The sequence below is a fragment of the Mobula hypostoma genome, chromosome 13 (genome assembly GCF_963921235.1).
Source record: "Mobula hypostoma chromosome 13, sMobHyp1.1, whole genome shotgun sequence".
Lineage (NCBI taxonomy): Eukaryota > Metazoa > Chordata > Chondrichthyes > Myliobatiformes > Myliobatidae > Mobula > Mobula hypostoma.
Genome location: NC_086109.1, coordinates 25,255,242 through 25,399,420, shown reverse-complemented (window position 1 = coordinate 25,399,420; position 144,179 = coordinate 25,255,242). Strand labels below are relative to the sequence as shown.

At 42.1% G+C, this 144,179-nt stretch overlaps 1 protein-coding gene across 1 annotated transcript; it reads right to left on the bottom strand.

Moving 5' to 3' along the window:
- Positions 1-74,897: 74,897 nt before the first annotated feature.
- On the bottom strand, positions 74,898-141,672 carry kcnc4 (potassium voltage-gated channel, Shaw-related subfamily, member 4). Its single transcript, XM_063066457.1, has 4 exons — positions 140,361-141,672; positions 80,159-81,083; positions 77,426-77,581; positions 74,898-75,904 (listed from the first exon to the last, which is right to left on the bottom strand). The coding sequence occupies exons 1-4, from the start codon at positions 140,997-140,999 to the stop codon at positions 75,843-75,845; spliced, it is 1,782 nt and encodes a 593-aa protein (XP_062922527.1). The 5' UTR covers positions 141,000-141,672; the 3' UTR covers positions 74,898-75,842.
- Positions 141,673-144,179: the final 2,507 nt, after the last annotated feature.

The following is a 144,179-nucleotide window of genomic DNA, read 5'->3' as shown; positions in this document are numbered from 1 at the left end:
ACAGCTGCAGACTATAAATTCAGCAGTGCAGACTTTAAATTCCCAGTACAAATAATAAATCACCAGTACTGCCTGTTGTAATGTGAACAAAGTCACCGGAGAGACCTGAAGCTAGTGGATATAGAAGAGTTTTATTCAGCAAAAATGAGCAGCAGGCATCATACTGGGACACTCTTAGAGGAAGAGGCCTCCTGACCCAATATTACATGACATTTTTATATGCTAAAGATCAAAGATAGTGGCAGGACAACTCCATAGTTACGAAGTATCTACAATGCTTCCTTTGAATTACATATAGTTTTCACACACCTCCTTCTTCTCACCCACACTCCAGACAACCAAAATGAATGTTAATCAGCATTGTCTGGTTTGCAGTCAACTCCAGTGCACTCTTCAGGAAAACTACTGTTCAGATCTGCCTCTTAAATTCAATCTGTAATCCACGTTCAAGCCTGAAGATTGGCTGCCCGTGAAATTGCAGAGATTATTTGCACAGTTTTGTTTACAGTTTACAGTTCCTGATGTTTACAGTTTGCAGTTACTCTTCTGCAGATTTGCTAAGTATGCCCGCAGGAAAGAAAAATCTCAGGGCTGTATGTGGTGATATGTATGTACTCTTGATACTAAAATTGACTTGGAACTTTGAATTAATAATTGCAAAATACCCTATCTCCAAAATATACCCTAACTGCCTGTAAATTATTTGTTCAAATGGTAAATCCCTCATCTAGACTGTAAACTGTCAATGCTGACTGTACCTTGAGAGCACAGACCTCAATCAATAATTTACTCTGTAAAATCATTACATAATTTGTCAATACTGATGATAGCTCGTGCTGATTTTAAATCAATAGTGCAGCCTATAAGTTAGCAGTGTGGATTCTAAATTAACAGGTCAGATTGTAAATCACCGATGCAAATTAGAAACCATTAGTGCTGACTGTTCATCACTATTGTGGATACCATATCACTCATTCAGCGAGTGCTGTCAATAAATGGCCATATTGAGATCTAAGCCAAGTTGGATGGGCTACTTAGAGCATAAGCATGGCAAGGATGGAATAGATGGCTTCTACGATGTACATATTGTTAAGGCAGAAAATTACAGTACATGGGGAGTGAGAAGGATGGTTGCATTAGGGTGAGTGTGATGGGAGAACACAGGGGAGAGTAACAAAGAGTTATAACATCAGCTGAATCTTGTAAGAAAAGTTTAGCTTTATTTATCATATGTACATTGCAACATCGAAACATACAGTAAAATGCATTGCTTACATCAAATCAACTTAGCAAAGATTGCACAGGGTATCCCACAAGAGTCGCCATGCTTCTGATGCCAACATAGCATGCCCACAACTTACTAACACTAACCATCTGTCTTTGGAATATGGAAGGAAACTGGAGCACACAGGGAAAACCCACATGGTCATGAGGAGAATCTTGAAACTCCTTAAAGACAGTGGTTGGAATCGAACCTCGATCTTACAGCTAACCGTTCTGCTTCCGTGCCTCCCACAACGCTACTGTACTGCCATGCCTTCCATCTTGTAATCTTACAATTGCTTGTAATGCCCTAAAGTGACTTTTTGTGGATTCATTGTAATTTGTTTTCACCAGATCTAAATATGGTGTCAGTGTACATTTAGTACGAGATATAAATATGAAGAAATATTAAACAATCAAGCCCCTCAATAAAACCAAATAAATGGATAACATTTACTGGGGCACCATGGTGTCATGGTGGTTAGCGTGACCCTATTACAGCTCAGAATGTTGGAGCTTGGAGTTCACTTCCAGCATCCTCTGTAGGCAAGTTTGCACGTTCATTCTCGTGTACACGTAGGTTTCTTCCAGGTGCTCTAGTTTCCTCCCACAGTTTAAAGGTGTACCATTTAGTAGGTTAATTGTTCATTGTATGTTATCCTATGATTGGGCTAGGGTTAAGTCAGAGGGTTACTGGGTGGTGGGGTTCAAAGGGCCAGAAGGGCCTGGTCCATCTTTAAATAAATAAATGAATTCAACACCTAATCTTTATTGCGCATCCTTTATCCAACATCCTGCTTTATTCATATTTGTGTAACAACAGGGAACCGGATGATTTAGAATGGTATCAGATGATTTGTACCAGAGGACCAGTACGTGAGAGGGTGCAGCATGTGTACAAGGAAGCACAACTTGCATACAAAAGGGCACTGGTGGGTAAGTATCAAGAGGGTTCAGTTTGTGTGCAACAGTGCATAGGGCATATTCAGGTCACAGAGCATGTAGATACAGGTTGCTTAAAGGAGGCTACAGCACATGCATGGATCACCGAGAGAACAGAAAGTTTCTATACTAATATACATTCTGTATACAGCAGAGGCAGTATACTTTATACTTTATACTTTATTGTTGCCAAACAATTGATACTAGAACATACAATCATCACAGCGATATTTGATTCTGCACTTCCCGCTCCCTGGATTACAAATATTCAATATTAAAAATAGCAAAAAATTAGTAAATATTAAACATTTAAATTATAAATTGTAAATAGAAAATGGAAAAATGGAAAGTAAGGTAGTGCAAAAAAACCGAGAGGCAGATCAGGATATTCGGAGGGTACGGCCCAGATCCGGGTCAGGATCCATTCAGCAGTCTTATCACAGTTGGAAAGAAGCTGTTCCCAAATCTGGCCGTACGAGTCTTCAAGCTCCTGAGCCTTCTCCCGGAGGGAAGAGGGACGAAAAGTGTAGGAATATACTGAGGGCATATTGAACTCTACAGGTTTTGGCCGGGCCACTTATGGCTAATAACATCATTTATATATACCACTCTACTTGTCAGTTACCTGTGGTTTGAACTGAGAATTGAGATCTTATTTCTTAGCCTCAATCATTTAATGATGTACATCCCAATGCTCCGCACTTTAGTATCATCCTACACCATGTTTCTGTTATTGAATTATTCATTGACGTTTAGCTCTTCCATCCATCACTACTGAGGTGAGATCACACCGTGACTTAGTGTACTTGTAGGAACCAGGGTAGGTAACCAAACAGGCACCTCAAAGGAATTGTTTCTCTACCTAGCAGCACTATTATGTCTTAAGCTTAACAGAAAGTACTGGGATTGTGAAATAAAAATGAATACATGGAAAACTTCAAGCAGCTCAAATAGTGTACACAGAAAAAGCAAACTAAAGTTTATTCATCTACAATCTGCAGATTTTCATTAGGCTTGTAAGAATCTTGACATGGAAAGTTAACTTTCATTTGTCCATAGATACTGCCTGGCATGCTGAGTGGCCAGCGTTGTCAGTTTTGATTCTTCCAAGTTGCTTCAATTAAGTATGATTTGAAAGCCAGATGGGCTGTTTGCCTGGAGAAAAGAGCTCTTATTAAGCATGTGATCAGAACCACTGATTCAAAACTGAATTTCAAATGGTCAAAATTCAGCAGGCAAGTAGAAATTTTATGATACATGAAAGAGTGAAAATTAAACGTCCATCATTGCTGTTCATTGATGCTATTATCTGTGTGATAGCGGTTTACATTTACAAAACTGGACATCAATCACCGACAGTCTGGTGTGCACTATAGCAACATTCGCTTTTAGTCTCTGACTAAGAGTTTGAAAGAACATTACACGGTCCTCTCCTACATTATAATGTTTAATGCAAGTAAAAATCTGTCTTCTTGAGGTGGTTTCACTTCAAACTTTGCTCATGCCATTACATTGGAAACTCAATGATAATTTTATCAATTTTAATTTGGTCATATTTGAAAGCTGATGTGTAAAATAGAAATGTTAAACTTTAGTTAAAAGAAAAGTGGAAAAAGCGGTTGAAGAGCCAAAGCCCTTTGCAGCAACATCGAGATTCAAAACAGAAGAAAAATGACAAGATAAATTGAAAAGATATATCGGGCAGGAAGCATCTCACCACTGGTTTACATTTCAAGCCCTCTAGTTACTGTTGAAGTGGCCTTTCAACATACTCAGTTGTCAAGGCAATTTGTAGATGAATGAAACTCTATCAGGAGTAAACATATGTGGTGAAGAATTAAGATAAAAGCGTGAAGACTGAATGTACTGAATTTAGAGGCAAGGTTCGTGGCCCTTTCCAGCACATGAACCCCAGTTCTCTTGACACAATCATTATCCAATATGAAGAGGGAGCTTTTTCAGCAGAGCAGAAAGGAAAGGGGTGATTTTGAGATTCTGATATTAATGCAAAAGATGGGAAATGGCATACTAGTCATTAGATAATAAATAGAGGGTAAGAATGAAAGAATATCACGATGGTATTTATTCATTGGGATACAGTGCAGAGTAGGCATTTCCGGCCCTTCAAGCCAAGCCGAACCAACAACCCCCGATTTAACCCTAGCCTAAGCACAGGACAATTTACAATGACCAATTAACCTACCGACTGGTACGTCTTTGGACTGTGGGAAGAAACTGGAGCACCCAGAGGGTGCTCATGCAGTTGCAGGGAGAATGTACGGACAGTGGCGGGATTCGAACCCTGGTTGCTGGTGTGGTAAAGCATTGTACTAGCCACTACGCTAACATACCAGAACCGTATTACTACTCAAGCAGTATTGTGTATTTATAAAGAGGAATTAGCAGTTAAAAAAGGAGTAAGATTAAAACAAGGACAAAGAGGGAAAATCTATGGTTCCCAGACCCATTTGAATAAGCTATATCGTTAGTGAATATTCTCCATACTGAATGAATATTTTTAAGTATTGCTGTTTAGCATGTTCTTTCAATATCCTTCTTTCCCAGTAAGTATTCTCCTCACCTTGTACTCCATTGTACAGACTTCTCTCGCTTTAAACCCAGGAGCAATTTGTTAATTGCTCAACGAAAAGGCCTATCCCAATCTGTATTTGGCTGGTCAGATTTTCACTCGCGACTGCAAGGGCAGCAAACACAGCTTCATTTATTTGAATAGAAGTCGCTGTCTTCCCTTTAAAAGGTTAAGTTTTGTTTTTGATGGTCTTTATTTATCTTAATATTTCTAATGTTTTAACTAATTCATAATATTTTCAAGTGCTTTTAATAAGTTCATTCACCTTAATTAAAAAAAAATTCTATTGTTAATAATTTCAATTATTTTTCAACAGTTTAAGTTTAACCGTAAAAAAATAGTCTAAGTTTTATTTTTACACAGAATGGCGGCTGCGTGGAACACCCTGCCAGGGCTGGTGGAAGAAGCAGATACATTAGAGGCATTTCAGGAAATCTTGGGTAGCCACTTGGATGATATAAAAATGAAGGACTCTGCAGGAGGGAAGGGTTAAATTGATCTTGAGTAAGAGTATGGCATAACATTGTGGACCTGTACTGTGCTGTAATGTTCTATGTTTTATGTTTTCAGATGACAACAGAAATACTTGGCAACAGTGAAAAGATCTCTTGGCAGCACAAGCACAAGGCCTTTGCTCCTGTCACCTCTGACAATGCACTGGGAGACTCACAGCTAGAAAATTTAATACACAAGCAGGGATAGTGGGGTCAGTTTCCTCACTCCTGTTGAATATCCTTGTGTGATCTCCTCTCATTGTCTAGCCATCATCTCCATTCAATGTTTTTCATCCCTATTTAATATCCATCATTCGCACTGAATATACCCAACTCCAACTGGGTATTTGCCTATCCTTCTCTCCCGCTGTCACCCATCATTTAACAATAATGGAGTAAGTTTCCCATGACTATTAATATAATCTCAATTGTTCTAAGTCACTTTTGTTGCCAGTTCTTAACCTTATCTTGAGCAGGGTTGAAAATACGCTGACTTGATTTATTACTTATGAAAGGAAATCTGTTTAAAATTGAATGAAATTTAAGCAAGGAAGACACAGTAATTTCTAGAGAATTATCTCAAGTCAATTATGATTTTAATTCTATCCAATATATTATATTTATTAATGATTCATCATCTGAATGATAAAATGTTTTAGTGTGACAATATTACAAATGGGCAAGATTGACTTTTTTTCTCAGAAATATGTAGGTAATTCAACGAGGGCCCCCTGTGACTCATAGCTCCTTAATCTTATATACACATCATTCTGTTGATAAACTGCTTTCATCTTCATCTCCATGGATTGAGATACAGAATCAGTTTATGTAATTAGCTGCTGTCAGTAGAGGAGTGAGATCTACCTCTGATGTATTACCTGTCCTCATCTTCTCTACTATAATAAGTTTTTTTTGACTCCAATGTCTCTTGATGTGCCTAGCAAGTTCTCTCGCAGTTCCAAGAAAGGGCAGGGGCAACAAAGCAAATACAGAAGGCAAAGAAAATCCTGGTTGATCATATGCTGTTGCTGTACAACATAAGTAAAGTCAAGTGAACTCAAGTTTATTATCATATGCAAAGGCACAATGAAAAACTTACCTGCGGTTACATTAAAGGCGCCAAACATTATAGACTCAAGCTTCAGATGAATACCATAAATTATCCAAGAATTCTACAAGGAAAACCCCAACTAGTAGCAAAAATAAACAATAAAAATCAGCAACTTCTTTAGAAGTTGCTGCTTATTGTTTTCTTTATTATTACTTCAATCACTAGGCTTTGTTCTTGGGTACAGGAAGGAACTAGTGGGAGGGGAGAGAATGATCAGAATCACCTAAACTGTATATATATACACACACACACACACACACACAACCCCACACACACACACACACTCTCACTCTCTCTCTCTCTCACACACACACACACACTCTCTCTCTCTCTCTCTCTCTCACACACACACACATATATTGGAAATCTGATGTAAGAGGCAGAAAATACTTGAAACACTCAATATATTAGACAGCATCTGTAGAAAAGAAACTCAGTTAATGTTTTTGGCCTGAAATACTGAAACATTAACTCTATTTCTACTTGTGTGGATATTGCCTGCATTTTATGCCTTTATTTCTGACTCCTGTCAAATATTTAGACAAATAAACATTTTGTCAATTATACCAGTTATAAAAGAATTCTAGTCATTGTCAATAAATGTCTTTAATTGGTATCCAACTTAAATGTTTATGAAGTACATTGCCCGAGATAGGAATCCAGGTAGTCCTTGATGAAGTTCATGATTTACAGAGAATAGTATGAAAAATGTAAAAATAGAGATCCAGTTCTATGAGGAGGGAAAATGACCAGACTGGTTCAAGCTGACAGGAAGGTGACAGTAATTCAAATAGCCACATGTTACAACAGTGGTGTACAGAAGAGACGTTGAAGTGGATGGGCTGCAGCAGAAGACCATGACCATACACTCAGTGGACTCTTTATTAGGTCCTGGAGCTGGCTAAGAAGTGACAACTGAGTGTACTACTTGCACCTTCCTGCTTCTTCTGGGAATATTTTTCAAGGGCTTTTCCCAAAATGACATCACTGGAAATCTAGTGGAAAAACTCTATCTCTGTCCCACCTTGCATAAGTTATACCAGAGGAACAGGAGAAACAATGGTGACAGTCTGCATGCATCTCTTTCCTTATCTGCTTCTCTCTTTCTTCTTTCTGCTTCTTTCATCATCCTGGACTCTGGCTTTCTTTCTTTTTCTCTAGTTCAACATTCAGATTTCAAAGTAAATTTATTATATCTATTATGATGTGTCACAATATGTACCCTGAGATTCATTTTCCTGTGGTCATACTCAATAAATCCAATAATAATAATAGATTCAGTAAAAGACCACATCAACAGGGTGGACAACCAGTGTGCAAAAGACAGCAAACTGTGCAAAAAAACCAAACAAACAAACAAATAAATAAATAAATAAACAAGCAAGCAAGCAAGCAATGAATATCGCAAACATGAGATGAAGAGTCCTTGAAAGTGAATCCATACGTTGTGGGAACAGTTTAGCAATGGAGCAAGTGATGTTGAATGGTGTTATCCTCCCTAGTTCAGGGTTCTGATGGTTGAGGGGTAATAACTATTCCAGAACCATCTCCCTGATGGCAGCAGTGAGAGGAGAGCATGACCTGGGTGGTGGGGGATCCTTAATGATGGATGCTGCTTTCCTGTCACTCCATACGCTCCATATAGATGTGCTCAATGGTGGGGTGGGCCGTATCCATTAACTTTTGTAGGATTTTCCATTCAAGGGCATTGGTGTTTCCATACTAGACTGTCATGCAGCCTGTCAATATGCTCTCCAAAGTACATCTCTAGAAATTTGTCAAAGTTTTAGATGCCATGCTGAATCTTTGCAAACTCCCAAAGAAGTAGAGGACAAGGCCATGCTTTCTTCTTAATTGCATTTCCATGCTGGGCCTAGGACAGGACCTCTGAAATAATAACACTGAGGAATTTTTTTCTGACCCTCTCCTCCTCTGATCCCCCGATTAGCACTGGCTCATGAATCTGCAGGTTCCTACCCTTGAAAAGTCAATAATCAGCTCCTTGGTCTTGCTGGCATTGAGAAGGAGGTTGTTGTGGTGCACCACTCAGCTAGATTTTCAATTTCCCTCCTAGATGCTGATCTGTCACCAGTTGATTCAGTCTATGACAGTACGGTCATCAACAAACTTAAATATGGTATTGGAGCTTAGCCACTCAATCATAAGTGTAAGGTGAGTAGAGCAGGGGGCTAAGCACACAGCCTTGTGGTGCACCTGTGCTGATGGAGATTGTGGAGGAGATGCTGTTGCCAATCTGAACTGACCGGGGTCTGTAGCCGAGGAAATTGAGGATCTAATTGCACAAGGAGATAGTGAGGCCAAGGTCTTGAAGCTTATTGATTAGTTTTGAGGGGATGATAGCATTGAATGCTGATCAATAGTCGATAATGAGCACCCTGATATATGCATCTTTGTTGTCCAGATGTTCCAGGGTTGAGTGAACAGCCAATGAAATGGCGTCTATTGTGGACCTGTTTACTCAGGCAAATCGGAGCGGATCCAAGGTGCTTCTCAGGCAAGAGTTGATATGTTTTATCACCAGCATCTCAAAACATTTCATCACTGTGATGCAGGTGCTTCTAGACAATAGTCATTGAGGCAAGTTACCATGTTCTTCTTAGCACCGATATAATTGAAGTCTACTTGAAGCAGATGGGTAACTCAGACTGCCGAAGTAAGAAATTAAAGATCTCAGTAAGCACTCCAGCCAGTTGATCAGTATAGGTTTTTAACACTCGGACAGGTATCCCATTGGATCGGATGCTTTCTGTGGGTTCCTTCTCCTGAACGATTCTCTCACATCTGCCTCAGAGACTGAAATCACAGGATGGTCAGGGACCTGCGGGTGTCTGTAATGGGTCCTCCATGTCTTAATGGTCAAAGCCAGCATAGGAGGCATTGAGCTCATCTGGAAGCGAAGCCCTTTTGTCACTGATTTCCCTGTGTAAGAGGTGATAACCTCTAAGCCCTGCCACAGTTGCTGAACATCATTCGTTGATTCAAGTTTAGTCAAGAATTGCCACTTTGCCTGTGAGATGTTTTTCCGGAGATCGTACCTGGACCTCTTGTAACTTTCTTGGTTGCCACACTTGAATGCCTACTTATTTATCTGTTTTCTCTGAGCACACTCATCCCTTCGACTTCAATCATTCATTCCCTCTTCACCTCTGTCTTACAGTCTCTGTCCTACATTATGTTTGCTTTATCTGTTGCTTCCACACAGCCTCAGATCCTGGAACAAAAATTTGCCCTCATCAGTGGAAGCCTTTATCAGCTTTTAAGTTTCAGCAATTTACATTACGACGATGAACCATTGCCAAGAGACACATGGGAGATAATTCTGCTGTGGTAGGAGGTTTTTATCTGAAACAAACATACGCTTTGCAATTACAAGGAGTGCAGGTTCCTGATTGGTTGAATCAGACTGAAAGCCAGCTAAATTCAGCAAACTTAATGACCTGGGAGCTACAAGAGGGAACTTTCACATTATATTTGCCAAGTATCACTTTGCACACTCAGTGGCCACTTTATTAGGTACACCTGTACCACTGCTCATTAATGCAAATATCTAATCAGCCAACCATGCAAAAACATGAAGACATGGTCAAGAGGTTCAGTTGTTCAGACCAAACATCTAATGTGGAAGAAATGTAATCAAAGTGACTTTGACCATGGCATGATTGGTGGTGCCAGCGTTGTGGTTTGAGTATCTCAGAAACTGCTGATACCCTGGGATTTTCACACACAACAGTTTACAGAGAATAGTATGAAAAACAAAAACAAAAAAAAAAAAATCCAGTGAGCGGCAGTTCTGTGGGCGAAAATGCCTTGTTAATGAGAGAAGTCAGAGGAGAATGGAGAGACTTGTTCAGTCTGACAAGAAGGCGATGGTAACTCAAGTGTGTGTAGGAGAGCATCTCTGAATGCACAACCTGTCAAACCTTGAAGCAGGTGGGTAACAGCAGCAGAAGGCCATAGACATGTACTCTGGCCACTTCATTAGGTATGACACTCGTTGAACTTATTACCTCTCACCTTCAGTGCAATTTCCTCCAGTGCCGTTCATAATCTTATAAACATCTATTTAGTCTCTTCTCAGACTCCACTGTCCAGAGCAAAACAACCCAACTTTGTACAACTTCTCCTCATAACACATGCCCTCTAATCTCACCACCTTCTGCACTGTCTCCAAACTAAAAGATCAAAAATTCAAAAAGATCTCCAAATGTTATCAATTACTGAAACTGGATACATTTTTTTTGATAGGAAGAGGTTAGGTAGATTGAAATAATCAGAGTAAGTTATTGAGAACTTGGCTGAGGGACAAGATGGAGAGATTAAAAATAATTGAAAGGTACTCTGATTTGGCATATTGTCCAAAACGTTTGACAGACGTCTATAGTTACATAGTGGAGAGTATCTTTTAACAGTGCAGTGATCTGAGGACAAATCTGCTGTTTGTAAGGAGTTTGTACGATCTCCCCATGATCACATGGCTTTCCACTGGGTGCTCTGGTTTACTCCTGCATTCCTAAGATGTATGGGTTAGTAGTTTGATTGGTCACATGGGTGTAATTAGGCAGCTGGAGCAGGAAGGGCCTGTTACCACATGAAGTAAAAATAAAATAAAGAAATAAATAAAATCAGTTCAACGCCACCTATTCCAGGAGATGGACAAATGGTTGGCCTCGGCAGCAATATGCACATATATAGATAATGTAAAATCAGTGATGTAAGCAACTTTGCTGGCAATATGAAGAAATTGTAGATGATGAAATAAATATGGAACAGTCTAAAATTACCCAACAGCTCAGGTGCCATCTGTGGGAAGAAAAGCAAACTTAATAATTCAGGTCAAAGATTTTCAAAGTTCAAAGTAAATTTAATATCAAAGTAAGTATATGCCACCATATACTACCCTGAGATTCTTTTTTTTTTTGCGGGCCTTCGCAGCAGTTACAAAGAAGCACAATAGAATCAGTGGAAAAACTACATCCAAACAAAGAGAAACAACAATGTGCAAAGGATGACAAATGGTGCAAGTGCACAAACAAAAAACAAAATGATAATAATAAATAAATAATATCGACAGCATCAGTTATAGAATCCTTGAAAGTGATTCCATAGGTTCTGGTTGGGGTGAGTGATGTTATCCCTTCTGGTTCAGGAGCCTGATGCATGCGAGGCAATAATTGTTCCTGAGCATGGTGGTGTGGGTCCTGAGGCTCCCGTACCTCCTACCCAATGGCAACACTGAGAAGAGAGCATGGCCTGGATGGTGGGGGTCCTTGCTAGTTTATTCTGATTAGATTAGATTATGAGGACATGCAGTCCTTTTTTATTGTCATTTAGTAATGCATGCATTAAGAAATGATACAATATTCCCCCGGTGTGATTTCACAGAAACACAGGACAGACCAAGACTGAAAAACTGACAAAACCACATAATTATAACATATAGTTACAACAGTGCAAGCAGTACCGTAACTTGATGAAGAACAGGCCGTGAGCACAGTAAAAAAGTTCAAAGTCTCTCGAAAGTCCCACATCTCACGCAGACGGGAGAAGGAAGAAAACTCTCCCTGCCATGCCCGACCACAGTCCGACTCTGAATCGTCCGAAAACTTCGAGCTCCGACCGGCCCTCCGACACCGAGCACTGAGCACCATCTCTGCCGAACGCTTCGACCCCAGCCCCGGTCGCCAGCAGCAGGCAAAGCTGAAGATTTTGGGGCCTTCCCTCTGGAGATTCTCAGTCGCACAGTAGCAATGGCAGCGAACCGGGCATTTCAGAAATTACTCCAGATGTTCCTCTGTGCTCTCACGGCTGTCTCCATCAAATGAGAATTGTGCACAGCATCCTACTTACAAATACGATATCATTTCACCGGAGAGGCTACACGTGTTGTGTCACGCTGCCATCTTCTCCTCCCTCCCTTCCTCTTATATTACCCCTTATAGCTGTACAGTACTATGAAAAAGTTTTTGGCACATATATATATGGCTAAGGTGCATAAGGCTTTTGTACAATACTGTATTTGTCAATGTGGTGCGGAGAAAAGTTTGTAAATCTGGCTTGTGCAAAGGATGTTGGGAATAGCGAGGGTGGAGCACTACAAGAGGGGTGTTGGACAGATGGCAGAGAGGGAGTGCCAGGGGTGGGGAGTGGCAATGGGTGCAGACACACTCAGTCTTGAGACACCAGGCAAGGTCATTTGAATCCAAGCAACGGGTTTACTGATCATTACAGAATGTGTCTCTGGTGCTTCCTGCTCCCTCCCCTCTTTCTTCCCCTTTTTCCAAACATGATTCCCCTCTCCCTGCCCCCTTCCCACTCTCAGTCTATGATACACCCCCATATCAGAATCAGGTTTGTCATCACTCACATATGTCATGAAATTTGTTTCTTTTTGCAGCAGCAGTATAGTGCAGTACTGTACATAAAATTACTATAGTACTGTGCAGAAGTCTTAGGCTCCCTAGCTATGTGTATGTGCCAAAGACTTTTGCATGGTACCATAGATGTGTACATCAGACTCATGGGAAGGATATAGATCTCACAAAGAAATATAGTCTGTCTGCACTAATGGATAATAAGATAGCAGAGTATTCCAGGGGGAGAATGCAAAATCATCCCCTTTGATAAAAATAAACAAAGTTCAAAAGTTCAAAGTGCAATATATTAAAATTTATTATCAGTGTACATACATGCCCACCACATACAACCCTGAGGTTCTTTTTTTGTGGGCATACTTAACACATCTATAGAACAGTAACTGTAAACAGGATCTGTAAACTGTAAATAAACTGTGCAAATGCAGATAATAAATAAATTACATACGGTAAATAATGAGAATGAAGTAACAAGAGTCCTTAAATGAATGTAGTTATCCTCCATTGTCCAAGTGTCTGAGGGTTGTGGGGTAGTCACTATACTTGAACCTGGTGGAGCGGGTCCTGAGGCACCTGTACCTTCTACCTGATGGCAGCAGCGAGAAAAGAGCATGACCTGGGGGGTGAGGATCTTTGATGATGGATGCTGCTTTCCTATGACAGCGTTTCATGTACGTGTGCTCAATAGTTGGGAGTGTTTTACCTATGATGTACTGGACTAAATCCACTAGCTTCTGATGACATGCTGAATCTCAGCAGATTCCTAAGGAAGTAGAATCGTTGTTGTGTTTTCTTTGCAATTATACTTATATGATGGGTCCAGGACAGGTCCTTTGAGATAGTGACACCCAGGAATTTAAAGTTAATGACCCTCTCCATCTCTGATCCTCTGATAATTACTGGTTCATGGACCTTTGGTTTCCCTCTCCTGAAATCTACCATCATTTCCTTAGTTTTATTGACATTGAGTGAGAGGTTACTGTTATTGCACCTAGCCAAATTTTCAATCTCCTCCCGTATGTTGATTCATCACCACCTTTGTCACAGCCCACAACAGTAGTGTCATTAGCAAACTTGTACACTGTGTTGGAGCTATACTTAACAATACAGTCAGGGGTAAAGTGAGTAGAGCAGGGGGCTAAGTACACATCGTTGTGGTGCTCCTGTGCTGATCGAGATTGCGGAGAAAATGTTTTTGCTAATGTGGCCTACAAGTGAAGAAGTCAAGATCCAGTTGTACAAGGGGGTACGGAGGCCTAGGTTTTGGAATTTACTGACTAGTTTTGAGGGGGTGATGGTGTTAAATGCAAAGCTGTAATCAATAAAGAGCATCTGGACACTCTCCAGATGTTACAAGGTTGTGTGACCAGCCAGTGAGATAGCATCTGCTGTAGGCCTGTTGCTTCAGTAGGTGAATTGGAGCAGATCCAAGTCTCCACTCAGACAGGAGCTGATATATTTCATCACCAGCCTCCCACTGTGGATGTAAGTGCCACTGGGCAAAATTCATTGAGCACCGGAATGATTGAAGCCTGCTTGAAGCAGATGGGTACCACACACTGCCAGGGCAAGAGTTTGAAGATATCCTTGAATACCCCAGACAGTTGAGAAAACAAAATATTTGCTGCTCAGCCTACTGAGTTCCTCCAGTAGGTAGTCTGTTGCTCCAAGAACTCACATCCATAGTCTCTTGTGCCTTCAAACAAAATGTCTTATTGCAACATGAAAATAGGATAAATATTGGTATTTAGAGGAACTTGAACATCCTTTCGTAAAAATCACAGAAAATTAAGTTGGCGCAGAAAACATTTTAAGGCAAATTGCATGCTGCTCTTATTGAAAGGGAATTGGAGTATATATGAAATCTCTCTGCAATTATATTGTGTTTTGGTGAGACCATATGTAGTGTTCTGGATGTTGTTTTGATCTTGGCCTCTATTGGTTATCAAACATTGAAATCCCTCAGCCAGATTGCATTTCCTTTGCCTCCCACTCTCTCTATATTGTTTTTTTTTACCCCAAGTGGTATTTAACTTGGAGAAATAACATAAAGCAGAACCTGGTGAAATTCAATTGGGAGAGGCTGCTTTTGTGGGTAGTACAACATCCAACAAGTGGGAGGCTTTTATATGTAGGGATGGATGCAACAGAAGTTCATTAGATTGTCACTTAATTGCTCAGTAAAGCTAGATTGAGTAAAACTGACATGTATTTTCTGGAGTGCAAGGGAGTCAATGAAACATGCAAAATTCTTAGAAGGTTAATGCTGTGTTTCTGTTTACCCCAGATAGCTCACCTGGCTAAACTTGTATTCCTGCCATTTAGACGGATACTGAGGACTGCAGCACCAGTGGAGGACGGCAAATATATGGTCAAGAGAGGTGGAGACACATCCGTCATCAGGGACCCCCACCACCCAGGACATGCTCTCTTCCCGTTGCTGCCATCAGGAAGAAGGTGCAGGACTCTCAGGTCTCACACCGCCAGGTTCAGGAATAGGTAATTACCTCTCAACCATCAGGCTCTTGAACCAAAGGGGATAACTTCACTCAACTTCACTTGCCCCATCATCATAATGTTCCCACAAACGATGGACTCACTTTCACAAAACTCTTCATCTCATGTTCTCAATATTTATTGCTTATTTATTATTATTATTATTATTATTACTGCTTATTTCTTTTTGTTTTGGCACAGTTTGTTGTCTTTTACACACTGGTTGAATACCCAAGTTGGTGCAGTTTTTCATTGGTTCTGTTATGGTTATTATTCTGTTGTGGAATGATTGAGAATGCCCACAAGAAAATGAATCTATAGGTTGTATATGGTGACATATATGTACTTCTATAATAAAATTACTTTGAACTTTAAGAAGAGCTTACAGGGCTTTAAATTGGTACAGTGAACCATATTCAGAGGTTTGTCAATGACTGCAATGATGAGTGTGTTCCTTTGAGAGCATACTGAGATTCCCAAACCAGAAGCCTTGGATGAACTTGGAGATCTGCATTCTGCTGAGCACCAGATGTGGCATTCAAGACTAGAGGCTACAAGAAGTCTTTAAGGTATAAAGTATAAACTATAAATATAAAGTCCAGGTACAACCTATGGAACGTCATCTTAAGAGCAAAAAGGCAATTCTGTGTGAAATTAAAAACAGAATTGGACGCACGGCAACTGTGCTGTGGGTGTGCATGCCAATACTTCTTGTAAGGCGGAACCCAACAGCATAAGTGGCACTGAAGCTTCCCCCTCAATGAGTTCAACACCTTTTATACATGCTTTGAAGGGGAGAGTAGCTGGCTGGGTGCTGGTAACCTGTGCTGAACAACTGGCTAGAGTGTTCACGGACATTTTCACCATGTCAGTGCTGTAGTCTGAGTTTCCCACTTGCTTCAAAAAGGCAACAATTATACCAGTGTCCGAGAAGAACAGCATGGACTGCCTTAATGATCATCACCCAAAAGCACTCACATCTATTTTGAAGAAGTGCTTTGAGACATTGGTCATGGCTAGAAGTAACTCTTGCCTGAGCGGGGACCTGAACCTGCTATAATTTGCCTACTCCCTACAATAGGTCTACAGCAGAGCAAACTCATTGTCCCTCCACTCTGCTTTGCAGCAACTAGACTACAGCAAAACATATGATAGTCTGGAGTTTATTGGTTGCAGCCCAGCATTTAACACCATCATCCCATCAGTATTAAACAACAAGCTTCAAAATCTGGGCCTCTGCATCTATTTCCTCTTTAACGAGAGATCACAGTCGTGGGGATTAGTAATACTGTCTCCTTCCCAATCAATTAAAACATAGCACCTTAAGGGAGCAAACTTCTCTACTCCCTCTGCACTCATGACGCTTGTGGTTAAGCACAGCTTAGGCGCCACCGGTAAGTTCACCAATGATGCCATTGTTGCCGGTAGAATCTCAGATGAGGATGAAGGGGCCTACAGGAATGAGACAGATTGTCTACCTACTGCTCTCATATTGCGTATGTGCAAAGCTAATGTAGTGAGTTAAAAACCTTCTCAAAAATCACCTAAGATGGAAGCTGCCTTCAGAATTTTTAGTAAGATCTTACTTGTGAAAAGATATTGCTGTTTCAAGGGGAAATATAGAGAGGATGGAGATTTTTCCACCGTGTGTTTCAAGTTGAATCTAAATTAACCTGTGCAGGAAGTGATGTTTTTAGAAAACGAGCTGCACCTTGAGATGACAGAATACTTTGTGACTGGCATCCTTAGAATGTCAAACTTAACTACTGAAACTTAAAGTCAAATGACAGTTTCATTAAGTCTTTGGGAAAAGAATGCACTCTCAGAGAACGGTCTTGAAAACAGTCTTACTATAGTCTTTAACCATTCTCATTCTAAAAAAATACTGACCTTGATGACGCTCCTGGTAGGGATTAGCAAGAAAGTCTGGACCAGTTAATCATGAGGAGAGGGTGAGCTGATCAGCTTGGTGCCCTCTTGTGACATGATCATCTGGGTTGAGATCAGTAGGAATGTAGTTTCATTGGATCTTCTTAGTTGAACACCTGATACATTGGATCCTATTGTATACATAAACACAGAATCTCCTTATTTCATTCAATATATCACAAGCACAACCTTGTGTTGGTAAAGAACTTGATGTCATCTAGTTCCGTGTCCAGCTCTTTGGTTACCATCTCCACCAAAATCTGGTTTGGGAGCAAGCTTTGCCTTCCCCAAGTTGACTCCACCTTCACGATATCCAGCATAATCTGTGACCTTCAGGTACGCAACAGCAGCAATAGCTTTCATTGACACCTCACAGAAGATTCAGAGCTCTTTCTTTTGAGCTGCAGATGTTGTGTAGATTTTTGGAATCTTCAATCGTTTAAGATCCTGAATGGAAGAACACCACTGGTACCACTGCTCATGTTCCTCTTTGGAACATCCCATCCACAAGTGTCTGAGGTCAACTCTCTTAACGTGAAATGTCCCTGGATACTGACTGGAGCTGCAAATCCACAATAGTCAAATAGGCTGCTGATAGTCAATGGCACACCATGACATATAATGGGCCTTTCGGTATCAGTGACCTGGAAAGTAAAGGTGCCACTAATGAGGTCCAGGCTGGACTTCACAGGAGGGAGGTCCTGTCCAAGATCAAGAATCTGTAGTTCTTTGGCCAGATCTTCGGATGGGAAACATCACATGACCTTAGCACTGTTGGATGTGATCTTATGCTTCTGGGATTAGACTGCGCCAACGTATCCTGTGCTGCTTTTAGCATGCTGACTGCTTCTTCTGCACTAGAAAACGATTGAAAACCATCATCAGCATTGAAATGGCTTTCTGTGTACCTCAGTACTTCAGTCCAAAATTCCTTCTCTCCCTTGATAGCTGTCCTCTTATGGCCACAGATTGCCACAGCTGGTAAGAGAAGGTTACCAAATCCATGACCTTTCATGAGGTACTCCAGAATCTCATTGTCCAGTCGGTGATCATGGAACCACAAGAATCTGAGGTAGTGGTGATGATCCTTTCTCACTGGGAAGCTGTGGAACATTTGTTCAACGCTTGCCATCACTGCGACAGACTCAGACTTGAAGCACTTGAGGACCCTGAGCAGTCTGTTATCAAGCTCTGAACACCTCAAAAGCACAGTGTTCAGTGATATGCCTTGGAAAGGCACGCTCAGATCAAAGACAATTCATATTTGTGCAGTTTTCTGAGGTGGTAAACACCAAAGTAGAGCAAAAGCCAGTTTTCTTATTGGTGTCTGGTGGAGGCGCTAATTCAGCATGACTATTCCTGAAGAGACTCTCATGAATTCTGTGTAACGACCTTTCATTTTTGGTTTGCTTCTCAATGTGCGACAAAGGGACGTGAATTGACTGAGCCCTTGTCTCTGCTGTTTGGTAGGAGTTTTCCTGAAGAGCGGAAAGGAAGGGGAGCTGCCCAGCTGTTTGATTTGTCTTTGCAAAGCTCTGTGTTCATGATTCAAAGGAAGACAACATCCTCTTTGGAAGGTGCCCACTAATATTCATCTTCCAAATGACAGAAGATCAGCTTGCCTAAATCAGGTTGAACAGAGCTAAGCAGGTCAGGCGCTTGGTTTGCTTATCTACAATCTCCTCTTTCATAAAGATTCTATTCTCACAGGGTCTGAAAGGATTTGGGCAACCATTCTACAAGACATTCGTCTGAAGTATACCGACAGTGGGCTGATGAACAATATCAAGCCAGGCTTCACCCATTGTGACACAACCCAAGTCCCATGGCAGGGCATGATGTGCATTGTGCCAGTCATTCCAGTCTTCCCATTATGTGCATGGATGATCTTTCTGCCACACAACAGGAGAATCTCAGCAGAAGTATGGGGGGGGGGGTGGAATCTTGTCAGGTATGGCCAAAAGATGTGAATGACTGAGTGCAGCTTCAGGAGTTGAGAATTCATCCATGTTGTTGGGAGTATGGTCACACTCAATGAGGGTTGCCGAACGTAAGCAGTCCTCCTCTCCAATTGACTCCATGACAAATCCACTGGCTTTTCTACCAGCGTCTTCTGTTGTCCCAGAACAGATCTTTAGGGTGAAATGGGGGTACAGAACTTTGAATACTGAATGTGTCAAAGAATGTTGATGTTGCCAAAGACAAATTGCTCTGATCATCTAATATCATATACGCCTTTATTTTTTGCTCAGGATGTCCTTTCGCGAAGATGCTGGCTAGACTATTTTAGAGCATGATTTGCTTGGAACCCTTCCCCCCGTGCCTCTGTGCATGAGGAGGTAGCTACATCTGATGAATGCTCAGTTGGCTACCCACCATGCTCTGCTTCAGGTGTGCGGAGCCCAATAGTAGCCCAAGGTACTGGTCCTGAATGAAGTGCTGGTATGTGCTGCACTCAGTTCAAAGATCAAAGTTCAAAGGAAGTTTATTATCAAACTACATATGTGTTACCATACACAGTCCTGAGATTTGTTTTCTTGCGGGCATACTCAGTAAATCCAAGAAACATAATAGAATCAATGATGTCTTCATCCTACAGAATAAAGAGCCAATGTGCTGATGACAGCAAACTGAGCGAATACTTAATTATTTTATTTTTACTTAGAGTTATAACATGGAGTATGCCCTTCCAGCCATTCAAGCCGTGCTGCACCACCAGCCCACAAGTCTGATTAACCCTTACCTAATCACAGGACAATTTACAAGGACCAATTAACCTTCCAGATACATCTTAGCACTGGGAGAAAACCCAGGCACCCATGGGAAACACACATCAAAGTTGCTGGTGTACGCAGCAGGCCAGGCAGCATCTCTAGGAAGAGGTAAAGTCGACGTTTCAGGCCGAGACCCTTCATCAGGACTAACTGAAAGAAGAGATAGTAAGAGATTTGAAAGTGGGATGGGGAGGGGGAGATCCAAAATGATAGGAGAAGACAGGAGGGGGAGGGATGGAGCCAAGAGCTGGACAGGTGATTGGCAAAGGGGATATGAGAGGATCGTGGGACAGGAGGCTCAGGGAGAAGGAAAGCGGGGGGAACCAGAGGATGGGCAAGGGGTATAGTCAGAGGGACAGAGGGAGAAAAAGGAGAGTGAGTTAAAGAATGTGTGTATAAAAATAAATAACACATGGGGTACGAGGGGGAGGTGGGGCATTAGCGGATGTTAGAGAAGTCAATGTTCATGCCATCAGGTTGGAGGCTACCCAGATGGAATATAAGATGTTGTTCCTCCAACCTGAGTGTGGCTTCATCTTTACAGTAGAGGAGGCCATGGATAGACATGTCAGAAAGGGAATGGGATGTGGAATTAAAATGTGTGGCCACTGGGAGATCCTGCTTTCTCTGGCGGACAGAGCGTAGGTGTTCAGCAAAGCGGTCTCCCAGTCTACATTGGGTCTCGCCAATATATAGAAGGCCACATCGGGAGCACCGGATGCAGTATATCACCCCAGCCGACTTGCAGGTGAAGCTTGCCAATATATAGAATATATAGAATATATAGAAGTGTTTCCCATGGGAAACATACGCTTTCCACAGGGAGGACATACAGAAACTCCTTACAGAATGGCAAAAGAAGGAAAAAAGAAATAAAAATAAAAAACAATAAGCAATAAGTATCAAGAACATGAGATGAAGAGTCCTTGAAAGTGAGTCCATAGGTTGTGGGAACATTTCAGTAATAGGGCGAGTGAAGTTGAGTAAAGTTACCCTCACTGGTTCAAGAGCCTAACGGTTGAGGAGTAATAACTGTTCCTTAACCTGAAGGTGTGGGTCCTGAGGCTCCTGTATCTGAGGCTCCTGTAGCATGGCCTGGCTGGTAGGGGTCCTTGATGATGGATGCTGCTTCCAGCGACTGCATTCTGTGTAGATATGCACAATGCCAGGGATGGCTTTACCTGTGATGGACGGGGCCATGTCCATTATTTTTTATAGGATTTTCCGTTCAAAGGCATTGGTGTTTCCATAGCAGGCCAGGATACACCCTCCAGCACATATCTATAGAAATTTGTCAGAGTTTTAGATGTTATGCCAAATCTTCTCAAACTTCTGAGGAAGTAGAGGTGCTGCCATGGTTTCTTCATAATTGCAATCTTGTGTTGGGCCCAAGACAAGTCTTCTGAAATGATAATATCAAAAAAATCTCCCTCCTAAATGCTGATTCATCATCACCTTTGATTCAGCCAACAACAGTGGTGTCGTCAGCAAACTTAAATATGGCATTGTTGCTGTGCTTATCCTCACAGTCATAAGTATAAAGTAAGAAGAGCTAGGAGCGAATCACACAGCCTTGTGGTGCAGCTGTGATGACTGAGATTGTGAAAGAGATGTAGCTGCCAATCTGAAATGACTAGGGTCTGCAATTTAGGAAATTGAGGATCTAATTACACAAGGAGGTATTGAGGCAAAGGTCTTGAAGTTTATTGATTAGTTTGGAGTGAATGATAGTATTGAATGCCAAGCTGTAATCGACAAAGAGCATCCTGATGCATGCCCCTTTGCTGTCTAGATGTTCCAATCTTGAGTGAAGAGCCAATGGAAGGGCATTTGCTGAAGACTTGTTGTGCTGGTGGGCAAACTGGAGTAGATTCAAGCTGCATTTCAGGCAGGAGTTGATATGTTTCATCAGCAACCTCTCAAAACACTTCGTCACAGTGGATGTAAGTGCTACTGGATGATAGTCATTGAGACAGGTTACCACGTTCTTCTGAGGCACCGGTATAACTGAAGCCTGCTTGAAACAGGTAGGTACCTCAGACTGCCAAAGTGAGAGGTTAAAGTTACAGGTGATTGTGATCTTCAAAAAGGGGAAGGCAGGAGAATGCACACCAGTCCTCGTTAAATAGTCAGGGGTGGAAGCAGTAAGCAGCTTCATGGTTCTGAACATCAAAATTTAGGAAGATGTATCCTAACCCCTACACATTGGTGGTGTAATGAAGAAGGCATGCTAGCAGCTCCACTTGTTAGGAATTTGAGGAAATTTGATACATCACTAAAGACTCTTACATATTTCTATAGATGTACAGTGGAGGGCTTTCTAAAGTTCTATGCTCAAAATGAATTTGTTAGCAAAGTATTTATATGATACACAAAAAAAATCATTGAAAGATCTCCCCCAACAGGATCGACAAACAATCAATATCAAAAGACAACAAACTGCGCAAATACAAAAAGAAATAATAATAAATAAATAATCAATAAATATTGAAAATATGAGATAAAGAGTCTATAACTGTTCCTCAATCTGGTGGTTTGAGTGCTGAGGCTCCAGTACCTTCTTCCTGATGACAGCAGTGAGAAGACAGCATGTCCTGGGTGGTGGGGGTCCTTGCTTATGTATGCTGCTGCCTTGCTCCAATGTAGGTGTGCTCAATTGTGGGGAGGGCTTTACCCATGATGGACTAGGCCAAATCAACTACTTTTTTGTAGGATTTTTCTGTTCAAGGGCATTGGTGTTTCCATATCAGGCCATGATGCAACCAGTCAATATACCACACATCTATAGACATTTGTCAACGTTTTAGATGTCATACCAAAATTTCGCAAACTTTTGTGTAAGTAGAGGTGCTGCCGTGTTTTTGTCTAATTGCACTTGCATACTGGACCTAGCACGGATAACCTGAAGTGATAACACCGAGGAATTTGAAGTCGCAGACCCTCTCCACCTCTGATTCCCTGATGAGGACTGGCTCATGAATTTCCACTTTCCTCCTCCTGATTTGTATTTGCACAGTTTGTAATCAATAAATACAGGAGGCTGAAGACCCACTTTCTATGATTTAAGAGCAGCTTTTCCCTCTCTGATATCAAGTTTTTGAGTGGTCGATGAATCAAGTGAACACCACTTCATTATTCCTCTTTTTTGCACTATTTAATTTGTGATCTGTGGTAATTTTATGTCTTTGCGTTGTACAACTGCCACAAAGCAATAAATTTCATGATTTATGAGCCAGTGGTAATAAACCTGCTTTGGATTCTGTAGAGGTTAGAAATTGGGAATATAATCTTAAGATAACAACAGTCATTTGCTGCTGAGATAAAGAGAGATTTCTTCAGGGGAGGATATTGAATGGTGTGGATGCTCGGTTGTTAGGTATATTCAGACGGAATGATAGGTCTCTGGTCATTGAGGAAATTCATTATGGCAAATTATAAATGTAATTATATTGAAAGAGGCATGGGGTTGGATAGGGTATGTGCTGTGTGGAGACTTTTTTTATTATTGCTGTTCCTGTTCCTTATGTTTCTTTTGAATTCATGTGTGTTCTGTTTGAGCATTCATTAAAACAGAACACAAATTAAATGAATCCAACAGGTGAAGACATTGGTAAACATAAAAATTTACCCCCTCTTTTTTTATAGGAATTGACGCCATAGAATTTGCAAAGATAGATTAAACACTGACCTCTCAATATCTCTAGTAACTGCAGTTCAAAGTGTGGAGAAGAAAGTGAAGCTTATTAATGTTGACATTGCAAAGTGTGGCAGATGTATCAATGGTGGCGTTGAAGACTTTTCAGTGAATTTGCTCTGATGATGTCTTCAGCAGTTATCAGGTCTGATGTCAAGGTTCTACCTCATGTCACAAGCCGTTCGTTTTCAATTAAACGATATCTACCCTATGTCACAACTTGTATGGACCTGAAAATCCTAACCCCAACAGAGCCTTCGACATGCCTTCCTCCGCAGGAAGCTCGTGGATACCCATTGCGGATGGCTGGATATCAAACCTCACCTGCTGTTTCTCTCAGGACAAAACTTCAAAATCTGTAAAGCAACAAAATATTGCTTCAATATTTTCTAATGGGACCAATGCAATGACAGATCTTGGTCTTGGAAGTACCTGTTATGATTAATAATGTTTGAACAGTGTTTGCTGCAGACCTCATGAAATAATTTTCCAATTGATAGTGCTTCAAATCCCATGCTGGAAAATTGCAACAAATTGTTATGCCACCTTCCTTCTAGCACACTCATTTACTCTGTGATGGGGTCCTGAATTACCCCTATGAACTGTGCTTTTGAAGAGAGAGAGAGAGAGAGAGAGATGAAGGGCCTATTTCTTACATTCTCCATACACTCACCTGGACCACTGGGCTCCACTTCCTGCACTCCATTCAAACTTACCAGGTTCACTAAAATGCTTCTATAATAATGGATTCATAGAGCTCTGCAGCATAGAAACAGACTGTTTGGACCATCTAGTCCATGCCAATCTATTTGTCTGCCTAATCCTGTCTACCCACGCTTGGAACATAGCCCCCCATACCTCTTCCATCCCATGTAGCTATTCATCCAAACTTCTCTTGAATGCTGCAATTGACCCTGCATCTTCTACTTCTGCTGCAGCTTGTTCCACATTCGCACCAGCCCGAGTGAAGAATCTCCCCCTCAGTTTCCCCTTTAAATATTTCACCTCTCATGCCAAACCTATGACCTCCAGTTCTAACCTCACTCTGACTCAGGGGTGGGGGGGTGGGGGGAAGCCTGCTTGTATTTATTCTATTTTTATTATTTTATTACTCTATTCTTATTATTTATTCTCCTCATAATGGTATATACCTCTATAAGATCTCCCTTCATTCTCCTGCACTCTGGAGAATAAAGTCCTAACCTATTTAACCTCTCCCTATAATGCAGGTTTCAAGTCCCGGCAATATTCCTATAACTTTTGTCTGTACTCTTTCAAGCTTACTTATATCTTTCCTGTAGGTGAGTGACCAGAACTGCACACAATGCTACAAATTTAGCCTCTTGTACGACTTCAACATAGCATTCCATCTCCTGTGTTCAGTACACTGATTTATGAAGGTCAACGTGCCAGAAGCTCTCTTTTACAACCTGTGATGCCACTTTCAGTGAACTATAGATCTGTATTTCCAAATCCTTTTGATATACCTTACACCTCAGTTCCTTACTGAGTAAGTCCTATCCTGGTTTATCTTGCCAAAGTGCAGGACCACCAGAGTAGGACATGCACAGTAAATGTCAACATTAAATTCCATCTACCATTTTTCAGCTCATTTTTCCAGCTGGTCCAGATCACATCACAACATGTGATAGGCAAATCTGTGCAATATCTTTAAAAAAAATACTATTTAAAAGTATAATGGCATGCTAACAAAATAGCATCCAGTAGATTGGAAACTCTGCTAGTCCAGCATGACCAAAACCTAATGTACCAGATTATTATAAACACAAAAGATTCTGCAGATGCTGGAAATCTATAGTAGCACATATAAAATGCTGGAGAAACTTAGTAGGCTAGGCAGTCTCTATGGAAAGAAATTAAGCATTGATGTTGCAGGCCAAGACCCTTCATCAGGACTGGGAAGAAAGGGGGAAGAAGCTAAAATAAGAACCTGTCTTCTCCTATCATTTTGGATCTCTCCCTCCCCTTCCCACTTTCAAATCTCTTACTAGCTCTTCCTTCAGTTAGTCCTGACGAAGAGTCTCGGCCCAAAACGTCGACTGTACCTCTTCCTAGAGATGCTGCCTGGCCTGCTGCATTCACCAGCAACTTTGATGTGTGTTGCTTGAATTTCCAGCATCTGCAGAATTCCTCGTGTTAAGGTAGGAGAGAGGATGGAATACAATCTGGAGGATCTTAGGTGAAGCTATGTGAGGGGGAAGGTAGGAGGGCAGAGGAGGGTTTGAAGTGTGAAGTTGCCTATCACCTCCCTCTAGTGCCCCTCCTCCTTCCCCTTCTCCCATTGTCCACTCTACTCTGCTATGAAATTCCTTCTTCTTCAGCTCTTTACCATTCCCACCTATCACCACCCAGCTTCTCACTTCAACTCTTCCCCACCCACCTACCCACACCCTCACATGGCTTCATCTATCACCTTTCAGTTTGTACTCCTTCCCCTCCTCCCGCCTTCTTACTCTGGCTTCTTCCCCCTTCCTTTCCAGTCCTGATGAAGGGTTGCAGCCCAAAATATTGACTCTTTATTCCTTTCCATACATGCTGCCTGACCTGCTTGAGTTCCTCCAGCATTTTATGAGTCGTAGCGGATTATTGGAAGCGAAATTTATTTTTACAGTTCGGGAATTTAAAAGAAAGGGGACTTGCTCAGAGAGAGAAAAAAATGCTCACTTCACATCTGAGGTACTCCAAGTCTTATATCTGTGTTTAAATATTTAAATTTTAATGACTATAAGACTATATGATATAGGAGCAGAATTAAGCTATTTGGCTCATCGAGTCTGCTCTGCCTTTCAATCATGGCTGATTCATTATCTCTCTCACCCCCGTTCTTCTACCTTCTCCCTGTAACCTTTGGAGCCTTTAATAATCAAGAACTTATCAGATCCACTTTAAATATATCCAATGACTTGGCCTCTACAGCCATCTGTGGCAAAGAATTCCACAGATTCACCACTCACTAGATGAAGAAATTCCTCCCCTTCTCTCTTCCAAAGGGATGCCTTTTTATTCTGAATGCTGCTCCTAGTCCTAGACTCCCCAACCAGTAGGAACATCCTCTGCACATCTGATCTATTCGATAGGTTTCAATTGACACAGAGAGGTCCCTTCCTGCGAGGCCTGTTTTATCCCACCATAAGCATGTGGTGCATGGGCTACAAGCTGTGACATGTATTTAAGATAAATGAAAGCCACTACTGACAGGTGAAGTGAGAATAACTTGAGAGAGATCAATATAACCCACTTCAGCTCTTTGAGGTCCTCAGGGGACTGGGCATACGAGATGTGAAGTAGATTGCATTGTTTCTGTTGAACCTTCAGAGGCCAGGTCCACTGCAAGGAGTCCCTCATACACCTTTGCTCTCATCTCACAGCTTGCTGTCTGCCTTTGCCTGACATGACTCTGTAAATGCAGAGCGGTGGACTTCACACAGGTTGTATCTAGCAATGGATGCAATTTGAGCCCGTTGAGTCAAGTGTATTTATTGAACCGCCTCGTAGTGTGTTTCTTGGAAGCTGCAATAACATCCAGAGAGGCTAAGATGGAAGTTGTGTATCATTTTGCTATCAAGTCTACAATTTCCTGTCTCTGACGGACAAAATGCAGAAGTACAGACATGAACACCTCTGTGTTCTCTAGGAAATTCACTGCCATTGGTATACCATGTCCATTATCTCCTATTTGCTGTTGCTCAGCTGTGTCCTCTCAGCCAACTGTGATGTGTTGCCAGGCTAAGTAGTAAAACCTCAGAACTGCTTTTCTTTGTGTTTGGCTTAGTTAACACCAATTCATCCCCACTTCATCACCCTGAAAAACAAGGACAATACTCTACTTTGTTGGATATAAGATGTGAAGTAGATTGCATACCTTCGGTAACACCTTCAGAGGCCAGGTCCACTGCAACGAACCCCTCACACTCTTGAGTCTCTACCCATGAAAATTGAGAGGAGCACAAATTCGACTAGGCATCAGTAAAAGTCATGGCGCAAGCAACAGCATCTTGTAAGATCATTCCTAGTAACTTCCGCCACCTCCAACGGGATCCCACCACTAAACACATCTTTCCCTCCCCCCCCCTTCTGCTTTCCGCAGGGATCGCTCCCTACGCAACTCCCTTGTCCATTTGTCTCCCCCATCTCTTCCCACCGATCTCCCTCCCAGCACTTATCCTCGTAAGCGGAACAGGTGTTACACATGCCCTTACACTTCCTCCCTCACCACCATTCAGGGCTCCAGACAGTTCTTCCAGGCGAGGCGACACTTCACCTGTGAGTCGGCTGGGGTGATATACTGCGTCCTGTGCTCCCGATGCGGCCTTCTATATATTGGCGAGACCCGACGCAGGCTGGGAGACCGTTTTGCTGAACATCTATGCTCTGTCCACCAGAGAAAGAAGGATCTCCCAGTGGCCACACATTTTAATTCCATGTCCCATTCCCATTCTGATATGTCTATCCACGGCCTCCTCTACTGTCAAGATGAAATCACACTCAGGTTGGAGGATCAACACCTTATATTCCATCTGGGTAGCCTCCAACCAGATGGCATGAACACTGACTTCTCCAACTTACATAATGCCCCACCTCCCCTTCGTACCCCATCTTTTCTTCCTTTCTTTCTTTCTTTCTTTATTTTTTTCTCTCTCTATTTTCTCCCTCTGTCCCTCTAACTACAACTCCTTGCCCATCCTCTGGGTTTTTCCCTCCCCTCCCCCTTTCTTTCTCCCTAGGCCTCCCATCCCATGATCCTCTCCCTTCCCCAGCCTCGTATCCCTTTTGCCAATCAACTTTCCAGCTCTTGGCTCCATCCCTCCCCCTCCTGTCTTCTCCTATCATTTCGGATCTCCCGCTCCCCCTCCCACTTTCAAATCTCTTACTAGCTGTTCTTTCAGTTAGTCCGGACGAAGGGTCTCGGCCCAAAATGTCGACTATACCTCTTCCTATAGATGCTGCCTGGCCTGCTGCGTTCACCAGCATTTTTTGTGTGTGTTGCTTGAATTTCCAGAATCTGCAGATTTCCTCGTGTTTGCATAATTCCTAGTAGCGTGGTTTTCCACAGACAACTCTGAGGACAAACACGCAGACCTCAATCATATTTTTGAGCCAATGTGGGCAAAATTCCAGAGCACAACCCATGAAGTTCACCACACAACCAATCAGCGAGGAGATTTCCTCCCCACAACACAAATGAGTTTCTGAAATGATGACTAATCAACTGATTAATAAGTATATAAAGGCCAAGTATTCAGAGGACACACCACAAATTAACAGCACACTGATGATGTCTCCTCGTATGGTGATGAAACGTTTGCAAGTAAATTGCCAAGATCGGAGATTAACTCAACCCAACTCTACTTTGTTACAGCTTATCCCTCCAGATGTCTGTTTCTCAGCTGGTTCTTGTGTTATGTGTTCTGGTCAATGGTGGTGTATGTGCATTTGTGGCTACATGAGTAAATTACATTTGATGAATGAATAGGCATTTGTGAACATGTTCATGCAGTGTGTTGAGACTGAATATAGTGTTATTCATGTCTCACCTTGACATATCTGGTTAGGCTAAGGAATTTCTTCAGGCATAATCCGTATTCTTATAAGTTGGACAATTCTGTTGCCACCACGTTCCTAGGCCTTCAAGAAATGGCACTGGATTCCTTTTGCACCGCAAGCCTCTTCTTTCCAAAATTGCTTTCATCAGCAATTGCACATGCTTCTTCTAGAAGCCCAAGGTTAATCCTGTGTTGCAATGTCAACACACACCACCTGCTGCAGTACATTTGGTGACATTGAAGTGCACCTTTTAGGGACCGTAACACCAATTCTTTGGCTCAAAGGTCACAGTAAATTTATTCTCAAAATACTGTATGTATATGTCATAATGTACTGTATGTATATGTGTTGGCATGTGGCCAAGTGGTTAAGGCATTCATTTAGTGATCTGAAGGTCGCTAGTTCGTGCCTTGGCTGAGGCAGCATGTTGTATCCTTGAGCAAGGCACTTAACCACACATTGCTCTGCGACGACACCGGTGCCAAGCTGTATGAGTCCTAATACCCTTCCCTTGGACAACATCGGTGGCGTGGAGAGGGGAGACTTGCAGCATGGGCAACTGCCGAGCTTCCATATAACCTTGCCCAGGCCTGCACCCTGGATACCTTCCAAGGCGCGAATCCATGGTCTCATGAGACTAACGGATGCCTATATGTCATAATATACTACCTCGAGATTAATTTTCTTGCTGGCGTTTCTAACAAAAAAAATACAATATAATGTTATGAAAAACAATATATATAAACAGACAGACTAACAAGCAAGCAATGTGCAAAAGAATACAAACTGCACATTAAAATCATACTGAGAATACGACTTATAAAGAATCCATGAAAGTGAGTTTGTAGATATTTGACAAACTGCCAGCAGGACTTTCATACTAGACCATAAAATATAGCACAAAATTAGGCCATTCAGACCATTGAGTTTGGTCTGGAATAGTTAATGCAGTGTCTTCACATTACATGTCGTACAGTACAGCATTTATGATATTAAACATTAGCAATGTGAGAATTGAATATAATGATGGAAACAGTCCCAACTAAAGAGTGCTTTTTAAACATGCTGCGATCTTTTAACAATATTCTTTTCAGCTTTATTCAAAATACATGCAGCTGTTTCCAATACTTTCTTTCTAGGCTCCTAATGTCCACCTTCTATGTATATTCTTGCAAGTTTAATATCAAGTTTGTCATCGCCTACTTCATTACCTGCACTGTCCACTTAATACTTCTTAATTTACATTTTTGTTTATTTGGCCTTCACAGACTTGGTGAGATTTATTCACATAATCCTCGGCTTGACATTGACTAAGTACTTAAAGAGGTTCTTCACAAGATTGAAAGTCCAGTGACTTCTTAACCAGTACGTTCTCTCCTGAAGGAGATCATGATACAGCAGAAGTACTTCGGATTCTGACCTCTGGGCACCATAGTGTTTATGCGAATAATAAGCAATAGGAGACAATTTGAATAGTAGTTTCACCACTACAGGTTTTTATCTTGTCTACCGCAAATCAAGATTTGAAGAGAACCTTTTAAGTACCTTACTAACAGATAACATATAACTTGCCTTTACATAGCACCTCTCAAGCTTTCAGATTGGCCCACAGGCTTTGACGCTTAAATTCTGTCAATATTTTAGAAAAAAAAGGTAACTAAATATGTGCTTTAAAAGAAGATAAGGTTTGTAACTGTTGCTAATTACTTAAATGCCTGTAATTTCTATAATTACTGATGGATGTAAGAATATCTTCTATTAAATTCTACACTACCAGTGCCCACAAATAGAACTGTGGTAATGACAGTGTAGAATTGGTGACTGAAGGCTGAGTGTTCGTCAGGCTAGCAGAGAGTAAACTCCAATGCTTAATTAGCAAAAGTGTTTTGAAATACTTTTCATCCATCTGTGAGAGCAGATGGGAGTTTGTTGAGGGGTCAGCAGTGGAAAGAGTGAGCAGCTTAATATTTCAGAGGTTCCTGAGCTCCATATTTCAGAGGGATCCATTCTCGGCCCATCACATTGAAGCAATCATGAAGAAGACACGTCAGTGGCTATACTTTATTAGGAGTCTGAGGAGATATGCTATGTCACCAAATACTCCAGCAAATTTCTGCAAATGTGCTGTGGAAAGCATCCTAACTGGTTGCATCTCTGCCTGGCATGGGGGCTCCAATGCATAGGGTTGTAAAAGGCTGTAGATGATCTTAGACCCAGCCAGGTCAATCATGGGCACAAGCCTTCCCACCATCAAAAGGTGATGCCTCAGGGAGGCAGCATCCATCATTAAGGACCTTCAGTATCTGGGACATGCCCTCTTCTCATGAGTACCATCACTGAGGAGGCGCATGAGCCCAAAGAGCCATACTCTGTGTCTTCAGCTTCTTCCCCTCTGTTGTCAGACTTCTGAATGGTCCATGAATCTGTGGACACTATCTTGTTACTCATCTTTTACACTATTTATTTATCTATTTTTATTGTAACTTATCGTCATTTTTTTATGTCTTGTACTGTACTGCCACAAAATGGCAAATCTCACGACAGAAACACAAGAAAGAATGCGGGTGCTGGAAACACAAAATGCTGGAGGAACTCAGCAGGCCAGGCAGCATTTTTGGAAGTAAATAAGCAGTCACTGTTTTGGGCCGAGACCCTTCTTCACGACTCAGAAAATATGCTGGTGATAACAAACCTGATTCTGAGTTAATCTCCCGTCCAAGAGGGGAAGAGCGATGTAACCAGGGTTAAACAGAACAAAGCACAAATGAGCCGTCTTAAAAAAAATGCACTGACCCCAGCTTACACTTTTTGTAGACAGTGTAACTGATAAAGTCTCTTTGCATTTAAAAACACAAACACGAGAATATCTGCAGATGCTAGAAATTCAAGCAACACACACAAAATGCTGGTGGAACGCAGCAGGTCAGGCAGCATCTATAGGAAGAAGTACAGTCGACGTTTCGGGCTGAGACCCTTCGTCAGGACTAACGGAAAAAAAGAGATGGTAAGACATTTGAAAGTGGGAGGGGGAGGGGGGAGGGGGAGACCTGAAATGATAGGAGAAGACAGGTGGGGGAGGGATGAAGCTAAGAGCTGGGAAGTTGATTGACAAAAGGGATACAAGGCTGGAGAAGGGGGAGTATCATGGGACGGATGGCCTTGGAAGAAAGAAAGGGGGAGGGGAGCACCAGAGGAAGATGGAGAACAGACAAGGAGTTATTGTGAGAGGGAAAGAGAGAGAGAGAGAGAGAATAAATAAATAAATACATACATACATACATACATACATACATACATACATAAATAAATAGGGATGGGGTAAGAACGGGAGGGGGAGCATTAATGGAAGTTAGAGAAATCAATGTTCATGCCATCAGGTTGGAGACTACCCAGACAGAATATAAAGTGGAGTTCCTCCAACCTGAGTGTGGCTTCATCTCCGTCTCCACCGCATCCGCGCTCAGAATGAGGCTTTTCATTCCAGGATGAAGGAGATGTCTTCCTTTTTTAAAGAAAGAGGCTTCCCTTCCTCCACCATCAACTCTGCCCTCAAACACATCTCTCCCATTTCACGCACATCTGCTCTCACCCCATCCTCCCGCCACCCCACTAGGGATAGGGTTCCTCTTGCCCTCACCTACCACCCCACCAGCCTCCGTATCCAACATATAATTCTCTGTAACTTCTGCCATCTCCAACGGAATCCCACCACTAAGCACATCTTTCCCTCCCCCCAACTTTCTGCTTTCCACAGGGATTGCTCACTACATGACTCCTTTGTTCATTCGTGTCCCCCCCCCGCCATCCCTTCCCACCGATCTCCCTCCCAGCACTTATCCTTGTAAGCAGAACAAGTGCCCTTACACCTCCTCCCTCACCACCATTCAGGGCCCCAGACAGTCCTTCCAGGCGACCCTTCACCTGTGAGTCTTCTGGTGTGATATACGGTGTCCTGTGCTCCCGGTGTGGCCTTCTATATATTGGTGGGACCCGACGCAGACTGGGAGACCACTTCGCTGAACACTTACGCTCTGTCTGCCAGAGAAAGCAGGATCTCCCAGTGGCCACACATTTTAATTCCACGTCCCATTCCCATTCCGATATGTCAATCCATGGCCTCCTCTACTGTCGAGATGAAGCCACACTCAGGTTGGAGGAACAACACCTTATATTCTATCTGGGTAGCCTCCAACCTGATGGCATGAACATTGATTTCTCTAACTTCTGTTAATGCCCCTCCTTCCCTTCTTACTCCATCCCTATTTATTTATTTATTTTCTCTCTTTCCCTCTCACAATAACTCCTTGCCTGTTCTCCATCTTCCTCTGGCGCTCCCCTCCCCTTTTCTTTCTTCCAAGGCCTTCCATCCCATGATACTCCCCCTTCCCCAGTCTTGTATCCCTTTCGCCAATCAACTTCCCAGCTCTTGGCTTCATCCCTCCCCCTCCTGTCTTCTCCTATCATTTCGGGTCTCCCCCTTCCCCTCCCACTTTCAAATCTCTTACCATCTCTTTTTTCTGTTAGTCCTGACGAAGGGTCTCGACCCAAAACGTCAACTGTACTTCTTCCTATAGATGTTGCCTGGCCTGCTGCCTTCCACCAGCAGTTCGTGTACATTGCTTAAGTCTCTTCACATTACTGACTCTCATGTTACTGATACTAGTGAATCTGAGAATTTACTATAGTGACAACAGCACTAAATACATTTCCTCTTACTCCTCCAGAATGGTGAAAGATCTTCTTCTTTTTCTTCTTCTTCTTCTTCTTCTTCTTCTTCTTCTTCTTCCTCTTCTTCTTCCTCTTCTTCTTCGTCTTGTTTTACGGCGGTTGCAACCAGCTTAATGGTGTGTTACCGCCACCTTCTGCTGCGGAGTGTATGACAGACTTACATTCTAAATCCCTTCACCCAATCACACACACACTAACCTACACTTTATCCTCCCATTTTTGGCCATTCTAGTACCCTATTCCTGCTTATCCATCATATCCTATAAAAAACCCCTGTATCCCTTAAGAAGGCTAAAAGTACCCTGACCTGTGCTCTCTCACCCACGCCCAGCAACCCTTTTCATGTGAATTCCTGCACCCCCAGTGGTGACAGATCTAAAGGTTAAGGAGCAGGGGCAGCCTTTACTGCTCTCACTGAGGTTGATGAGGCTTTGTCACTTTAGCATTCACCTCGTGTTCTGCAACGTTGGTTTTTCTTTCCAATGACGCACCTTCACCTAATCTATCAATTAATTTCACCTATTTAAAAAAATTTGAAAATCTATTAACTTCACCTAGGTTTTCAAGCAAGCAACTGAATTGGCAGGCCCTGTTAGTCAATTTGCAGTTCACGATATCCCCAAACACCTGCCACTACCTGTGATCCCTGGCATTGTTTTGGGTTCATGTCTCAAATAAATTTCATTCATTGGAGAATTAGATGCAAACAGGTGATGAATGAGTAGGTGTGCACAGAGCCAAGTCTGTGTGCGTGATGGAGATTATGATGCACACATCTCCCAAAGACCTATTGACAGTCATTTGTCTGACTGTTTGAACAGCTGGTCTATATGTCTGTACTTGTGTGTCGGGAATGGAATATCCATTCAGTTCATCGTTCTCCCCTATTGCCTCTACACAAAGCCCCATCAGCCCAACTCAGTGTTTCTTCCATCCCTGGTGCAATTTTCAGCACAACAGTGTTTTATCAGCCATGAAAGCACTGGTTATGAGTTTAATAGAGAAACTGACTTCCTTTGGAAATGTGCTGAAACACAAAGGGGCACTTGCATGGCGGTAACAAGATTTAGAGGGCAATCACATGAACCCACTACTAATGCGTATCTCTACCTCCACAGGCACCTAACTCCATCTGTATTCATTCATTACACATTGACTTCACTCCCATTCATTTGTATACCCCTAATTTCATGAGCACCCACCCGCATCTACTTAGTTCCACCTTTGCCCATCTTGCAGGAGTATCAAATAGTACCAAACTATTCGACCAGCACTCACCTATACCCACCTAATTCCATTGGTGCAAACATACCCTATTTTGTAAATAACACTATTCTTTGCATTTCTGGTTAGATGCTAACTGTATTTCATTGGCTTTGTATCTGTAGTCGGCACAATGAAAATAAAGTTGAATCTAATCTAATCAAAAATACTCACCTAGAGAATCAAAAAGACATAAAACTGTACAGCACAAATCAGCCCATTCAACCTCTCTAATTGCACTTGGACTCACATCAACCAATCTAACCACAAAATAATCTGCAGATGCTGGGGTCAAAGCAACACTCAGAACACGCTGGAGGAACTCAGCAGGTCGGGCAGCATCCGTGGAAGAGATCAGTCGACGTTTCGGGCCGGAGGTGGGGGGAGGGTGGGAAGGAGAAGGCTGGTAGGTTCCAGGTGAAAAATGAGTAAGAGGAAATATAACGGGGTGGGGGAGGGGAAGCAGGATGGTGATAGGCAGGAAAGGTGGAGAAGGAATAGGGGAAAACACATTGGGTAGAAGAAGGAGGCGGAACCATGAGGGAAGTGATAGGCAGCTGCTCCTTCTTCCACCCATTGTGTTTTCCTCTATTCCTTCTTCACCTTTCCTGCCTATCACCTCCCTGCTTCCCCTCCCCCATCCCTTTATATTTCCCCTTACTGGTTTTTCACCTGGAACCTACCAGCCTTCTCCTTCCCACCCTCCCCCCACCTTCTTTATAGGGCCTCTGCCCCTTCCCTCTACAGTCCTGATGAAAGGTTCCGGCCCGAAATGTCGACTGATTTTTTCCACGGATGCTGCCCGACCTGCTGAGTAACCAATCTGACCTTCACTTGCACACATCAAGCTCTGTCTGTATCTGCTCACAGTCATGTATCCATCTGCACCCAGAAGCACACACCATAAGACCATATGAAATAGGAAAAGAGTTGTGCTATTCAGCCCTTTGAGTCTACTCTGCCGTTCCGTCACAGCTGATTTATTATCTCTCTCAACTGCATTCTCTTGCCCTCTTCCCTTAGCTTTTAACGCCTTGACTAATAATTAACCTATCGGCCTCCACTTTGAATTTACTCACTGACTTGGCTTGCACATCAGTCTGTAGCAATGAAGTCCACAGATTAACTGCCTTCTGCTAAGGAGATTCTTTCTCATCTCTGTTCTAAATGGACGTCCCTTTTGGTCCTAGACTCACCCACTATAGGAAGCAACCTCTCCACATCAACTCTATCTAGGCCTTTCAATATTTGATAGGTTTCAATGCGATCTCCCATTTTTCTTTCAAACCCCAGCAACTGCAGGAAGCAGACCTTTCCAGTCCTTCGAGCCGCGCCACCCTGAAATCCCCTGACTTATGGGACCAGCCAGTACATCTTTATACTGTGGAAACCAGAGCACCTGGAGGAAACCCATACAGTCACGGAGAAAATGTACAAACTCTACAGGCAGTGGCACCGGTGGGAATTGAACCCAGGTCACCTGTACTTTAAAGCGTTGTGCTAACCACTAAGCTACTGTGCCAGTTTCTTGGATTCACCTGCACTCTCTGGTACCTTAAACCCACCTGCAGTCACCTAAACCTGCCTATACAAACCTACACCCACATCTATGCAGCAACAGCCATTTGCGTTTACTTGGGTCCACCTATATTTGTCAGTACACACATCTAACTGTCTACATCCACCTGTGTTCATAGTTCGATGATAAAATCTCTTGGTTTACTTTCAGCATGCCTGGTAATTTAACCTTTGGGCAACACACACAAAATGCTGGAGGATTGTAGCAAGTCTGGCAGCATCTATGGAGGGGAATAAAGAGTCGACACAAAGAGCCTTCATCATGACTCCCAATTTAATCTCTAATTCCTGGTAAGTAAGAACAGTGGGTGCCTGGGAATCTGTCCACGTATCCACAATTTTTGCTGCATGTGAGTTAAATATAATCATTTTTAACAAAACCATCATTCAAAACCTAACTTATATCAATGGCTGTGAAGACATGAGATTAACAAATTAGAATCCTTTTATTCTTCAGAAGGGGAAAAGTTCCAATTTCAACACATGGATTGAAATCTATCACAGGCACAGAGAGTTGGGATAAGTGAGTAACATTTAACTCCTACAGCTGGAGTCTTGAAGAATGCTATTGTGATTTTTTGCTTTAAGCAGTTTATGCTGGGAGCTAGATCTGGAGAGACCGGAGTGTTGCCATGCATTACAATAGGCTGCTGAGAGGACTAATTAACATTAATCTATTCTCTCTCTCTCAATTTCTAATATATACCAGTTGTTCATTTTACCACACTAGCGAATAATGTGATCAATTTTACCTTTATACCCAGACATGGAATCTGTCGCTCAGTGTCTGCACATTGTTTCCCGAATTAGATATTGCCTTGGCAATGGAATCTGACTAATTGCTATTTAGTCCCCGAGCCAGTCGGGTTGGTCTGTAACATCTGAGGGGAATAATGCTCATAGTGATTTTTGGCAAGGTATACACCTCTAGAGTTAGAAAATATGTGATAGCATTGCCCCAGTGGTAGCTTTATTACTTCAAATAAGTAATCACTTTTTGTATATATTCCATATTAACATCAGTACAGCAGAAAACATTACCCCCCAAAAAAAGGTAAAAAAAACCTCATTTGGAGAGATTTCTGGAGTTTTATCAATGTCATGATATCTTCCATATTGTTGTATCAAATCAAAACAATCTTAAGCTTTTGTCATAGCATATAGACTTACAGTACAATAATTCAAATGTGGGGTTCCACACGGCCATAAACTAGGCTCCATTTGGTTGTAAAATGAATATATTTAATCAAAGACTGCTTTCCATACTTTGTTTTCCATACTTTCATAACCTATTAATAATCATAATAATTTTCCAAGTCTTCCACGTCTTCCACATCATCATCTGAACTTTCCACACTCTCTGAGGTGGATGCCTGGTTCTCACAGTCTGCCAGTCTACACATGTCAGTACACCTGAGGCCATTTGCAACACACATGCATCTTGGGAGTGAACATTTTTTTGGACAGTTGCAGGCCAGTAGATCCAGGACGGCATCGGGTGCTGGCTGGCCTTCCATCCAGTGCACCACCAACTGTTCAGCTTCCTCTTCTCTCTCCATCTTCCATCCTCTGCCAACAGAGCTTGGCCCTTGTGGGTCCTTCTCCAAACATCTTCTCCATATACCAGCCTGGTAGTTGGCTCGTTTTGCATGTTTTGTTAAGCAGTCCTTGCATGGTGGGAGTTGATGACTTTCGATTTCACCTTTTTTGGCACAGAAAAGGTGATACCTAAGCTCATTGACCTTGGTGGTCAATGCTTTTGGGGCATACAGGAGACATGTAAATGCCTCCAATTTGTCCATCAGTTCTGGGGAGAGGTCCCATTCCTGACCCAACTCTAAGAATGTGTTCTGGGTTTCCCTGTTGCTGGTCAGAAATCTTAGGGCACTTGTCTTCCCTTTGCCTGCTTACAGTGTCACATACTGTATATGCGTGCAACCCAACGAGAGCCCTACAAACCTCTATGCCAACAGTGGCAGCAACCTTCCTGATGTCTACAAGCCTTGTACGGGTTCTAGTGTCACACTTCTAGAACAATGGGGCCTCAATCTTGTCACAAAATGCTAAAGACATGATAAAGACATCTGTGTCTTCTGAGCAAATCACTACAGATTGGTGTCCCTCTCTTGTGGCATGGGCAGCATGGAGAAGTAAGCGGCCAGCTGCTTCTTCTTGTTGACACTGAAGAGCTGACACCTCCTCACTGTCTTGAAATGTGATTCTGTAACATTTGTCATTCTTAGTTGCATACAGAATCTTCTGTAGCTTTGTTCTGTACTCCACCTTCCTCCATTCATGGACTATGAAGCCAATGAGACTATTTTTGTTACCGACTTTGGTCAGGAAGCTCCTCCACTGCCTCACCATCTGTGTGCCTGTGGTACCTGGCAACTCATGACCAGTCTCTTCACCCCATAGAGATCTTTCACTATTGTTAATAGAGTTCTCCTTGTATGTGTCGAACACAACATCTATTCTGCTGCTCTGACTGCCTTCCCTCAGAGCCATACCCTGAATTGTTCTGGCAACATCTCTGATAGTAACTTGATCACCTTTCACTCTTTGGACCAAGTTCTTTCCATCAACCACTGTAGCAGAGTTTCCTGAGAATTGGCCTGTCTTGAAGCCCTCATACACCGAAGGATTCTTCTCTGGAAGATTCATCATCTGAGCAAGGTAAGGGGACAGGTACCTGGCATAATTCATCTTATCATAGGCAAAGCACCATGGGATCATGGTTCTTATAGCATGGAGGTACAACTCCCAGACCCCCTCACAGAAAGCTACCACTGCTGCAATGCTATCACATACTTTATAGCACTTAGGGGTGTATACCTCGACAAAAATCACTACAAGAATTATTCCCCCCAGATGGTACTGTTGGCCCAAACTTGGGGTGCTAGCTCGGACTAATTCTCAAAATGGGTATAAAGCAGGACCGTATTAACATGGGAGAACTTTCAGGGGCTCTTGTTAGCCTCAAACAATTGTAGGGTTCCTGGCTTCTGTTAATGAAGGTCCGCACTCCTTTCCTTTGGAAGAGTTGGTGGCACACTTCAGCAAAGTTCACAGCAATGGTGTCAGTGTTGCTGCCTTTGTTACCGACCGTGTTAGGGTGCTGTTGAATTGATACCAATGTTGGTAATAGTGGTGATGGGATGGTGCTACTGTATTGGTGTAAAAAATTTTGTTAGTTCCAGTGGTGATACCAGTAATTAAGTTTCTGTTAGAACTGGTAATGTTCATTATGGAGGTGATTATGCAAGGGGTGACCTTATCCCAAAGTTCAGAGTTCAAATAAATTTATTATGAAAATACATGTATGTTACCATATACTACCCTGAAAATCATTTTCTTGCAAGCATTTGCAGGAAAAAATAAAATTCTACAAAAAAAACTATAGATAAACAGACAACGACTAACAAACAAGCTGTATCAATAATTCCTTCAGTCTTTACTAAAGGCAGTGTCAGCCATGGTAATCACGTTCAAGTAGGTACTATCAATGCTTTCTTCTTGGAGTTGATGCCAGTGCTGGTGTATGTCAGTGATCCGAAACCCCCTCTTGCTCAGATATTATGGCCGGAGGAGTGTCCCAGTGGGCAATGGCAAATAGAAGGTTTGGAGGAGCAGAGCTGAGCTCACAATCCCATGATGTGGTTTGCTGCTGATCCATACTTGCCCCTGCGTAACTCAAAAGAACAAAAGATTTCATTGGCTAGGTAAATAAAAATTATTTCCTCCATTGTGAGTATCTTGAAGAAGGTAATGTCAGGAAGCACTTCACTCAAGAAATGTGAAATTGGAGCCCTCCAGGGTTTGGTGGGGCAGAGAAAATGGGAGGAGTTGAGGTGGGACGTCAATGGGAGAGGCGGAAGGGAGGAGTCAGTTGAAAATATCAAAACTGAAATTGTTGGTTTGTTGGAAGGATTTTAGCACCAACATAAATCAATGGGGTTAAGAAATAGATCAAGTATGATCTAATTGGCTGGCAGAACAGTTCTGAAGGGTTGAATGATTTTGTCCTGCGTTGATACTTCTAAACTGAGACTCATTGCTACCATCTTACCTCCATCTCCAAAATTCCAGCAGGGACTCGCAACTCACCTCAAGTTTGAAAGGGTGCTGTGGTTCAGTTTCAGAGAACATCCTGGTGAATTGACATTTAGATCTACAGTTGCTATCGTTTACTGCTTCCTCTTTACGAACTGTTTCCCATTTGTCCTGTGGATTAGCTCCACTCAAGTGTGATGCTTGCTGGGGTTGCAGTGCATTTTTGCAGCAAGAATGATTGGGAGAACTTTTGGGGCAATGACGCAGCCTCGTTTGACTTTACTTTGAACTGTGCTGCGGATTCATCGGGCCAAATCATCAATTGCAAGTGGTCCAGAAAGATGAATTCTTCTTGCAATCTTCATTAACAGAATCAAAACCTATTGTTGGGATGAAGAAAGGCCATGGATAGTCATTGATGTTGTTCTCTATTTCTCTTGGAATTGAAATGCAGGGAAGATTATGGCAACTGTACCTTTAGATGGAGCAAGTGTTTGGCCACTGGGAGATGGTAGTGAGGAAATCCCCTGTGACAGACAGCAAAGAAACTCTTCTTAGTTGCTACAGATGGATTTGTCTCCTTTCTTAAAGATAGTCACAATCATGGTTTCTCTAAGGTCAATAAGACTATAAGACTGTAAGACATAGGAGCAGTATTAAGTCCTTTGGTCCATCGTATCTGCTCTGCCATTCCATCATAGCATATTTATTATCTATCTCACCCCCATTCTTCTGCCTTTTCCCTGTAAGTGTTGAAGCCCTTACTAAACAAGAATCTATCAATCTTTGCTTTAAATATACCAAAATAACTTTAGATTATGAAGACATGCAGTCCTCCTTGATTGTCATTTAGTAATTCATACATTAAGAAATGATACAATATTTCCTCCGGTGTGATATCACAAAACACAGGACAGACCAAGACTGAAAAAACTAATAAAACCACGTAATTATAACATATAGTTACAACAGTGCAACAATACCATAACTTGATGAAGAAGTCCATGAGCACAGTAAAAATGTTCAAAGTCTCTCAAATGTCCCACATCTCACACAGACAGGAGAAGGAAGAAAAACTCTCCCTGCCATGCCCGACCACAGTCCGAATCTGAGTCATCCGAAAACTTCGAGCCTCCGATCAGCTCTCCGACACCGAGTACTGAGCGCCATCTCTGTCTGAACGATTCGACCTCAATCTCGGTCGCCAACAGCAGGCAAAGCCGGGGATTTTGAGGCCCTCCCTCTGAAAGATTCCCGACCGTACAGTAACGACAGCAGCGAACTGGTGTTCCAGAAATTTCTCCAGATGTTCGTCTGTGCTTTCACGTCTTGGCCTCCAGTACCATAGTTGGCAATAAATTCCAGTTTCACCACCCTCTGGCTAAAGAAATATCTCCTTGTCTCTGTTCTAAAGGGACATCTTTGTATTCTGAGGCTCTCTGGTCCTACACTCCTCCTCTGCTCCTGCACTCCCCCACCACCCCTACTCCCACTCATCTTCTCCATCTCCATTTTATCTAGGCCTTTCAATATTCGATAGGTTTCAATGATATCTGAATAGGTCAATTGACATGGGCCCATCTTCCCATTTGTGGGAGATGAAGTTGTGAATTTATATCGATGTTCCTCTCCACTGGCTTAAGAATGTCAGCAGGTGTATAATCTGGTCAGAAGCTCTTGTTTTTAGCTGATGAGTCTTTTTAAATTCCTTTCAACAGGGTTCTTTTTAAGCCATTGATTTTGTGTTAGACCTCAGCTTTCTGTGCCTATGGGATTCTCTTTTCTCCCCATAAAGCATGCTAGAGTTTCCAGTTTAAAAAAACACATGGTAATTGAGGTTAATTTACTTGGCAATCTCTGGGTCAGGCTTTTCAATCCAGTTTTGGTGCTTTCTGGTAGAGATGCTAAATACATGTGCTAATTAATTTTTAACATTTTTATTTAGTGGTACAGCACCTTAACAGGCCCTTCCAGCCCAACGAGCCCCTGCCACCCGTTTAAACCCATGTGACCAATTAACCCACCAACCTGTCTGCCTTTGGAAGGTGAGAGGAAACCGGTCACCCAGAGGAAACCCAAGCAGTCATGGGGAGCACACATAAACTCCGTAGAGACAGCAGCAGAATTGGACTCGGGTTGCTGGTGCTGTAATAGCATTACGCTAACTACTATGCTCCCATGCCACCCCAGATAATGGTGGATATCAGGGAAGTACAGACAAGGTAGACACTCTGCAGTTCTGAAGGGTGTCATCAGATGTCTGTCAAAGACAGAAATAAAAATAGAAATATGCTGCAAAGTCTCAGCAAGTCAGTCTGTATTTGTGGAAAGAGAAGCAGTTAAAATTGCCTGTCTGCAGTCAGATTTCCGCATCTGTTTAATGTGGATAAATGTGAGGTTATCCACTTTGGTGGCAAGAACAGGAAGGCAGATTACTATCTGAATGGTGTCTAGTTGGGAAAAGGAGAAGTACAACAAGATCTGGGTGTCCTTGTTCATCCGTCACTGAAAGTAGGCATACAGGTACAGCAGGCAGTGAAGACAGCTAATGGCATGTTGGCCTTCATAACAAGGGAAGTTGAGTATAGGAGGAAAGATGTCCTTCTGCAGTTGTACAAGGCCCTGGTGAGACCACATCTGGAGTATTGTGTGCAGTTTTGGTCTCCAGATTTGAGGATGGACATTCTTGCTATGGAGGGAGTGCAGCGTAGGTTCACTGGGTTAATTCCAGGGATGGCGGGAATGTCATTATTTTGAAAGCCTGGAGCAACTGGGCTTGTATACACTGGAATTTAGAAGGATGAGAGGGGATCTGATTGAAACGTATAAGATTATTAGGGGATTGGACACTCTAGAGGCAGGAAAACATGTTCCCAATATTGGGGGAGTCCAGACAGAGGCCACAGTTTAAGAATAATGGGTAGACCATTTAGAACGGAGTTGAGGAAAAACTTTTTCACACAGAGGGTTGTGGATCTGTGGAATGCTCTGCCTCAGAAGGCAGTGGAGGCCAATTCTCTGGATTCTTTCAAGAAAGAGTTAGATAGAGCTCTTAAAGATAGTGGAGTCAAGGGATATGGGGAAAAGGCAGGAAAAGGGTACTGATTGTGGATGATCAGCCATGATCACAGTGAATGGCGTTGCTGGCTCGAAGGGCCAAATGGCCTACTCCTGCACCTACTGTCTATTGTCTATTGTTCCTTTTTTGCTGTTTAATTTGCTGGTGAGAACAACTTTCTTAGTGTTATCCTTGTAAGGGTCTAGGAAAGTTCTCAGTCACCCAGGTCATTATTTATCAAGCAGCAGTAAATCAAGGCAACTGGACTTGTTTTTGCCTTGATTTACTACTGCTTGATATCCTTGTGAGTATTAATATTTAGAATCAGAATTAGGTTTAACAACACCAGCATATGTTGTGAAATTTATTAACTTTATGGCAGCAGTACAATGAAATACATGATAAACAAATATAGAGAAAAAACTGAGTTACATTATGTATAGACAATATATGTCTATAAAGTAGTTAAGTTAAAATAAGTGGAGGAAAACAACAGAAGTAAAGAAGTAGCGAGGTAGTGTTCATGGGGTCAAGTCCATTTAGAAATCGGCTGGCAGAGGGGAAGAAGGTGTCCTGAATCGCTGAGTGTGTGCCTTCAGGCTTCTGTACCTCCTTCCTGACGGTAACAATGTGAAGAGGGCATGGCCTGACTGGTCCATCCTTAATGATGGACGACGCCTTCCTAAGGCGCTGCTCCTTGATGACGTTATTTCCTTGCAGCAGGATTTGTAGTCCTGCTGTTTAGTGATCAAGTTAATGAACATTAGAGGCAGTTGTCAATCCAAGTTCACTCAGCCTTCATCATTGCCCAGCAGTAGATGATGTTGAAATACGTTCATTTTCAGAGGCTGAACACCAGTTCATCAGCAACTTGCTCACTGAAACTTAGGAAAAAGTAGGCATTACACTTACCGTCTACAAAATAAACGTAGTGTGCTCCTCCACTGCATAACAAGATCTTCTGAGAATAAAGGTCTCCCAAAGCCCTAGAAAACATGGACCACGTTCCACATCATAAGAACTACGTATTAGCAAAGGCAGACATCAGTGGTAAAATTCAACATCATGATCAATATACTAGCATAGCCTGTGGCTGTCTGACAGATTATGTTTGATGGTCAAGAAAATAAGCATGGTACAATGGCAGCAGATAGCTGAAATCACTTGAGGTACGCTACCAATGCTGTTTCCACAAAATCCTCCCAAGTCATTGACAGTATAAGTGAACTGATTTCAATATTCTCTCCCAGGCCAGCCTCACTGAGGATCTAATTTAAATCAACTCTCTTTGGAGGGCAGATTATGTCATTTGTATGTCCAATACTAGACTTCTGAAATAGCCACTCCAGTCCAAGCTTTGTCTTGTTAAGAGATTCCTAGCTGGACACCGAGATGCCTTCACTGACTTCTTTTAAAAGTTCAAACATACCCCGAAGACCGGGAGGAATAATTGGGCAATGACTACTCAGAAATGAAAAGAAGCGTTTGGGATGTGGTTGGGAAGATTGAATCCCTTGGTTGGAGCGTATGGAAGAATGACAATGATAGTGGAAGGGACATTCCACCTCTATAAATACCCATCTAACTACTGGGTCAAGTACTTTCCTCAATTGAGGCAGAGTCCATGGAGCCCATATTGACCTCATCAACATTTCAGGACCCAGGCAACTGGAATGGAAATAAGTCATCTTTTGGCCTAAAGGATTGTTACAGAAGAAGGACGGGGATCTATCATGAACAAGTAAACCCTGAAATCTCCCCAGTAGTTCAGATGGTTGTCACTGTGAGCCCTGTGCTTTGCATGACAATGAACTGTTTAAAAGCAGGCAGATATCCTCTTGCTCTTGATGCTTTGCAGCTCTTTTGTCTTGGGGAGCTGAGCGATTGCACAGATGAGATGTGCTGAGGTGTTGGGCAGAATATTAATATCTGGATGTCAAAACTGGAGAACCTCAAAGCAGCAGCTGATACAGAAAGTGGGAGACAATGACAAATATTACTCTGCATTTCAGTGTATTCTATCTAATCCATTGCAAAAGAAGTGGAAATCAGCTTTGAATGGAAATGGATCATCAACTCACAGTACTAATGTAAACTGAATAAATTTAATAAAAGTTTCAAAAGATTGTGAACTTTCCGTTTTAAAAATTGTTGAAGGAAATAAACTGTAAACTTACAATATAGCTATAATATTTCAAATTCTCTCACATGGTCACCAAATATTAAAGAATGATCATTCATATTTATTTTAATAAGAATCAGTTGGTTGCATATATGAGAGATTACTGATTCTACAAGAGAAGCGTATTTTAGATATAATACCCCTTCCATCTAAAACAAAGTGAGTTTCCCCAGGGGTGCTCTGGTTACCTGCGACAACCCGAAGGTGTAAGCAGGTTAATTGACACAAGAATTAATGGTAAGTAGATTAATATTCATATTCAGATTTATTTATCATATATACATTGAAACATATAGTGAAATATGTTGCTTGTATTAACAACCAACATAACTTAAGTCTGCAGTGGGGGCAGCCCGCAAGTTGTCATACATTTTGGCGCCAACATACAAAATTCACAATGCTCTGTAAAACACAGAACAGAACACAACAAGCAACAATACAGCAGCATGTTAGGGAGAATAAGTTGCTAGTTACAGGGAAATAACGGGATTAAGCACTGATGGGATTTTGTTTGAAACTGGCATGAACTCGTGGAGTCAAATGCTACAAACAAGTAAACAAGTAACAAGAACAGAATGGACATTGGTCCACTGAAGAATAACGCTGGAGAGGTATCAATTGTGTACAAAGAAATGGCAGATGAACAGAATAAGTATTTTACATGAGTCTTCACTGTGGAAGACACCAGCAGCATGATAGAAATTTGGGTGTCAGTGGGCAGCTAATCTCATCCACAACATCAGCTGACAAACCCTTTTGTTTTTGTATCTCCATTGACCGCTTTCTTTTTTGGCCTTCCATTCAATTAGCTGGGCTTTGGTCTTTGCATCTACTTTTACAAGCTGCTTTTTGTCTCCCACTTGGAGTTCATGCAATAACCTTAATGCATGCAGAGTAAATTTTAGTTCTTTATGCTTACAAAAGCCAAATGCTTGCAACTTCCTTGAAACTCCTCGAGCTCTCTTCCAGCTTAAAACCAAGCATCGTTTTGCAATTAGCTGCCTGATTAACATACGAGAGGCTTTTTCAGACAAGTTACTAACAAAAACTATGGTAGTCGGACAACTGCTTTCATCACTTTTACACTTCCTCTGAGCAGCGTGGTCCATCCTTAGTCCAATATGCTTTCCAACCAGAGACACAGAAGTGCCCAACACCTGTTTGCCCTCTGCTGGGTAACGGTTCATGACGTGCAGCATGGAGACAGATGTGGCATTATTCAGTACCTTCCTTAATTCACATCCAACTGATTCTATTGCAGGGAATGTGGCATACAAATGGTGAATGGATCAAGTTGTAGTTGTCTCAGCCAAACACACTCCCACAATGATGGTCCTGCTGCTTTTACAATATACAAGCCCAATGTGGCTTGTTGGTGGTTGTATTTCACTGTTATGAATGTCATTTTTACAGGAGTTATTTTTTCTCCAGTATAAGTTCTCAGTTGGATATCTGTAGACTTCAGTTTAGTATCTTTGAAATGCCATTCAAACTCATTTTGTAGACTGACTGAAACAGCTGAGCCAGTGTTCAATTCTATATTAATTAATTTGCAGTTCACTTCTGGTGTAAGCCATAGGAATTGTCTTCACATAGTTTTCACATTGTAAATCTCAATGCCACACATCCTGTGACATTCTGATCATTATCAGATTTTTCAGCAACAGCATACAAGTTAGTTCTCTATTTGAAACTGCAACTTGACTTTTTATCTTTTTCTCTACTCTGTGCAGTCTATTTATTTTTGTCTGCCAGACAAGCTCTTAGTATGTGTCCCACTTTGTTGTGTTTTCTGTAAGTTTCACCTTTAAATCTGCATTTGTCTGATGTCTGTGAGCCCCTGTATAAGGATAAAACAATTTGTTCAGCCAGGTAGGCCTCTGAAGAAACTGCAATTTTGTTCACACTTACTTTCATTCCAGACTGCAACTCAATCCGTTGTTACCATTGATACAAGTATTTCAACTGCTCTTTTAAATGTAAGTTGTGCTACAATTAGGAGCTGGTTTTTGAATGGTTTCTTGTAAGATTCCACAATCTAAACAATCTTTCAAAGTATCAAGCCCATTATTGCATTGACCAGGCTCAGACAATCTCTTCAGTTCAGCCACATGACCTGAAATGGACTCCCTGTCATTCTGATTCTGCTTATGAAACCTAAAGCATTCTGCAATCAAGAGTGGTTTCAGTTAAATGTTCCTGCATTACTTTCACAACATCAGCAAAGCTCATTTCGACTGGTTTGATCGAACCACTTAAACTTCAAAGAAAACTGTACCCCTTTAATTCCAATGCACTCAGCAAAACTCCCCCACTTTGTGCTTTCCACAGGGATCACTCCCTACATGACTCCCTTGTATATCCATCACTTCCCACCAAACTCCCTCCTGATACTTATCCTTGCAAGCGGAACAAGTGCCACACCTCCACCTTCACTACCACTCAGGGCCCCAAACAGTCCTTCCAGGTGAGGTAACACTTCACCTGTGAGTCTGTTGGGATAACCTACTCCCGGTGTAGCCTCCTGTATATCAGTGAGACCCAACGTAGATTGGGAGACCATTTCGCTATACACCTATGCTCTGTACACCAGAAAAAGTGGGATCTTCTGATGGCCACCCTTTTCAATCCTACTTCCCATTCTCATTCCAACATGTCAGTCCATGGCCTTCTGTACTGCCACGATGAGCAACACTTTATATTCCATCTGGGTAGCCTTTAACCTGATGGCATGAACGTCGATTTCTTGAACTTCCGGTGGTTGCCCACCCTCCATTCCCATTTCCCTCTCTCACCTTATCTCCTTACCTGCACATCACCTCTCTCTGGTGCTCCTCCCCCTTCCCTTCCCTTCATGGTCTTATATCCTCTCCTATCAGATTCCCCCTTCTCCAGCCCTTTATCTCTTTCACCAATCAGCTTCCCAGCTCTTTACTTCACCTCTCCCCCTCCCAGTTTCACCTCTCACCTACTTCCTTGTACTTCTTCCTCCCTTCCCCACACCTTCTTGCTTTGACTTCTCATCTTTTTCTCCAGTCCTGATGAGCGGTCTCAACCTGAAATGTCAACTGTTTACTCTTTTCCATAGATGCCGCCTAGCCGACTGAGTTCCTTCAGCATTTTACGTGTGTTGCATGGATTTCCAGCATCTGCAGATTTTCTCATCAGCAAAACTAGTCTTTGTTTCTCATTGGTTATTCCATTTACTCTAACATACTGCTCAATCCATTCCATATACAGCAGCCAGTTATTTTTTGTGTAATCAAGCACATCAATTTTCCGATGCAGCCAGCCATTTCTTTTCTTTTTCTAATGATTATAATCACTTGGTACTCATTGTTTATGAGGCTGTGAATTCTTCTGTTTCTGCCTTTGTCTTACTCAGTCATCTTTCCTTTTGCAAAGAAAACATACTGCTCAGAAAGAAATGTGCTGCATTTTTTTTTAACTCGACTGTTTCCCGCTGCGCTTTTTTAAAAACTTGGACATCTCATTGTTCTCCACCTCAACAGTTAGGCAGTCACCTCAGGTTCATTTTAAGAATACCTTGTTTCCACTATTATGTCTTGTAGCTCTAAAACATTAAATAGTTGAAAGCAAAGGACAGGAGCCCAAGAGATGTGAGTATTGGTTTGTTCTTTACTTTAAGTGAGGTGTGAATGTATGACCCGGTAATGTGATGACGTATGCCATTCACATGCTTTTAAATATAACCTGTATTGAAGTATATAAATGAACAAGAACACTTAATCAAACAATATATTTACAATATTACCGGTTTAAGATGGTGCTACCGAGGTTGAGTGACAACATACTGGTGGTTCCTAAAGCAAGAGATACAACTAAATATTTTATTAATAACACTTTTTCTGTAAAACAATTATGGTAAAGATCACTGTAAACAATGAAGGGGTGAGTGAAGGCAAGGCTGAATTGAATGTCGAGGTGTGTGGATGTGATGCAAAGTCAGAGGCATGTTCGAGGAGAAGTAGTCAGGGTGAAGTCAAGACATGTTCGAGATGGAGTTGAAGCATGCATAGCAGAGGAGTTTTGGAGTCCATCCACCTAAACCGAGAGAGAGGACTGATCAATCTAAGCACCAGGCCGATTTGGAGAGGTCATGTACGGGCTGTAACATGGGGATGGGGTCCAGGCCACAGATGTATCAATGGGACAGGGGCCTGGGTCCTAGAGCGAGCAACAACCCAATGTTTGGACGATTTAAACAGTGGACTGGATGGATAGAAAAGGCAGAGTGTCGGGTCTGGAGGAACGGGTTAGGCCGGTTCTGTTCACTGCTCCGCAACGTTAACTGTGCTGAACTGAGGCTGAGGCTATGGATATGCTCCAGGCTTCATGTCTGCATGTTCCACAATGGTTTGCTCTGCTGTGTGATGAACTAAGGCTGAAGCTGAGGGCCTTCTCTGGCTGCTCTGGGCTTCGTGTCTGCAGACTCTCTTGCATTCTGAATGCTGTCTGCTTGTTTTTTTTTTCTCTTTCTGCGTTCGGTGTTTGTTGGCCTTTTTTTAGTGGGTTCCTTTTGGTTTATTGCTTTGCAGCTGCCTGTAAGGAAACAAATCTCAAGATTGTATAAATGTATATGTACTTTGATAATAAATGTACTTTGAACTTTATTACTTAAATATTACTGAAATATTAAATGCACAGCAGGAGGAATGCAGTTGAAGTTTGTAGAGCTGAGTGAGATTACAATGATGGAGATATGCTGAGGTCACTGGGAGATGAGAGTTTTACAATTGAACCATTTCTTCTGTCTGCAAGTGTAGGATATGATGGTAAGTTAATGTAATGAGTTCTTCAGGCCAGTGGGGTGCTAGAGAGCATAGTGCTCTGGGGTTTTCAGAGCATCTGAATTGGTTAATTGTTCTTTAATAAGAGTTGTTAATCGTTTAGAGTTCTTTGTGTTTTTTTCTTGAGTGACTTGCTCTTTGTACTGCGGTCTCTGGTGAGCTTGTTAAGTTACTTAGGCTCTGGGATTCTGCGTTATTTGTATTATTCAAGCAGACACCTGATTAGCGCTAATGGCAGGGTCTGAGCTTTGAGAATGTTACATCTCGCAGCATCACTCCACCGAGCCACTGATGTTCTGTTGGAATTATTGTGAATAAACTCTCATCATCGTCTCTACATTGGAGTGGCTTTCCTCTGCACTTGGGTTCTGATATTGCCAAATCGCATCGCAACAATGATACTTAATATTGGTCAGGGTATTTACGCAGCAGGGTTCATGAAAAGAGAACATGACTATGTGGATCTGTCACAGGTTGACTGAATTTTAAAGACCGAATGCATATGACTGAAAATAAGTGGAAGTAGGCCTGGAGCTCTTGGGAGCAGCAAAATAATGAGATTATTTTTCGATAGCTTTGTTCAAAAGTTGGCACAGTGCAGACTCCTTAAATGACCTCCTCCACTGCATTAGTTTTCGTCGCTTGCTCCACCGCGTCCATAGCTGTCCTTGCTCTCAAGATCATGCCCCACCATGTCATCAGCTTCCCCACTTTTAAAACTTTTTAGCCTATCCAAGGCAAAAAACTGAAGTTTTTCCATAAATGGAATCTTATTGGATTCAGCAGAAATACTGCTAGCACTGAGACCACCTATGCAAAACACAGATGCCACTGTTAATGAAGTATTAATGGCAATACTGTGGTGCCTAATACCAGAATCTTGTGCAGTGCAGTGGAAGTGTACAGGCAGAATACAAAGGGTTAGTGCAGAAAAAACAGTTACTATTTAGAGCACTAATGACGATTCAGAGAAAATCGATATAATAACCAATAGTACTGAAAGGGTTAATGTAGCAAGTGGAGACACGAGCCCGTAGGTATTGAAATCTGGCACGCAAACAAGATGCTGGAGGAATTCAGTGGGTCAGACAATGTCTGTGGAGGGAAGTGGACAGCTGACGTTTCAGGTCAAGATCTTTCATTAGGTAAACATAGTGGGATTCAGATGAAGGATATTGACCTGAAATGTTGTCTGTCTATTTCCCCCAAGATACTGTCTGACCCACTGAGTTTCTTTAGCATCTTGTTTGATGCACCAGATTCCAGCATTTGTAGGCTTTTCTGCACTCTGGATCTTGTTTGTGTCATAGTCTGGTCCATGAAGTCCATATTCCGGTCCACGGTCCGGTCCATCGACCCTTGCTCCAGGTTTTCCTATCTACCCTGTTTCTGTCTTGTTAAGCTCTAATTGAGGCAGCTGATGCTTGTTGGGGCTGGCTGCATAAATACCTCCAGAGACCAGGGCGTGGCCGCTGGATTGTTCTTGCCCTTACTCCTTGTATCCCTTCCTCTGCCTTCTGTTTCCTTGCCTGAAGCCTTGCCTTGTCTTGCCGGTAACTCTCGCCTCGCCTGAAGTTCTCGTCTTGCCTTGCTTTGCCAGTAGCTTTGCCTTATCTTGCTGTCTGGTCCTGGAGCCACCCTGTACCTAGCTCCTTTCCTGTCCCTTGCCTCCGCCCAGGTAAGCCAGGCCGTCTTGCCGTTACCTGGGGTTGATTCTGTCCCTTCCTGTCCCTTGCCTCCGCCCAGGTAAGCCAGGCCGTCTTGTCGTTACCTGGGGTTGGTTCTGTCCCTTCCTGTCCCTTGCCTCTGTCGGGTGGTGATCTGCGCCCTGCCCAGGTGATCCGCGCCCTGCCCAGGAGGAGCCTGCCAAGCCTTGCCCTAAGTCTCCTGCCTCCAGCCTCCAGCCTTGCCTCAAGTCTCCTGCCTCCAGCCTCGCCTCGCCTCAAGTCTCCTGCATCCAGCCTCACCTCGCCTCAGGTCTCCAGCCTCCAGCCTCGCCTCGCCTCAGGTCTCCAGCCTCCAGCCTCGCCTCGCCTCAGGTCTCCTGCCTCCAGCCTCCAGCCTCGCCTCGCCTCAAGTCTCCTGCCTCCAGCCTCCAGCCTCGCCTCGCCGCAAGTCTCCTGCCTCCAGCCTCACCTCGCCTCAGGTCTCCTGCCTCCAGCCTCACCTCGCCTCAGGTCTCCAGCCTCCAGCCTCACCTCGCCTCAAGTCTCCAGCCTCGCCTCACCTCAAGTCTCCAGCCTCCAGCCTCACCTCAGGTCTCCAGCCTCCAGCCTCCAGCCTCACCTCGCCTCGTCTCCAGCCTCCAGCCTTGCCTCGCCTCAAGTCTCCAGCCTCCAGCCTCCAGCCTCGCCTCAGGTCTCCAGCTTCCAGCCTCGCCTCAGGTCTCCAGCCTCCAGCCTTGCCTCAGGTCTCCAGCCTCCAGCCTCGCCTCATCTCAAGTCTCCAGCCTCCAGCCTCGCCTCGTCTCCAGCCTCCAGCCTCGCCTCGTCTCCAGCCTCCAGCCTCCAGCCTCACCTCAGGTCTCCAGCCTCCAGCCTCGCCTCGCCTCAAGTCTCCAGCCTCCAGCCTCCAGCCTCGCCTCGCCTCGTCTCCAGCCTCCAGCCTCACCTCGCCTCAAGTCTCCAGCCTCCAGCCTCCAGCCTCGCCTCAGGTCTCCAGCTTCCAGCCTTGCCTCAGGTCTCCAGCCTCCAGCCTCGCCTCAGGTCTCCAGCCTCCAGCCTCGCCTCACCTCAAGTCTCCAGCCTCCAGGCTCACCTCTCCTCGCCTTGTCTCCAGCCTCCAGCTTCCAGCCTCGCCTTGTCTCCAGCCTCCAGCCTCCAGCCTCGCCTTGTCTCCAGCCTCCAGCCTCCAGCCTCACCTCATCTCCAGCCTCCAGCCTCGCCTCAAGTCTCCAGCCTCCAGCCTCGCCTCAAGTCTCCAGTCTCCAGCCTCGCCTCAAGTCTCCAGTCTCCAGCCTGGCCTCAAGTCTCCAATCTCCAGCCTCCAGCCTCGCCTCGCCTCAAGTCTCCAGCCTCCAGCCTCGCCTCAAGTCTCCAGCCTCCAGCCTCGCCTCAAGTCTCCAGTCTCCAGCCTCCAGCCTCGCCTCGTCTCCAGTCTCCAGCCTCACCTCACCTTGCCTGCAGCCTCCAGCCTCGCCTCGTCTCCAGCCTCCAGCCTTGCCTCAAGTCTCCAGTCTCCAGCCTCCAGCCTCGCCTCAAGTCTCCAGTCTCCAGTCTCCAGCCTCCATCCTCGCCTCAAGTCTCCAGTCTCCAGCCTCGCCTCTAGTCTCAAGTCTCAAGCCTCCAGCCTCCAGCCTCACCTCTAGTCTCGTCTCCAGCCTCCTGCCAAGCCTCGCCTCATCTCTTGCCTAGCCTTGAGCCTGTAGACTCCAGCCTCTAGCCTCTAGCCTCTTGCCAAACCAAGCCAAGTCTCTAGCCTCTAGCTCCTAGCCTGAAGACTCCAGCCTCATCCTGTCTGCCTGCCAAACCTCGTCCTTGCCTAATTCTGGGGTCCGAGCCAGAGGCAAGACCCAGGTACTGGGTCCTTGTCCAGTCTCTGGCTCGGAGTCCAAGCCCGGGCTCCTAGCTCTTTTGTCCAGTCCTGTTCCAGGTTCCTGGTTTTCCTGTCCATGTCCTTGCCATCGCCCTGTATCCTAGTCCTGTCTCTAGTACTTCAGTATCTGTGTCTTGCACTTGGGTCTGTTCCCAGCCATGCCCTTATGACAGTTTGTTGCTTAGTAAAGCAAGTGGTAGCCTTAATACAATGTCAGCCACGATATTGATAGACTCAATACAGTAATACAACATTATTATAAAGGTTTCACAGATGAATACAGAAACGGACAGCACCTAAAGGGGTAGAACAGACTTAATATTGAGATGGTTAGCACAGAGACACGTTATTTCTTGAGGTGGTTAAAGCAGTTGCTGATTCAGGGCTGACTAAGAAAAGAGAAAACGCTCTAGTTTTTCTATAGGTCAGGCTACATTTGTGGAGAGAGAAGTTGAGTTAGCATTTCAGGTTATTGTCCTTTTGACATAGAACTGCTCATAGAGTACTGAGACCAGCAAAGAGTTAAGAGAGATCTTTCACACAACCTGGTCAAGCAACCAACAGTCCCTCTCTTCCCCCTTAGAAGCAGGTATTGCGCATGCTGCCAGTTTCCTTGACAACAGACGAAATAATTCCATCACCTTTCATGCAAGCTCAGACACTGGCACTGTATCAATTTGAAACAATCCAATTTAGGCTGACTTATTTTTTCACTTGTTTATTTTTCAGGATTGTGGGAGTTATATTGATCGAAGAACACAAAACATGAGCAATAGTGTAAATAAGCTTCGCAGTATCCTTGAAAATAAAAATAAAACTGCAAGGTCACATTGTGAGATGCAATATTCTGTAAAAACTGGTAACCACAGAGTCTCACAAAATAGAAAGAGGTCTTTTAGCACATTGTACCCATGACATCTCTTAGCTATGCGATGTTACAGCATCATCCCTATGTTGTTGTTCGCTTTCGCACCTTGTGGTGCACTGCTCCCTTTTACTATTGATGGTGAGGACATGAGTGTGGTGAGGACCTACAAGTACCTGGGGGTGCAGCTGGATGACAAACTTGAATGGAACACCAACACAGAGGCTACGTACGAGAAGGGCCAGAGTTACCTCCACTTCCTGAGGAGACTGAGGTCTCTCCTTCAGATGTTCTATCAGTCTGTTGTCACCCGTACAATCACTATGCAGTGATGTGCTGGGGTAATGGTATCAACTGGGATGATATCAACAGGCTCAATAAACTGATGAGAAAGGCTGGCTCTGTTATAAGAGTCAAACTGGACACACTGGAGGCTGTGGTAGAACAAAGGACGCTACGCAAAGTCCTGGCAATTCAAGACAATGTTTCTCACCCTCTGCATGCCACCTTGGCTGATCAGAGGAGCACTTTTGGTAATAGACTAAGACAACTGTGTTGCTCCAAAGAGTGCTATGTGAGGTCATTCTTACCCTTGGCCATTAGGCTCTATAATGAGTCAACCTTTAGCTGGGGAAGTGATGACCCCCTCCTGTTAGACTGTTTGAGGTAACTTTTTAAAATTCTTTCTTACTTCTCTTCTAATATTTATATATTTGTATACCTGTGCACTTGTAATGCTACTGTGACACTATAATTTCCTTTGGGATCAATAAAGTATCTGTTTGCCTATCTATCAGGCATTATTTTTTCCATTTCTGTAACATTTGACTGGTTATTACGAGTCCGAGTTGCTAGCTTGATGCTCAACCTAGCATAGGTGGAAAGTGTGCAAGGAGCCGGCCAGAATCGAACTCTGGACCATTTGCCTCGAAGTCCAATTCTGATACAACCACACCACCAGTCGGCTTTCGTCCCTATGACCTCACAGAATAATTTTCTTCCAGTGCATGCCCAAAAGTTTCTTTGGAAACTGCTTTCATGTTTATGCTTTCCATGCTTATTTATGACATGAGTTTCATTTCTTAATAAATTTTGATGCTAAGAAATGTATCTTCCTGTCTAGTTTTGTTTTTTTAAATTAATTATTAGGGCTTTGTCCCTTGATAATCATTCCACTTGCCAGAGGAAACAGTTCTCTGTACACTATAGAGAGCCCACATTTTGAATATCTCTTCACTTATCTAAGCAGGCAGTTTTAGAATTGGAATTCCTTCAAAAAGTACTTCTTCCTCAGCAACACAAAAGGTTCTGCAGATGCTGGAAATACAGTGTAGCACACACAAAATGCTGAAGGAGCTCAGTAGGTCAGGCAGCATCTGTGGAGAGGAATAAACAGTCTCGGCTGAAAACGTCCTCTCCATAATGTAGAGGCTACCTGGCCTGCTGAGTTCCTTCAGCCTTTTGCTGGCTATCCTCAGGTTCTAGTTAATGTCACAGCAAGATTGTATTACCTTTTCAGAATCTGATTCCTTGCTGTAGCTTCCACTCTTTAAGGAAAAGAATTCCTAAGAATCAAAATTGACTCCTTGAAAGGAAGAGTTTTACCTTATCTTGATCATAAATGGAAAGATCCTTTTTTTAAACAGTTACTTTTGTCTCAAGAAGAAATATCCTCTTCACAACCACCCAGTAATTTTGAATGTTTCATTCAAGTCCCCCCTCTCTTAAACTCAAAGGTTTAAGACTTGCCTGTCTAACCTTTCCTCACATGATGACTTGCCCATTCTGGAAATTAGTCTAGTAAGTTTTTCTGAAGTGCTTGTAACTAATTAACATCCTTCCTTAAATAAGGAAATAATACCATGCATGACATCCCACGTGTCAGCACACCAATGCCCTGTCTGAGAGAAGCATAATGTCCATATTCTGGTCTTCAATTCCTCTGGTAATTAGCAATAGCAATGCCGGTATTCTAGCCCTTTTTGACACTTGCACTCTCAGATCCTCTCTACATCTCAAAACTCTGAAATATCTGACCATTCAGATAATATGATTCATTTTCAATATTCATTCCAAAATGGACAACTTCACTTTTGTTTTAATCCTATATTGCTTTCCATTTCCCAGGTCTTTGCCTTGTCTTATTTCTTTGTAATTTCCTTATGTCCTCTACACAAATAATTTATCAACCTGTCTTTACTTATCTTCAAAAAATTTGGCAATCATAACTTTTAGTACCTTCATGCAAGTCATTTATATAAATCATAATGAGTTGAAGCCCCAAACCAATCTTTTTAATGGACCACTTGTTACATCTTCCCAAGCAGAGAACTTTTATGCATTTTCTGTACTACCTGTCCAACAGCTAATCTTCTGTACACACTAGAATGTTATCTCCTTTCAGAATCCATGGGAGTTGGGGGTTGGGAAGCATCATCTGGGGTGTGAGAAGATGGGTGAATCAGTGGAGCAGAGATGGGAAACTGGGAAATCAAAGTCTGAATGAGTATTAATTGGAGAGAGATAATTTAAGATGATGCTGCTGAAGTTTAGCAAATTCTTGCTGGTGGCAAATGAAACAAAGAAAGCAGCTTAGTACTTTGCTAGTCACACTTGTTCTGATAAACAATCGCTGCAAATAGTGGCCTGTTATTTCCCTGTCGGAGTTGAGCTGAACTGCCTGTACGACCTGACATTTTTGTGGTGTGGGCTAGGGTCTCAGAGAGCGAGGATGGTTGCAGAGTGTCAGGGCTGCAGTGGATCTGGAAGCAATTCAATGAGGTGGAGCGGAGGCAAGGCGAAGCTTTGACCTATTTAAGAGCCAAGCCGAATTGGAAAGGTCAGGTACTGGCTGAACTGAAGCAGTGGTGCCCAAGCCCAATGGCATAACAAAGTGGTAGAGAGCGAGGAATGACCCGAAGTTTGGACGATTTAAGTGCCAGGGCAGACTGAACCGGTCAGGGTGCTGGGGGAGGAGTATTTTATATTTTATTATCGCCAAACAATTGGTACTAGAACGTACAATCATCACAGCGATATTTGATTCTGCACTTCCCACTCCCTGGATTACAAATACTAAATATTAAAAATATTAAAAATAGTAAAAATTAGTAAATATTAAATATTTAAATTATAAATCGTAAATAGAAAAATGGAAAGATGGAAAGTAAGGTAGTGCAAAAAAACCAAGGGGCAGGTCTGGATATTTGGAGGGTACGGCCCAGATCCAGGTCAGGATCCATTCAGCAGTCCTATCACAGTTGGAAAGAAGCTGTTCCCAAATCTGGCCGTATGAGTCTTCAAGCCCCTGAGCCTTCTCCCAGAGGGAAGAGGGACGAAAAGTGTGTTGGCTGGGTGGGTCGTGTCCTTGATTATCCTGGCAGAACTGCTCTGACAGTGTGCGGTGTAAAGTGAGTCCACAGACGGAAGATTGGTTTGTGTGATGTGCTGCGCCATGTTCACAATCTTCTGCAGCTTCTTTCGGTCTTGGACAGGACAACTTCCATACCAGGTTGTGATGCACCCTAGAAGAATGATTTCTACGGTGCATCTATAAAAATTAGTGAGGGTTTTAGGGGGACAGGCCAAACTTCTTTAGTTTTCTCAGGAAGTAAAAGCGCTGGTGGGCTTCTTGGCAGTGAACTCTGCTTGGTCGAACCAAGTCATGTCATTTGTGATATTGAACCCGAGGAACTTAAAGCTTTTGACCTGTTCCACTTGCGCACCACCGATGTAAATTGGGTCATGCAGTCCGCTACTCCTTCTGAAGTCAACAACCAATTCCTTCGTCTTGCTGACGTTGAGGGATAGGTTATTGTCTTCGCACCATGCCACCAGGTTCTTAATTTCCTCTCTGTACTCAAACTCATCATTACCCGAGATATGGCCTACAATTGTTCTGTCATCAGCAAACTTATATATTGAGTTTGATGGAAACTTTGCTACACAATCATGGGTGTACAGTGAGTACAGCAGGGGGCTGACTACTCAGCCTTGTGGGGCACCGGTGCTCAGAGTGATGGTAACGAGACAATCCGGTTCAGCTCACTGCTCTGCGGGACTTTTTCGTCTCTGTGCTGGACTGAGGCTGTGGCCTGTAACTAGTGGACATCTGGATCGGCTGCAGCGATGCCCGGTGTTGTGAACTTCAGTTCTGAACGCTGTTTGCTTGCTTTTATTGTTTGCATGATTTGTTTTTTTTTGTGCACTGGGTGTTTGACATTCTTCTTTTATTTTTAATTGGTTTTATTGCGTTTCTTTGTTTTGTGGCTGTCTGTAAGGAAAGGAATCTCAAGGCTGTATAAAATACACATACTTCGATAATGAATGTACTTTGAACTTTGAACTTTGTAGTGCCAGGACGTGTTCAAGTGCATCTGAGGGAGTAGGCAGGATTTTGGTTTAATATCCTATCTTAAAGATAAGATTTTTATTCTGGCTTTTTCCCCAGTCCTGAAGAAGGGTCTCAATCTGGAATATCGATTGTTTGTTCATTTCCATAGATGCTGCCTGACCTGCTGAGCTCCTCCAGCATTTTGTGTGTGTTACGTGGGATTTCCAGCATCTGTAGATTTTCTTGTGTTTGGGGTTAAATAGAGGTAGAGCAGAGGTTCCCAGCCTGGGCTCCACGGACGCCTTGCTTAATGGTATTTGCCCATGGCATAAAAAAGGCTGGGAACTCTGAGATAGAGGCGTATGCGATTACAATGTTTACAAGATAGGTACATTGGAATGAGAAAGCTTCAGAGGGATAAGGGGTCAAACCAGAGAAATTGGGAGCAGCTCAATTAGAAAACATGATCTCAAAGCTGGTTCTAGTCACTTCCCCCAGGGAGGCTACTGGTTCATGTTGCTTTCCTCGGTGAGGCTGCTAGGTCCTGATGCTCCTGGAGGGGCCGCAGGGCCCCGATGCTGTTGGAGGGGCCGCGGGGCCCCAATGCTGTTGGAGATGTTATTGAAATTCTGACATTTACGGATTGGACTGCAGCTCAAACTAATTGGCCTCTGTCAATTCTGTTTTTTTTTTCATTTTCTTGACCTTTCTTTCTTGTTACTGATTGGTGAGCTGGGGGGTTTCAGTGATTTGCTAATTTTTGTGCGAGGGAGGAGTTGGAAGTGTCTGGAGTTTGTGAATTTTTGTTTCTTTTTCTTTTCATGTGGGGGGTGATTAGTGTCTTTCTACCAACTACTTATATGGTTTTCTATATTCTGTGGCTATCTGGAGAAGACAAATTTCAGAGTTGTATTCTGTATACATACTTTGATAATAAAATGAACCTTTGAACATTCAAACATTTTTGAACCTTTGATCTGCATGGATGAGTTAGGCTGAAGGGGCTGTATAACTATACGACTGTTCTATGACTCAGTAAATTTGTTTCCTTCCAATCCCTGCTTGTAATTCTCAGTGTATTAAGAAAACTACATTGATGAGAAAAAAAAAGAATTATCAAGAATTGAAAAATGGGAACAGATGACAGAAGCAAACTGATCAGTACCTTTCCAAAGAAGTTTGGGAAAATACCAAGGAAAAACTTGTATGACTTCAGGAAAAGAAAATGCAGGGAGAGATGCTTAATTGGAGCTTTTGTTCAAGGAGCTCTGGTACACAATGGGCTGCACAGCCTCCTTCTGCTCATGGGTGCATACATGAAAGCACCTTGCTTTGTCATACACAGATGATTTGGATAGCACAGGGCATACTCAAGGCGTTTGTCTGCACCACATACTCAGCTTTCCTGTCTCTGTCTGGCAGCTCCTCACTTTAAATGCCAGCTGGGATGCTAAGACAAGCACTGGTCCACAGCTGGTCACCATGGTGATGCTGAGGCTCAGTGGCAATAAATGGAAATTGCTGGCCACGGATGCGCTCAGAGAATGGTGATGTTGGCTGCATTAATATAAGCTCACACTGCTCATTCATCCAGAAAGAATTTCATTCTGTCTGTCTGACCGTCAGCGATGCAAGATCAGAGCAGCTTATGTTCCCTCAAATTACTGGGCACAGATGTAGACTAGGGTCCACACAAGGTAGTTTTGCTCTGTGCCTACAAGGACATCATCGCTTGTTTATTTGTTGACATGATTAATATGCTGTTATTAGTAGTGATATTTTTAGTAATGGCCTTATTATTTATCCTTAACAGTCAACAAGGTTTAAGTCTGTCCCTCAGTTCTGAATGTGCATTATACAGTTATTAACTTTTGAATCACTCAATTAAATCCAGCTCATAACTCACTCCCATGTACCTATGCTTCTATAAATAAACTGCCCAATTCCCCTAATTAGATTCTGATCTATAACAGATTCCTGATTATTTGTTGGTCTATGTATAAATTCCTTTGACTGGTTATTAGGTTCCCATTCCTGATTTGTTCCCAGATAGTCCTTAAGCTATTTATAAACTACCAAGACACTAATTTAAATTTCAGCCTGTAATTCAGTTCCAGGTATTATTTATTTTCTATAGAGATTTATTTTTTTGTGTGAGTAGAGAATAGGAATGGATCATTTATACTAAATGGATTGGCTTGGCTAAAATGTTTATAACATGAATGAGTTTCCTCCACTTCTTTTCATGCTGGGTGATCCAATCTTCCTCATTGTTAAGCAAGACATTTTAAGGGTCCACTCTCCTCTCCTATCAGATTCCTCCTTCTGCAGCCCTTTACCTTTCCCACCCACCTGGCTCCACCTTCCCCCACAAACAAGATAAAGTCTGGAAATCCGAGCAACACACACAAAGTGCTGGAAGAACTCAAAATCTGCTCAATCCTGCCGAAGGGTTTCGGCCCGAAACATCAACTGTACCCTTTTCCTAGATGCTGCCTGACGGGCTGAGTTCCATCCAGCATTTTGTGTGTGTTGCCTTGCAAAGGGGGGTGCCTAAACGTGTTGGGATGGGAGTGGTGTCATGTCACATTGCTGGGGAACGCTTCTGAGCAGCTTTCCCCTCAGTTCTGTGGGAAACTAACACTGTGGTTCTGCTTCAAAGGATTACCGTTATAGTTGCAGATGTAGTTAGATGCCAGCATTGTGCTGCTCACCTGGATCAGCCCAAACCATGCACAACCTAGATTTTGAAAGGGAGTCTCAGCAAACCATTGCTGTTCACAGCTATCACTCTATGTGAACAACTTCTGAATTTTAGTGCATGTGCACGTAAGTACAGAAACTTGTAAACAGTCGAGCTTGGGAGGCACATGAACTCGGGCCGGGATGCAAGTAAATGATGAAGAAAGAATCATCACTTGGAATTAATCCAGTAGAATCTACAGAACAAATAAAACCCAGGCTGTTTATCATAACAATTTTGCTTAATTAATTCTCCATTTCATTACTATGTTCAGACCATTCTATAAATGCAATCATGTCTATTTGTTTTTCTGCTGCCTGCTTTTTGTTGCTCTATTTTTAAATTTAATTAACATTGATATACCAAACAATGAGTTCATAGCTCTTTCATCTGTGCAGATGAGCTGTTTTGTAACCTGGTACGTATCAGTTTGTACCACACTTAGATCTGTTTATTCTCATGTTTCCTTATGACAGAGATGAAGGTTATTCGGTCTTCCAAGTCTTCGCCAGATTTCAGAGCAATCCTGTCATCTAGTGAGCCTGAAAACTGTAATGAAAGCTGGGCACTGAAAGAACTAAAATGGTGTGTCAGTTCCAAGATGCCTCCCTTCTCTATCATAAAGAATGTCCTTCAGAGAGACTAGACCAAAAAAGTGTCAATGGTTTCAAACGTTCACTTGACCTGAAATCAGACTTCAAAGTTCAAAGTAAATTTATTATCAAAGTACATAGATGTCACCATATACAACCCTGAGTTTCATTTTCTTATAGGAACGTCAACTCAGACCATGAGAGGCCTGCGTTGGGCATTTTCATGCCTTACAAGACACAGATTGGAAGTCTGTGTGGGGCACCACTTCTCGCACAGACACTAGAGTAATGTGTGATTAAGTGCCTTGCTCAAGGACACGAACATGCTGCCACAGCTGAGGCTCAAACTAGCGACCTTGAGATCACTAGACATACACCTTAACCACTTGGCCACGTGCCTTTTCTTATGGGCGTACTCAATATATCCAATAACCATAATATAATCAATTAACTATCGTCACGACAACACAGACAACAAACTGCAAATACAAAAAGAAAGAAAGAATAAATAAATAAATAAGCAATAAATATCAAGAACATGAGATGAAGAGTCCTTGAAAGTGAGTTCTTAGATTGTGGGAACAATTCAGTGATGGGGCAAGTGAAGTTATCCTCTTTGGTTCAAGAGCCTGATGGATGAGGGGTAGTAACTGTTCTTGAACCTGGTGGTGTGATCCTGAGGCTCCTGTACCTTCCTCCTGATGGCAGCGATGAGAATAGAGCCTGTCCTGGGTGGTGGGGTTCCCTAATGATGGATGCTGCTTCCCTGCAACAGCGCTCTCTGTAGATGGGCTTAATGGTGGGGAGGGCTTTACCCATGATGGACTGGACCTTTTGTAGGATTTCTGTTCAAGGGCATTGGTGTTTCCAAACCAGGCTATGATGCAGCCAGTCAATATACTCTCCACCACAAATGTACTTCTACCATGTACTTCCAACCTTACCATTTCCCTGAATAATATCCTCTTAGAGGGGATAGTGTGAAAATATGACTATTTGTTGTCATAAACACTTGAGCACTTGGAGACCCAGCAATATAAGCAGGAGACCCAGCAATATAAGCAGGGGTCCCTTTCGTACAGGGTTAAATAGGCAGTACAAAAGGTTGCAAAGTGTTGGAAATGCATGAAATTGATAAACAAAAACTGAATAAAGAAAAACAGTTAGGAATCAAGAACAAAGAATATAATCTTAAAGTTCAAACCAGGGCATTTAGGCATTAAATCAGGAAGCATATTTCCCCCCCACAAAAGGAATAGTGGAAATTTGGAATTTTCTGCACCAAAGGTCAGTGGATATAAGATACAGGTACTGCAGAGCAAGTTATGTCAAGCTAGACCAGACAGAGCCCTCTCTATACTATTAACATCAAACACGTGTAAGGCTAGAATTAAATACAGAACAAAGCCTTCAAAGCCATGTTTCTTCCTTCATTTGAAATATCTATCCTATTTTGCCTCAAAATACAGCAGTGACCATTGCTTCTGTTTAAACACTCTGCAAAAATCTACTAAAGACATTTCTTTAACCTCTCTTGTCTCTTAAATTGAGGATTCCCCAGACAAAGCAAACAGTGTTTCACACTTCCTGTGTCAAACCCCTACAAGATTATAAATTCCACTAAATACTGTCTTGTCCATCTGTACTCCATTGTAAACTCCGCAACATTTTGCTCACCATTACTTTAAAATCTTTTGTATTATGGAGCAGCTAACATTGCACTGTCTCGCTTTGGCTTAAGCAGCATTTTGTTGATGTCTCTTGCGCTCCTTGCTGCAGTTGAAAACCAGAGTGTGTTTTCTACATTTAAAAATCTTATTTAATTCCGTCACCCTAGTAAAATAACTGCACTGAAGTAAATAGCTGTTAATAATTTAGTAGGCAAACAGAACATTGGTATTTTAGAGAAATATCCAGAATGTAAAGGGAAAAATGATATGGAAATTTACAGACATCAGAATCAGAATCAGGTTTAATATCACGGACCTATGCTGTGAAATTTGTTGTTTTGTGGCATACGGAAAACATTGAGATTCCGACACTTATATCACTTACGGATCACTTTTGGAAGCCGACCAAATAAAAGAGCCAATCTGCTTAACAAAATCCCTTAAACAAAAAAAAATGAAAGGACATCATTACCTATTTGAAGGAACTTTGCTCAAGTATCTTTATTGCCCTCCTGATATGGAGCTTTAGCTTTGCACTCCATTCAGACAATGGCAACTCGCATGGATGAACTACAACAATTGTTCATCCCAGTTTGGCAAAAGAATAAATCAAGGAAGGTAGTGCACCTGTGGCTGACAAGGGAAATTAGGGTTAGTATCAATTCCAAAGAAGAAGCATACAAATTAGCCAGAAAAAGTGGCTCACCTGAGGACTGGGAGAAATTCAGAGTTCAGCAGAGGAGGACAAAGGGCTTAATTAGGAAGGGGAAAAAAGATTATGAGAGAAAACTGGCAGGGAACATAAAAACGGACTGTAAAAGCTTTTATAGATATGTGAAAAGAAAAAGATTAGTTAAGACAAATGTAGGTCCCCTGCAGACAGAAACATGTGAATTGATTATGGGGAGCAAGGACATGGCAGACTAATTGAATAATTACTTTGGTTCTGTCTTCGCTAAGGAGGACATAAATAATCTTCTGGAAATAGTAGGGGACAGAGGGTCCAGTGAGATGGAGGAACTGAGGGAAATACATGTTAGTAGGGAAGTGGTGTTAGGTAAATTGAAGGGATTAAAGGCAGATAAATCCCCAGGGCCAGATGGTCTGCATCCCAGAGTGCTTAAGGAAGTAGCCCAAGAAATAGTGGATGCATTAGTGATAATTTTTCAAAACTCGTTAGATTCTGGACTAGTTCCTGAGGATTGGAGGATGGCTAATGTAACCCCACTTTTTAAAAAAGGAGGGAGAGAGAAACCAGGGAATTATAGACCGGTTAGCCTAACATCGGTGGTGGGGAAACTGCTAGAGTCAGTTATCAAAGATGTGATAACAGCACATTTGGAAAGCGGTGAAATCATTGGACAAAGTCAGCATGGACTTGTGAAAGGAAGATCATGTCTGACGAATCTCATAGAATTTTTTGAGGATGTAACTAGTAGAGTGGATAGGGGAGAACCAGTGGATGTGGTATATTTGGATTTTCAAAAGGCTTTTGACAAGGTCCCACACAGGAGATTAGTGTGCAAACTTAAAGCACACGGTATTGGGGGTAAGGTATTGATGTGGATAGAGAATTGGTTGGCAGACAGGAAGCAAAGAGTGGGAATAAATGGGACCTTTTCAGAATGGCAGGCAGTGACTAGTTGGGTACCGCAAGGCTCCGTGCTGGGACCCCAGTTGTTTACAATATATATTAATGACTTGGATGAGGGAATTAAATGCAGCATCTCCAAGTTTGCGGATGACACAAAGCTGGGCGGCAGTGTTAGCTGTGAGGAGGATGCTAAGAGGATGCAGGGTGATTTGGATAAGTTGGGTGAGTAAGTAAATTCATGGCAGATGCAATTCAATGTGGATAAATGTGAAGTTATCCACTTTGGTGGCAAAAACAGGAAAACAGATTATTATCTGAATGGTGGCCGATTAGGCAACGAGACCTGTGTGTCATTATACACCAGTCATTGAAAGTGGGCATGCAGGTACAGCAGGCGGTGAAAAAGGCGAATGGTATGCTGGCATTTATAGCAAGAGGATTCGAGTACAGGAGCAGGGAGGTACTACTGCAGTTGTACAAGGCCTTGGTGAGACCACACCTGGAGTATTGTGTGCAGTTTTGGTCCCCTAATCTGAGGAAAGACATCCTTGCCATAGAGGGAGTACAAAGAAGGTTCACCAGATTGATTCCTGGGATGGCAGGACTTTCATATGATGAAAGAATGGATGAACTAGGCTTATACTCATTGTAATTTAGAAGATTGAGGGGGGATCTGATTGAAACGTATAAAATCCTAAAGGGATTGGACAGGCTAGATGCAGGAAGATTGTTCCCGATGTTGGGGAAGTCCAGAACGAGGGGTCGCAGTTTGAGGATAAAGGGGAAGCCTTTTAGGACTGAGATGAGGAAAAACTTCTTCACACAGAGAGTGGTGAATCTGTGGAATTCTCTGCCACAGGAAACAGTTGAGGCCAGTTCATTGGCTATATTTAAGAAGGAGTTAGATATGGCCCTTGTGGCTAAAGGGATCAGGGGGTATGGAGGGAAGGCTGGTACAGGGTTCTGAGTTGGATGATCAGCCATGATCATACTGAATGGCGGTGCAGGCTCGAAGGGCCGAATGGCCTACTCCTGCACCTATTTTCTATGTTTCTATGTTTCATGTAGTGCTGTCTTATTATTGCCTTGAGCTTTCAATCTAAAAAATAGAGTCACGTCCCATGGTGAGTCTTGAACTCAGAAGCTGATGGAGAAAAGATGAAACTTGGCATTAAGTTGTCACTCAGAAAGCCTGAAAGTTTGCAGACTTCAGAGATAGGAAGATTACAGAATATCTAGCCAGTCTATTTTTATCCAGAACTATTTTTATTATTACATCAACTTTCAAGGAACAGTCACCAAAGTCAATTACTTCTGGGACCTCTGATGGAATAAAACCCTACACTACATTGGTAGAGGGCCCTTGAGGGCCTAAGTTTGGCAGGAGTTCCGATGGTTAAACTATTTATTTGGAAGGGAAAAGAGCATTCTCTTTTTAAACCATTTGTCCTCTCGTCTCTAATGTTGATTGTATTCAGACTCCTAGCTTTAATTACAGACAATGCCAATGGTTTCAGCATAATGCAATCTACGATCACTGAGCAAAGCCTGACATTCCTTACTCTCTTAGTGAGGAATGAATATGGAAAGTGAACACGATGTTAAATGTTCTTAAATAATTCAGTAAATTGTCTCATTAGAGAAAGTTGGTTTCAGGTTGATCAATCAAAAGGAGTTGGCCATCCATTTCCTCTTATCCACTAAAAGCCTCTAGGTCCTGAATAGCTCAACCAATGTCTTTGAGAAAATAAGCATGTGGTTGTCCATGGCTAACAGTAATACCAAACTGAGTACAATGGGAATAAGACCAGTAATGCAGCAAAGGTTCATTAGATTGATTCCTGAGAGGGGAAAGGGTGTTGCCCCACGAGAGAAGAAAAATGATGAGATTGGACCTATACTCTCTGAGAAAAATGATCTCATTAAAAAATTATGAGGCAGCTCCGAAGAAAAGACTTAATTCAATGAGGATGCTTACCCAGATAAGGGAGTCAAGAAATATACTCATTGTTACAGTCACATAAGATTGCAAAGAGTAAGAACTTATTTCCTCAAAAGATAGTGAGACTTTGGTACCCTCTCATATAGAGGTCCATAGATGCTGAATTTTTAACTATATTTATTGGGGAAAGCAGCAAGGTTTGGATGGTCAGGAAATAAAAGGCTATGAGGTCTGGGAAGACTGAAGCTAAGGGTAAAATCACCATTACTTTATTGACTGTCAAAACATAGTCATGGAACTGTGAGGTCAACTCCTGCTCCCATTTTATCATGCAAGGACAATACAATCTCCCAAGTGCAATTCATAGGGCCACCAGACTAAACAAATAATAAAGAGGCTTGAGACATGAAGTCCTTTAGATATTTGATTGGTGCCCCACATATCCTTGGTGGGAGGTCAGAGAACACTGCAAAGAAGATGCAGCTCTGTCATAGGAATGTTTCAGCATGAAACTCACTTCAGCCAGACTTCGTCTAATCTTGTTTCCTTGGTGCTAAGGATGGGATTCTGTTAAATTATTCTAGGAATGAACAATGATTTATGTTGTTATAGGTAGCAGAAACCTATTGCATCATATCACTTAGTTATATTCTATATCCTGTGTGTAAATCAAACATTGATACTTTCAGTAGTTCATGGCCTGCAGACTGAAATAAGCCAAACTGTAAGTAAGAAACAGAGCACTTGGAACAGCAAGCTCCAAATACCCTCAATAAATTATTAAGGATTAGGGACAAATCCAGGAAAAGGGCAAAGGAAATAGAGGCCTTTCAAACATGTCCATCTTTATCTCAAGTGAACTCAATTCACTGGTGCTGAAGTCACATTTCAGTGATTTTCAGTTGTTTCATGTCTCATCTGGAGTGCGGAGAGCAGGTTAGAACCTCAAATCATCACACTGGAGACCCGACGTCTGCGAGTTTCAGAGCAAGGATCGGAGGCCCTATGGTTGGAGGCCTGTGCGTGTGAGGGGATGGGAGGGTGGAAAAGGGGCTTGTTTAGCTCTTTAATCACAAACAAGAGAAAACCTGCAGATGCTGGAAATCCAAGCACCACACACAAAATGCTGGAGGAACTCAGCAGGCCAGGCAGCATCGATGGAAAAAGTACAGTCGACGTTTTGAGCCGAGAACCTTCGGCAGGACTGGAGAAAAGAAGCTGAGGAGTAGATTTAAAAGGTGGGGGGGAGGGGAGAGAGATACACAAAGTGATAGGGCAAACCTGAAGGGGCAAGGATGAAGTCAAGAGCTGGGAAGTTGATTGGTGAAAGAGATACAGGGCTGGAGAAGGGGCAGTCTGATAGAAGAAGACAGAAGGCCATGGAAGAAAGAAGAGCGGGGGAGGGGAGGAGCACCAGAGGAAGGCAATAGCAGGCAAGGAGATAAGGTGAGAGGGAAAAGGGAATGGGGAATGGTGAGGGGGGGGAGGTGGAGCGTTACCGGAAGTTCGAGAAATTGATGTTCATGCCATCAAGCCGGAAACTACCCAGATGGAATATAAGGTGGTGTTCCTACAACCTGAGTGTGGCCTCATCACAACAATGGAGAAGGCCTTTAAACATACTTGAATGGGAATGGGAAGTGGAATTAAAATGGGTGGCCACTGGGAGACCAGTGAGGAGGGACGAATGGACAAGGGAGTCACGTAGGGAGCGATCTCTGAGGAAAGCAGATACTGGGGGGGGAGGTGGAGGGAAAGATGTGCTTGGTGGTGGGATCCCATTGGAGATGGTGGAAGTTGCGGAGAATTATGTGCTGGACATGGAGGCTGGTGGGGTGGTAGGTGAACAGAAGAGGAACCCTATCCCTGGTAGGGTGGCAGGAGGATGGGGTGAGAGCAGACGTGCGTGAAATGGAAGAGAGGTGGTTGAGGGCAGCTTTGATAATAGAGGAAGGGAAGACCCTTTCTTTGAAGAAGGGGGACATTTCCTTCATCCTGGAATGAAAAGCCTCATCCTGAGAGCAGATGCGGAAGAATGTACTTTTTTCCATGGACATTGCCTGGCCTGCTGAGTTCCTCCAGCATTTTGTGTGGGTTGCTTGTTTAGCTCTTGTTGTCCTGTTTGTTCTGATGATATTGCTTGTTTTCTTCTGTGTTCTGTGTTCTGTATTGTGCTGTGTTGTTGTTTTGAACATTGTGGGCATGCTATGTCTGCGCTGAAATGCTTGGGGATGCTTGCAGACTGCCCCCAGCACATCCTTGGCTCTATTGGTTATTAATGCAAATAACGCACTTCACTGTATGTATCAATGTACATGTGATAAATAAATCCATAATTGAACCTGAATCAAAGGGTATCTCATTTTCATCAGTATGAAACAGTTAACTTGTCAAGAGAAGTTGATGCAACTTCTGTGGACAATTTGACCTCATGACTGATTCACAAAGCTCAATTTACCCACCTTTATTCTCTATATTCCTCCATACCTTTTGCCAACGGAAAGCAAAATCATCAAAATTGAACAAATGGTGTTGGAAATGCTCAAAACACCAGACAGGGTTTGTGGAGAGAGAGAAACAGTTAGCATTTCAGGTTAATGGAGTCTCATCGACCTGAAATGTTAGCTGTTTTTCCCTCTGCCTGAACTGCCACAGACCTCCAGCATCCACACCTTTAACTTTCTAACTTTAAGCTGATGCAGCCTTGTTTCAGATCCCCCATCAAAGGAAATAGTTTCTCTCTAAAATTCTACTGATTCCTTTCACCATTTTAAGCATTTCACTAAAACTGCACTGCACTGCACTTTCTTAACGCAAACACGAGGAAACCTGCAGATGCTGTAATTTCAAGCAACACGCATAAAAATTGCTGGTGAACGCGGCAGGTCAGGCAGCATCTATAGGAAGAGGTACAGTCGGCGTTTCGGGCCGAGACCCTTCGTCAGGACTAACTGAAAGAAGAGATAGTAAGAGATTTGAAAGTGGGAGGGGGAGGGGGAGATCCAAAACATCGACTGTACCTCTTCCTATAGATGCTGGCTGGCCTGCTGCGTTCACCAGCAATTTTTATGTGTGTTGCACTTTCTTAACTCTGAGATGATGTAACTTCCCTTTACTCCAAGAGACTGAAAACCCATAAAGTAACAAACTCTACTCAGACAACCATGGAGGTCAGATTCAACCTATTTACTGTGTGCCACCCCATTTTAATTCAGGTATCCAGCACATGCAGTCTATATTTTATTGTTATCACAGTGGTGTGTGCTGTTGGAAAACAAAAGAGATAATTTACTATTAAAATCTACACTTCTGTTTCTCTGGTCTACTAACTAAACCCATATCTATCATCACACCTGTCTAACCAACTATTTGCATAATATAATTATGATACTGTGTAAAATCTACCTTATTCCAACTAGAGCAAATATTATTTTTCAAGCAAGTTATTTGTATAAAGCTTATTATTTTATAACTCAGATACATCTTAATTGGAAAATATCTTAATTTGAAAATAATTCTCCCAGCCACCTGCAGCAGTCCAAGTTTCTTCCTAATTACAGAGCAAGATACAAAACAAAATGCTGGAGGAACTCAGCAGGTCAGGCAGCATCTATGTAAATGAATATACAATCAACATTTCAGGCCAAGCTCTTTTGTCAGGACTGGAAAGGAAGAGGGAAGATGGCAGAATTAGATGGTGGGGGGAGGGGAAGAAATATAAACTAAAAGGTGCTAGGTAAAGCCTGGTGGCTGGAGAAGAAGGAATCTGATAGGAGAGGAGACTGGACCATGGGAAAAAGGAAAGGAGGAGGGGCTCCAGGGAGAGGTGATAGGCAGATGAGAAGAGGTAAGTGGGGGGGGGAGGGGGAGAGTTAGGAATTGAAGAAGAGGAAAGAGGGAGGGGGACAGTTATCAGAGGTTTAAGAAATTGATTTTCATGCTATCAGGTTGGACGCTTCCCAGATGGAATATGAGGTGTTGCTCCTCTAACCTGAGTGTACCCTCATCATGGCAGAAGAGAAGGCCATGGACTGATGTGCCAGAATGGGATTAGGAATTGGAATTAAAATGTTTGGCCACCGGGAAGTCCTGCTTTTTATAGGAGGAGTGAAAGTGCTTGACAAAGCGGTCCCTCAGTCTATGTCAGGTCTCAACGATATAGAGGAGGCCGCGACGGGAGTATTCCTCCTCTCTCTTGTGTTTATTCTTCCTGATAACACAGGACAGTCAGACACTGGGTGCTAGGATGATCACAAGCTTGGAAGAAAATGTGGTCATTGTAAGGTGTGAGGGGAAATAGCATACTGGGAGATTCAAAAAGGAAATTTCCAAACCCACTACTTAAGGCGTGAATGCCTCAGCAGCAAAGCATTCTTCATAATTATCCCAAAATAGTGACAGTGAAGTTTCTTAATTTGTGTCCTTTCACTTTGATTCCACCTTAACACTTGCTACTCACCAGAACCCTGGTTTCAAAATTAAGCTGAGATATTTTCTATATAAATGTAAATTGTTCTTCAATAGAAACAATCTCATAAATGTGAATGTTAACTGAAACAATTGAGCTGTGCCAGAAACAAATGGTCTGATGCTGAAAGAGACTGGCGTTTCCAAGATAGCGAGACTGTGTTACCTCAGAAGAGACAATTCTATAGATTCATCTTTAATGGAAAACATTAGGCTTCTCTGGTTGATTTTAGTTTGACATTTGCAGTACATCATTAGATTAGAAATGTAATTTGATTTGCTCTTTTCTATTCTCAAATGGTCCAATTAGTCAATGTTCAATTGAAGGGATCACATTTTCATTTCTCTACATTCTTTCCAGGGAACTGGTTCCCTCTTTGGACCCACAGAGACAAGAGGAAATCAAGAAAGCTGACCAAAATCAATAGCTCAGAGGAAATGAATGGGCTGCTGTTTTTTTTTATTATTATGCAGTTCTAATTTTATGCAAACGAGGAGATGTGCTTCTTATTGATTAAGTTAGAGGATACGGGGTATCAAAAAATGTTTGTGCCTGACTTCTGTAGCAAATGTTGCAGTAATCTTCCATTCCAGGTGGAAATGCACTGGTTCATCTTCCTACCCAGGTCATCAGAAGGCAGCAGGATATAGCTGACAGCAGGCAAGAAGAATGGAGACAGGGGAAGGAGATTGCTGGAAGCCTTCCATGCGTAACCTGGTTCGGTTGTACTTAGTTAGATTACCAACTCTAATTTGAACAGTATCTTGGCATCTGAGTCACACCGATCAATCATACGCCAGGAATCCTGCCGAGCAGTAGGCAAATTTGTTTTGATAGTCAAATTCACATTTTGCATGGGTAAATTGATTAGTTTCATGATAAAGTGATAGAGCTTAGTAACGTAATAGGACTGCATTCTGTAGATGAACTTTCAAAAGGCATTTGATAAAGTGTGTGCAATATAAATTGAAACCATGGAATGAAAGGGACAGGAGAAATGTTGGCATAAAATTGCCTGCACGTCAGAAAGCAGAGAGTAATGGTGAATGCTTCTTGTCTGGTTGAACAGATGCTCCTGGGGTCAGTATTACGGCCAATGGTCTATTCAATATCCAGACTCGTGAAAACAGGCATAATTTCAGTGTCTGAGAGGATACAAAACTGGGAAAAACAGTAAACATTTAGGTTAGTAAAAGGATTTAAGATGGCAGAGATGAATTGTTAAAATAATCAAATGAATGTCTGATGATACTTACTATCAAGAATTATGAAATAAGGCACCCTGGAAGGAACTAAGAAAAAAAGCAGTATAAACTAAGCTGGTTAATGTTAAACCAGAGACTCCCAACCTGGGGTTTACAGACCATTTGGTTAATTGTAAGGATCCCTGACATTAAAAAGGTTGGGAACCCCTATGGTAAGGAAATGCAGGAACAGCAATTCCAAGGAGACCTATGCCCAAACTTTAATGGTCATGGGACCAGATGCACTGCCTGAACGTCTGGGAAAAGTAGATGGAAATTACCTTTCAGAAGGAAAACAAATGAATACATGGATAGAAAATATTTTGCAGGGTAATTGTGAAAATGAAAGGGGGTTGGATATCCTGCTCAGAGAACTAGTACGGGTATGAATTACGACAATGTTACCAGGGCTCGAGGACCTGAGTTATAAGGAGAGGTTGGGCAGGCTAGGACTTTGTTCTTTGGAGTGCAAGGCACTAAGGGGTGACCTTATAGATGTATATGCAATCATGAGAAGTATAGATAGAAAGATTGCAGTCATTTTTTTTTCCACAAGAAAACAGAATTGAAAATTAGACTGCATCAGCTTAAGGAGAGAAGGGAAAGATTTAAAAAGGACCCATGAGGGACAACATCTTAATGCAGAGGGTGGCACATATATGGAACAGGCTGCCAGAGCAAGTGGTTGAGGGTGGTGCAATAATAAATTTAAAAGACACTTGCATAGCTCCATGGACAGGAAAGGTTCAGAGGGATATGGATCAAATGCCAGAAAATGGCATTAACTTAGACAGGCATCATGGTTGGCATGGAGAAGTTGGGCCAAAGGGCTTGTTTTCATGGACTATTACTCTGTAATAGTATAATCAGCCTAATTGACCTCCTCCTGTGCCAAGTTTTTAATGATGCTGCGAGTGTTTGCAAACAGCTCCATTTTGAGATAGAAAGAAAAGAAACATAAAGTTCACATGAAAAGAGTAACCCTTTATTTCCTTCCCAGCACTGCTGCACAAAGTTTCACACTCAACAACATGCAGACATGACATCAAGACACCAGAGACACGGTACACTGAACGGTACGACAATCCTTTTGGAGTGTGTGTGAAAACTTGACCTCTCATTCCATATCACAACTTCCCACCAGAGTTCTTTCACTCCTCTAGGATAATAAGAACATTCTGGAAATACACTGTAGGTTAGTCGGCATTCTAGAACAGCCCTGTTACAGCTGCAGATTATGTTCTAGAGCTGTTCTTCTGCCATGCGGTATAATTTCCATTTTTCCATACTTACTTCAGATTTACCCCAAGGGCAACTTGCTTCATCCTTTGATTCCCTTCAGAACACCAGAATTAAATTCACCTCTACAAAGAAGACCTTGATGTGGATCAATGTTGTGAAGAGACTTAGATCACATGAAATAACGTGGGCTTCAAAGAACTTCTGACATTTTAACTCTGCTGCTAGAATATGACACAAACTTAAGCACAACAGTCATCACAATAAAGCACTTTGAGGTAAATTCATACATCTCTCTTCTTACTGAACAGTAGACAAGAGTACATAAGTATAAAATGTGCAACAGAAGTATTACAATGAGGATCATCAATCTATTGCTGGAATTCAAATATTTTTGCACATTATGATTTAGATGTTAACAAGTGTCTATAATTCATATAGAAATGTTTATATATAATATATATATATATTTATAACTTTTCTCTTCATAATACATAATTTACAGGACCACCATGCATTCATGCTTTTACAGGATTGAATATATATATATTACAACAAATTTACTTGTTTATGAGTACTTGTTAATTCAAAGCTTCTGATCTTCAACATTGTTTGTGACAATCCGGAGCCTCCCTTGGTCCTCTGTCATTGAGTGACTGTAGATGACACTTGACAGCTGGCTCTCTTCCCTCTATTAGGAAAGAGTGAGCACTTCTGCTTGAGAGTAATTAGCAGTGAGGACATCCTTGCAGTTCTCTGTGTATCAAGAATAAAACAGGAATACAACATAAGTAAAACATAGGAAACAATGACAGATTTTGAGTTTATGAATACATGGATCAAACAACGGATAATGTAAAATGGAATTGAACCTGCAAAGGGGGTGTGTGTGTGTGTGTGTGTGTGTGTGGAGAGGCAGGATAGAGAAAGAGAGAGGGAGGGAGAGATAGACAGAGAGAGAGAGTGTGTTGAGAGAGTTTTGTGTGTGTGTTCCTTGACAACAGAAATCAGAAATCTAGCTGTGCTGAATAAGTACTGCCCTGTCAAGGGAGGCATTAAACTGAGGCCACAAATGGTCATATGTGTTCCTTTCATAAAGAAAGAGGTATTTATCTCCAGTGTCAGTCAATCAGTATGACAAAAAAAAACACACTATCTGATCACTGTCACATCAGTGCTTGTAGAATCTTGCTCAGCGGACGTGTTTTCAACCTCACATTAAATCAAAAGTATATCATTAGCTGTGAAGTGCTTTGGAGCATCCTAAAACATGCCTTTCTTTGAGTGTGTCCATGCGTGTGCTAGAATTTGTGAGTCTACATGAATGGTTGTGAGCTTGTGGATGGTGATTAAATTCCATTCGGTAAGTTAGCCAGCTCCTCTAGGCTATATTTGTGGCATCTAACATAAATAACTGCAAGCCTCTCCTCTCTCATTGAAAATAGAACAGTACAGCACAGGACCAGGCTCTCTGGCCCATGATGTTCTGGTGAATTAATTGTTAATGAAGGCTAATTATATTATTCCCTTCTCCCTGCACATGGCCCATATCCCAAAATTCTATGTATATTCATGTGTGTATCTAAGAGCCTCTAAAACAATTTTATTGTATCTGCCTGACCTACCATTCCTGGCAGAACATTTCAGCCACCTACTATTCTGTGTGGAAAACTTGCCCCGCACATCTCTTTTGAACGTTTTTCCTCTCACCTTAGTATTAGACATTCCTAAACCTGGGAGAAAGATAGTGGCCAGTCTATTTTATCTATGCCTCCCAGAATTTTACAAATTCTTATGAGGTTCCCCCCTTAGCCTCCACAGTGCCAGACAAAACAACCTTAGTTTGTCCAACCACAAAAAGGAGAAAATCTGCAGATGCTGGAAATCTGAACAACACTCACAAAATGCTGCCTGGCCTGCTGAGTTCCTCCAGCATTTTTTGTGCATTGCTTAGTTTATCCAACCTCTCCTTTTAGCACATGTCCTCTAGTTCAGGCAGCATCCAGGTAAAACTCTTCTGCAGCCTCTCCAAAGCCTCGATATACACCCTATAGTGTGGTGGCCAGAATTGAATGCAATACTCCAGATACAGCCGAACCAGCATTTTATAAAGCTGCTTCATAATTCCTGACACTTGGAATCAGGGCCTCAACTGAGGTAGGACACCTTCTTTACCTCCCTATCAACTTGTGCGGCCACTTTCAGGGAGCCATGGACTTGGACCCCAAAATCCCTCTGTACATCAAAGCTCTCCTTCGTGAAAGCAGGCAAACTCACCAGATGCCAGTAAGTAGCAGGCTGTCCCTTTCTTGATTCTGTCCTTGGTGGCAGAATGCTTGAGAGTTCGATTCTCATCAGGTGTCAACGGCTGGTTCAGTGCCATGCGTTCCTCATCGGATAAGGCTACATTCGCATCACCATTCTGCTTTGAGTCTTGGAAGACACACAAACACAATTTCCTCTCAGCACCTTGCACTCATAAGCATCACAGAACCTCATCCTGGCCAGTCAATTTAAAGAAATGCAAAGCAATATGAAATGTGCTATCAGTTATGAGACAACACAGTGTTAGAGCATCAGGTGCACTATCACAGACACATCAGGGGATGAATAGATTGTGTACAACATCAAAGTGAGAATGCAATGCAACATATATCTCAGGACATGTGACTAGACAGAAATGCAATATTACATGCATGTCAGGACATGGGTACACTTTGATGCAGGATTCCCACACTGTAACCTATTTATCAGGACATGTGTCATTCACGCATGAAGGGCCAATGCAGCATTCTAAAATGATGTACCTTTCCCTGTTAGAATCAGAGCAAGATAGCAGGGAGGTCATTCAGCACATTACACCTCAGCTAGCTCCTTGGTAGAGCCAAACAATTCATCTAATGCTATGCTCTTTTCTTCCCTCTATGTAAATTTATTTCCTTGAAGTACTTATCAAATTTAATTCCAGCTCACATCAATTGGTAGCGGGGGAAGAAAACGTTATCGCTGAATCCATGGTCAATTGACTTAAATCTGTCCTTTGGTTACTGACTGTTCTGCTACTGGAAACAATGTCCCCTTGAACATTCTCAGATCTCTCCTTAATTATCTCTGTGCTGTAGTGAATTCTCCGATCTCTTTGTAAAATATTCTTGGAACCATTTTTGTAAATCACCTACTTATTTTTAATGTGATTTTCATTTTTCCATTCAGTACCTTTCCATTCAATCTCTTAATCAATTATCATTTCTTGGCTTTCTATCTCTATTTCCTTAACTAATTAAGCGCTGCTACACAGCTAAATATTAAAAAAAGCTGGGAATATTAATTCTTAATAGTGTACAACAGGTAAGACAACGCCTGTGGAAAAAGAAGCAAGTTAAGATTTCAACTCAGTATTCCAATGAAAGATCCAGACTGAAGTATAAAACCTTTCTCCGTGGATGTTGCCTGAACTGCTGAGTATTTCCAGAATGATTTCATTTCTTTTCTATTAACTTTGCTGCTTTCCCTAGTTTTACAAGTTTTAGTTAAAGAGAAGGATCTCACAAGCCCCATAATGTTATCTGCTCATATTAGCAGCACCGTGCGAGATAAAATACACAATGCAACATCAGGGAAGTAGTCAAGCCACTTCAAGCCACTTGCCACTTCGGCTAATTCTAAGCCATTAGGGTAGGGGCAGTGCAGAGATCCTGAATTAGTCTCAAGACAATACAGCAGTGTAAGTAACAGGAGCAGGATGCTGCCAGGATTTGGGGACTAAGTTATAGTGAGAGGCTGGACAGGCTAGGAGTTTATTTCTTGAAGTGTAGAAGCCTGACAGGTGATCTTATAGAGGCATCTAAAATCATGAAGGGCAAAAGGGTGAATGCACTCAGTCTTTATCCCAGGAACTAGGGGCTATAGATTTAAGGTGAGTGGGGCAAGAATTAATAAGGACCTGAGAGGCAACATTTTTACACAGGGTTGGTATGCGTGTGGAATGAGCTGCTCGAGGAAGTGGTTGGGGGGGGTGGGTACAATAACAACTTTTAAAAGACAGTTGGATTGCTACATGGATTGAAAAGATTTAGAAGGTTACAGGCCAAATGCAGTAAATGGGACTAGTCTTAATTGGGCATTGTGGTTGGCATGGGCCAGTTGGGCCGATGGACCCTTTTCTGTGCTGTGTAAATCGATGATTCTATAATTCAATGTGTCTTGTGAGTCTGCCTCTCCATACTACAAGGCCATGGCTGATTCGAATTTTGTCATCCACTTTCCAGCCTGATCACCCCAAGACCAAGACTTTAGAGTTACAGAGTCATTGAAAAGTACAGCACAGAAGCAGGCCTTTTGACCCATCTAGTCTATGTTAAACTGCCTACTCCCATTGACCTGCTCTGAGACCACAGCTCTCCATAACCCTGCCATCCATGCACCTATCCGAACTTCACTTAAACGTTGACATTGAGTTCAGTTGCACCACTTATGCTGGCAGCTCATTGCATAATCTCATGACCCTCTGAGTGAGGAAATTTCCCCACATGTTCCTCTTAAACTTTTCACCTTTCACCCTTAACCCATGACCTCGAGTTGCAGTCACACCCAAACTCAATGGAAAAAGCCTGCTTGCATTTACCCTATCTGTACCCCTCATAATTTTGTATATCTCTGTCAAATCTCCTCTCAATCTTCTACGTTCAAAGGAATTAAGTCTTAACCTATTCAATCTTCCCTTATAACTCAGATCTTCCGGTTTTATTATTGGCCTTTCAGTTCAACTTTATCCATCTTGACACAGCTCCTTGAGACTAAGAATTTGAAAGAGTCACAATCCTGCAAGAGAAGAATTTCTCCTTTATTCTGAGGCTATGCTCCCTTGTTCTATGCTCTCTCCACCAGGAGAAACCACTCTTTCTTTCAAGCTCTCCTCTAAACCTTAAGTGTCTCCAATAAGATCACTTTCTCATTCTGCACAACCTTTCCTCTTTATTTACAGACAAGGTCTGAGGATTCAGGTCCTACCTGAGTTTCTTCTCTCTGTTATCTGCTCAGCAGCAGAGGGCCCATTATCGCTTTGCATGCTGCTGCTCCTGGAACTTGGATCTGCCTTGCAATGTCCCATTGACCTTGCGAGTGTCCCACAGGGAATGTGCTTCCTGCGTTTCTTGGGCAGCTTTTGTTTGGCCATTGCCAGAGAGTAATACATTCCAAAATTATTGACAATAACCGGCACCGGCATTGCGATGGTGAGAACACCAGCCAGGGCACACAGTGCTCCCACCAACATGCCTGACCACGTCTGGGGAAACATGTCACCATAGCCAAGTGTCGTCATGGTGACCACTGCCCACCAGAAGCCAATGGGGATATTCTTGAAGTGAGTGGTAGTCACACTATTGGGGTTTTCACCAATCCTCTCGGCATAGTAGATCATGGTGGCAAAGATGAGAACTCCCAAGGCCAGGAAGATAATGAGCAGGAGAAATTCATTGGTGCTGGCTCGCAGGGTGTGCCCCAGTACCCTCAGTCCCACAAAGTGCCGGGTCAGTTTGAAAATCCGCAGAATCCGGACAAACCTGACGACCCGGAGGAAGCCCAGTACGTCCCTTGCTGCCTTGGAGGTCAACCCACGAAGTGCCAGCTCCAAGTAGAAGGGCAGAATGGCCACAAAGTCAATGAGGTTCAGCATGTTCTTGACAAAGAGCAGTTTGTTAGGGCAGAAGGAAATGCGAACCAGGAATTCCAGTGTGAACCACACAACACACACTCCTTCCACGTACATAAGAGCTGGCTCAGTCTCCAGTCCGTGCACATTCACCATCCGTGTGCTGTTTCCTTCTCTTACATATTCTGTTAAGTTAACAATCTTGTTGAACGCCTCATGAGTCTCAAGGCAGAAGGCAGTGATTGACAACAGAATGAAAAAGAGGGACACAAAAGCAATACACTGCAAGAGAAAAAAATAAAGTGAATCAGGCATAGACCAACAGTACATGGACTTTAAAACAATCAATGAGGTGCTCTGGTTGGAAACTAATTGAAGGGTTCAACGCGTTTACATGTAGGACATCTAGAATCTAAGAAGGTTAGTCGGGTATGCAGACGCATGTATGTACAATTAGTGGCCACTTCGTTAGGTGCACCTGTAAACCTGCTCGATAATGCAAATATCGAATCAGCCAATCATGTGGCAGCAACTCAATGCTTAAAAGAACGCAATCATGGCCAAGTTTCAAATATTGTTCAGATCAAGTATCAGAATGGGGAAGAAATGCGATCCAAGTGACTTTGATAGCTGGTGCCAGACAGTGTGGTTTGAGTATCTCGGAAACTGCTGATCTGGGATTTTCACGCTCAGCAGTCTCTAGAGTTTACAGAGAATGGAGTGAAAAACAACAAAAAAAATCCAATGAACAGCAGTTCTGTAGGCAAAATCACCTTGCTAATGAGAGAGAGCAGAGGAGAATGGCCAGACTGGTTCAAACTGACAGGAAGGTGACAGTAACTCAAATAACCAAGCATTACTACAGTGGAATGCTGAGGAGCAGCTCCGAATGCTCAGCACATCGAAACCTGAAGTAGATGGCCTACAGCAGCAGAAGACCAGGAAGATACACTCCATGGCCACTTTATTAGGTATGGTTGTGCTGATATTTGGTTTGCTGACCATGAAGTTCTAAACTCAAAGACCTTAAGCCCTATTTATATAGATAGCTAGATGTACACTCACTGTAGCTACCTACGCTTCAAAAACTACTCCAATTCCCTGTTTATTTAGCTGCCAAAATCCCACTATTTGAGCAGTGGGTCCACCTCACCCACACTAAGGAGGAGATACTTCCACCTAACAAAGTAGTTAAAACACAGTTTTTTTTTAGTGATCCACATTTAAATGCAAACAAAAGTCTTAAATCACATTTAAAACTGACGGAGGAAGCAAATATCTATCACACAGGAGGTACAATATTAAAGTGGCCACTAAATGTACACAAGGCATAACAGACATGAAACATCTGAGATTAAATGGGTCGGTTGAGTCTTCGTAGAACTTACACTGGCTGAATGAGTAAAACAGTTGAATGAATCTTGAATCTTACATGCTTGTCATTTTATCCTCAAAATTTTGTAACAAACCACAAAAATATGCACTTATAAAGCATTTTAAAAACAGCAAAACAACTATTTTGCAAGAATTAGATAAAGCAGAATGTCCCTTTAGAGTCCGCAGCGGTGTAACTTTCCCATTATTAGAAGTTCTGGAGACTGTGAGAAGACTCAATTAGTGATGTCCTTTCATCAGTTTAATCAAAACGCTTCATTACATTTGTAGCCTGAGCTAAAGCTCACAACAGATAATCCAGCCACTCCGTCAGACAAGGTACTTGGAGCTGAAGATTTTTAAATTCCTGTAAGTACGGGATTGATAAACATGCATTTGCACCCAATCATGCTTCCTGTAGTGCTGAATTGGTGTAATTTGTTCAGATATGCACTCATAATTCCTATGGATACAAGGATAGTATAATGTGTGACAACAAGCAGTTACACTTGTATTTCATTCAGTGGACGTGAAATATGAACTGTGAATTTTCTGCAACAAACCATCAACGTTTAATAGCTTGTAGGATAAATCTCCCCAGTGATCAAATCACTACAATTACTCTTAGGATATGAGTTAATTGTGAACACAGTTTGGTGAAGGATCTTAATAATGCCAGATGGAGGACATTTTGCTTCCTAATATGAACAACAAATATTAGTAGGACTAGAGACTGTGATTCTAGTGCCAATAGAGCAGCACTTTGTTATTAGACACAAATGTGAATTCTTTTGTAACCCACGCCCCACACTATTGCAGTCCTCACCTTCCACACCTTGACACAGCAGAGGTCTTTAGTAGAGTAAAGCTCCTTCCATCCTAATGAACTAATGAACACTTCAGGGTAGGTCCACCATGAATTGGGTGCAAAGAAAAAGTCCCTCTTTACTGCCCTAATAATTTCATCACTTTATAATCAGTAAATTTCTTAAGTGCAAGTACTGCTCTGTGTCAATATAGGTGCCGTTTTGCAAGCCGAAAGATTCCTCAAACAATAAACAAGAAGAATCACCAATTTATCTAAATGTGGTACTGTGGCAAAATTCCTTCTGAAATTGTACGATTGAACCATTCTATTACTTCATGTAACATTGCAGCTGAAAAATACTATTTCCAACAACACACTCAATCAACACTGCCTTCTCATCAGTTCATTCACAACTCTAGACTGAACCCTTAGAGTACTCAGACTTGGGTGTTAATGTCCTAACACAGAACTCATATTACCAACCAATAAGCAATTTTCACACAAAATGCTAGAGGAACTCAGCAGGTCAGGAAGCATCTATAGGAAAGGGTAAGCAGTTTAGGCTGAGACCCTTTTTCAAGACAGAGGAGAAAGAGGCGGGGGGGGGGTGGTGCCTGAATAAAAAAGTGCAGGGAGAGGAAAGAGGCTAGCTGGAGGTGATAGGTGAAGCCAGATGGGTGGGAAAGGTCAAGGGCTGGAGAAAAAAGAATCTGATAGGAAAGGAGGGGATCCAGGGGGAAGTAATATGCAGATGAAAAGAAGTGAAAGGTCAGAGAGAGGAATAGAGGAAAGGGGGAGGATTTCTTCACTGGAAGGAGAAGCAATTTATTTCCCATAACAGTCATCTGCAAGCATGCTGATTATATTTGAGATATGAGTTGGGTCAGCAATGAACCTTGGTGAGCTTCTGTATATTCATTCAAGCAACGTGGACTTCACTAGCAATGTTGCCATTTATTGTACAATCCTAATCGTCCATGAAATCCGGGGTAAGTGAAGTATCATTGCACTGACGGGTATGTAGTCACTCAGAGACTGGGTAAGAATAGCAGATTTCCACTCTGAAGGACATCAATGAGCTTGTTGGGTTTCATAACAACCGGTAGTTATGGTTATCTTTAGGCTAGCCTTTTAAAATTTAAATTCTTAAAATGAATTGCTTAGGTGGTATTCAAACTTGTGACTATGGATTAATGGTTTTGAACACCAGCTGCTAGTTAAATAACCTAACCACTTCATTACTGGACATTCAGGATACTTTTGAGAATCAGGAGAACACAGAAGCCCTCCATAAATATTGATATTGATTATTAAAGGACAGTAACAGGCCCTTAGGCCCATCATGTCTGTGCTGACCATCTACACTAATGTCATTTACCAGCACTTGGTCCATAGCCTACTATGCCTTGGTGGTTCAAGCGCCCACCTCCCCTATCAGCCACCTCCTGCCTCATCTATTGAAGGGTCTGCAATACCCAAAATGGCCTCTTTAACTCCCTCAGAATCTGCAAAACCAGAGAGGAAGCACATCATCCTCAATCCTGAGAAACTGCGTGAGTGTCTCTAATTCCACTCTAGGGTGACTAATTTTCCTTTCTAGATCAAAGACATAACAATACAAAGTAATTTAAATAAATCCTGCCAATTCTTACCTTAAGGCCCTTCCAAAAATGCTGAAGATCTCTAAGGTGTAATAAATTTGTAGCAAAATGTTCTTGATTATCATTAAAATGTCGTTAACTCTTGTGTAGAAATTAATTGCTTGAATTAGATAAACTCAGTGCAATTAAGGACTCATATTTGTGAACAAAACTCTAGCCAAAATAAGTGTCACAAAGGTGAGAAGATCTGCAGGTGCTGGAAATACAGCGCAACTCACACAAAATACGAAGTTTCTTCTAGGGATGCCAACCCTGAAGAAGTTTAAATCTTCCCTTCAACAGTTCAGTTGTTTTCTCTCTCACTGCTCTATGATCTCGGTGGCCCTCTGACTCTTTGACCATGTGCTCACCCAGATACGCCGCTACGGCCACGTATCCTTCCTGGGAACATGTCCCAACTCTTTACTTCACCCAGATTCACCTATCACCTGCCACCTTGTACTTCTCCCTCCCCTCCCCCCACTTTCATACTCCTACTTCTCCTCCTTCTCTCCAGTCCTGAAGAAGGGTCTTGGCCTGAAACTTCGACTGTTTACTCTTTTCCACAGATGCTGCCTGGCCTGCTGAGTTCCTCCAGCACTTTGTGTGTGTTGCTGTCTTCTCATTGCTGCCATCTGGAACAAGGTACAGGGGCCTCTTTTGCAAATTGGTTGTTTGTCCGTCCTGTTGTGTTCAGTCTTTCAGTGATTCTATTGTATTGCTAGGATTTACTGTGTATGCCCACAAAAATAGAATCTCAGGGTTGTTTATGGTGACATATGTACTTTGATAATTTTTTTTTGAACATTCAACTTTGAACTCAATTTGCATCAACAATCACTCCCCTGTCGGAGTCACATAGATCACATTTTTTTCCCTTTTCTGATGTTTCGTCAGTACAACAAATGAACCTCTTGACCCCACAGGCATGCTTTTATGCATTGAGCTACTGCCACATGATTGGCTGATTAGATATTTGCATTAATATGGTGTACCGGTGTATCTAATAAAGTGGACACTTAGTGTAGATTATCAAGCAACTTTCTGTAAATGTTCACTACTCAATTAATTTGTTAAATTGTCGGTTAGTCAAGTAAAAAAAGGATCAAAAATGCCAATATAACATCTTGCCAGGGCTTAGGTCAAGATACTTGACAGCAGAAGCACTGAGGTTTCATACTGAAAGTGCATTGAAGCTTGCATCAATTTAATAGATACGTTCCAATCAATATTCAGCTTTTTAAGCTGTAATGCAAACAAACAAAGTTAAATGTCAACATTCCTATAAACCCTTCTGCCTCCCATTGTGAAAAAGCAGAACTGCATGAAATGAAAGATAAAAACAAGGTTACAGTAAATAGCAGTATTTTTTATTTATTTCATGTTCTATTGAACTCTGGGAATGTCCTGAAAATGTTCAGTAAATGCCATATATTTCTTAAAAGAGGACAACTTAAGAGGATATGGAATAGAATAATCAGGGTAAGCATAGGCAAATGTTTTGCACTTTGCCTTATCTTTTGACTTGTTGTTGTTGTTGTTTGTCCTTCGTAGTCGAAGATGACCATGGCTTCAAAGTCAAATGGGAGATTGGTGGCTGTGGGTCCGGAGGTGACTGATGAGGCCAGTCCGGGCCCTGAAGGCTCGCCCACATGTGGGACACAAGTGGGTGGGTGCTGTCGTGGCAGTGGATGCTGCTCAGGCCTTGCGCACAGCACGCTTTCGTCATTTTCTTTTGACTTAATGTGGTAATGTTAGCCTACTTCTTCACAGGTAGTCTAGGTCAGTTGAGTTTATTGTTATATGCGCAAGTACATGTAGTGGGCACGTAGTCAAGTGGTTAAGGCATTCGACTAGCGATCTGAAGGTTGTGAGTTTGAGCCCCAGCCGAGGCAGCGTGTTGTGTCTTTGAGCAGGGCACTTAATCACACATTGCTCTGCGACGACACTGGTGCCAAGCTGTATGGGTCCTAATGCCCTTCCCTTGGACAACATCAGTGTCGTGGAGAGGGGAGATTTGCAGCATGGGCAACTACCTGTCTTCCATACAACCTTGCCCAGGCCTGCGCCCTGGAGAGTGAAGGCTTTCCAGGCACAGATCCATGGTCTCGCAAGACTAACGGATGCCTTTATTTATTTATTTGTAGACACTAATGCAGTGAAAAGCTTACAGCACATCATAGGCACATAACATAAACAGAAATTATACAGAATTTTACAAGAAAAACACAATTAGAACATAAAGACAAAGTGATTAGAGTGGCCATAGTTTTGCTAAACTAGTGGAGATTAGGTCTTTGCTATTTGGTTCAGGAATTGAATGATCGAAGGGAAGTAGCTGATCTTGAACCTGATAGTGTGGGATTTCATCACTTTGTACCTCCTGCCTGATGGTAGCTGCAAAAAAATGGCAGATGATGTTGCCTTCTTGAGGTCATGCCTCCTGTGGATACTATAGGTGAGGAGGAATGTGCCTGTGATGTATTGGGCAGAGTCAACCACTCTTTGCAGCAACACACATCAGTTGCTGGTGAATGCAGCAGGCCAGGCAGCATCTCTAGGAAGAGATACAGTCGATGTTTCGGGCCGAGACCCTTTGGCAGGACTCACTGAAGGAAGAGTTAGTAAGGACTAGCTCTTCCTTAGTAGCTCTTCCTTCAGTTAGTCCTGACGAAGGGTCTCGGCCCGAAACGTCGACTGTACCCCTTCCTAGAGATGCTGTCTGGCCTGCTACGTTCACCAGCAACTTTGATGTGTGTTGCTTGAATTTCCAGCATCTGCAGAATTCCTCGTGTTCACTCTTTGCAGCATCTTACTTTCTGTGCATTTGAATTATCATACCAGATCGTGATGCAACCAGTCAGCATACTTTCAATTTACATCTGTCAAAGTTTGTAAGAGTGTTCGATGACAAGCAAATCTCTTTACCCTCTTTTGAATGATGCTGGTACACTTTCCTTACGATTGCATCTACGTGCTTGACCCAGGTTAGGTTTTCTGGTATGGTAATGCCAAGAAATTTAAAGCTGTTGACTCTGTCCACTGTCAATCCTCCAATACAGACGGGCGCATATTCACACCCTTTCCCTTTCCTGAAATCTGCAATCAGCTCATTAGTTTTGCTGACATTGAGGGAGAAATTGTTGTTAATGCATTACCAAACTAGTGTAACTAGTGCACTATCTCGCTCGGGTATTCTGACTCTTCACCACTTATGATTCGTTCAACAGCAGTAGTGCAATTGGCAAATTTTAATAAGACACTAGAGCTGTGCTTAGCCACACAGTTATATGTGTACAGAGAGTACAGCAGAGGGCTAGGCATGCAGCCTTGTGTTCAAAGTTCAAAGTAAATTTATTATCAAAGTACATATATGTCACCATATACAAGCCTGAGATTCATTTTTTTTTGCTGGCACAGTCAATAAATACATAATAGAATAGTAACTATGAAAGACCACACCATCTGGGCATTCAATCAGTGTGCAAAGACAAAAAGAAAGAAAGAATGATAATGAATAAATAAGCAATAAGTATTGAGAACATGAGTTGAAGAGCCTTGAAAGTGAGTCCATTGGTTGTGGAAACAGTTCAATGACAGGGCAAGTGAAGTTGAGTGAAGTTATCCCCTTTGGTTCAAGAGCCCGATAGTTGCCAGACCTGGTAGTGGGAGTCCTGGGGCTCCAGTGCCTTCATTTTGATGGCAGCAGCATGAAGTGAACATGACTGGGTGGGGAGGGTTCTTGACGGTGGATGCTGATTTCCTGCGCCAACGCTCTGTGTAGATGGGCTCAATGGTGGGAAGGACTTTACCCATGATGGACTGGGCCGTATCCACTACTTTTTGTCGGATTTTCCGTTCAAGAACGTTGGTGTATCCATACCAGGCTGTGATGCAGCCAGTCAATGTACTCTCCACCACACATCTAGGGAAGCTGATAGTCAGCAAGGAGATGTTGTTATCAATCCTCACTGATTGAGATCTGCCGATGAGTGCGACAAGTATCCAGTTACAGAGGGCCAAGTCTTGAAAGTTGATGATAAGTTTTAATGGGAATATTGTGTTGAACACTGTGCTACAGGCATTGAACAGCTCACTGATGAATTAATTTATGTTGTCCAGATGGTCTAGAGGAGAGTGAAGAGTCAGAGAATTTGCATCTGCTGGTGACCTATTGTGGTGGTCATCCTGCAGAATCAAGGGCTATTCTGTGGGCTCAGAGACAGATGAAGAATTCGGAGTGGGGTGTGCAGACTGTACTCTGGGTAAGGCAGGCGATACTAGATGGGCTGGTGGATGGGTTGTTTCAAATAATGTCCAGTCTGACCCTTTTTTTGCATGGCCTCTGGTGCTCCCATTGGGGAGACTCGAGGTGCTGAATGCCTTCCCAGAAGCCCCTTCTTCATATTGTGCCAATATGGACTTGTGCATCAGTGAGGACATTACGTATTTTCAATAAGACTTTCAAGCTATCTTTGGTCTGGGTAGAGTACATAGTTCAGATGTATGAGATGAGGCACATGGACAGTGTGGACCACAGATTAATAAGGAGCAGAGACTTAATGATGGGAATGTTGGCATGGGAGAGGACAGTGACAATGGTTCATCTTTGCTCCCAATGGGGTTTTAGAGGACTTTGTGAAGGATGAAAGCAGGATTGGGAAAGTGCGGGGGGGGGAAAGAGAGAGGGGAAGAGAAGGGAGGTGACGGGGGAGGGGGGGAGAGAGGGGGTGGGGAGAGGGGGAGGGGAGAGTGGAGGGAGAGAGAGAAGGAAGAGGAAGGGAGAAAGAAGAGAAGTTAAGTGAGAGAGGTAGGGATAATGTGAGGAAGAGAGAGAGACGATGGGAAAGGGAGAGAAAAAAGTTGGGGGGGAGAAATGGAAATAAAGAGACAAACAAAGTAAGTAATGGAGGAAGTGTAAAATACAAAGAGAAATATATGCAAGAAAGGACAGAAGAGAAACTAATTGATAAACTAAGACTGAATACAGAAATGGAGAAAAGGTGTTAATTAAAAATAGAAAGAGCATGTTAGAGATATGTACGCATCTGGAATGAATGAACACAAGGAATGTATGGTAAGTGAAACTGAAGATAAGAGTAAGGAAAATTAACTTTACAGCAAGTTTTATTTATTGAACAAAATGCTCATTAAATGTTGAGTTAGTAGTTGAGACCACTAGCTCCACGTAATGAAACAGCACATTATTTCCAATTTTTTGTTAAAAGTAGTAACAAGGTAGAATGATTGTGAATCTATCTTGCTGTAATGGCATGTGGTTAGAGGGAGAAAACTACACTAAGATTTCTCCTTGAATGCAGAACTAAAGCTAACAATCTGAATTTAAATTTGCCATCACTTTCCCACCTATAATTTCCTGTTGCAATGAGCTAATATTCCAATACATTTTTCTTAATTGTAATCCATTTACTACCCTTTGCCATGGTTGACTGGATTCTCATTAAGGTCTATTCTATTTTTCAAGCCTCTGGTCCCTTTCCCACTCCTTTCACCCAGAGCAAAGACAAAGTTCTCCTTCTCCCCATCTTCCACTCCTTCTATCTCCACATGCAAAGGATTGTGTTCCATAATTTACGTTACCATGAGATACATCTTCCACTGGCCTTTCACTTCAGCCCTCCTAAGGGGTCCCTCTTTCCATATCTCCGTACTTCACTCCTCTATCTTCACCAATGTCCATCTACTTCTTCATGCAAACAAAGAAAATTTAACGTTTATCCTTTCACCACTTCTCAACATCCAGGAGCTCAATCACACCTTCCAGGTGAAGTAGTGATTCACTTCCTCCTCTGTGTTCATTGCTCACAATATGATTTCCTCTAAATTGGGGAAACATAATACAGGTCACCTCCAGTCCACAGCAGTGCCCCTGAGTTTGTCCATCCCATTCCAATTCTGTCCGCTGTATCTTTGGCTTCTTGTACTATTCCAATGAAGACCAAGATAAGCTCAAACATCTGCTGATCGTACACAGGAGACATTCTGCAGATGCTGAAAATCCAAAGCAATGTACACAAAATGTTGGAGGACTCAGCAGGCTAGGCAGCATCTGTGGAAATGAATAACAGTCAATGTTTCAGGCTGAGACTCTTCCAGAATAAAAAGGTGGGGGGAGGGGAAGCTAGGTGGGTGGGAAAGGTGAAGGGCTGGAGAAGAAGGAATCTGATAGGTGAGGAGAGTGGACCATCGGAGAAGGGATGGAGGAGGGGACGTGGGGAAGTGATAGGTAGATGAGAAGAGGTAAAAGGCCAAAAGAGGGGAAGAGAGGAGGGTGAAGGAATTTTTTTTACCGCATCAAGAAATCAATATTCATCCCATCGGGTTGGAAATAAAGCGTTGCCCTTCCACACTGAGGGTGGCCTTATCATGGCATAAGAGCAGGCCATGGACCAACATGTTAGAACTGGAATAGGAATCGGAATTAAAACAGTTGGGCCAGCATGCAGTTCTGCTTTTGTCAGATGGAGCGCAGGTGTTCGACGAAGCAGTTCCCCAATTTGCAACGGGTCTCACCAATGAAGAGGAGGCAGCATTGGGAACACCAGGCACAATATACGACCCCAGCAGATTCACAGATAAAGTGTTACTTCACCTGGAAACAATAGCTTCTCTTCTGACTAGGCACACAATATTCCTCAAGACTCTGCAACAAATACATGGCACTTTTCCATGCAAATACAGGAAACACAATATATACCCTTTCACCTCATCCACTTCTTCCATTCAGTGACCCCAAAACTGCTTTCAAATGAAGTAGCACGAAGGGTCTCGGCCTGAAACATCGACTGCGCCTCTTCCTATAGATGCTGCTTGGCCTGCTGCGTTCACCAGCAACTTTGATGTATGTTGCTAGCATTTTAATTGTACTTTTTCCAAATTAAGATTAAACAGCAGCATCTGTTCTTTTGATTATGAATGAGATAGTTCACTGGATTCAACATGAAATTCATCAACTTCTCAACTTCAGATAGCCAGCCTTTCAGTATGTAGCAGAACTGGCTAATTCTGATGAAAGGTCATTAACCTGTGATGTTAATTTAGTTATGAAAACACAAAATGCTGTAAACAGTCAGCAAGTTGGACTGCATCTGCCATAAGAAAAGCAGAGTTAACATTTCAGGCTAAAGACATTCTATTGCAATTGTGAAGGAAACGAAAGAAACTTGTTATGCTGGAGAGGGTGGGGTAAGGGGAATGTCTCCAATGGGGTATAACTGGGATTACAATGGGATAAACTGTAAACAGGGTTATCTGGTCAATGAGAATGGGGACAGTCAAGAGAGTGGGAGCACAGACAAAAGAATACAGACAGAAGGAGGAGGGAGTGGAGATCATATAGCAGGCAAATGTGCCCAGCAAGTGAGGCCAGGCATGCCCTCTACTTCCATAATTTAAAAAGGTGAATAGAAAACAAAAAGCTACAATCATGGGTGACTAGAGAACTAAAATTACCTTAAGTTGTAGAATTCAATATTGAGTCCAAAAGGCTGCAAAGTGCAGAGGTGAAAGTTGAAGTGCGTTCATCAAGCTTCCTTTGGGCCTCATGATAAAAATACAGAAGGTCACAGACCAAAAAGTCAGAGCAGGAGTGGGATGGAAAACTAAAGGGGTCTTTGATCCGAAAGCATTCATTCTGATTCTCTTCCCATAGATATGGCCTGTGGCCAGAATTTTCTGATATTATTTTATATTTCCAGCAATGGCAGACTTTTTTTAAGTTTTCACTTACCTATTAATTCAGACTTTACTTTATTAATTTTATTTATACATACAGCACAGTGACAGGCTCTTCCTGCCCAATGAGCCCGTGTTGCCCAATTATACCCAGGTGACCAATTAATCTCCTAACCCTGAAGTTCCGGGCCGAGACCCTTCGTCAGGAAGAAGGGTCTCGGCCTGAAACATCGATGTACCTCTTCCTAGAGATGCTGCCTGGCCTGCTGCGTTCACCAGCAACTTTTATGTGTGTTGCTTGAAATTCCAGCATCTGCAGATTTCCTCATGTTAACCTACTAACCTTCATGTCTTTGGACTGTGGGAGGAATCCAGAGCACCCCGAGGAAACCCATGCAGGCGTGAGGAGAACGTACAAACTCCTTACAGATAGCGGCGAATTGGACCCAGGTCGCTGGTGTTGTAAAGGCATTATGCTGACCACTACACTATGGTGCTGCCACATCTTCTGTCTCTTTAGATGCTAGCTAACCTGATAAGTATTTCCAGCATTCCTGCTCCTGCAGTTGACCTTTTTACAAGGCATATCATTAGATTCTGGGCCTCAGTTTCACTAGTGTCATTTCTAGCTTTGTCAGTTCTGGTGCTCACAGCTGGTTCCCACATCCCCAAGGCATGAGAATAGATTTTGTTTCTCTCTTTGCAACAGCAGATGGTAATGGGTTTGTACAACGTGACAGAGTATTAACCTGCATCACAATTTGATGACTATTCCAATATGACAAATTGCTCTAAGGCATTGTTACACTACATTCAATTTAACAGAGTTTTTAATACTAATTATGCCCTAAAATTTAGAGTCATGAACACTACAGCACAGAAACAGGCCCTTCAGCCCATCTAGTCTGTGCTGAGCCATTAATCTGCCTAGTCCCATGGACCTGCACCCAGACCATAGCCCTCTATTCCCCTCCCACCCATGCACCAATCAAAATTTCTCTTAAATACCGAAATTGATTCTACATCTACTACTTCATCGGCAGCTCGTTCCACATCCTCATCACTCTCTGAGTTCCCCCTCATGTTCCCCTTAAACAATTCACCTTTCACACTTAACTCATGACCCCTAGTTCTAATCTCATCCAAACTCAGTGGAAAAATACCTGGTTGCATTGACCCTATCTACATCCCTCATAATTTTGTATACCTCTATCTAATCTCCCCTCAATCTTCTACGAGGGGTGATTGATAAGAGGGGTGGCCTAAGGTGGAATGAGTCAATTTTAGAAAACTTAGCACATTAATTTTTCAACATAGTCCCCTCCTACATGTACACACTTAGTCCAGCGGTCGTGGAGCATACGGATCTCTTCTTTGTAGAAGTGGTCCACAGCAGGGGTGATTGATAAGTTTGTGGCCTAAGGTAGAATGCGATGAGTTATTAACTTCAAACTTTCTGCATAATCACTCAAAGAGTTGAACTGCACGTGCATGTATCGAGAGCGTCTTGAATCTCCAGGTGGTCCACAGCAGGGGTGATTGGTAAGTCCGTGGCCTAAGGTAGAAGGAGATGAGTTATACAGTTCTCGTTACATGCACGTGCAGTTCAACTCCTTGAGTGAAATTGCAGAAAGTTTGAAGTTTCTCCTCATCTCCTTCTACTTTAGGCCACAAACCTATCAATCACCCCTGCTGTGGACCACTTCTGGAGGTCCAAGACGCCGACTTCTACAAAGAAGGGATTTGTATGCTCCATGACCGCTGGACTAAGTTTAAATGTAGGAAAAATAAATGTGCTAGGCTTTCTAAAATTGACCTTCTACCTTAGGCCATGAACTTATCAATCACCCTTCGTATATTCTAGGGAATAAAGTTCTAAATCATTCTAACCTTTCCCTATAATCAGCCTTAAGTCCTAGCAACATCCTTGTAAATTTTCTCTGCACTCTTTCAATTTTATTTACATCTTTCCTGTAGGTTGGTGATCAAAATTACATACAATACTCCAAATTAGGCCTCACCAATGTGTTACACTATCTCAATATAACATCCCATCTCCTGTACTCAATACATTGATCTATGAAGGCTGATGTGCCTTAAAGATTTCTTTAAAACCCTATCTACCGGTGACACCACTTATAAGGAATAATGATCCCTCTCTTCTACTGCACTCCTCAGTACCCTCCCGCTCACCAGATATGACCTACCCTGGATGGTTCTTCCAAAGTGCAACACCTCACACTTGTCTGCAGTGAATTCAATCCTCCATTTCTCAGGCCATTTTTCCAACTGGTTCAGATGCTGCTGTAAGCGCTTCCTCACTGTCTACTCACGACATGCCCAATCTTGGTATCATCCACAAATTTGCAGATCTAGTTAAGCATATTTTCATCCAAATCATTGATACAGATGACAAACAACAATAAACCCAGCATTGGTCCCCACAGCATGCCACTAGTCACAAGACTCCAGTCAGAGGAACGACCGTCTGCTACCACTCTCTGGCTTCTCCTTTCAAGCCAATGTCTAATCCAATTTACTACCTCATCTTGAATGACAAGTGACTGAACCTTCTTGACCAACCGCCCATGCGGGACTTTGTCAAAGATCTTGCTAAGGTGTATGAAGATGACATTCGTTGCCTTGCCTTCATCAATTTGCCTGGTAACATCCTCGAAAATCTCTATAAGATTCATTAAACACAACCTACCACACATAAAGCCATGTTGACTATCTGTAATCAATTCCTATCTATCCAAATGCTTATACAGTATATCTGGTCCCTTAGAATATCTTCCAATAACTTTCCCATTAATGATGTCAGGCTCGCTGGCCTATAATTTCCAGGCTTATTCTTAGAGCCTTTGTTAAACACCGGAACAACATTAAATATCCTCCAAACCTCCGGCACCACACTGTGGCTAAGGATGTTTTAAATATCTCTGCTAGAGCCCCTGCAATTTCTGCACTAGCCTCCCACAGTGTCCAAGGCAACACTTTGTCAGGTCCTGGGGATTTATCCACTCTAATCTGGCTCAATACAGCAAACACTTCCTCCTCTATAATCTGTATAAGGTCCATGATATCATTGCTGCTTTGCCTCACTTATGTAGGCTCTGTGTCCATCTCCCAAGCAATTACAGAAGCAAAAAAGTCCATCGAGGATCTCCCCATTTCTTTCAGCTCCATGCATAGATTACCAGTGTGATCTTCCAGAGAAGCAAGTTTGTCGCCTGCTATCCTTTTTCTCTTAATATATCTGTAGAAGCCCCTAGGTTTCTCCTTCTCCCTGTCTGTTAGAGCAGACTCATGCTTTCTTTTAGCCTTCCAGATTTCTTTCTTGTGTTCTCTTGCATTTCTGAAGTACCTCATTAGTTCCTATCTGCCAATATCTGCTATGCACCTCCTCCTTTTGTTAGACAGGACCTCAATATCTCTTGAAGACCAAGGTTCCCAAAATCTGTTATCTCGCCTTTTACTCTGACAGGATACAAACTCTGTATTCTCACTATTTCACTTTTGAAGGCCTTCCACTTACAAGTACATATTTGTCAGAAAACAAACTGTCCTAATCCACACTTTCCAGATCCTTTCTGATTCCACCAAAATCGGCCTTTACCCAATTCAGAACCTCAACCCAAGGACCAGGCTTAACCTTTTCTAAAATTATCTTGAAACTAATAGCATTATTGTGCTGGTACTCTGATTCCAATCCCCTTGCAACTCAATTTAAACTCCCCCGTGCAGCACTAGCAAACCTTCACACTAGTATATTAGTCCACCCTCCAGTTTAGGTGCAAACATCCCTTCTGTACAGGTCCCATCTTCCCTGGAAGAGAGCCCAATGATCTAAAAATATGAAGCTCTTCCTCCTGCACCATCACCTTAGCCACGTGTTAAACTTTAAGATGTTCCTATTTCTGGCCTCACTAGCACATGGCACAGATAGTAATCCAGAGATCCCAACCTAGGAGGTTCTGTCCTTTCAATTGTCACCTAACTCCTTGAATTCACTTTGCAGAACCTCAAAAGCCCTCCTACCTATTAAATTGGTACCAACATGGACCATGATCTCTGGCTGCTCACCCTCCCACTTAGGAATGCTTTGGACTTGAACCAAAATATCCCTGACCCAGGCACCCAGGAGGCAACAAATCCTCTGGGTGGCACACTTTAAATGCTGGAGGAAAGCAATAGGCCAGGCAGCATGTATGGAAAACAGTGAACAGTCGACGTTTCAGGTGGAGACCCTTCATCAGGACTGGGGAAAAAAGATGAGAAGATAGATTAAGAAAGCAGGGGGGAGGATAGGAAGAAGTGCATGTGGTAGGTGAAACCAGGAGAAGGAGAGGGGTGAAGTAGAGAGTTGGGAAGCTGATAGGTGAAAAAGATAAAGGGCTGGAGTAGGGGGAATCTGATAGGAGAGGGTAGAAAAGCATGAAAGAAAAGGAAGAGGGAGGTGACGGGCAAAGAAGGAGATGAAGTGAGAGAGGGAAACGGGAATGGTGAAGTGGTGGGGGGAAGCAATTGCCATAAGTTCGAGAAATCGGTGTTCAGATTGAAGGCTACCCAGGCAGAGTATAAGATGTTGCTCCTCCAACCTGAGTGTGGCCTCATTGAGGCAGTAGAGGAGGCCATGGACTGACTGTCGGAATGGAAATGGGAAATAAAGTTGAGGTGGGTGGCCACGGGGAGATCCTGCTTTTTCTGGCGGTTGGAGCGTAGGTGCTCGGCAAAGCGGTCTCCCAATCTACGACAGGTCTCACCAATATACAAGAGGCCACACTAGGAGCAACTGGATACAGAAGATAACCCCAACACACTCACAGCTGAAGTGTCACCTCACCTGGAAGGACTGTTTGGATAGTAGGAATAGTAGTGAGGAAGGAGACGTAGGGAGAGGTATGGCACTTGTTGTGCTTGCAAGGATAAGCAGCCCTCTTTCTCTTCCACCTATCAGCTTCCCGGCACTTTACTTCACCACTCCCTCTTTCCAGAGATGCTCCGGCATTTTGTGTGCATTGCTTGGATTTCCAGCATCTGTAGATTTTCTCATCCATATCATCTGGGTAGATGTGCAGTGGAACTTGTGCTGACTGGCTGCATTCTGGCCTGGTATGGAAACACCAATGCCTTTGAGTGGAAAATCCTACAAAAGGTAATGGATTCGGCCCAGTACGTCATGGGTAAAGCCCTCCCAACCACTGAGCAAATCTACATGAAACGTTGTTGTAGAAAACCAGCATCCTTCATCAAAGATCCTCACCACCCAGGCCATACTGTTTTCTTGCTGCTGCATTTGAGTAGAAGGTACAGGAGCCTCAGAACTCACACCATCAGGTTTAAAATCAGTAACTACCTCTCAACCATCAGGCTCTTGAACAAAAGAGGATAAGAACACTCATCTATTGAGATGTTCCCACAACCAATTATTTCATTTTAAGGACTTTTTATCTTGTTGTTTCATGCTCTCGTTATTTATTGCTATTTATTTATAGTTGCATTTCAACAATTTGTTGTCTTCTGGGCTCTTGCTCTTTCATTGATCCTGTTTACAGTTAATACTCTGTAGATCTGCTGAGTATGCCCACTGAGAAAAGAGGATCTCAGGGTTGTGTGTTGTGACATGTGTGTACATAATGTTATTTTGAACTTTGAGAATCTTCTCTCTGTCCCCCTAATCAACAAATCCCCTATCGCTACGGCTTGCCTCTTCTCCTTCCCTTCTGAGCCACAGAGCCAGTCTCAGTGCCAGAGACCTGACTGCCATGGTTTTGCTCAGCCAGGTCATCCCCGCACCAACAGTATCCAAAAGTGTAGCCTGTTTGTACCTGTTGTTGAGGGGAATGGCCACAGGGGTACTCTGCAGTGGTTGCCTAACCCCTTTGCCAGTTACCTGTATCCTGCACCTCAGCACAGTTCACCTGTTTTTGTGATAGTCTCCGAGCTTCAGCAGCTACCTCACATCTCATTGACTATCCCGATTTATCGTCTTATCTTGGGCCTGAGAACAGCCATGGGCCATTCTCACAAAGAATTGTTTTGCTGCTGTAATGCCTAAGGGCAAGAACAGAGTCCGTGACATGACGTGCTCCATCTGCTTTCTGCTCCCTACGTGTTAAAAAGAGAGATTCTCTTATACAGTGAAATGCATTGTTTACATCAAATCAAATCAACAAAGATGGTGCTGGGCAGCCTGAAAATGCCACCATGCTTGCAGTGCCAACATAGAATTCCTATGACCCACTAACACTAACCACGCATCTTCAGAGAGTGGGAGGAATCGGGAGGACCTGAAGGAAACCCACATGGTCACGGGGAGAACATACAAACTCCTTACCAACAGCAGTTGGAATTGAACCCTGATCAAACAGCTGGCACTGTAATAGCGTTATGCCAACCGCTCACTGTGCTGCCATGCTCTCCATGTGTTACTGATTAATTTGCCTTTTCCTGGACTCCTCATATTCCTCAATGTTCATTTCCTTTTTTAATCAAAAGTCCTTTAAATCCAACCTTTAAACCTCAATTTTCTCATCAACACAAGAGATTCTGCAGATGCTAGAAATCCAGAGTAACACAAAAAGTGCTGGAGGAACTCAGCAGGTCAGGCAGTATCCATGGAGAGAAATATGACAGAGGTGTATAAGATGATGAGAGGCATTCATCATGTGGATAGTCAGAGGCTTTTTCCCAGGGCTGAAATGGCTTACATGACAGGGCACAGTTTTAAGGTGCTTGGAAGTAGATACAGAGGAGATGTCAGGGGTGTGTTTTTTTATACGCAGAGAGTGGTGAGCGCGTGGAATGGGCTGCCGGTGACAGTGGTGGAGGCAGATACAATAGGGTCTTTTAAGAGACTCCTGGATAGGTACATGGAGCTTAGAAAAATAGAGGGCTATGGGTAACCTGAGGTAATTTCTAAAGTAAGTACATGTTTGGCACAGCATTGTGGGCTGAAGGGCCTGTATTGTGCTGTAGGTTTTCTATATTTCTATGTTTCTAAATAAAGAGTCAACCTTTCAGGCTGAGACCCTTTATTAGGATCGATCCTTTCTTGTAGGATTTTTGACTCCAAGTAAAGGGTTTTGGGATTATGACCCACTCTAATACATGACTTAGGCTGGCACCTACAATTGAACTGCTTAACTGAGATGCCAAAGTTGGGGAAATATTAAAATGAAAACCCATTTTCCAATGAAAAAGGGGAACATTTCACTTTCAAAATTACTTCTGGGAAATAATATCTGAGAGGAAAGATTTCCTAGTGTTAAAGTCTCAGAGCAATAAACTGGGCATTTAGCATCACCTGGACACCAGTAAACATTTCCATTTGTAAGCAGGTCAAGTAGCCTTTCAGATCACCTACGGACCCATAAATAATGAGTATTGACAATATTCTTCATGATGAGCTAATTGTCCTAATCTACAAGGAGTTCTTGTTTATTTAGATGTGCACTTCCTAAATTAACAGCACAATTTAATTATAGTTAAAATGTTTGCAAGGCAACAGATACAGTCTTGGAACTAAACACTTCACTCAGCTGATATCATATCAAGCATCCCAGTATAATGAATAGATCACTGAGTCTTTTGTCTTCCAGTGAGATAGTTCTGTGAAGGTAGATGAAGACACATGGTCCCTGATAAACAAAGACCAGACTATTCATTTCATTTTACAATGTACATCCTTAATCCATGCAGCAGGAAATCGAAATAATACTAAGCAAGGATGTGTCTAATGAGTTTCTCTTACTTTGATAAGTCAAAGTTTAACCAGTGGTCACCAACCAGGGTGAATCAAAGATGGTGATGAATCAATATATTGGATGGAGATTGAAAGTCTGGCTGAAAGGTGCTACAACAACAACCACCTCCTACTCAACATCAGCAAAACCTTAGAGCTGATTATTGACTACAGCAGGAGTAAACCTGAGGTTCATGAGCCAGACCTCATCAGGGGATCAGAGGTGCAGAGGATCAGTAACTTCCAAAGAATCTGTCCCGAGTCCAGCACCTAAGTATCGTTACAATGAAGTTACGGCAGTGCCCCTACTTTCTTAAAAGGCTGAAAAGATTCAGCATGGCATCAAAAAATCTGACAGATTTCTATAAACACATGTTGGGGAGTATACTGACTGGTTGCATCATGGCCTGGTATGGAAACACCAATACTCTTGAACAGAAAAGCCTACAAAAAGTCGTGGATACAGTCCAGTCCATCACAGGTAAAGCCCTCCACACCATTGAGCACAACTACTAGGAGCGCTGTTACAGGAGAGAAGCATCCATCATCTGGGAACTTAATCATCTATGCCATGCTCTTTTCCCACTGCTGCCATCAGGAAGGAGGTACAGCAGACTTAGGTCCTACACCAGCAGGTTCAGAAACAATTATTATCCCTCAACCATCAGGCTGTTGAACTGGAGCAGATAGCTCCACTCATCCCATCATTGAGCTGAATTCCACATCCCATGAACTCACTTTCAAGGACTCTATAACACATGTTCTCAATTGTTTGTTCCGTATTTACAGTATCTATTAATTTTTTTTTTCTTTCTGTGTTTACACAATTTGCTGACCTCTGCACATTGGTTGTCCATCTTTTTCACTGATTCTATAGTGTTTTGTTGTATTTACTGTGAATATCCACAAGACAATGAATCTCAAGGTAGTATATGGTGCATGTAGTTTAATAATAAATTTGCTTTGACTTTGCCTTTTCCTGTAGCTTTACTTCCAAATATTATTTTCCAGAAGTAATTTTGACAGTGAAATGCTCCTCTTCTTCATTGGAAAATGATGTTTAATTTCAATATATTTCCTCAATTATGGCATCTCTGTTAAAGCAACATAATTGTAGGTGTTACCGAACGTCATGTATTGGGGTGGGAGATGATCCTAAAACCCTTCACTAGAAGTTAAAAATCCTACAAGAAAGGATCAGTCCTTGTAAAGTGTCTTGGCTTGAGATATCAATTGCTTATTCCTTTCCATAGATGCTGCCTTAACTGCTGAGCTCCTCCAGCATTTTATGTGTTACTCCAGATTTATTGCATCTGCTGAATCTCTTGTGTTTATGAGGAAATACAGGTTTTAAAGGTTGGATTTAGAGAATTTTTGATTAAAGAAGGAAAGAAAGCATTTGTAGAAAAATGGATCACATTTAATTATCTGCCAGTCACCTTGAGTCTGTGCAAATTGACTTCCTAAATCTTGGAATTATCCAAATACTTTAAAGCCAATGTCATACTTTTAAACTATACCCTTGTGTGCAAAGTACAAAACAAGCCAGTTCAAGCAAAGTAACATCCAACAAGGACTAATCAAACAGTGATTAGATCATCTGTTTTGTGAAGTGAGTTCAGAGATATATCTGTTAGTCCGTGAGCTAGTAGGGTTGTGTGGTACCATCTGAGGGGAATAATGCTCATAGTGATTTTCAAGGTATATATCTCTAGAGTTAGAAAATATGTGATAGCATTGCATCAGTGGTAGCTTTATGTGTGATATGATGCATTTTGTAACACTACCCTAAAATAAGCATTTCTGAAAAGTGGCCAGTATATACAACATATATATTCAACCTAGTGGTATTTTGTTATCAGTGATCCCTCAACATTGAAATTTGTCACAATGATAGCTGAATTCAAGCACTTTCCATCAAATGTTGTTATAAAATTCTACATTGAAAATTATGCCCTTGGTGGCACTCACAGTACAGTGCCCAATTTCAGTACAGTGAATCATTTCATTTTTACAAAAATATTTGTCTGTTGTTTATTTTGGAAAAGTCAATAAAAACCCTAGGACACATATAATCACATGGATTTGTGGAGAAGTTATTCCGGAATTCAAATAAATAATCACTTTTTGTATATATTTTATATTAACATCAGTACAGCAGAAAGTGTTACCCTACCCCCCCCGCCCCCCCAGAAGGTACAAAACCTCATTTGGAGAGATTTCTGGAGTTTTATCGATGTCATGATATTTTCCATATTGTTGCATCAAATCAAAACAATCTTAAGCTTTTGCCATAGCTTACAGAATTACAGTACAATAATTCAAATGTGGGGTTCCACACGACCATAACCTAGGCCCCATTTGGTTGTAAGATGAATATATTTAATCAAAGACTGCTTTCTGTACTTTGTTTTCCATACTTTCATAATCTATTAATAATTATAATAATTTTCCAAGTTTTCCATATCTTCCACATCTTCATCTGAACTTTCCACACTCTCTGAGGTGGAAGCCTGGTTCTCGCAGTCTGCTAGTCTACACATGTCAGTACACCTGAGGCCATTTGCAACACACATACATCTTGAGAGTGAACATTTTTTTGGACAGTTACAGGCCAGTAGATCCAGGACAGCATCGGGTGCTGGCTGGCCTTCCATCCAGTGCACCACCAACTGTTCAGCTTCCTCTTCTCTCTCCAACTTCCATCCTCTGCCAACAGAGCTTGGCCCTTGTGGGTTCTTCTCCAAACATCTTCTCCATATACCAGCCTGGTAGTTCGCTCACTGTGCATGTTTTGTTAAACAGTCCTTGCATGGTGGGAGTTGATGACTTTTGATTTCACCTTTTTTGGCACAGAAAAGGTGATACCTAATCTCATTGACCTTGGTGGTCGATGCTTTCGGGGCATACAGGAGACATGTAAATGCCTCCAGTTTGTCCATCAGTTCTGGGGAGAGGTCCCATTCCTGACCCAACTCTAAGAATGTGTCCTGAGTTTCCCTGTTGCTGGTCAGAAATCTTAGGGCACTTGTCTTCCCTTTGCCTGTGAAGTGTCAGAGTAATAAAGTTCGTAAACGGGTTGGTATTTTGGCAGTTGACCATGATGAAATTAACAAATCTTTTCAAGAATTTTATACCAATATATACCAATCAGAATTTCCTGATGATTCTACCATAATGCATGAATTTTTAAGGAAATTGAATATTCCGAAATTACCAGTTGATGAACATTTAGCACTAGACACACCCATTACTGAAGAGGAAATAAATAGAGCAATTTTTTTCAATGAACTCTGGTAAAGCAGCTGGTCCAAATGCATATACAGCTGAATTTTTAAAATCTTTTTCAGATTCACTTTCTCCCTGGTTATGTAGATTTTTTAAAGATGCCATATTTGTAGGTAAATTACCACAATCCTTTCATGAAGTATCTATTTCTTTAATTCCTAAAAAATATAAAGATCCTACTGAATGTGCATCATACAGACCTATATCTTTGTTGAATGTGGACTCTAAATTATTTTCCAAAATACTAGCAATTAGATTGGAGAAGGTATTGCGCAAATGATCTCCGGGGATCAGACAGGATTTATTAAAAATCGTTATTCACATTTTAATGTTAGGAGGTTAATGAACATCGTATACATTGAAGAAAGTGCGAAACTGGTGTATCCAATCAACGTGAACTCTGCCTGGTACACCTAAGTGTTATTTCTTTACAGTAAATCTAATCAATAACATCTCTTACCAGTTTTCAGACGAACTCTGACCTGTATCCATAATTTCAATTCTCCCTCCTACCCTAACCGTGCACAAACTCACCCCAGCACCTCTCTTCAATCACTTATTTTCGCCAGGACATCCACCCAGCGTTCAAGATCTCTGAAGCCACCAATGCTCGCCGGTACGCGTAATAAACCAAAAACCCTCTCGGGGCGTCTGATCAAATCCCAATTCTCCCCAACACCGAATTTTTCCAGAGGTTCTGACTGCTCAGCAAATCACCTCAAGACCCTCGAAGAAGCACCATCTCTCCGTAAGATCTCCGACTAACTAACCAGCAATACTCACCACGACTATCTCTGAGCAACTATCAACTCACCTGAACTCTCCCCGGTATCCCTGACGATCACTGAAGATCTCAGTGGCCTCTGACCAACCTCCAATTCTCCCCAGGAACTTCCCCTAGTACCTTTAGACCGTCGCTTGCTCTCTTCAGTAATCCTGAACCTGCCTCCCCCAACTCTCCCCAATATCCCTGATGTCATCTCGAGCAATGACAACCTCTCCTCAGCACAGTCAAGCTACCATTAATTTCCCCAGATGACCCACCAAACACCTAAACCCCGTTCAAGTCTCCCCCTTTCCCTGACAAACCCCCTAGGAGCTTCAATTTCTGCTCAGCTACCTTCATGAAGTGGCGTCAACTCTCCGCGTTTACTTCCTATGCGACCTACTGTAGTGTCGAGCAGAAAATGTGCTCGCAGCAATAACTCCCAGTCCGAGTACCCAATTTTACACGTGGCCGGATGAGGCACCGAAACAGGAAACCTTCAATATGACTGTTCGTTCAGAAAGTCAGAATAAAAAGCAACTCGATGGTAAGCGAGGCGTTTTGCTGTAACAGTGGGGACTGAAGGAAACGCGTGCAGGTGGGTAGCCCACAGGGGAGGATGGTTACCCCGGCAAAACCGCAGACGGGACGCTGAGAGCCACTACCGTTCCCTCAAACAAAGCGCACGGGACTGACTGCACGCTGACAACCACTAAGTAGACAGAAAACCGCTCTACGTGATGGTCCACGCCAAAAACAACAAGTTTTCCAACTATAGATGGAGAATTGAGATTTACCAGGTTTTTTTTATTAATGCACACAAGAAGTGTAAGAGTAACACATACAAAATGCTGAAGGAATTCAGCAGATCAGAAAGCACCTCTTCTCTCGAAAGGGAAAAAGAGTCGACGTTCTGGGCCGAGACCCTTCATCAAGATAGTGAAAATACATTATTTAGCTTAAGCCCATTACATAAAAAGCGAAGCGCAGGCTGGAACTACAGACCTTTCGCTGAGCTGCTGTTAGACAGAGCGCGGCCTCAGCTTTCCACTCCAGACGCGAAGTATGAATCGCGCTAACTTCACTCCTCCCCCTTTGCTCGCAAGCAGGCTAATTGTAAAGTGCATTGCAGCCTAAGCAGGAAGTCTAGCCTTCTCCGAGATTTGACGAGTACTCCTGACGCTTACACACTTCACACATCATCCAAAACCAAACCCTTTCCTCGCTGGACATAGGAAGTGACAGATATTGGAACCTGGAGCAAAATACGTATATGTAGATACCCGAGAAGGAAGGCTACCGGAGGACCTCGCGGAACAGCATAAACAGTCCTCGTTTCCATAGATGCCGCCTGACCTGCTGAGTTCCTCCAGCGTTTTATGTGTGTTGCTTGGATTTCCAGCATCTGCAGACTTTCTCCTGTTTGCGAGCTGAGTTAGGGGAGCGCTTTGTGCGGAGACCCTGCCTCATCCGATGCTGCTCGACCCGCCGTGTTCCTCTTGGTTTTATTTTTGCTTCCTTGACCCCTGTTTGAGGGCGGAATCGCCTGGGTGGGTGGCGGGGGGGGGGGCGGGGTGCGGTAAAGCATCATACTAGGAATTCAGTGGATGAGGCGAAATCGCCTCCGGGCTGTTCAAGAATTTCAGTTTAACTGTGGTTTCCCCATATCGATGTTAAGGATACTATCAGAACGAGTTCTTCAAGTGCAAAAAGATTTATTTGTTTGCTTTATCGACTACACAAAAGCATTTGATAAAGTGAAGCACAATAAGTTATTTGAAATACTGTATTACTGAAAACTCTAGATCTAGATTCGAAAGACCTCCGCCTAATCAGAAATCTGTACTGGTAACAAACTGCCGCTGTAAGAATAGATGGAGAAGTGAGTCAGTTTACGAAAATCAAGAGAGATGTTAGATAAGGGTGTGTTTTCTCCCCTGATTTATTTAATGTGTACAGTGAGACAATATTACAAAAAAAAGAGACATCTTGGGAATCAAAGTTGGCGTTGAAAACATCAATAATTTCAGATATGCAGATGACACTGTGTTAATTACAAGTACGGAGGAAGAACTACAAAACTTAATTGATAAAGTTGTTGAAGAAAGTGCAAAAATGGGTCTATCTATCAATTGTAAAAGGACAGAATGTATGGTGATATCCAAAAAGAAGGAGAATCCTATCTGCAGGCTGAGAATAAACGGGGAAGACATAAAACAAGTACAGAACTTTTGCTACTTAGGAAGCTGGGTGACATCAGATGGCAGGTGCGACTTGGACATTAAAAGAAGAATAGAGATGGCAAAAGACACCTTTACAAGAATGAAGAGTATACTCACCAATACTAAACTAGGCATGACAACCCACCTCAGAATACTGAAAAGTTACGTTTATCCAGTTATGTTATATGGCTCAGAATGTTGGACAATATCTAGTAACATAAGGAAATGATTGTAGCAGCAGAGATGTGGTTTTTGAGGAGGACGCAAAGAATATCATGGACGAAACAAATATCTAAGGAAGATGTCATGAACAGAGCAAACACAAAAAGAGAAATAATGTATGAGATCATGAAAACGTAACGTAACTTCAGTGGACATGTGATTAGGAAAGAGGAGTTAGAATGCACGGTAATTATGGGAAAGATTGAAGGGAAGAAAGCAAGAGGAAGACAAAGACAAATGATGATGGAGACAGCAGCCAGAGAACTGGAAATGAATACCAATGAATTGATCCACTTGACCCGAAACAGGAGTGTGTGGGCAATGGCAGTCAAAGCTCAAACTGGGCATGGCATCTGATGATGATGATGATGATGATGATGATACATTACTTCATCTAATACTCCAGAATGTGTTATTTTGCTTGATGCCAAGGTGTTTGATAGACTTGAATGGGATTATTTATTTAATATACTTGAGAAATTTAATTTTAGCCCAAATTTATACCTTGGATCCAATTGATATATCATACACCTTTGGCTTCTGTATTTACCAATAATCAGAGATCCCCTTTTTTTAGGCTTTTTCGAGTTACTAGACAGGGTTGTCCTTTAAGCCCTTTACTATTTGATATTGCCCTGGAGCCCTTGGCAATCGCTCTTCGTGATTCACCCAATATACCTGGCAATATTAGTGGGAATGGGATGCATAAAGTACCACCATATGGAGATGACCTGTTACTATATGTCTCTAACCCAGAGAAATCCATTCCTGCAGTAATAACACTACTTGCTCAGTTTAGTAGTTTTTCTGGTTATAAATTGATTCTTAATAAGAGTGTGCTTTTTCCATTAAATATGCAAGTTCCAATTTATAGACAATCACCATTTACAAGTTTGTAGATTGGTTACTGATTACTGTATTTTAATTATTTGGGTGTTAAAATTACTAAGAAGCATAAGGATCTATTCAAAGTTAATTTTTTACCCTTAATTGATCATGTTAAACAACTGTTTACTAAATGGTCCCCATTGTCCTTAACTTTGATTGCTCGAATTAATGCCATTCAGATGATTATTTTACCTAAATTTCTGTACCTATTTCAGGCGGTATCAATTTTCATCCCTATATCTTTTTTTGATATTATTGATTCTAAAATTTCTTCATATGTATGGCAGAATAGAAATCCTAGGTTACGTAAGAAATATTTACAGAAATCAAAAAGGCGGTTTGGCTTTGCCGAATCTTAGATTTTATTATTGGGCAATTAATATTTGATATTTAACATTTTGGACGCAAGAGTAGGATGAAACTCATTGTGCACGATGGATTTGTTTTTTGTTAAGTTCAGTCTTTTTAGTTTAGGGTTTTTTTTCTCTTTATAAAATATCTTTTTCATGGTTAGTTACTAAGAGATTGGAAAGTTAAACTACATTTGTTGCTTGGAATCTGTGCTTGTACATGTTAACCGTTATTAATGTAATCCCAAGCTCTTTGTATCATTATTATTATTGTTATATCTATTAATTCTGAAACTTAATAAAAAGATTGAGAAAGAAAGAAAGGAGACATGTAAATGCCTCCAGTTTGTCCATCAGTTCTGGGGAGAGGTCCCATTCCTGACCCAACTCTAAGAATGTGTCCTGAGTTTCCCTGTTGCTGGTCAGAAGTTTTAGGGCACTTTCTTCCCTTTGCCTGCTTAGAGTGTCACACCCTGTATATGCGTGCAACCCGATGAGAGCCCTACAAACCTCTGTGCCAACAATGGCAGTAACCTTCCTGATGTCTACAAGCCTTGTACGGGTTCTAGTGCCACACTTCTGGAACAATGGGGTCTCAATCTTGTTACAAAATGCTAAAGACATGATAAAGACATCTGTGTCTTCTGCTCAGATCACTACAGATTGGTGTCCCTCTCTTGTGGCATGGGCAGCATGGAGAAGTAGGCAGCCATCTGCTTCTTCTTGTTGACACTAAAGAGCTGACACCTCCTCACTGTCTTGTTGTGGCAACATCTCTGAAAGTAACTTGATCACCTTTCACTCTTTGGACCAAGTTCATTCCATCAACCAATGTAGCAGAGTTTCCTGGGAGTCGCCCTTCTACTGCTACATTTTTCTGCAAGGTTGTGGCTAAAGAAGCTTTATTTGTCTTTCTCAGCAATCCATCTGGTGTGGACAGGGCCCAGGGTAATGGTCCAAGGGGATGACAAAGGATATCCTCCATACGTAGACTGTGCCCTTGTGCCATCACTATGATACGTCCAAACACAGACCTGTCTGCTTTCAAAATGATCACCCTCCCATTTGATTTCACTTCTCTCTTCTTGCACATATCACTGAATGTTTTCAGCTTGTTGGTTTTCATCGGGTCATGGAATTTCTTTGCTGGTGGGTCCTCCTCTAGTCTCTCATCCTTGAAGGTTGCATAGCATTGCTCACCAATCTCATATGCCTTCAACAGATCGGAGGCAATGTCCTTGGAGGCTGCCTTTGCCGTAGGGACGCTAATGAGGTCCTGCTTCTCTGCAAATGGGCTGACCCATTCATGTATGAGGCTAACCACTGCTGAAACTGCTTCCTCATCTTTCTGGATTCTTCGCCGCTGTACCTCTGCATGACAAAGCTCTGATTTGTTGCCTTGCACCATCTCAACTGTCCCAGGAATGCACTGCGGTGCTCTGCTGTTATGTAGTAATGCTTGATAGCTCCAACATTCAGGCTGAACTGTGATGTGCCTCCAGGAGTCCGTGTGTCTTTGTTCACTGTGGCTTCAATAGCCTGGTCCACAGGGATCTGCCCAAAGGGGTTGTTACTTGACAGCTGCACTGAGATTTGGCCTGTCTTGAAGGCCTCATACACAGAGGATTTTTCTCTGGAAGGTTCATCATCTGAGCAAAGTAAGGGGACAGGTACCTGGCATAATTCATTTTATCATAGGCAAAGCACCATGGGATCACAGAAAGTTACCACCGCTGCAATGCAACACAAATCAAAGTTGCTGGTGAACGCAGAAGGCCAGGCAGCATCTCTAGGAAGAGGTACAGTCGATGTTTCGGGCTGAGACCCTTCGTCAGGACTAACGCAACACACATCAAAGTTGCTGGTGAACGCAGCAGGCCAGGCAGCATCTCTAGGAAGAGGTACAGTCGACGTTTTGGGCCGAGACCCTTCGTCAGGACTAACAGTTAGTCCTGACGAAGGGTCTCGGCCTGAAACGCTGACTGTACCTCTTTCTAGAGATGCTGCCTGGCCTGCTGCGTTCACCAGCAACTTTGATGTGTGTTGCTTGAATTTCCAGCATCTGCAGAATTCCTCGTGTTTGCACCGCTGCAATGCTATCACATACAGTATTTTCTAGCACTGGGGTGTATACCTTGCCAAAAATGAATGATACCCCCCCAGGTAGGTTTGGGAGAACTGAAGGAATAACAGCAAAAAAGGAGATGGTATAAGAGAGGGGTAAGAGAATGGGGATGGGGAGAGAGGGGGAGAGGGGGAGGGAGGGAGAGAGGGGAGGGAGAGATGTGTTTCATTTGTTCAGATGTAACATGTTCCACAATTACCTGAAACAAATTATTCCAGAGGAGGACAATTTTTATTTGGCTAATCTTTCACATTTGCCACGTGTACAATCCCTATATCAGCACTTGTTATTCTGGGATTGTGTACTTAGAACTTTCTTCCCCAGTTTGTTTCTTTGCATTTATGAAATAAAAGGATCAAGAACTAGGGAGCTGCCTCCCGGTTGTGGAACAGTTCACTGTGTTGGCTGAAGTTACTTGTGTGATCTACATGCTCCTCTCCCTGCCTACCAGTAAGGCACCAAAACAAGTATAACCACTGAAGAGGGAATGTGCTCAGTCAAATTTGCCGGCACGCTTATACACAGCAGCAATCTCTCCTACCATTCTTCCTCTTCCATTTTCATTCCTGGGATTTTAAATGCATTTTATATTATTGCAGAGTCTGGAAATGTTTAAAAAAAATGCAAACTCCACTGCAGCAACAGGGATTTAAGTCAGAGTTCAGACAGATTGTTGTTAATGACCCATAGATGATGCTCCTTTCATTCTTTTTAGGCTCATGGTTATATTAAGTGCTTGCAGGAACCAGCAGTGGTGGATGAATTCATAGGATACCAAGTAGTCAATACACTGAATGGTAAAAGCAATGCTGTCTATAATTTTGCAATGTTAAATTCCTTTTCATATTGGCCAAATGTGCACCTGCCCCTTGCCTTAGGTATCCGTGTCAAGTTGCTCAGGCAATCTGCTTCAGGAGAGTGGGCTAATCGTTTTATTATTCTGCACAATCCCTTTGTCAATATGAATCAGGAGTTTTCTCCCCTGAGATCATCCACAGTGAATTCGGATTCCAGCTGCAAATGAGCAAGATTAAAACAAAACACGGTCTTAAAACTCAGAAAGATATACATTTTTGAAGATAGTTAGAAATTCCTAGGAGGAGCAAACCTTGGGAATACAGGAGTTCTAGGTATATACTGGATCGGAAAGACTGTGCACTTTTAAATCAGCTCCCCCTTTCCCTGTAAATAGCAGAATATGGTGGTAGAGTGGAAGAAAATAAAGTTGTGTTGAGGACAGCAACAGACTTTCTGGACTGAATGGTTGGCTTCATTACTGCTTATTCCATGCAATGTAGGTGATGGTTAATGCAGTGTCAATTTGCTTCTCCAAAGTTCAAGGTACATTTTAATATCAAAGTATATATATGTCACCATATACAACCCTTAGATTCATTTCCTTGTGGGCATATTCAATAAATCTATAGGATAATAACCATATCCAAATCAATGGAAGACCACCCAACTAGACAACAGTGTGCAAAAGACAACAAACTGCAAGTAGAAAATGAAGAAATAAATAAGCAATAACTATCAAGAACATGAGATGAAGTGTCCTCAGAAGTGAATCAATTGACTGTGGGATCATTTTAATGATGGGAAAGTGATAGTGAGTGATGTTATCCTCTTTGGTTCAGGAGCCTGATGGTTGAGGGGTATTAACTGTTCCTGAATCTGGTTCTGTGAGTCTGGCACACGTGTGCTTCCTTCCTGATGGCAGCAGCAAGAAGTGAACATGTACTAGGTGGTGGGGGTCACAGATGATGGATGCTGCTTTCCTGCAGTAGTGTTTCACGTAGATGTGCTCAACTGTTGGGAGGGCTACCAGTGCCAGTAGAGCTCCGACTAATCTGTATCCCACACTTCTATTTTTACTTCCAATATCAAAACAGTCACAGCTAAATTAAGAGAACAACCACTGCGTTTAATGTCTAAATAGACAACAGTGCATTCAAATGTGATGAGTACTTTGTCAAGGGCCGACAGCCATCATGATTGTTACACATGAGGTGATTGATAAGTTCGTGGCCTAAGGTAGAAGGAGTCAATTTTAGAAAGCCTAGCACATTTATTTTTCAACATCCTCTCCTCCTACATTTACACCCTTAGTTCAGCAGTCATGGAGCATACGGATCTTGGACCTCCAGAAAGTCTCCACAGCAGCGGTGATTGATAAGTTTGTGGCCTAACATAGAAGCTGATGAGTTATACAGCTCTCATTATGTGCACATGCAGTTCAACTCAGTGATTATGCAGAAAGTTTGAGGTTAATAACTCATCTCCTTCTACCTTAGGCCACAAACTTATCAATCACCCCTGAAGAGTTATTAACTTCAAACTCTCTGCATAATCACTCAGAGTTGAACTGCATGTGCATGTAACAAGAGCTGTATAACTCATCTTCTACCTTAGGCACGAACTTATCAATCACTCCTGCTATGGACACTTTCTGGAGGTCCAAGATCCGTATGCTCCACGACCGCAGGACTAAATGTGTAAACGTAGCAGGGGACTATGTTGAAAAATAAATGTTTTCTAAAATTGACTCGTTCTACCTTAGGCCACGAACTTATCAATCACCCCTTGTACATGTACATTATAAGTGTGCACTGTCCTATACTCTTACTCAACTGGGAGATTGTATTGAAATTGTTTGTTTTGCCCAAGGCAGTGAGGGACAGAGCTTTTCATTTCATTTTGTCAGCCTGGTTCTATTATTGACTCAAAAACACAAGAGATTCTGCAGATGAATCCTGAGTAATAGACACTCAGTGCTGGAGGGACTCAGCAGATCAGGCAGCCTCTATGGAGAGGAATGAAGCGCTGATATTTTGGACCAAGACCCTTCACTGACTGCTCTCTTGGGATGAAAGGACAATGTGGAAGTGTGCAGAACACAGCGCTGAAATGCCAAACTGCCTGCTATTAAACTGAAGTTGCCCATGTTAAAATTCAAAGGCATTCAGAAGTGCTCAGCTACCAACAGCGAATGCTTATTGGATGTTAATGAAATGACTTACATACAGCATTGGTTTACAGATTCATGCAGCACTACAGCTGATTAAATTAGTCAGGAACATCTGTTTTCTATTTTCTCTCTCTTCTCCCCGAAGTTGCTAACCTGGGCTGAAAGAAGGCGCATTCAATATTACAGCAGACCAAGAAGCTATTTACCAAATTGTGTTTGGCTCTTCTTACACCAATTCAAATCTAATCCCACGGGGACACATGGGGAGATTTATGGACCAAGCAAGCAGTTTACCTGGTAACATACTGTGAAATACACCCAGCTCTCTTGTGTAACATAATATTCATCACACACAATGTTAACTACGGTATACACAGTTCTCTGGGTTACACATTGTAGAGTACACCAAATTCTCTGTGGCTTGATTAGGACACACGGAGCTCTCTCTGTAACACACTGTTGAGAGCGTATTACACTTTGTGTGACACAACATTAAGTCTGCGCATGACTCTATGTGACACTCTACAGTGACTGTGTGACTCTATTCACTATAATAATTATGAGTGCACGCGGCCGTCTATGTGACATCATTATTATGGGCCATGTCATATGACTTCGGTGATAATGGTCTCCTGACCATAATTATCCTTGGCAAAATTTTCTACGGAAGTGGCTTGCCATTGTCTTCTTCAGGGCAGTGACTTTGTAAAACGGGTGACCCCAGCCATTATCAAAGTTCTTTGGAGATGGTCTGTCTGGCGTCAGTGGTTCCATAACCTGGGCTTGTGATATGCACCAACTGCTCATGCGACCATCCACCACCTGCTCCCATGGCTTCACATGACCCTGATTGTGGGGCTAAGCAGACGCTACACCTTGCCCAAGGGTGACCTGCAGGCTAGCGGAGGGAAGGAGCCTCCTTTGATAGAGATGTATCAGAATCAGAATCAGGTTTATTATCACTGGCATGTGACGTGAAATTTGTTAACTTAGCAGCAGCAGTTCAATGCAATACATAACCTAGCAGAGAGAGAAAAAAATAATAAATAAAATAAAACAATAATTAATGAACAAGTAAATCAATTACATATATTGAATAGATTATTTAAAAATGTGCAAAAACAGAAATACTGTATATTAAAAAAGTAAGGTGGTGTCCAATGCTTCAACGTACATTTAGGAATCGGATGGCAGAGGGGAAGAAGCTGTTCCTGAATTGCCGAGTGTGTGCCTTCAGGCTTCTGTATCTCCTGCTTGATGGTTATAGTGAGAAAAGGGCATGCCCTGGGTGCTGGAGGTCTTTAATAATGGATGCAGTCTTCTGAGACAGCGCTCCCTAAAGATGTCCTGGGTACTTTGTAGGCTAGTACCCAAGATGGAGCTGACTAGATTTGCAACCTTCTGCAGCTTCTTTCGGTCCTGTGCGGTAGCCCCTCCATACCAGACAGTGATGCAGCCTGTCAGAATGCTCGCCACAGTACATCTCAAGTTTTTGAGTGTATTTGTTGACATGCCAAATCTCTTCAAACTCCTAATAAAGTATAGCCACTGTCTTGCCTTCTTTATAACTACATTGATATGTTGGGACCAGGTTAGATCCTCAGAGATCTTGACACCCGGGAACTTGAAGCTGCTCACTCTCTCCACTTCTGATCCCTCTATGAGGATTAGTATGTGCTCCTTCGTCTTACCCTTCCTGAAGTCCACAATCAGCTCTTTCGTCTTACTGGGGTTGAGTGCCAGGTTGTTGCTGTGGCACCATTCCACTAGTTGGCATTTCTCACTCCTGTATGCCCTTTCGTCACCACCTGAGATTCTACCAACAATGGTTGTATCGTCAGCAAATTTACAGATGGTATTTGAGCTATACCTAGCCACACAGTCATGTGTATATACAGAGTAGAGCAGTGGGCTAAGCACACACCCGAAGTGCGCCAGTGTTGATTGTCAGCGAAGAGGATATGTTATCACCAATTCTCATAGATTGTGGTCTTCCAGTTAGGAAGTCAAGGATCCAATTATAAAGGGAGGTACAGAGGTCCAGGATCTGCAACTTCTCAATTAGGGTTGTGGGAATGATGGTATTAAATGCTGAGCTATAGTCGATGAACAACATCCTGACGTAGGTGTTTGTGTTGTCTGGGTGGTCTAAAGCCATGTGTAGAACCATGGAAATTGCATCTGCCGTTGAACTATTGTGACGATAGGCAAATTGCAATGGGTCCAGGTCCTTGTTGAGGCAGGAGTTCAGTCTAGTCATAACCAACCTCTCAAAGCATTTCATCACTGTCGATGTGAGTGCTACCGGGTGATAGTCATTAAGGCAGCCCACATTATTCTTCTTAGGCACTGATATAATTGTTGCCTTTTTGAAGCAAGTGGGAACTTCTGCCCGTAACAGTGAGAGGTTGAAGATGTCCTTGAATACTCCTGCTAGTTGGTTGGCACAGGTTTTCAGAGCCTTACCAGGTACTCCTTCGGGACCTTCTGCCTTGCGAGGGTTCACTGTCTTTAAAGACAGTCTAACATCCGCCTCTGTGACAGAGATCACAGGGCCAACACCACTGTGTAACATAGTATTCAGTATTATTTGCTAATAATTACTCGCTAATAATTACTCAGGATGACATGGTAATGTAGTAATTAGCTCAATGCTTTACAGCACCAACAATCGTGGATTGGGGTTCAATTTCCCCCACTATCTACAAGAAGTTTCTACATTCTCCTCATGACCATATGGGCTTCCTCCATGTGCGCTGGTTTCCTCCCATATTCCAGTAGCTGTACAGGTTATGGTTCGTAGGTTGTGGGCATGTTATGTTGGCACTGGAAGCATAGCAATACTTCCTTAGACTGTGTTGGCTGTTGACACAAATGACTCATTTCACTGTATGTTTCAAAGTACATGTAAAAAATAAACCTAATCTCTCTTTAAAATCTTCTTCATCCAGGTACAACTCACTTTAATTTAGGTACCTGTTTGTATTGGATGGGGAATATCCATGCACCAACAAGAGTGCCAAATTAAATGGAGGATATTGTCCTGAAGAAGGATCGGTATCTATGTAAGTAGCAAATAATATGGACGATCAGATGGCAGAAGAGATGGTCAAAGACTCAAGTATCACTTTCTCAAATTTACAGTCGAAAGGAGAAAAAATCTATAACTTGGAGTTTAAAAGTATTGTTTACGTTAGTTAAAGGACTCGTTGCTTTTACGATTCGGCAATACACTATAACATGAAATAACTGCTAGCTTGTGTAAAGACCTTCATATTCCTTCACTTTCCTTTACTCCCTTTAAGCTAAAAATTGCAAGGTGACTTGGATAGGTTAGGTGAGTGGGCAAATTCATGGCAGATGCAATTTAATGTGGATAAATGTGAGGTTATCCACTTTGGTGGCAGAAACAGGAAAACAGATTATTATCTGAATGGTGGCTGATTAGGAAAAGGGGAGGTGCAATGAGATCTGGGTGTCATTATACACCAGTCATTGAAAGTGGGCATGCAGGTACAGCAGGCGGTGAAAAAGGCGAATGGTATGCTGGCATTCATAGCAAGAGGATTCGAGTACAGGAGCAGGGAGGTACTACTGCAGTTGTACAAGGCCTTAGTGAGACCACACCTGGAGTATTGTGCGCAGTTTTGGTCCCCTAATCTGAGGAAAGACATCCTTGCCGTAGAGGGAGTACAAAGAAGGTTCACCAGATTGATTCCTGGGATGGCAGGACTTTCATATGATGAAAGACTGGATTGACTAGGCTTATACTCGTTGGAATTTAGAAGATTGAGGGGGGATCTTATTGAAACATATAAAATCCTAAAGGGATTGGACAGGCTAGATGCAGGAAAATTGTTCCTGATGTTGGGGAAGTCCAGAACGAGGGGTCACAGTTTGAGGATAAGGGGGAAGCCTTTTAGGACCGAGATTAGGAAAAACTTCTTCACACAGAGCGTGGTGAATCTGTGGAATTCTCTGCCACAGGAAACAGTTGAGGCCAGTTCATTGGCTATATTTAAGAAGGAGTTAGATATGGCCCTTGTGGCTAAAGGGATCAGGGGGTATGGGGGGGGAAGGCTGGTACAGGGTTCTGAGTTGGATGATCAGCCATGATCATACTGAATGGTGGTGCAGGCTCAAAGGGCCGAATGGCCTACTCCTGCACCTATTTTCTATGTTTATTTTATATTCTGCTGTAAGGGTGAAACGTGATGGGCAATCGACCTGGTGGATAAAAGCTAAATTCTCTTCAATTTTGCGTTTTGAATATAACCATGGGTCGTGCCCTCAGCTATGTGTTTTGAATGAGAAGATTTTGTCTCCTGTGTCAGGTGTATGCAATAGGTCCCAGGGCACTCCTTTCAAAAAAAAAAAATCGATTGTGTTATTTGCAATACCCTAAATATAACAGCTCCATTTAGTGAATATACTACTGCAGGTCAAGTTGTGGAGAGAGAAGTAGAGTTAGCATTACAAGTGGACAAGGACAAGAACAGAGGAGCGGTGGGTGTTCGGCACCGTCTGGCCTTCCTTGCCCTCTCGCTAGCTGCTGCTCGAGGGAAGTGCAGGAGTCTTGGGATCCACGTCCAAGGAATCATCATTGAGGCTGTGGATTCGTTTTGAGGGACTTTGAAGTTCATGGTGCATGTGCTTCTGGACTCTGCTTACTCTTTTTTTTTGCTCTCTCTGAGCAGTTTAATTGATGCGTACTGGAACGCCTTGGGAAAGAATGGCTCTGTGGCCAGCGGTGAGCTAGCAGCGCAGTGCTAAACTGCATCAAACTGACTCCTGGTTTAAATGCTTGATATTCTTGGTCTCGTTTGCTTGCTTTTTGCCATTTGTGCAGTTGGTTCTTTTTTTGCAGGCTGGGTGTTTGATGTTTTCTTGAACGGGTTCCATGATGTTTGTTTTGTGGCTGCGTGCGGGAGGACAAATCTCAGAGTTGTATGCTGTATACATGCTTTGATAACAAATGTACTTTGATCTTTGACCTTTTGTCAGAACTGGCTTTTTTAAGCTAATGTAATATATTTTAATTCATGGATTCTGTTAATTGGGACACATTGAGACCAGTGCATTTTGGTCCAATTAAATGGCTGCCCCAATTAACTGAAGTTTTGTGAAAATAGTTTAAAAGGTATAAAAAGGCAAACTACCATATAACTGAGTAAGAAATTATGGATTTAAATGAAATGCAGAACAAATTGAAAAACTACCAATACCTCTACGCTACTATAAAACTGTGAATTCTTCCTAAGAGTTATTGATGGAGGAACTTAGCCAGTGTACACTGCTGTGTTCTTTTGATTGACAAAATCAGCGCCGGCACCTTGGTGCAGGTAATGGACTGCCTTCATACAATGCTTTTGATGATTGCATCCTCCAAATCTTCATTTTCATTCTAACATTCAAGATGATTCTCAATACTTTCAACTTCTTCATAGTTTCTAACTTGTTGAAGAAGTGAAATCATTTCATTTTCACTCCCAGCCATTTCTGGTATCTGCAAGCCTGAAAGCTTGAAACCACAGTGATCAAAACAGTTCTGGTTGTCTTACTGCTTATTTTTTGCCAACTATGAGTGACAGAAAACACTGCTTTTTGAACACAAACACGTGCAACTGGCACTATTGAAAAACTGTTTGCTCCAAACCTGGTGTAGTGTCTTACCGCCAGAGAAGTGCATGCGACTGATGCTAATTAGAAACTGTTTGACAACAGTTTCCTGTCCAAATTAAGTGGCACAGTGTCCCAAATTAATAAAGAGAATCCTGGCTATTTTCTTAATAAGTTTTTGTTCTTTAAGAGTTGTCTGAAATAAGTGGTGGCTCCGATTAACCGATGGCCCAATTAAATGGAATCCATTGTATTGTGAAGAATACATCAAAAAATCTTTCAACATTCATTCTCTTCACTTTCTCCTCAAATTGCTGGAAGCATTTCCACCATTTTCTGTTTTTTTACTCTAGATTTCCAGCATTTGCAAATTGTGATTGGGTAATTCCTTGCATATCAAGTTTGCAGTTCTCCCTGCTGAACGTGGTTAAGATTAGAAAGATGATGTGTATTCAAATTGCTGCATTTTTCTGGACAAATTATTCTTTTATCAGGAGAAGTTGCTGTAGTTTATGTCTCCTCTGGACTTTAATTAGGCATTGTTTTCTGAGTTAAATGCCATTGTTTGCTTGCAATTGACTACTATGAGTCATACTCTCAACCTCCATTACCTTGTTTGATGTTATGTTGTCAATAAATCCTCCATTTCTGCAACAACATTGGTGAAAACAGATTATCTGTCATTATTAAATTGCACCAGAGAAGATTGTTGTGTACAATTTGAGTGCACATTTCCAACGTTACCACCAAGTACTTAAGTAGCATCAAACCACTTTAGGATATTCTGAGGTTGCAAAGGATGCTATAGAAATGAATACGCTGTTATTTTCACTACTTTCTCCCCTGCTCAGAGTGGTTCATATCATGTTGCCTTTAGTGTTTTGCTCCAGAAACATTATTCACATTCAACTGACTGAGCTCTGTCCTCTCTGGATACTAAAACAGCTGACCTTCGCGTAAAGCTCAGCAAATATTCAATGATTTCCAAATGTTTTATATCCGACTTTTCGGTATTAAACCATTGGCTCTCCATGATATGGATCCTCAACTTACATATCTATTGTTTGTAAGAATGAATAGCTAACCACTTTCTGTCCTTTGGAATGCACAGCACCAAAATACTCATGCATTTCATCTTTTTGATTTACAAATTTTCTTCAGCAAAACATTTGCCAGAAGTACAATCCCATTACAAATCAGGGAATATCTGTATATGGTAGTAACTGGACAACACATACAAGTATGAACCAACTACAAACATTGCAGCAGAAGTGCGATACTTAGTCTCTTGAGACTGCATCTCTCTTCCATGAGATTGTAGTTGATAAATGTCAATTTTGTTATTATATCTGGTTAAACACAATTCTGGGTGGTGAGCTGAAGATATGTCTCTATTAAAGGAGGTGTAAGGCACCCCTTACCTCTGCTTGCTTGCAGGTCATCCTTGGGAAAGGTGTAGCATCTTCTTAGCCCCCTGATCAGGGTCATGTGAAGCCACAGGAGCAGGTAGCGAATGGTCAAATGAGCAACACACACAAAATGCTGAAGGAACTTGGCAGGCCAGGCAGCATCTATGCAAAAAAGTACAGTCGACATTTCAGGCTGAAACATCGACTGTACTTTTTTCCATAGGTGCTGCCTGGCCTGCTGAGTTCCTCCAGCATTTTGCGTGTGTTGCTAGGGTTTCCAGCATCTGCAGATTTTCTCTTGTTTGTGGTCATACTAGCAGCTGCTGCATATCACAGGTCCTGGTTATGCCACCATTGTCACCAGGTAGACAACCTGTGAAGAGTATTGTTAATGGCTGGGGTCACCCATCTTGTAAAGACAGTGCTTAAAAGAAGGCAATTGCAAACCACTTCTGTAGAAAAATTTGCCAAGAACATTCAGGAACATGGAAAGACTACGATTACCCACGTCATATGACAAGGCACATAATGAACAAAACTAAATTCAATTATCGTTTTAAGGCAGCTGCTGATTGCGTCGACTCTGATCTGGGCCAACATTTACGTGCCAGGCGGCACCTAATTAATAAGCTTCTTTATTTTGGCTTTTTTCTTAAAGATGTCCCAGCTACCACTGCACCGTTGCATTCTTCGCGGCAACGTATCGGTCCGCAGCCCGGAGGTTGGGGACCACTGTTTTAAGGTTAATGGAACCAAATAGTTAATTACTTGCACAACCTCTCATGGTCCCAGAACAATTCTACAAAATCAAGAAAGCTCACCAATTCCTCGCTGAAGCGAGCTGGATTATGCACATCTATACTCATGTCATTCTACAGGTGCACAGTGGAGAGCATCCTAGCACGCTGCATCATTGAATGGTACGGAAACTGCACTGCAGCAGACAGGAAGGCTCTACAATGGGTAGACAAAACTGCTCAGTGTATAACTGGCAACTTCCTACTCACCATCAAGGTCATATATACAGAAAGGTGCCGGAAAAAGGCCAGCAATATTATGAAGCATCCCTCCCATTCCCATCAGGGAACAGGCAATATAGCATCCACGCCAGGGCCATCAGAATCAAAAAAAAGTTACTTTCCCCAAGCAGTAAGGCTAATCAACATCTCCACCCGTTAACCCAGCCCACCACCACTATTTTCTCATTTCATGTCAGAGTCATTTGATGTACAGTCACTCCTGTACCTAGCGTGACTTTATGTACATACAATCAATATATCAGCTATTTTATGTATTTATATTTATTGTATTTTTCTTTATCTTATTGCTTTTTTGTGCTGCTTTAGATCCGGAGTAACAATAATTTCATTCTCCTTTACACTTGTGTGCTGAAAATGACATTAAACAATCTTGGATCTTGAAAGTGGAGTAGAACACAGAGAACCCATTTAATTAGGTTGGGGATGAATTTCTAGGCACATGGTGTCCAGGCAACAAATCCACTCAGACTAAACCACACCAAATGGAATATTTCGTTTTAATTGGTGTTTGTTTCATCTTGCTTAGGAGGAATTACATGTCTGCCTAACACAAGTGACATGCAAAAAAAAAACATTAAGTTTTTACAGGCCACTTTGGGAAATGCTGAGGATGTAGCATGTTTTATATATAAATGCAACTTCTTCCTTTATAATCCTCAGTAAAATGTTTTACTATGACAACTCACAGCAAAGCTCAGTAGAGTTGGACTGGCTGGTAATTGATGGGATTATCATCACTACAGCAGTGTTGCTATGGGACTGAAAGATGTGATACTCTCATTAAACATGAGGATGCAACAAGCAAACTAATGGCACAAAACCACTGGCACATCTTGATTATTAAGTTATTTTTTATTTAATTAATCCCAGATGCAAGATCCAGGAAACAGTATGACCCAAGACTGGGTTTGGAACAAGATACACAACCCTGATAGGGGGAGCAGGCCATTTCACCCCTTGAGACTATTCTTGGTTGATAACTGACCTTGTAGATGTGATGGACTGGGCTGTACCCACTATATTTTGTAGGCTTTTCCATTCTTGGGCATTGATGTTTCCATACCAGGCTGTGATGCACCTAGTTTGGATAATCTACACTGTGTATCTACAGAAGATTTTTTTCTCTTTAACCATTAATACTTAAGCTAGAGAACCAACTACAGCAGGAAGAAACCGGAGGTCTATGAGCCAGTCCTCATTGGGAGATTGGAGGTGGAGAGGGTCAACAACTTTAAATTCCTTGGTGTTACCATTTTAGAGGGCCTGTCCTGGAACCGCACGTTAATGCCAACACAAAGAAGGCACGACAGCGCCTCTACTTTCTCAGAAGTTTTTGCAGATTCAGAATGTACCCTGACTGGTTGCATCACAGACTGGTATGGAAGCACCAATGCCCAGGAACAGAAAAGCCCACAAAATGTAGTGGATACAGCCCAGTCCATCACATCTACAAGGAGTGCCTTTGCAGGAAAGCAGCATCCGTCATTAAGGACACCAACCATCCAGGCCGTGCTCTCTTCTCGCTGCTGCAATCAGGAAAGAGGTACAGGAGCCTTGGGTCCCACACCTCCAGGTTCAGGAGCAGTTATTACCCTTCAACCATCAGGCTCCTGAACCAGCATGGATAACTTCACTCACCTCAGCAATGAACTGATTCAGTTTCAAGGAGTCTACAACTCATGTTCTCAGTATTATTTAATTATTTGTTTACTTATTATTTTAAATACCATTAGTATATGATGAGATAGTACTTCTACCATAGCTTCACTTCACAAAGTCAAAGCTCCAATTTGTAGAGTTTGTTAGAAAATGTCCTTACCAGTAGAACCTAATGGCATGAATATCAATTTCTCATTCTCGTAAAAAAAAATTCCCTCCCCTTCCCTCTTCTTTTCTCATCACTGGTCTCTTGCCTGTTCATACCTGCTTATCACTTTCTCCTATGGTCCATTTTCCTCTCGAGCCCTTTACCTTTCCCATGCACCGAGTTTCACCTATCACTTTCGGGCTACCCATCTTCCCCTCCTCCCACCTTTTTCTTCTGGAATCTCCCCCCTTCTTTCCCAGTCCTGAAGATGGGCTATGGCCAGAAATATCGACTGTTTGTTTCCATAGATGCTGCTTGACCTGCTGAGTTCCTCCTGTATATTGTGTATGTCTTTTCTCTAACTGCTCTTGAGGATTTCCTTAACGTCTTGACGTTTCAATATCTTTGTGTGCTAAATTCAGGAAATGCAACCATAGTTTCTGTAATCTCCACTCATAACTTACATAAATCTCTTGTTAAGCAGTCTCTTTTAAGAGCATTACAGCTCACCAAGTGTGGTGCACAAAACTGCCCATCATAGTTGAGATTTAACCAGGCTTTGTATAGCTTTGGTATGTTTCCTGGTTCTCTTAATAACATTGGTAAGCACTTCATTAATTTTTCCATGGGTCTATTATTTCACCATTTAGACTACATTCAGTTATGTTCCACTTTAATCTAAAGTAGATGACCTTAGATTAAGCTACATTAAAATCATCTATTAATAGGTACGTCTAATCTTACTATCATCTACTACATTTAAAACACTGGCTATTTTTACATGGGTCTGTAAACTAGGGTATTTTCCATTTTATTGGCCATGTTGAAAACAAATACAGAAAATTGAGGCCCCATTTCTAATCTGTGTAGAAAGCAGCTGCTTATGATATGTTTGTCGGTAATTGAATCAGCCTCTGTAAGTTAGTAGATGTTTGGGTAAGTGATTGGAAAACTGGAGAGGGGAAATGAACTGGGCCTGCATGAAAGTGTAAGTTGGAAGGAATAGGATTTATAGGACCAATCAGAAAGCCAGTGTAGGTTCAATGAGCCAAAGGCCTTTAACGTTGTAAAGAATTATAAGAATATGATTGTGGATTCAGCAACAGATTTATTACTGCTGGTTAATTCTCTTTTAAATTCATATTTGCTACATCTGCACTCAACTCCAGAGATTTAATTGAAGATCTCCAGACAATGCTACATATTTACATGCAGTATGACACAGAAATGGTGCATCTTAATTCACTTGAAAAAGTTCAGATGCGAAGACTTCTGGTAAGCAGAGTGTGGAATAACACAAGAAAAAGTGCAAAAGAAATACACCAGCATGTTGTACACAAAGTAGGGTTTTAATTATTAAGAGAAATTGGATAGGTTGATATTATTTTCACTCAGTCACAGGAGACCTTATGGTTTATAAAATGCAGAGGGGCATATATAAGGTAAATAGCTTCCCACCACCAAAGAGTGAATCTAAAACCAGAGGACATATATTTACTGTGAGAGGGGAAATTCTTAAAAGATATCGAAGGAGCAAGTTTCTTTTTAACACAGAGGGACTTGCAGGTAAATGCCATAAGCTACCAGAGGAGGAAGGTACAATCAGAGGGTTTAGAAGCGTTTTGACAGGTACGTGGAAAGGAACAGAACAGAGGAATCAGAATTAGAATCAAGTTTGATATCACCGGCGCATGTCGTGTAATTTGTTGCCTTTGTGGCAGCAGTACAATGCAATACATAATAATAGAGGAAAACCACGAAATACAGCAAGTATATATATTATTCGTTAAATTAAATAAGTATTGCAAAAATAGAAATAAAACATTAGTGAGGTAGTATTCATGGTTATAAGCCACTGCATGAATATGAGCCAGATGCAGGAAAATGGGATCAGCATAGATAGGCATCTCAGCCAACATGGATGAGTTGGGCCAAAGGACCTGTTTTTGCTGCACAGTTCTATGGGTATGCATTTTTAGCATGAAAAATAAGGCAGTTGTATATTATTTTGGGAAAAAGATTTGAAAAACAAAGTCATCTTAGATGATAAATATACAAATAACTAACTGTGACATATCAAATGAATACCTCATAAAACAGGAAGCCAAGTACCATGGTTTATGTCAGGGGGATGGAACTGAAAAGGAAAGAGAGGGAACAGTAACTTTCTGTCAAAGGAGAAGGTAAGTGAAGTACTTTGATAGCAGTAGGAGAGGAAGAGGAGTGACTGCTGCATAGATTGTGTTACTGTCTTATAGGAACTTCTGTGGAATTTTACTGTGCCCACCCGCTCCAACTGCTCCACATACTTAGGCTTGGCTAGGTTGAGTCTGCCTATTTGACCAGCCCACTTATACCCTGTTTCAGATATCACCATCCTCTTCATAGCTGGCCATACTGCCAAGATCATCTGCAAACTTAGAAATTCTGGCTTGCACTACCCTGTCACCCCCAAATGTTGGTCATCAATGAAGATCAAAAAATGCAACAACCCTGATAACTATTCCCACAAAATCTCCCTATTCACCTTCCTCAAGTCTGAAAATCAATCACCATGACCCTCTATTATTGGTAACTTTGCCAACTTCACATCCATGACCCTTTCATGCCATGTACTTCAGTCTGTCATGTGGCACTTTATCCAAATGTCTTCTGGAAGTCACTGTGCACCACATGAACTGCATCATCCTCATCAAATTTGTTGGCTCTTGAAAAAAAATTATCTAATCATGATCTCCTCCTTTAAATCATGTGCTGGCTTGCATTAATTAATCCATTTTCCTACCACAGATCAATATTTTTAAAGGTGTTTCCAACAATGAGATTATGCTGACAATCTGGTTGTTGGGGATGGTCCTTATCCCATACTTGTACATTGATCAGTTTTCAGTTTATTGCACTAACCCCCAGATCCAATGAGAATTGAAATATCCTGATCAGTACTCCTTCTAGTTCTTCACGTAATTCTCTCAAAATCCCTGGGAAATTCCATTAATACGAAGAACCTGTCTACTTTAAGTTCTAATCCCTCCAGAGTTCCAGCATATCTCCTGTCTCAACTATCCCCTCCTTTCATACTTTGGAAATGCCCTGACCCCCAAATTCAAAAGAAAATTGAAAGTATCCCTTTAAAAAATTATTGAACTTCACTAGCGTTTCACCAAACTTGCTGCAGTTTACCCCAATGATTTGGAATAGAACTTCACCAATGAACTCAGCTAATTCAAATTCTTTGCAGAGGATAAGCCAGACATACTTGCTTGAAAATTGCTGCTAGTTTTAAAGCAAAATGGCCTTCAGTCAACATTCTCTAACATGCACATCATTCTTAGACATTTCCTGACCCTGCCAGTCACAGTCTGTGAAGCAGGATATACATTTTTGACAACACAAAGGATAAGAACTAAACTGAGATCTATAATGCATCAGAGGTGTCTGATTGTGTTCTCTCTGATGACAGCTGAATTGCAACTGATGCAGTAAATTGATTATAATGACGTACATGATACTTGTCCTCTCAAAGTACAGAAGAAGCCAATAATTTAAAAGGCAAAATGTATATTCAAGAGGTTTTTTTAATGTTTATATTATTTAATATTTTAGTTATGTCATTGTGGTGTAAACCTCGGCATAGGAGCACAAGTGGATTCCAGTTAATTGGGACACATCAGAACCAGTTAACCATTGACCCAATTAAATGGCTGCCCCAATTAGACAGTTTAATGGAAATAGCTAAAAAGGTATAAAAAACTACAATTTAACTGTAACAAAATATGCATTTAAATAAAAAAATAGAACAAATTAGAATGCCATCGATACAACTACAGTACTATAAAACAGTGTATTATTTTCTAATAGTTATCGATGGAGGAATTCATCCAGTGTACGCTGATGAGTACTTTTAGTTGACTGTAAAATAACAAAATCAGCATAGACACCCGGTGTAGATTATGGGCTGCCTTCATAAAATGCTTTCAATGATTATATTCTCCAAATCTTCATTTTCATTATAACATTGAAGATGATTGTCAATACCTTAAAATTTTCTGCATTCCTAACTTGTTAAAGTAGTTTCATTTTCACACCCAGCCGTTTTTGGCATCACCAAACCTAAATGCTTGAAAATACAGAGTGCAAAACAGTTCTGAATTATCTTTCTGCTTACTTCTCACCAACTATTGGTGACAAAAATCGTTTTATGAACACAAACACATGCCAATGGTGCTATTTGAAAACTATTTGCTCTAAACACAGTCTAATTTCTAACACAAGTGCATGTGACTGATGCTAATTAGAAACTGTTTGGCCACAGTCTCCTGCCCCAATTAAGTGGCATGGTGTTCCAAATAAATAAAGGGAATCAGGGCTATTTTCTCAATTATTTTTTGTCCCTTAAGAGTCGGCCCAAATAAGTGGCTGTCCGGATTAACCGATGGCCCAAATAACTGGAATATGTTGTACTGTCATAGAGTCATAATGTCCTACAGCACAGAAACGGGTACATTGGTCTACCTAGTCAATATTGACGAAAATTCCAATCTAAGCTAGAACTGTAAAATTTAATCCATATCCCTTTGAACTTTTCTATGCACAAGTGTCTGTAAGTTCATAAGCCTGCTGCTTTACTGGAATTGCAGGAATCATCAATGCTATCTTTTAGACTGGAAAACAACAACAGAAATGCTGGAAGAGTTCACCTGGTCAAGAAGCATCGGTGGAGAGAGAAACTACTCAATATTTTTTTACCAATGACTCTTTCTCGGAATTGGAAAAGGAACAGAGGATTTTCATATTTTCAAGGTAGAGTTGGGTGGGAGGGTGGTGGAAGTGAGATACAAGACAGAGGACTTTATGGAGGTAGGTTAAGACAAATCAGGTGATAAAAAGCACGAGTAGTAACTGATCAGCATTCATTCTCGAGTAAATGCCGAATTGTATTTTTAAGCAATCAGTAATGCCCACATTTTTCTTGTACTTTGCTGTACTTGAATTATTAATATGATATGTAAAACATTTAATGGCCCTTTGTATTAATGATTCTTCATTCATTTATATTTGTAATGGAATATGGAGAGTTTCCAATTTCTGCTTGCCCAGGGGTCCAAAAACCCCTTAATCTGTCTATGTGAAAGAATATTCCCATATTATCCCACCCTGGCTTATTGTCTATGGCCTTGCAAATTCCTCAATCTGCGCAACCCCCTTTTAATTTATTTAAGAAATCAGCTCACACCACCTTTCCCAATGGAAGATTTGAGATCCTGATAATCTTCCAAGTGAAAACATTTCTCCATGTTTTCTGCCTTTCAAAAGTGATTATGAATTCTGCTAACTTGCAAGATGAAAATGTTTTTCTCTATCTGCCATAATTAAAATTTCTCATCAGTGAAACCACACTAGAACATCAGGAAAAATCAGAAGAAAATATACCCCTTGAACTTGATCCACTACCCAATAAGATTGTCCATAGACATTTAGCTCAGTATGCTTTTTCTATACCGACTCATATTTCTTGATTCCCTTAATTTCTAAGAACCTATAAATGTTTGCTTGCGTACACTCAGTGATTTCATTTCCATAACCGTCTTGGTTGGAGAATTCAAAAAATTCACAACCCTCTTAATGAAGAAATTTCTTCTCATCTTCATACTTAATTGACAACTTTTTATTTTGAAAACATGATTCCTGGTTCAAAATGAAAGAGATTCTGCAGATTCTGGAAATCCAGAGTAAATCATACAAAATGCTGCAGGAACTCAGCAGGTCAGGCAGCAATTTGGAATGATGTTTCATTCCAAAATGTCAACTGTTTATTCCTTTCCATAAATGCTGCCTGACCTGTTAAGTTCCCCCAGAATTCTGTATATATTGCTCCTGATTCTAAGTGACACCATGATACCCAAGGATACGTTAACTCTATTGTCAAGCTTCACTAGAATTATATGTTTCAATGAGTTTGCCTCTCATTCCTCTAAACACAAGAGAACATAGTTTGCTTAATCTGTCCTTATATCATATGTAAATCTGACACCCCAGGAATCAATCAGAGGAATTTAAACATGACTTTGAAGCCACACTTCTCTAATAAGATATGAAGACACATTGGAAAATTTTAAGTCCTGCATCCCTGGAAGTGACCTGGAACTACTTCACTTTATACACTTAAAATGGGTCTCCACTAATGGATAACAACAGTAGGATTGATCTATAAAGTGTTCCTATACAACTTCCTTGCTTTTACAGTTCAATATAAATGCAAATAACCTAGAGTTGTTTACTTACTATGGCAAAGGAATTGTCACAATAAGGCATTTGTGTAATCACAGACAAGAGAAAATCAGCAGATGTTGTAAATCCTCTTTTTTTCTCCAGTCCTGTTGAAGGGTCTCAGCCTAAAACACCAACTGTTTACTCTTTGTCATAGATGCTGTCTGTCCTGCTGAATTCTTCCAGCATTTTGTGTGTATTTAAGGGATTTGTATATCAGGCTCTAAGGTCTCTCAGCTCACTATACTTCACAAAATCAACCACTTTTTGGCGTGATCTCTTTCTAAATTCACAATTCTCAGCAATGAGCTTTTTTTTTGTAAATATTCCGGCCTTTTCCAACACTTAGGTAGAAAAGCAGATCAGTTACAGGAGAAGCAATCCAAAGTTCAAAGCTCAAAGTTCGTTTATTATCAAGTCTGTATGCAGTATGTAACCCTGAGATTCATCATTCCACAGACAGCCATGAAACAAAGAAACACCGTGGAACCTATTCAAAGAAAACATCAAACTCCCAAAACACAAAAAAACAACAAATCGAGCGAGTGGCAAAAACTAGTGGAAAAACACAGATTAAAAAGTCATTGAACCAGTCTGGGAATGTTCAGTTTCATTTCAGTTCATTTCAATTTAGCGCTGTGTTGTTCATTGACTGCAGGCAGAAGAGCAGGGCTGCCCCAATCAAAATTGCACAAAATAGCAAAAAAAAAGCTGTAACTAGAAACCAGAAACACACATAACATAAACTGCAATGTCCAATCCACAAAGCACGTTGATCAAACCTTGCACAAGACCCTAGATGCCGGCACCATCCATGGGCAGCATCAAGCAAGAGGGAGAGAGAGACCTTGTCAAATGCAGGCACTTTGTTCCACGACCAACGAGCAAGAGTGAGAGAGAGACCGGTCAAATGCAGGTACAATTCAGAGGCTGGTGACCATGAGATCTAAGGTGGAACCCCAAAATTTAAACTGGAGTTTAAACTCAGCTAATTAGACAACCTGGAATAAAAAGGTAGAATCAGTAATAGTGACAATGAACCATAAAATTACTATAAAAAGCCCATTTGATGCAGTAATTCCTTCCCGGAGAGCAAACATGCTCTCCTTTTCTGGTCCTGCTCGTGTGTGACTCCATACATATAACAATCTAACTGACTCTTAACGACCCACTGAAATGGTCCAGCAAGCTGCTAAGATAAAGGGAAAGTAGACCTGGGAAATTAATGCTGCTTTTTTTGCAGGAAGTTCCATATTTGGTGAAAGATTATTTTAAAACTCTGAATCATGAAACCCTCCTCAACATGACCCATCAGTTTTCAGGCTTAATAATGCTGTCTGATGTTTCACATTAAGTTGGAACCTCTTTTTCAGTTGCCAGGAGAAGACACACTTTCTCAGCAACAGATGAAATATAATCACTTTGGTCTTGACAATAAGTTGGTCCAATCACTTCAAGATGTTATAATTCGAAATAATTGATAACCTCAGGGTCAGGAAGGAAACATAATCATGCAAATAAATCAAATAATTTCAAATGTCAACATGCATTTTTTTCTATTATAAGCTCCTGAGGAATATTACCGTATACAATCTTCAAAATCTGGTCTTCATGCACATTTCACTATCTAAGAGTAGCCCATTCTCACAGATTGCATACCTAGAGGTAAGATAGATGGATCATAAGCAAGAACCCATGTTGCAACAATCACTCTGCTTACTCCAGGTAATTTTTGTCGTCAACAAAATGCAGGATTCCCAGTTAGACAACAATAATCCCCATACACAGACAGTAATATGTAAAGATAAAAGGTAAGATTAGCTTAATTTGTCACATGTACATCAAAACATACAGAAAAATGCTGTTTAAATGGGTTAGCATGGACTAGATGGGCCAAAGAGCCTATTTCTGTATTTTTCTATAACTACGCATTATTCACATCAAATCATATCAGCAAGGATTGTGCAGGGCAGCTTGCAAATGTCGCCACACTTCCGGTGCTAACATTGCATGCCCACAATTCACTAACCCTAAACATACTTTTAGAAGGTGGGAGGAAACCAGAGCACCTGGAAAAAAACCCAGACAGTCATGGAGAGAACATACAAATTCCTGCAGACAATGGCAGGAATCGAGCTCCAATCTTACAAGCTGGTGCTGTAAAGCAAGGCACAAACCTTTATGTTACTGCAGGGAATAATTAATTCTGAGGTGACTCCATATGATTCTGGTGACAAATACATGGTCCATAACTTTTATACTTTATACTTTATTGTCGCCAAACAATTGGTACTAGAACGTACAATCATCACAGCGATATTTGATTCTGCGCTTCACACACCCTGGATTACAAATATTAAATGTTAAAAATATTAAAAATAGTTAAAACTAGTAAATATCAAAAATCTAAATTACAAATCATAAATAGAAAATAGAAAAATGGGAAGTAAGGTAGTGCAAAAAAACCAAGAGGCGGGTCCAGATATTTGGAGGGTACGGACCAGATCTGGGTCAGGATCCGTTCAGCAGTCTTATCACAGTTGGAAAGAAGCTGTTCCCAAATTTGGCTGTATGAGTCTTCAAGCTCCTGAACCTTCTCCCGGAGGGAAGAGGGACGAAAAGTGTGTTGGCTGGGTGGGTCCTGTCCCTGATTATCCTGGCAGCATTGCTCCGGCAGCCTGCGGTGTAAAGGGAGTCCAAGGATAGAAGATTGGTTTGTGTGATGTGCTGCGCCGTGTTCACGATCTTCTGCAGCTTCTTTCCGTCTTGGACAGGACAACTTCCATACCAGGTTGTGATGCACACTAGAAGAATGCTTTCTATGGTGCATCTATAAAAATTAGTGAGGGTTTTAGGGGACAGGCCAAATTTCTTTAGTTTTCTCAGGAACTTAGTTATGAACTAACCCTAAAATAAAACACACATTGTCAGGTTCAAAACCAGTTATTACCCTTCACTTTTCTGTGACTATAGAACCACCAGGCTCTTGAACAACAGGGAATAACTTCACTGAACTTCACTTAGCCCATCATTGAAATGTTCCAACAACCAATGGACTCACTTTCAAGGACCCTTCATCTCATATTCTCGTTATTTATTGTTATTTATTTATATTTGCATTTGCACAGTTTGTTGTCTTCTTTATACTGGCTGAATGTCCTAGTGGGGTGAACTTCCACTGATTTTGTTATAGTTACTATTCCAGACATTTGTTGAGTATGCCCACAAGGAAATGAATCTCAGAATTGTATATGGTGATATATATGTACTTTGACAAAACAGAGGTTGCTAGGTTCTTGATTAATAATGGCATCAAAGATTGTGGGGATAAGGCAGGAGAATGGGGTTGAAAGGGAAAATAAATCAGCTATGATCAAATGGCAGAGCCAACTTGATGGGCCGAATGGCCTACTTATGCTCCTATGTCTTATGGAAAGAAAAGGCTGCACAGTATGAATAGTCAGGAGTGGAAATGCTGTCAGATTAGCAATGAACATAAGAGGAACTCAAAAGTCTTTCAGGAAACATATCAATGTTTAAAGGGTTGTCAAAGCATGAGTCAGTTAGATATAAAACAGCATGACTTTATGGAGGCAGAGAACTTGGTTGACATGAATACTCACTGCCCTCTTTCATTACAATGTAACAGTAAAGGAGAACAACAAGGCTGAAGCATTTATACTCATCTTTAGAAAAACTGCCAGGTAAATGATCTGCTGGGCCCTGTTATGATATCCCCACAATCACAGAAGTCCGTCTTTAGTCAATCCAGTTCACTTCATATTTTATGAAGAAAAGGCTGAGAGTGCCGGAGAGAACAAAAGCTTTGAAACCAGTCAATACTCCATCTGCTATCTTCCTTTCGGCATGTGTTCCAGAACTACTGTCAGGATTTTCCTAACGTGATGGCGATTCTGGTATCTACCAATCACTGTGGAAAATTATGCTGGTATGTCCGGGAGAAAACCCAGGAATCTGAGATGCAAAGGGACTTGGGAGTCCTTGTGCAGAACACCTTGAAGGTTAGCTTGCAGGTTGAGTTGGTGGTGAGGAAGGCAAATGCCATGTTAGCATTCATTTCAAGAGGTCTAGAATACAAGAGCAGGGATGTGATGCTGAGGCTTTAGGCACAGGTGAGGCCTCACCTTGAGTATTGTGAACAGTTTTGGGCCCTCATCTTAGAAAAGATGTGCTGGCATTGGAGAGGGTCCAAAGGAGGTTCACAAGGATGATTCCAGGAATGAAAGGGTTATCACATGAGGAATGTTTGATGTCTCTGTGTCTGTACTCACTGGAATTCAGAAGGATGAGGGGGTATTTCATTGAAACCTTTCAAATGTTAAAAGGCCTAGACAGAGTAGATGTGGTAAGGATGTTTCCCATGGTGGGAGAGTCTAGAACAAGAGGGCACAGCCTCAGGATAGAAAGACGCTCTTTGAAAACAAAGATGCAGAGAAACTTCTTTAGCCAAAGGGTGGTGAATTTGTGGAATTTGTTGCCACGTGCAGCTGTGGAGGCCAGGTCGTTGGGTGTATTTAAGGCAGAGATTGATAGGTTCTTGATTAGACATGGTATCAAAGGTTATGGAGAAAAGGCCGGGAACTGGGGTTGAGGAGAAGATAGAAAAAAGGATCAGCCATTATTGAATGGCAGAGCAGACTCGATGGGCCAGATGGCCTAATTCGGCTCCTATGTCTTATGGTCTGCAAAAATCAAGACCAACAAAATACGGCTAATTTCTGCCCCACTAATCTACTCTCAACCATTAACAAATGATGGAAATTATAGTCAATAGCACAACCAAGTGGTACTTACTCACCAATAACCTGTTGATTGCAAAGCCCAAATCTTGAAACGATGAAAGACTGTCGAAATGCAAGAAAATGGCTTACCATCCTCTTTTTAAGTGCCATCAGAAAAAAGGCAATAAAAGATAACATTGCTTGGGATGCCCATATCTAATACATTTCTTTTTATAAACCAGCAGATAGCAGATAAGATAGAAAATGGTGAACACTATAACACACACAAAATTCTGGAGGATCTCAGCGTGTCAGGCAGCATCCATGGAAATAAGCAAACAGTTGACATTTCAGGACCCGAAGAAGGGTCTCAGCCCAAAAATGTCGACTGTCTGTAAATTTCCATGAATGCCACCTGACCTGTTGAGTCCCTCCAGCATTGTGTGTGATGCTTTGGATTTCCAGCATCTGCAGAATTTCTCTTGGAGGTAAATACTGTAGCCTGTATTTAAAAGTGTGACAGTCCCAAAATGGCAATAGTCATCTGGTTGAAATGAGATTGTGTACTATATTATTGAAAAAAACAAGCCTATAAATGTAACACTTTATTCAGCATTCTTTTATTATTTTCCCTTGAACTACCTCAATGCACTGATGTGATGAAATGAACCATGTGGATGGCATGCAAAGCAAAGATTTTTATTATATCTTGGTATATGTGACAATAATAAACCAATTTTCCAATTTAAAAAGGTGTAGCGCTATAAGTACAGCTCTTTTAACTGTTGATAAGAGCCAATGAGCTTATTCTCCAGAGGATTTCAGTCGCAGAAGAGCCATAAATTCAACCCAGTTCAGGATCCCGAATAGAAAAAAGCTCTGACAATTGTTGCATACTGAGATACAGTAAATGTATATTTATTTGGGATAGCCGTAACGTTCATACATTGTGCGTACATGCGATGCTCTCTCATTTGATGATAAACACTAATTTGCCGAGGTGGCAAAATCCTAATTGACTTTGAGTGCAGTCACACATTAGATTAGCCCTCTTGGGTCTGAGCTGTAATCCATGTTTGCATTGAACAAAGATCACAAAGACCCAGGTGTTCTCTCACTACATGTATCCACCACTGCCTTCCTGTCTGTATCTCCCAAACACCCACTCTTCATTTTATCTTTTATTCTGCTCTTAAACTTTAGGCACTTTTCCTAATCTCCCTGTTGTTATTCAGTTCTGTTTTCAAATCCGGACACCTTGTCTTGCGTTTCTTCCCCAGAACCTTGAGGCAAAATGCTTCTCACCCAACAAAAGCAAATTTCTGAAAAATATTTCACTATATCGCTCAATGCTTTTGTTTGTTGCAGATGTGAGCAAATGTCTGTGTGAAGGAATCACACAGAGCAATTGAGTACCAGTGCATTCAGGCCTGAAAATATACCTTGCCACGGTGATCCCAGCAGCTTGCTGCTCGGGGACTGGCAGTCAGAATAATTTCCTGAGGTGTGAACAATTTCATGAACGCTAAGCATTCTATTCTGGTTGAGCAGAGTCTTTAAATTGGCTTTTGTCCTTACAGCTGTTCCCTTTGGCTTTGACTGCATTTGTAGGAAATCATCGGGTTACCTCAAATACTACAATTTTCCTACAGCATTTTCTTTTAATTAGGATACGGCCACTTTCCCTCTAAAATCCATCTCCCTTTCAAAACATTTCCACAAGCACTGGCCATTCCCCTGTAGTTACCCAAGGTGCACTGAATATTAGAGCACAGAAACAAGTTAATTACCCCAGATGGTCTGTGTCAGTGACTAAACTCCACACTCCATCTTCTTCTTCCCTGCCTTATAGTATATCTTTCCACTCCCTGAATGTGAATATAAATAAATAGCAATAAATAATGAAAGCATCAAATACTTAAAGTGGGACTATTGGTTATAGGAACACCAGAAGAAAAATAAGTGCAGTTATCCTCCTTTGTTCAAGAGCCTGATGGTTGATGGGTATTAACTATTCTTGAAGTGCTGTGCGAGTCCTGGGACTCCTGTACCTTCTACCTAATGGCAGCAGTGAGAATAGAGCATGGCCTGGGTGGTGAGGATCTCTGATGCTGGATGCTGCTTTCCTATGGCAACGTTTCATTTAGATGTGCTCAATGGTTGGGACGGTTTTACCTGTGAAGTACTCTGCCAAATATACTACCTTTGGTAGGATTTTCCACTCAAAGGCATTGGTGTTCCTCTACCAGGCTATAATGCAGCCAGTCAGCACACTTTTCCACCATACATCTATAGAGGTTTGCGAAGGAATTTGATGACATGCCAAATCTCCGCAGACTCCTGAGGAAGTACAGGTGCTGTCGTGCTTTCTTTCCAATTATATTTATATGATGGCCCAGGCCTGGTGCTCTGAGATAGTGACACCCAGGAATTTAAAGTTACTGACCCTCTCCACCTATCCACATATACCTTAAGACCATTAGACATAGGAGCAGAATTAGGCCATTCAGCCCATTGAGTCTGCTTTGCCATTCCATCATGGTTGAATTACTATCCCTCTCACACCCATTCTCCTGCCTTCTTCCTCTAACCTTTGCCACCCTGATTAATCAAGAACATCCCCTTAAATATGACTTGGCCTGCACAGCCATATGTGGCAATGAATTCCACAGATTTGCCACCCTCTGGCTAAAGAAATTTTTCCTCATCTCAGTTCTAAATGGATGTCCCTCTTTTCTGAGCGTGTGCCCTCTGGTCCTAGATTCACACAGTATAGGAAGCATCCTCACATCCACTAACTAGAGTTTTCAGTATTCAATGATGTTTCAGTGAGACCCCCTCATTCTTCTAAACTCCAGCAAGTACAGACCCAGAACCATCTAACACTCCTCATCTGTTAACCCTTTCATTCACAGAAACATAGAAACATAGAAAATCTACAGCACAACACAGCCTTTGGCCCACAAAGTTGTGCCGAACATGTCCCTACCTTAGAAATTACTAGGCTTACCTATATTCCCCTATGTTTCTAAGCTCCATGTACCTATCCAAAAGTCTCTTAAAAGACCCTATCGTATCCACCTCCGCCACCGTTGCCGGCAGACCATTCCACGCACTCACCACTCTCTGAGTAAAAAACTTACCCCTGACATCTCATCTGTACCTACTCCCCAGCACCTTAAACCTGTGTCCTCTTGTGGCAACCATTTCAGCTCTAGGAAAAAGTCTCTGACTATCCACATGATCAATGCCTCTCATAATCTTATACACCTCTATCAGATCACCTCTCATCCTCTGTTGCTCCAAGGAGAAAAGGCCGAGTTCACTCAACCTATTCTCATAAGGCATGCTCCCCAATCCAGGCAACATCCTTGTAAATCTCCTCTGCACCCTTTCTATAGTTTCCACATCCTTCCTGTAGTGAGGTGACCAGAACTGAGCACAGTACTCCAAGTGAGGTCTGACCAGGGTCCTATATAGCTGCAACATTACCTCTCGGCTCCTAAATTCAATTCCATGATTGATGAAGACCAATACACTGTACGCCTTCTTAACTACAGAGATAACCTGTGCAGCTGCTTTGAACATCCTATGGACTCGGACTCCAAGATCCTTCTGATCCTCCACACTGCCAAGAGTCTTACCATTAATACTATATTTTGCCATCATATTTGATCTACCAAAATGAACCACTTCACACTTGTCTGGGTTGAACTCCATCTGCCAATTCTCAGCCCAGTTTTGCATCCTATCAATGTCCCGCTGTAACTCCTGACAGCTCTCCACATTATCCACAACATCTCCAACCTTTGTGTCATCAGCAAACTTACTAACCCATCCCTCCACTTCCTCATCCAGGTCATTTATAAAAATCACGAAGAGTAAGAGTCCCAGAACAGATCCTTGAGGCACTCCACTAGTGACCAACCTCCATGCAGAATATGACCCGTCTACAACCACTCTTTGCCTTCTGTGAGCAAGCCAGTTCTGGGTCCACAACGCAATGTCCCCTTGGATCCCATGCCTCCTTACTTTCTCAATAAGCCTTGCATGGGGTACCTTATCAAATGCCTTGCTGAAATCCACATACACTACATCTACTGCTCTTCCTTCATCAATGTGTTTAGTCACATCCTCAAAAAATTCAATCAGGCTCGTAAGGCACGACCTGTCCTTGACAAAGCCTTGCTGACTATTCCTGAATTATTCCTGGAATAATTTTTGTGAACTCCCTCTGGACCCTCAATGCCAGCATATTTTGCTTAGATAAGGGGCCCAAAACTGCTCACAATACTCAAAGTATGGTCTGACCAATGCCTTAAAAGCCTCAGCATTATATCCTTGCTTTTGTATTCTAGTCCTCTTGAAATGAATGCTAACATTGCATTTGCCTTCCTTACCACTGATCAACCTGCAAGTTAACCTTTAGGGAACCCTACACATGGACTCCCAAGTCCCCTTGCACCTCTGATTTTTGAATGTTCTCATTTAGAAAATAATACACACTTCTGTACATTAAATTCCATCTACCACTTGTTCGCCCTTTCTGTTCAAGTCCTTCTACAGACATCCTGCTTCCTCAACACTATCTACCCCTCCACCTATCTTTGTATCATTGACAAATTTGGCCACAAAGCCTTCATCCAATCATTGACATATAATATGAAAAAAGTAGTCCCATCACTGACCCCTGCAGAACATCACTCGTCTCCAGCAGCCAAACAGAAAAGACCCCCTTTATTCCTACTCTTTGTCCCCTGGTAGTCACCCAATCTTCTATCCATGCTAGTATCTTTCTTGTAATACCATGAGCCCTTGTTAAGAAGCTTCATGTGTGGCACCTTGTCAAAGGCCTTCTGAAAATCCAAAAAAACAGCATCCTCTGTCTCTCTTTTGTCTATCCTACTTGTTATTTCCTCAAAGAATTCCAGCAGATTTGTCAGATAAGATTTCCCCTTAAGGTAACCATGCTGACTTTCGCCTACTTTAACATGTGCTTCCCACCCTGAGACCTCACTCTTATTAATAGACTCCTACATCTTTCCAACCATTGAAGTCAGGCTAACTGACCTATAATTTCTTTTTGTTTGCTTTCTTCACATCTTAAGGAGCGGAATGACTTTTGCAATTTCCCAGTCCTCCAGAAACAATCCAGGATCGAGTGATTCTTGAAAGATCAAGAATGCTTCCACAATCCCTTCAGACACCTCCTTCAGAACCCTGTAGTATAGTCCATCTGATCCAGGTAACCGACCTACCTTCAGATTTTTCAGCTTCCCACGCACCGCCTCTTTAGTAATAGCAATGTCAATCACTTCTGCCCTGAACACTCTCGCACTTGTGGCATTCTGCTAGTGTCTTCCACAGTGAAGGTTGTCACAAAATACTTAATAAGTTTATTTGCCATTTCTTTGTCGCCCATTACTACCCCTCCAGCTTAATTTCCCCGCAGTCAGATATCCACTCTCATCTCTCCTTTACTGCTTATCTACCCGAAAGAAAAACTTTTTGTTTCCGCTTTTTTATTATTGGCTCCTTCATATTTCATCTTTTCTCTCTTTATGGCCTGTTTTTTACGCCCACAAACTTGACTCCAATTAAACAGGTGCCACATAATTGCAATAATTAAAACAATACAAAAGGATTGTAAACATTCAGACTAAAGAAAAATCATCCATCAACATTATACCTTAACAGCTGATGCTCTGAGCTTGAAGTGATTAAATTCGTTCTTAGTCTTAAGGTCCGTGTTCTCGTTCATCACTTTAATTGTTATGGCAAATAGATCGCCCTACCTTTCCTTCCAAACCAGTGGGCTTTTATCTGCGTCTAATTCTATTTCCATCTTTATTGCTTTGGTTAATTTGTGATAATACTAATATGCTCGCCTCCCGAGGCGAAGCTAAGTGGAAACCGGGAGGCCGCTCCCATGCAACAGTTGTGCAGAATCCATTCCCTGTCTCCATTATATAGTCACCAAACTAGACCCTGCTGTCTGGTGCGCGTGCATGCGTGCGGGCGTGCATGTACCCACGTACCCCGCGCTCACCTTATCCCTTTTAGTCAGTAGACAGCAAAATAATGGTTAAAATACTGCAAGAACTGGAAACGAGATTCATTGCTACTCCGCTAAACTCTGCAAATTTTCTACCAGACAAGCAGTGTTGCTTCATATCGAGTCTCCCCCACCCCCGTCACAGGAAATGTTTAACATATTAGCATTTTATATTAATTTACAAGTAAAAGTATTATCTATTTCAGACTAACTAGTCAGACGAATTCTTTGGCGCGATGACCGTCGATCTGCTGATTCACTGGGAGTTTGAAAGCCCAAAGCCCTCACTTTATATTGTCATATTCAGATACTTTGAACTATTAAAAAAATAAATAATTGCTCTATCGAATCTGCGGCTTGACTTTAGTGGCTAGAGCTCTTAAAATACTTTACGCGTTATTTTTATTTAATGTAAACGTGCAGGTTTCTGAATATATTCATTGTGGAATCGGGGGAAATAAAGTGTTCATGAAACATTGGTTAGAAGATGCTGAAACTGACTAGCAGGTGTCTAATCTGTTGCTTACCCGTGCCGCTCTGGAGGAGTAAGGGTCTTCGAAGAGTGCCCACACTTTGGGCTGCCATCTCTTCCAGCAGTTGGCAAGAGTGGAACGGTTGTGGTTGCAAGCTTCCAGTCCCAGGATGCGGCCCGAGTCAAGGTCGGGCTCGCCGTCGTCTTCCCTCTCGGCGCTGTTGCAAGTGCCGTCCGTCGGCTCGAAGATGTCCAGCGCCTCCTCGGCATCTCGGTGCTGCCTGTAAGTCATCCAGCAACAGGGCTCCACATCGGTCTCGTCCAGTCCCCAGAAAGCCAACTCTTCCTCGAACAGGGGTCCGCACACATCGGCCGGGCAGTGCAGCTTGCCCGTGCGGTAATAATTGAGCACATAGGCGAAAATGCCCGGGTGGCGGTCAAAGAAGAACTGGCTGGACTTGGCGTCGAAATCAAAGTTGCCTTGGGCGCCGGGGTCAGCGAGCCCCGCTAGCCGGGTCCCCGGCAGCGTTTGCAGGGTACTTTTGTACGTTTCATGCCTAGTGCCACCAACGTTGATGGTGATTCTCTCGCTGTCCTCCCCCTTGCCCATTTCTTCCTTCAGACATGGTTTAGATGGAGCTTTATTGCCTGACTTGCGTCCCCGGTAAGATGAGACACACACGGAGCTTATCATGCGGAGGTCGGGCTTCAACCAAATCCCCCTCCCAGGGAAGATTAGTTTGTATTCCTGTTTCTCTGGTTTGACCAAAAAAAAAACCCGGATCAAGTTACTGGAGAAGGGACAAAGCGATCAGACCTGGAATCGATGGCACTTGCACAGGCAGGTCAGGGTAAAGAATCATCCACAGATCCGGGCAGGACGCATTCATTCACTGGGTCCGCAGTCCGCACTCACCAGCTTGGAGCTGCTCACTTTCAACAACCTGTTAATTCCAACAGCATCAGGTCCTGGGCGCTTGTAAAATGGCAGATGCGGAGCAGCGGATTCTTACGAGGGTCTGTCCACAGTTTTCTCCCCGTCCCCGTGCTCAGAGACCCTGCTTTAGTAGTTTAACAGCCCGCCTTTATTTCAGCTGACAACCTGGGCTGAGATTGGCAGCGGGATCAGACTTCGCGCTAGTGGCCTCGCACGGTGTCTGGCTGAGAAAGTCCGCCGGTCTTCAGGGCTGGAAGTGGCAGAATGCAGAAAGTGTCGGATGTGCCAAAGCGCAATCTGCCTTCCTCTTTCGACGGGGTTTGTCCGAGTTTTACCAACGCGTGTGTGTTGTGTGTGTGTGTGTGTGCCCTTTCACATCAGTCCCTCGACAAGTCTCATGTGAAAATATTCCGGCTCTCGCCACTTTCCGACTGAGGTTACTGGGTGGGTCAGATGTGTGGCGGATTTCTGCATTTCTTACATGTTCTCACCTGGGGGCTTCGGGGCCGGGGGCGGGGCTGTCAATAGATGTCTGAGTCCATGTCTGGCACCGAGGCTGCTGCCGTGTCTCCGTGTCTGTGTCTGAAGCTGAGCCGTGGGGAGAGGGCGGGGTCGAGAGTAGGGGTCCACATTCGAAATCTGGGATAAGGACCGGGGCAGCCAGGAGGTACCTAGGCGGGTTGAAGGAAGCTTTATATCTGTGGGGCAAAGTTCTGTAACAATGCTGGGGTGGGCGTGTTGGAGATACATTAGAGGTGAGTAATGGTCTGATTTGAGTTCTATGGGCAGCAGATCGAGGACGCTGCCCCCTTTGCGTCGTGAACTAGCTAACTGAAGATTTTTAATATTCCTACACATTGAGCATTTATTTTTCCATGCAGTTTATATCTCCCAAGATCAACGGAGCAATTAATAATTGCTAGTTATTGCTTTGATATCTTATTCATTGACAGACAATAAGGCATTTTCTCAGATCGGAAAGACACGGAAATATTTAGCACTGCTCAGATCAAGAGTTTCCCGAAGAAGTATTTGCATAACATTTTAAAAATTCAATGTTTTGAATTCTAGATGCAAAAAAAAAGCTTTTTTAAAAAAAAATTGTCCCGTTCTGCCACCAGTGGCGATATCAGACCGGAATCTCAATGAACGGAATCTATAATCTTGAAACTGTTGTTTATATACTTTAAAAAAAAACAGAGACATGCGGAAAACAGCGAGACAGTTGTGCTGTTTATACGATTATACCCTTTCAGTGACATTACCCAAGGAATCCAACACTTTTCGTCTAGTTCAAATATGTCACGTGTAGGGTGCCGTAGATTGGATTTCAGCGAAACTAACACACATTGAAAACAACATATTTAGTCAATTGTTTCTTAAACTAATCGCTGCGGGACTGGGAGCGGCATTTATCCAGCTCTAACAGTTGTAGTAGGGCGACTCCCAGCTAGCACTGCAAAGCCACCATTAGTTTGAAACGTCGTCACTGAGTGCACCATTAAATAGTTAACAGCTGCCAGATGCGGCGGGAGTCGGGTTGATAGGGTTACAGGTAGAATGGGAGAGAAACAGCAGTACGTGTGGATATAGCTCTTCCATATTCTGAATATCATACACGTATTGGTAAATATAACAGCACCAGTCCACCAAACAGCGTGATTAGTATTTACAGAGATAAATTCATATTTAGTTAGATATCTAGACTACAGACCTAGCTCTGAACATGTTCGGATAAAATTTCAAGGGCTCGACCACTAATGTTCTCAGTATTATTTATGATTTTTTTGCATTCACAGTTTGTCTTCTTTAGCACATTAATTGTCAGTCTTATTTGTGTGTGGTTTTTCATTGATTCTATTGTATTTCTCTGTTCTACGGTGAATGCCTGCAAGAAAATGAATCTCAGGGTAGTATATGGTGGCAAATGTGTATTTCGATAGTAAATTTACTTTGAACGTTGAAAATGCCCTATGGTATTGCTCTTAAAGGGGGGCAAGGAGTAAGTGAAGTTCTCAGGTAACTCAATCTCCATCCGACATTGATGCATTCTGCCTAAATATATATGGATTGGCATTTGCAAGCAATTAAACAACTGTCCTGTAAGCCAGATAGAAACATAGAAAACCTACAGCACAATACAGGCCATTCAGCCCACAAAGCTGTGCAGAACATGTACTTACCTGAGAAATTACCTAGGGCCCAGGTGCCACCCACTTTAATCAAGGTGGTTCTTGATAAATACTGCATGTCTGTTTTTGCAGGATCTTCTGTTCTTTGTGCAGCAGTAATGCAACCCAGTAGGAAATCTGGCAGGGGGTGGCATTTCAATGATCCATCTTGTAAAGTTTAATGGTGGTTGGCAGACCAACTTAAGGTGCATTACTGCCACCTACTGTGTTGGGGTGTGGAGCAAAGAGACAGGAGGTATGCCCACTAAATTTCAAGCTGCCCTCCCCCCCCCAGCAAACTCGAAATATATCAAAAAGTCTAATGCTTTTCAGAAAGTGAAATACATTTACAGACATTACAAAGCCAGTGATATCTTAATAAACATTCCATATTAAACTGTCTGTCCCAAAGATCTCAATTTAGCAATTAGATGTTTCCTTTGCACCTCATAGGAAATACATTTAAGCAATATATGCTGTATCGTTCCTTGACAAGTGCATGCCCTACAGCTGCAATTTTGAACAGGGAATTATTCAACCTAGTATGTCCAATATGTAAACATGTAAGTATAACTTCTCTCCTCTTCTATCCATCTCCCAGTTGCATTCCATCATCCTCTGAATTTTATATCAATGCCATCCTTTCTTTTCCTTAACCCAACTTTGTTGCCACAGTGATCGAATAGATGTTTTAAATATGGCTTTTGTCTCCCCCTTATGCAAAGGTACCACTACATTTATATCCTTAATTTTAAGTGATTGCTTG

Coding starts and splice junctions, on each gene's coding strand:
- kcnc4 (XM_063066457.1), bottom strand. CDS start 140,999: ATGATAAGCTCCGTGTGTGTCTCATCTTACCGGGGACGCAAGTCAGGC. Junction 77,582..80,158: donor AACAGAGAGAAGAAACTCAG/GTAGGACCTGAA, acceptor GTGTCTTCCAAG/ACTCAAAGCAGAATGGTGAT. Junction 75,905..77,425: donor CTGCTACTTACTGGCATCTG/GTGAGTTTGCCT, acceptor CTTGATACACAG/AGAACTGCAAGGATGTCCTC.